The following is a 125,402-nucleotide window of genomic DNA, read 5'->3' on the forward strand; positions in this document are numbered from 1 at the left end:
AAAATTGAAAATTCAAATTTTGGCTCACGAGCATGAGCAAAAGTCAAATCGTCTCTTCAACGACAAATCGTCAGTTTGTAACATGTGAGAACCTTAATTTGAATTGACAGTTTTCAGTCAAGCTATTCGATACTTCCCTTTAAAAAAAAATACTGTAGTGGGTTCGATCAAGCGAACGTCTATGCACCGTGCAAATAAGTATGTTGCACTGTACTCGTAACGTATTTCGTGTGCCAATGGTAGCGTCATAACGTCTGAACATGCTCTACATATTGCCATATTGATGGCTCACGTCAATCATTTTTCCTTTTTTTGGAGCAAAGTCTCACGTTAATCTGAAATCTGTTATATTTATTCATGTAAGATTTCTTTAAGATGCAGGTAGTCTGTCATCTTTGTACACGGTTCCGCGGTCTTTATTAATACCCGGTGCAGGCATCGTGTTGCTTTCTGTTTGTTTCTGTTTGGATTTCGAGTTGATCCTTCATCTTCTTGCTTCCTGTCATAATCGGATCCCCGAGTCCCGAGCTGCCACTTTCAGTGCTTGAAATTGACGAACAAGAGCAATGGCCGTCCAGCTTCCATCAGCAGAGCCTGAAGCTATTTGAACTTTTACATTGTATTTTGCATTCGTACTAATAAACTAACACCAGTAAAGCTCACAAAGATAAAAGTGGCGAGAAACCGTGGACCGTCATATTCAAAGAACAAAGAAGGGGTTGCGAAATTACACTACTGAAAAGGAGAAATTACACGGTGTGCCGAAGCCGGACAGCAACAAAGGGCCGTTTTCCTCGAACCAAAGGCAAAGAAAGCGAATTTACATGTCGCGGACTCGCGGTGTGTGTGGTGGGATCGGTGGATCTATACTGCCGCGCCCGGGTTGTCGCTAGCAGGCAGCAGCAGCGCGTGCGGCGTCGCCTCTCCCCACAACCACCAAATCACATGGCCCTGCATGCTCGCGTCTCCGATCATCCCGCCGCCCCAGCGCCCACCTCGCCAATTCCACCCGCTAAAATTAAAAAAGAAGTTCACCGTTCACGTTCACGACTCCACGCTCTCGAGCCAGATTTTTCTGTATCTCGAACTGGCACTGTGGCACAGACGTGCAGTCTAGCTCGCACAGTATGTCAAGTGCGTCTTACGCCTGTCGGTGGATGGCATCTCTCTCGCAAAACCGCGACGCGGCCGGAACGCCGGATGCGTAGACGAGTCGGCGAGGGATGCCATCTCGATCGATCACGGTGGAGCGCGCCCGGCGTGGCGTTGCAGGCCGGCCGCGCCGCTGCAGCGTCACCGTCGGTGCAGCACCGCGCTGACGGACAGCGTCAGCTCACCTCCGTCCGTATACCTATTAAAATCCGTCGCCTTCTCCACCTCACCTTTCTCTTCCAGCCAGAGGCTCCCACTTCGGCTCCTCCCCCTCTCGTTCCCCCCATCCGGATCTCGCCGCGCCACCCTTTCCTCTCCGCGTCGTCAGGGTCAGGCATGGGCGTCGCCACCAACGGCTCGTCCTCCTCCTTCTCGGCGGAGCCCGCGCAGGCGCTCAAGTTCCTCATCTACGGCCGCACCGGCTGGATCGGGGGCCTGCTCGGCCAGCTCTGCGCCGCGCGGGGCATCCCCTTCGCCTACGGCTCCGGGCGCCTCGAGAACCGCGCCCAGCTCGAGGCCGACATCGACGAGGTCGCGCCCACCCACGTGTTCAATGCCGCCGGCGTCACCGGCCGCCCCAACGTCGACTGGTGCGAGACCCACCGCGCCGAGACAATCCGTGCCAACGTCTGCGGCACTCTCACGCTCGCGGACGTCTGCCGCGGCAGGGGGCTCGTGCTCATCAACTACGCCACGGGCTGCATCTTCGAGTACGACGCCGGCCACCTGCTCGGCTCAGGGGTCGGGTTCAAGGAGGAGGACAGGCCCAACTTCGTCGGATCATTCTACTCCAAAACAAAGGCCATGGTATGGCACCTATCTTATCCACAACAATTCAAACATTGTGTGTCCACAACACTACAAGAGAGCAAACCGCATGCAACCGGCGCCATTTTGCTTAGTTTATAATGACGATGTGAAATTGCACGCTGGAAATTATGGCTTTGTGTGAGCATGGAGTGAACAAATGTGGGTCATTGATGCACTTGGGTTGATGCCTTGAAAGACATTTGGTTAACTTAATGCCAGTACTGGTATTGATTAGTCGTTGTTTGATTAGATCTAGCGTGGGTTGTACAATATCCCTGGTCAGAGTAATGATGCAGATCTTTATGGTTGACCATGTTGGCAGCTTGGGTTGACTTAATTAGTAATGATGGCGGACTATCGAGTGAAGTTTACAGGGACATGTTTCCTTCTGGAATCAAAACGCAGTATTCATTTCGCTTTATAGAGCATTCTGATCCGACTTTGGTCTGTGCACAGTGCACACTAGTTCTAAGTTTAAACCTTTCGTAGTAAGAAAAAATAATGCTCTGAACTTGTATAACATATTCTAGGTCTATAGGCCAATTTTATCAAATAAAGATGTGGCAAGTTTTTTTTTGAATCAAATAGGCTAAATTGCTAATCTGAAAACAGCAGATCCATGTACATCTTGAAGTTCTAGATATCAACTTGAGTTATAGGCTTAGCCTTTACTTTGGGAGGAAAGTTGTGCTATTTGAATCTGGGAAAAAAACGTCTCTATTGGTCAAGCGCACAACCATACCCTTTACTAGATTTTCTGTATTTTGCTCTTTGTTTAGGTGATGACTGCATTTCATCTTGTTTTAGGATTGTTTCCTTGTCAGCATTGCCAGATCATTGTTTCTTCCAATGCGTATATTAGTTTAAAGAAATAAATTCCTGACATACATTTTGAGTATTGTACCAAAATCATTGTGGTCTGACATCTGGTAGGTTTTCTGCTGGAGATGGCGTGCTATTCTACCTGGTTAGTAGACAAATACTAAACTTTAAATCATGAGATTTTCTCTCATCCTTGGAGAGGTATATACACCAGTTGAACTGATTATAAGACACATTTATGATTGGCAATGGCGAGACTTTTCTGGTACTTGGCTGTGGGTCGAAAACGGAGCAATATGAAATGAATAAACTGAATGTGTTTCAAAAGCTTCGATGTGTGCCAATATGAACTTACTTTCACAAGCTTGTTTGGTGATTTCTTTTGAATCCCCTAAATGCCATGATCTCGAATATTTGCAAATAGTTGCTATGTTAGTGATCACCTTGTGTATTTTGGTTTCCTTGTATCATTGGTGAGCATCTTTTCTATATGCACCTGCAGTTTAGAAGGGTCGTTTTATTGGAACTTTGGGAAGAATAACAATACTATTTGTTAGGTAGTTCTTGTTTAGTAGTAAGAAACAGTATTTCCTCCTAGAAGGATTGTGATTATTCATGCTATTTTAGTGAAAAGTGAACCATACTCAAAACTGGAACAGGTAAAGCTGCAAATTAAAACAAATATCTTACCTAATCTCAGAGAGGAGAGAGAGAGAGAGAGAGAGAGAGAGAGAGAGAGAGGGAGGGAGGGAGATCCTCTCATAAGCAGAATCTTTTGTCTTAATTTAGTCAAAGCAGTTATTTGCGCTACCAGGCTATCTTGTGTTGTTTTTTCATGACAATTGCTATGTTTGAAATCAGATTTGTGCAATATTTAGTTCATGGTTAATCCAACGTTGTTTTTGATAGGTTGAGGAACTGCTAAAAAACTATGAAAATGTATGTACACTTCGTGTAAGGATGCCTATATCATCTGATCTGTCCAACCCTCGCAATTTCATCACTAAAATCACCCGGTATGATAAGGTTGTGGATATCCCAAATTCAATGACAATATTGGATGAGCTTCTTCCTATCTCAATCGAAATGGCAAAGAGAAACCTCACTGGGATCTGGAATTTCACTAATCCTGGTGTGGTGAGCCACAATGAGATACTCGAAATGTATAGGGATTACATTGATCCGAACTTTTCTTGGAAGAACTTTACTTTGGAGGAGCAAGCGAAGGTCATAGTTGCACCGAGGAGCAACAATGAGCTTGATTGTACCAAACTGAAGACGGAATTCCCGGAACTTTTGTCAATCAAGGATTCACTGATAAAGTATGTTTTCAAACCAAACCAGAAGACATCCAAGGCTTGACAAATGGAACAGTCCGCACACAACTTTATGTTGTTGTCATTATTTATTCCATACAAACTTACATTTCTCTCCTTGGTGCCAATAAGCATGCCTGATGTTATTCTGTACCTGTGTGTGTGCATTATTATTGAAGAGGATAGGTTTATCATAGGAAGTCATACCCCTTGCCATTTGATTGATTACATAGAACAAGGCAAGGTGCTATTAAGTTCAACTTTTGTATGTCTTCTGGATCGTATGAATACCATGGGAAATGAACTAAAGTGTGGTGATCCCTCTGTATCTTATAATTCGAGTACGATCCGTTTCGCTTTGTATCCATTATGCCTTTGGATTTTCATTATGCACTCAGGTCTTTTATCTAAAAAAAATCATTCATGTAACATGCAAGTACATTAAATACCCAGCTAATATATAGTCCGATGGTATGGACTATTGACATCTAATCTTTACAAAGTAGCAGGGGATTATCTTTTGGGTTTTTAAAATTAAAATCCAAAAGACATTTGCAAACGAAAAATAATTTGCAAATAAAATTTTTATACATGTGTTTCGAGATCTAAAGGTTAAAGTTGAAAAATAAACTACAACAAAAAAATCAAAATCAACTTTAAATACAACAAAAAAAACAAAATCAACTTTAAATTTAAAGTTAAAATTTTAAATTTTGGCTTATAAATACAGGTAAAATTCAAAAGATGGGGTTGAATCGCTAGCTTAGATTTTGTACCAAAGATCCTCAAAAGAGAAAAACCGTCATGACTAGCATAAGTCCAGCCTAGAATTCACCGAGGTCTACGGCCCAAACAAACCCTGCCATTCTTCTTCTCTGTCTTTTAGGATGTGTTTGGTTTAGAGATGGGTTAGACCTATCTTGTTATTTTGGGTTGGAGCGATTCTATTTTTCTATTTGGTTGAAGGGTTGGAGCGAGTTTGTTTTCTGTTTGGTAGAGGGATGAAAAAGGGATGGAATGAACATATCCCGTGTTTGGATGGAGGAGTTATGGTAGGACAAGTAGTGATCTTTCAAGAGCAATCACCCTCACGTAAGCCCTCTTCACATGCACCCCGCGCTCATGGCTGGGTCGGCACGGTCCAGCAAAATTTCGCGGATCGTCTCGTCCCAAATCTGACTAGAATATTCCCTCTTAAATCCGACCCACTTCTTCAGGCTCTCAAACCAAACAAGGACAAAATCAGATTGACTCTGTTCCAACCATGGAATCCCTCCAACCATACACATCCTTATACGTCCATTTACATCCTAATACGTCCATTTAGCTCCCCACTTTTTCACTTAACCTCCTATTTCGGCCGCTACCACTGGAAGCAGACTCAACCAGTCGTTCTCGCCTTCTCGTTCTCGCGGTGTCAGTCTCCACTTCTTCGGCCACTACCCACCGGCGGCAAACGACAATTTGCGCGGACCTCGTGAATATTCGTGACTGAATGTGGCTATACGAACGGTTCATGTGCTGCAAAGCGATCGATATTAGTGGGGTTATCTGCTGCCCGGTCGGAGGACGCCGCCGCCTGCCGCTGCCGAGTAGACGCGGCAGAAAATCTAGATCGAGATCGAGGCCGCCAGGCGCCAGCATTGCCCTTTTTTTCTTTTTCTTTGGCACCAGCATTAAGTCACCAAGCTTTTGTTGCTTGATTGCCATAGACAGAAGGACTCCGGCCGACCGGCGATCATAGCCCTTCTTTCCGGCCCGGAGATTGTATAGCTGTATAGCCGTATAGGATACCTTCCGACGCCACGTTTTCGGTCCCCGTCCTTCCCGAGCAGCGCATGCGGCGTCGACGCCTAGCTGCATGCAGATTGCCGAGGCCACTTCTGGCGAGCAGCAACACGGGCTGGACAGCTGTGCAGTGGGCCGCGCCCGCGCATCCCCTGCAGCAACGCAACTCCGAGACGCGCCCCCACCGCGATCATCCTCGCTGTCCGTGACAGGCACCGTGATCAGCACGAGGCCGCGAACACAGGGAGTGCACGTACTACATGCGTGCGTGCGTACGTACGCACGCACGCAGCAGCACAATCACGCCCGCCTTTGACGTACGTAGACACGGACAGAAACTGTGGACGCGGCTGCGGTCGGCGCGCCATGCGGTGCCCTCGCTCCAGTATCGGTGGCACGCGCCGACGCCCCCGCGGGGACCCGGCCAGCTCTGGATCGGAGATCAGCGCACCGAGAGAGAGAGAGAGACAGCCAGCCAGCCATGTTCTGCGATTGCATGCGCGCTCGCCAGTAGCGGGGCCTAGTACAAAAAAAAAAAACAGGAAGGAAGCGAAGCAGATCGATCGCCCTCCGGCTCTCCGCTATCCCGTAGCTATCCCCACCGCCGTGACCAAGCGTTCACGCAATCACGCAACGCAACCCCAGCCTTGCACTGTTGTTTCACCGTACGCCTTTCCCCGGCTCGCCGCACGCGCAGGGGGTTGCCAGCCGTCTTCGTTTTCACCAAGAGGTTGGCCTGTGGCGGTACATCCACGAAGAGTTTTTTTTTTTTCATTTTTCTCTTCTTCCCTCTGTTCTGTTAACGATCGGTCATCGGTGTAGTGGGCCGGTCTTTTTTGTTCTATCTCGATGTGTTCATCACGGTATGGCGATGGCAATAGAAAACGCGGAACGAAACAAAAGGCTGACATCTTTGTCAGAAGTCAGAAGAGGAGTCCAATGTTCACGTGACAAGGCGAGTAGATCCAAGCGGGACCGTAACTGAAACTACTCGCGTATAGCATCGTTGTAAAATACAGCACTGTATTTGCTCCTGGCGATTTTCTAGAGAAATACTACTACAGTCGTAACTTTCTCCGTGTATTGTAGTCGTTTCGCATTTGGCATTGTACGGTCTTACCATAAAAAAAATCGCGCCACTGTATATGCTCCTGCTTTTGAATCTTCGTCTGTAATTTGTTTCTCAACATTTTTTCTACTGTAGCCAGATCCATCCAACTGGATTTAAATAATACATTTAACATGATAGTATGAATAATAATTGTTTATAGAGAACTTATCCATTGACAACCAATCATTCACGCTGAGTTCGTCGATCTTAAGATATGCCAGTCAATCTTTCAAAATACTCATAATATGCTAATTATTTATTTAATTATTAACATTGTAATTTAGCATGAATTATCCTTAGTGACTTCGTCAAACTACGCATCATCGTATTAATATGTACAAGTACATCCGTCCCAAAATTAAATATTTTTAGATGGTTTAGTAGGAATTAAGATTAACATTAACAAGAAAAAACTACGACATGTTTTAATAAATGAGGAATGTATGAGGATGGAAGGGTACGTGGAGGTAATGTGAATAATTTTAAATGATAAATGATTGATGCAATAAGCAATAGTATAAATAGTACATATTTATATTTTAATATAAGATTTAAATACTATAAATACTTATATTTTATTTAAAACAGAGAGTATACATATTAATTTTAGTTCATATTTAGATAATCAAGTGATATCGATCCGTAGGGTCTAGTTTATTTCGTTTTTAATAGTAACTTCTATATAAAAGTTTTAGTATTAAATGTACCACTTTAGTAGTTTGAAATATGTACTACCGAAAATCGACAAAGTAGGCAATTTCAACCTCTAGCATTGGGCCAACCGAGCATTGCCTTGTTTGTGAGCCTCAAAGCTTTTTTTTTTTTTTGACAATCCTACATGCAAGAAGCTAGGCATATTTGATAAGAGTAAATGTGTTGGTAAATATGAGACTGGTAGAGAAATGAATTGAGGGCGGGGATAAAATAAAAGCATGAAGAATATTAGTATTACCTTGTCTTAAAATAAGATTATTTTTTTGTCCATTCTAACTTGTCTCAAAATAAATTCATTTATGAATCATTGCATTAGAGTTTGTGAAAGCATGTAATAAATACATTAAGAATAGGCCAAGCAGAGGATAATTATAATAAGATTTGATAAAGCAGATGATATTCTAATCTTTTGGTTTGTGTATTAGTATGCATGTGATGCGTGTAAAATGAATTTATTTTGATATAAAGGAAGTGGAGGATTATGATAGATACCCTTTAGTGGAGAGGTGTCATTTCCCAATTCTATTTGCCAAATTTATTGGGCTTTATTTATATAGTCACTGGAAGTGAACATTGTTAGCTGATTGCCCGCTTGGATGAGCTACTATATCTTTGCTCACACGCAAGTTTTTTGAAACCGAGCCAGCCCGAGCTGGTGTGATATTAAGCACTAAGATAAGGCATGGAACCAAAAAGTAGAACTTAAAAGAGCAGGTACAATAGCGAGCTATAAGTTAGCTATAAACATATTTTAAATAGATAAGTGAGGTGAGAGAAGAGCAGTGAGCTACAGATTTATAGTCAGCTGCAGCATAGACTTCAAGACAAATACGTGTATTAATCAATTTCTGCCAAACACCAAAAATTCATCCAACAAGACGAGGCAAGCTTGTGAAACATATGAAAATAACCTTTTTTCTAACTTGGGAGAAATGTTGAAGAATAAATGTTAACTTTGTATGGCAGACAAATGGATGCTTTGAAACACATTATTGGAAAAAAAAGGGCAGAATATAAAAAGAATTTTGACTGCAAGTGTAACACTGAGGATCCTAAAACACATGAGAAATAAAGAAATGATCCTATGCATACACCGCCAAAGAAATGTAGAAATCGAGTGAGAGAGCTATACTTAAAGGAACTTTTTCCAATGATTTGTAGGATTGTCCATTACATAGGAATTTTAAAGAAAAGTACTCCTTCATATTTTTTATATATTTTTATATGACGCCTTGACTTTTAGGTTTACGTTTGACTATTTCTACATATAATTATTAATTATTTTATTATAATATAATTTATTAGTATAAAAACTTTATGTATACGTTATAATTTTGAATAAAACGAACAATCAAACATAAATTTAAAAATCAATGGTGTCATCAAAAATACAAAGGTTGTATATGGTCCAAAACTTTGCTACGGTCTTTAGAGGAATTTTACCTATACAATTAAAATCCCCTAACTTTTTTAGATTTTTTCTACAAATAAAAAATTTCCATGAGTCCGTATAGCCCATACTTATTTTCATAGACACATTGTAATATAGAGATGTGTTCCGGGTCTAGATAAAAATCGTATAGATCAACTAGGCCACCTAGAAAACGAGAGTTCTTTTTTTTTTTTCTTTCCCATCCTTGTACACGCACAAAACAGACGTTGTCTGTGACTATATATTTCCTCCGTTTTATATTATAAGACTTTTATCCTTGTCTAAATTCATATATATGCTAATAAATATAGATACATATATAAAATATACTTTAATATATGAATAAATCTAGAAAAACCTAAAAAGTAGAACGGATGGAGTACTTTTCTTTTTCATAGCGAGGCTATATGGGTTTCTTTCTAAGACGTATGAGCATAAGTCTCAAATATAAAAAATGTTTACTTTTTCGAGGACAAAAACTCTAGCTTTATTAGATGTTGGTCGCAACAAAGCCATACTGGATGTGGATGTAGAATCAAATGGTCTTTTTAGAGTCATGACCATTTTTCCCGTATGGAAATGGTTAAGAGCATTACATATTTCCACGTTAGTTGTGAAATTATAAGAGATCTAACATATATGTGAAGAAACACATCACCTTATTCCTTAGATTTTGACGTAGTAACGTACATTGCGATCTAACAATTATTATTATAGTCTAATAATTATTATTATAGTCTATCTAATTCAACATATATGGTCCAATGGACAATAGTACAGGAAGACCCGACAGATCGTGAGTACATGCAGGCTGCATGCTTAAAAAATCATTAGCATACGAGGAAGGGATGGTAAATGACCGAGTGACGATGACATGTGAAGCTATACGGTAAAGAGACTATGAATGGCGGGAGGATAACAATGTGTAAAAGAAAAGATTATTGAATTTTGATTGTCAAAGAGCAATATATATCTAATACAAGTAGAAAAACATACGCCGCTTTTTATTTGTACAAGACACTTTACGATCAAAGAGCTCCGTGATACTAAATTACGAAAGTTGCAATGTATCATGATCCGATAATCCGTTTTCACAAACAAAAAGAAAAGAAACACGTTCCTGCGTCGATCCAACAGGAAAAGTATAAAACGAGCAGAAGTGATAAAAAGGCTGCCAAGCCCGTCCGTCCACAGCCCAGAAAATGTCAAAAGTATTTTCGTTCGTGTCATCTCACGGCGCCAGGGCCGATGCCACGCCACCTTCGCGCGCGCCCGGACTGCAAACAATTGTACAGCCCTCACATCCCGTCAGCTTCCGTTACCTCTGTGCACAAGACCACAAGTTAACCGGGCGACCAGACGACGGGGAAGCCGTCGCACGCATAAATATGCCCACTCCTCCACACTTCCTCTGACAACTCACTGCCCCTTTCCTCCTTTCATCAAGAACCTGCCTCGCTTCTTCACCTTCGTCCCTCCATTGCCACCATCCGAAACCGAGGAGGTGCAACCCGGAGGTCTCCCGTATGGGCGAGGAGAAAGAAGCCGACTCGCCTCAGCCACCATCCAAGCTGCCACGCCTCTCCGCCGCTGACCCGAATGCAGGTAGGTGCATCAGTGCATGTGTTCCGGTCAGGTTTTGTGTGTGCGAGACTGCGAGTTTCGTGATTAGTATGGCGTGCTGTGGTGACGTAGGAATGGTGACCATGGCGGCACCCCCGCCGCCGGTGGGTCTTGGGCTGGGGCTGGGACTCGGCGGCGACAGCCGTGGCGAGCGTGACGTGGAACCGTCGCCGGCATCGGCCCCGGCGCATAAGGCGACGGTGTTGACGTTCATGCAGCAGCAGGAGCTGGAGCACCAGGTGCTCATCTACCGCTACTTCGCCGCGGGCGCGCCCGTGCCGGTGCACCTCGTGCTCCCTATCTGGAAGAGCGTCGCCTCTTCCTCCTTCGGGCCGCACCGCTTCCCTTCCCGTACGTGGCAGCAACAAAAAAGAAACAACTATTTTTTTTCTTGATCATGCACAACTCTTTCGACCGTTCGATGATGTGGATGACATTTTTGAGTGGCAGTGATGGGTTTGGGGAACCTGTGCTTCGACTACAGGAGCAGCATGGAGCCGGACCCTGGGCGGTGCAGGCGCACGGACGGCAAGAAGTGGCGGTGCTCGCGCGACGTGGTGCCGGGGCACAAGTACTGCGAGCGGCACGTCCACCGCGGCCGCGGCCGTTCAAGAAAGCCTGTGGAAGCCCCCGCGGCCGCCACCCCGGCGAACAGCGGCGGCGGTGGAATCGTCTTCTCCCCCACCAGCGTCCTCCTCGCCCACGGCGCCGCACGGGCCACATGACCTGACTAGAGAGCGCCCGCCCCGTATGTTTGTCTCATCGGCGCATGGGAAAACCCAAATCCGCAGGGATTATGTCATGTCCTGTATAACTCTTTTTCTTTTCTCGTCGCAACTTTTGAAGCCAAACAAATTTCGCCGAGTTCGATGGCATGCTACTTCGTGAGTTTTGAGTAGCTGTCGCGGTGGGAGTACGCCCGTGGGTGCGTGCGTGCGTGCGGCGTGTGAGCTTTGCTTGGCCGGCGACACACGTAGCAGGCGGCCGGTGCGCGATAATTTACTTTTGTTGGGTTGTGTGGGGGTAGCGCGGCTGCCTCGGTGGCGGAGGCCGCGGGTGTGGTGGCATGGGCAACGGGGGCCCCGGCGAGTTGCGTCCCCTGGGGCCGCGCGCGCGGCGGAGGGGAGGAGGGGAGAGAAAGAGAGCGCTCTGGAGCAGCTGCAGCCTGCATGCACTGACCTTGTCAGTTGAGTGGCTCGGGCAGAGTGAGGCATTGGATGCTGCTCTCTGTCTGGGCGTGGTGCAGTGGCCCCCCGTGGCCGTGGCCCAGCGACAAGTCCCGACTCGCACCGCATGACTCCCTGTTGTGTCGCAGGCGCGGCTGCTGCAGTGCTTCTCACTCACGCATGGAAACGGTGATCGTTGTATCCGTATACTGGTATACTGAGCATGACGCCGATCACGACAACGCCTGCTTTGATATTGCAAACTATAGGTACAACAACAACGATGATGGATCAGGTGTTCTATCTGCGTTGACATCGTCAAGTGGCTCCAGAGGAGAGGGGAGGTAATATATCACATGGACCGAGACCACTCCTTCCATTCACGGTGCAAATGGCATATAGGTGTGTCTTTAGTTTCATATATATAACTTACATGTGTCTTTAGTTCCACGTATCAGTCTATTATTTTTTTATGGTAGTCATAATATTTTGCAGCTTATAGAGAAGTCTAATATTTTATATTGTACATATTATAAATCAAAGAAAAATGCCCTTGGTCCCCACCCTCAAACATCATGCCGCTACGGCGCCGCCCTCACCGCATCCTCCACCCTTGCGATGTCCATGTCCCCACCCTTGCCCCTGCCTTCCTCCCTATTGTACCATCGCCCTCGCCCCTCACTACCACACACTATCGCGCAGAGCTCACATTCTAGACCTAGCTCGATGGGTGGCTAGACAGAGACAACCCCAACATCGACTCCGCCTTGGATTGCCACCAACTAGCCGAGCTAATTGGACCTGGCTGGCGACTTCAACAACGATTATTGGCCCGCTTTCCATTGGAGCCGGTAGGATGGCGTAGTAGATTTGGTTACCGATCCAACATAGCTGAGTGGCAAAGCGGTGTTGAGAGCTCGTCGCCAGGAGACGCTACCGAGTGGATCCACTTTTCACTCTCCTTAGAATACACTCCCTCCTAAGCCACTTGAGCCTTCATCAAGACGCTCTGACACCAACAAGGGTACGGATAAAAACGGTAGAAAAACTATCTCTTCCATTTATATATCTATATTTTTGTTCGAAAAAAATGGAATGGTATAGGCTAAAACAAAAACGATATCGGTATTATCAGAATTCTAGAAACGAAATAACCAGTACGAAAATATATCGATATAGGTCGGTAGGCGAAAATGCATATCAAAAACAATAATATACTTAGCAGTATATATTTAGTATAAAGATAGGTACATAACAATATCACTTTATACTCACACATATCAATTAATGCCATACCGAGTATAGAGAACGGGAGAGTAAGGGTTGGTTAGGGTTAGTTAGATGGGTTGTGTGATTGTGTCTGTGAGACTTGGCCAGGCTAGGGTTTTTGTTCTTGGCTTTCAGAAATTTTGCGATAATTTTCGGAATTTTTAGTCCAATACGAAATTCTGACAAATGGGTGGAAAAATGCATCACCGTATTTGGACAACTTTACTGTTTCTATTTCAAAGGATTTATCTTACCGGCTCGACAGAAAGCGGAAACGACAGTCGGTACGGTCGGGATTTTCCGTAACATTTTCAACCCTATACAAGGGTATGCCTTTTTCTTTTTCTCTCCTCTATGGTGGAGATTCTCCTACATAGATAGCCGGAGCTCCTCACCACGGTGGTGTATTGTGTATCACATAAACGTTCTACTCTAGTTTTCAATGGAATAGAGTACAATAAGGTATATTAGGACATTTAGGGTGCATTCAATAAGGTTGTGATCCTAAACCCCCTAGCATATAGTAAAATAGAATGATGAATTAGCCTATAATAACTAATTAAGTATTCTATTTGTCCCAAAAGAAATTTATCTTCTGTTGTCTTGTCTCAAATAATTTTTTAAGTAAGCATTACATTAGAGTTTATGAATGCGGGAAACAAATTCATTGGACTAGATACATAGAATAAGAGCATTTAGGATTTAAATTAACATGCCCTAATCTCTCTAGACCACACGATGAGATATTGAGATAAAGATCACTTAGCATTGTAGATGTCCGCCAAAACAATTGCTCATGGTCAGAACCTTATTGCTGCTATTAGTAGTTAACTCAGTATCTATGGGACATGCTGCTTGTCACTACTCAACTCTACCTCGTAACTCTAACTTACAATTCAGAGCTATGTCAAACGATATAGATTTTTTTAGTAGAGTTAGCGGAGTTACTCCTAGATGCTGAGTTTTTGCTGCTCCACAACTCCACTTTACTCAAAAAACCCACTGCCCTCAAGTTTTTAAATATAATTACACGAAATTATCATCCATCTACCCCGATATATCCTCTTTTTCCTCCGTATATAATCCTTCCTATAGGACGAACAGAACGCACAAGATATCGGTGGCAGCGACGTGGCAAGCGGCAAAACAGGGTCATGGCGGCGCATGCACGGCAACTGCAGTGCATGCACGTATCGTTTCGTGATGAGCTAGCTGATCATATTGCAGAATAATAAATCTACCGAAGTGCGTGTTATTTTGTGGACATTTTTATTATATTTCGGTGACAATGATACAATATATTATTACTAAATATTTTGATTATGTGTTAAATGTGTCACATATTTTGTCGATTATTTTATGACCATATAATTATATTGTTCTAATTCTAATAAAAAATCAGTATTAAATTACATAAAAAAATAATGAATTGCATGGCTTTCATCATAAATACAACATAAGTCGGGTATTGTTATCAACCTACTCGCTAATCTCTATTTCAGGAGTTCTACGGCTAACCATACTAGCTAAATAGTGTTGAGCCTCTCTAGCTCGTATAGGAGTAGCTCTCATCGGATTGGGAGTTTGGAGTCATTAGCCGAAGTTCAGAGCCCTACAAAACCTTCTCTTTGCAGATTACTTTAGCTTACTCAACTACTATTTCAAGTGAAGTTGAAACTATCTAATTTGGTTCCAGCTCTAGCTCTAATAAAGATAGAACTAAAGTTAGAGGGTGCCAAACAAACCCTTCCAGAGGAGTGCCTGCATGATGATCTTGTTATCCCACAGTCGCATATTGACCGCAGAAAGCTACGAGTCAAAGCTCCTTTGACATGCGAATCACCGGAGGCCACTGGGTTATATGCTGCCCCCTTCATGTTAGGCCATTAGGGTGAACTATTGTCCAATCAAAACTGCTATGCATACAACTCTCGTATGATCTCACAATACCAGCGAACGGCGCGGACGACGGCAGCGAATGGCGCGGAGTGCAAGCGCTTACGATGGCGGCGCATGCAGACGGAGTCGTACATAGGCGTCGTATGTATAGCGCCGTCCTTGTCCAATAGGATCATGTTACGATGGACAGCCGGGCAACATACCTGTTGTCCCGAATTCCTTAGGATGTGTTTGGATGGTGGGATTTGGGTGGATAGAATATGGCCGCCATTTTTTTTGGGCTATTTGGTTGGAGGACAGGGATTAGATTTGTCCACCACCTAGAGAATATTCTCTCTAGATGCTGGATATACAGCTCCGGGCGAAATGGGCGGACATGGCCGGCCGGGGGTAAATCTGGCGTGTGCTCACCTCTCATTTATTCCCTTCTCACTTTCTGTCACCTCCCCACCTTCTCTTTTTTTTTCACCTTCTTCCTTCTTCACCTCGTCAGAACCCGGCGGCGGCCGGCGGCGCTCACTGGTAGAGGGCGGCGACCTCCGGTGGCGCAGTGTAGAGGGCGCAGGGGACGACGAGCTCGAAGCTCGGATCCGGTGGATCTGCTGAGGGCAGCGAATGAGCGTCGTCGACTGGAGAGGGTGCAGGGACGGCAAACCAGGGGGTATCGGCCAGAGGGGTGCAGGACGACAGTCGGTGGAGCGTCGGCTGGAGAGGGCATGGTGGGCGGTGGTCGGGCTAAGTGCTGCAATCGGTCGTAGTACTCCGTCCTTGTGTGAGCTGAGCTGAACGACGAACGAGTTATATGTTTCACAGTCATACACATGTTGTACTCAACTACTAATCCCGTTTGTTACACACACTTTTTTCTTTCGTAGGTAATTTTAACTATTTGAGAACATATCTATATTTTCTAAGCATAAAATTTGATACATTTTTGTTGGTTATTTATGCTATACATAGAATTTGATACATTTTTTTATACATCCCGTCTATTAACTTTTAACTTTGCAGTTGTGTCTCAAAAATTGTTGTCTGAAATCTGAATATTTTCTAGGTGAGTTTAGAGGGTATTCTCACCAAAAGGTGACCATACCAACCATCCATCTATTCAAACAAAAAACTAGATCACCATATCCACCTATATCCCTCCAACCAAACAAAATACTATCTAATCGTATCCAACCAACCAAACAAAAAACTGGATGGCCATATCACTTAGGACATGGATGACATATCTCTTTCTACCTTGACCACCAACCAAACGCGTCCTTAGCCTTCTGCTTGGAGCATCAGCGGAAAGACCAAATGGCATCTCCATTACTTTTTTTTTTTTTTTTGCAAAATGGTGAAGTCGGAGCTACAGGCAGGATTATACGTGTAGCCACAAGGCCCACAAAGCCACAATGACATGAGTTTTTTGGACTTGAAATTTGTTGGGTCAGGTTGTGTTCCCTGGTTGGGCTAGTTCTTCGTGTCGAAGTCAAATTCACTTTATAGTTGATACATAAAACCTACTCTGGGAAACATGCGAAGTCCAACATATAGACCAGGTAAGGAACTAACTTATAGATCAATATATTCGTGCTAACACTATGACTCCGTTTAATAATACAAATAACTACTAAGCTACTCTATGTAAATATGAGTTACATCCCATACAGGTTCATGTCTCCTTATATCAAATGAAAATTTGTTGATGTTTGTATATATTAAATAACCAAAATAATTGTGCAACTCTCAACATAATTAAACATACAATTTTTTGTGAGTTTAACAAATGCCATTGTGTCTCCTTATATTACATAAAAAGAAATTTAAGTGAAATATTAATTGATCATTCAATACATCGCAAATATTTATCACATGAACTCTTTTCAATTTGAAAATTATATTACATCGTTTTTAACAAAGAGAAATTACCTAGGATGTTCCGCTTGGGATGTTGTTGACACTGTGACCAGTATCTTTCTGATTTAGCATACCAGTGGTTTCAAGCATTGGACTTCATCTCGTCCACAAGACTGCGACTCTTCTAAGGTTTAGGCATTGGAGCACATGTGTTTTATGTTTTTTCCCCTGCGGGGTAAAAACATATTTGCAAATGTTTGTGTATCTATTGATCTCTTCGAACTGGGTTCCATCAGATGCTGCAAGAATACCATCAAAGAAAGTTGATTACAAATGATACAACCTGACAGTGGCAGCCCCTCTTTAAGATAACAGGTTTGTATCTCAAAACATTCGTGAAGGTTCTCACCATAAGTCATTTGGTTCACCGGTTTGGTACTTATAATTCCAAACTACAAATGCACTCGTGGAGGTAAAGAAAGAACCTGTATTAGCCCCCTTCATGGCTGAAACAAAAGATAAAACCAAGAGCACTAACTGTTATAACAAACCCAATTGAGCAAATTTCATGTACAGGCTGAGAGTACATACCGACAAGCGATAATCAAGTGATATTTGCACATCAGACTCATCATAGGACCACATGTGAGTATTTTTAAAACTGATACAGTGCTCTCAGGGCAAGAACTTGCTTCTGTAACTAAGCCTCAAGATGAACATAATCTCAAATGTTTCGAAAACATCATATGTCAATTACAGTCTTATTTCTCGTTGCAAACGTCTATATTTTTCTTGCATTCTCAAGAGTTTCTGTGAAAGCTCCTGATTCCCTGTCAGCATCAAGCCATTCAACACACGGTTGAACATGAACCTTCTAGGCAGATAACCTCTATCCACCATTTCTTCCACCATCCTCGCGGCCAGTACCATGTCCTCAGCCCTCTTGCGTATAAACATAGCACTTATTATGATATTGTATGTGTCTTGGTTGGGGAGGCACTCCTCTCCTTTACTCATCTTCTCGAACAAATCTAAACACTTCTCCATTTCTCCTTCCTGACATGAATACCTTATAAGAACATTGTATGTCTGAACGACAGGTTCGCAGCCTCCATTCTTCATCCTCTCCAACAGGTTCAAACCTCGGTCAATCTTCCCAGCATGGCAGAGGCCTCGGATCAACACGGTGTATGTAACCACGTTAGGGACATAGCCCTTTACAAGCATGTCATCAAACACCATCACTGCATCCTCCACATTAGCCTTCTTACAGATAACCTGAATAAGTGCATTGTAGGTAGCAACTGATGGCGTGCACCCTTCCTTAGACATTTCATCAAACACTTTGCGAGCTTTCTCCAGCTGCCCGGCAACACCCAACCCATGAACCATGGTAGTGTACGAGACGACGTCAGGCTTGCAGCTCTCGTCTCTACTCCCCCTCTTCTTCATCTGGAGGAAGAAGTCCCATGCGTGCTGTAATTGTCCAGCACGGAAGAAGCCTTTAAGAACGATGTTATAGGTGGTCTTCGTTGGGGCAATGCCGGACTCGACCATCTGCCGCAGCACGTCCAGCGCACGGGAAGTGTCCTTAACGCGGCACCATCCATCGGCGAGCGTGTTGTACGTCACCACGTCGGCGGTGAACCGCTGCTCGAGAGCGCGGACGAGGGAGGCGGCCTTGCCCGCGTGACGCGATTTGGACAGAGCGTCGAGGAGGGAGTTGAACAACGCAAGGTCCTGCGCGACGCGGTGGGAGCGGTGGAGCGAGAGGAAGAGGCGGACGGCGAGGTCGGGCCGGCGCTGCGACACGGCGAGGCGCTCGAAGAGGATGGGGAAGGTGCGCGGGGTGAAGGCGAGGCGGTGGCGCGGGAAGAGGTCGAGGATGGAGTTGGTGAGCTGGCGCGGGCGGCGGAGGCGAGCGGAGAGGTCGAGCGCGAGGTCGAGCGTGGAGGGGGCCACGGCGTGCGCTTGCCCCGGGAGGTGGAGCAGCGAGTGGAAGAACAGGAGCGCGCGCGGCGCGTGATGCCAGAGCAGCTTGAGGACGGAGTCGGCCACGGAGGTCGGGAGCGCCGGCGCGACGGCGAGGAGGGACGCCGAGAGGGAGCGCGTCGAGGCGGGGGTAAGGGCTGACGACGGGTGGTTCAGCACGACGGCGGCGATCTGGCGAGGGCACGGGGGTTGAACCGGGGCACGAGCTGGTGCGGCCGAGGTCGGTGGGCGGGGCAGCGGCGGCATCGGAGAACTCGTGCCGCTCTACGGAGTTGCGAGGAAGAGGGCAAGAGGGGAAGTGGGGAACAAATGTGCAGAGCATTGCCGCCCGCGGGCCTCGCCTGGTGTGGGCCGAATAGTGGGACTACAAGCGCTCGCGCTGCACGGCCCCGATAAGGAAAAGGCCCACTTTAAGCCCCTCAACTATAGGTCAAGTTTTATTTTCCCTCCTCAACCGCAAATCGCAAAATCGGATATAAAAACATCCTTCAACTCCTGAAAAATTTTTTTCGAAAACACAGCAAAAGCCGGTGCAATATATTAAGAAGGAGAAGCACGATATACATTAGGCCAAGGGCCTAGAGAAGCGAGAGAGAGAGAGGAGTAAATCAGAGGACAAGAACCTCTGATTGTGCGCTTTCAGCAGCGCCACCACATTGTTTAATTTGTGATTCTCGCAAGGTGACTAGCTCCACATAAGGCCCAGGTGCTGATTTCGTCCCTGATCCTACTGGCAATCTGATGGACCTGTAGCTCTCACCCCGGAACACCCTTCTGTTCCTTTCCATCCTTAGCTCCCAGGCCACCAAAATTTGTACAGACTGATAGCCTTTTGCTTGATCTTTTGTAGGCTGCAAGGCGCATCTGTCCCACCAGTCTGTGAGATTAACAACAGTTTGAAGGTCATTGGTAATCTGATTATAACCTATTTTTGGTGCTACTGCGATCCAGACCTCCCTTGTTACCTTGCATTCGAAGAAGAGATGCTCGGCCGTTTCTAAGTTATTGTAGCAAAACTGGGAAAAATAATTAAACTCCTGAAATCAGTGCAAATAGATTGCACTGACGCTACGGAGAGGATTTTAGTTGACGTGGTTTTTAGGTGCTTATTGTCGTAGTCTATTTGGCATTGACGTGACGTGTACCGGGTATTTGGTAAAAGTAATAAAAAAATATAAAGTTTACAGTGAGATTTAAGTACTATCACCTCTCTCCCCTCTTTCTTCCTCCGGCAAGGCCAAGCATGCGGAAGACAAAGGGTAAGCTCGCTCAGATGGTGTGCTGGTGCCACGGTGGCCTGTGGCGACATGTGCAGTGCAGCGGTTCATTTTGGGTGTTCACTCCCTCCATGCGAAGAGAACCGCTGAACTCATACAGTCACGAGTTTAGATCTTGTTCGGTACTACACCTACAGCATTGCTATATATGGACCTATAGGTTGTGAGGCTTATATCAGTAAGCATTAATACCGACACGGATCCTATTTACACAGTCAAGGCACTGTAGAAGGAGTGTCGCGCCACATTGGATCGCCACCCCGCGTGCCTACAATGCAGGCAGTCCTTCGTTCAGCTAGCTGACTTTTTTGAAATTTATACGGAAAAAATAAGTATACTCTACACACCTATTAGTACGTATTCCATACTAGTATATCCATGCTTGCTAGTTGTTAGCTAGGAAAAATAGAAATGTAGCAGCAGCTAACTAATGGAGACGAGACATGCATGCACATCGCATTTTGTGGATGACGGAAGGAAGCATCCGACAACACAGTTAGGCAGGGAGGAGGAAATGGGTGATTGTTTAGTTTTTCGTAGGAAAAATTGAATGATATATTTATATAAAAAAAGAGTAATATATGAATTAAATTTTTATATATGTTTTTTAATGATCTAAATAGCATCGATGGAAAATAAACTTTGGTGAAAATCTTAAAATCAATTTTAAATTTAAGACTAAAAAATTAAAAAAAAATTGTAACTTCATAATTATAACAACCGTAAAGATGGGACGAAAAGCATGCGTGCAAGTAGCTCATCTGATTGCTAAAGTTTCACATATGTATAGCAGAGATCGTGGATGAACTACAATGCAATGCAATCGAATGGATCGGAGTTCGCTAATTAATTAATTAATGGTGCCGAGCACGAACGAGGGAGCTAGCTCAGTCGATCGATGGATATGTGATAGAAGGTAGTCGAACAGGCCTTCGTATGAATTTGCACTGGTGGCAGAACACCAGTTCAGCCAACACCGTATTGCTTCTCGTCATCGTCGGCAACGCCTCCTCCTCCGTCACCACCAGCAGCGCACCACAACCTGCAGATGTAGCTCATGTAGGTATCCAGGATTATAGATAGATAGATAGATAGATAGATAGATAGATAGAAATATTGCTAGTGCGCTAATTTGATCGATCTGCAGCTGCGCGCTAGACATTAGCGGCAAAGAGCTAGTCAGCGAGACACGCACGCACTAGAAATTTTTTGTGAATTAATATTATTTTAATAGAAAATCATAAAAGTCGGGTCCATCCGGAAAAATTCACAAATTTAGGGTTCTACCGAACGATGGGCGTGGGCGTTTGACTGGGGCCTATCGAACGGAGAGAGTTCGACAGAGCCCATCACCCGTTCGATTGCTGAGCCAGCTGGACCTGTCGAAGTGATGCAGTTCGAAAGGGGGGCAGTCAGACGTGCCCCCATGTCTAACTTTGGAAGTTAGACGGCCCCCTGTCGAACAGGGGCAGTTCGACATGCCTTTTCCAACTGCAACGTTGGCGATCTAGTTCGATCTCCTCCCCAGTCGACTATTGGTTATTCGTCAGGACCCAAATTTACGATTTTTCACGAATGCCTTCTAATTTTGCGATTTTCCATTATAATAATGTTAATTCTCAAAAAAAAATTCCACACACTACGGCCCAACTACAAAGTTCTTATTTGAGAAAACATACTTTTAGTCTGGGTTCCAGGGAGAGGTCCAGTAACTTCTCACCCACCGTGGAAAACGAATTAATAAATTAACGTGTGATTAATTAAATTAATGTTATATTCAAAAAATTAATTAAATTAACTTAAAAATAAAAATATATGAATATAACTTTCCAAAACATTTTTAAAAAAATCTTGTTTTGCTGTTTGTTTGGAAAGTGTACGCGCGGAAAATAAGAGAGTACAAATTAGGAAAAAGAGAGAAAAGAGCACATACTTAGACACATTGAATAAATAATTTGCTACAATAACTCAGTGGAGTTAAAAAAAAAAAGGCATATGCGCCATTGTGACTTATGAGTTGTGAGCTAAGCAATGAGAAAATGCTGGATGACCCTTTTCTCTCTTATTGATCCAGTACTGTCTTTTTGCATCCATGCTCCCAGAACGATTTTTGAATCAAACATGATCCAGCATGCACTAACCAACCAGGTCTGGATATGGTACTCATCATGTCTACAGGTTTCAGAATAAAGTCTTTGACCAAAGTGAACTGTTCATTATCCTATCAAGAGGCCCCCTCAGGCCACAAGGCATGAAAAAGAACAGCAAGGGTGACCCATGGATAGGACAGAAAAAAATTGTCTGGATCTGATGCCAGGACATTACCATGTTTCGTGTTATCTATTTTATATTATAAGATGTTTGAATCGTAGATAGATTTATATAGTCCCTATGTTTTGGCTTATGCTTATACTTATAAGTATTTAAATTTTAACCTTAAATTTAGAGTTGATTTTAGTTTTTCGTCGTAGTTTATGTTTCAACTTTGACTTATAAATCCTCGGAACACATATATATAGGTTTTATTAATAAATTATTTTTTATTTACAAATATATTATTTTTTTCTCAAACACCAAAAGATAACCCCTAATAGATATCAGTGAATCTGAACTTATAGATAAAAGTCAACTCAAGTTATAATATGTAACGAAGGAAGCAGCATGCTTTGGCCTTGTTCGCAAATGCCACTGAAACTGGCTAATCCGTGCGCGTAAACAGGAAAAATCATTAGCGTATCATTAACTAAATATTAGTTATTGTAAACTTAAAAATAGATTAATACGATTTTTAGACAACTTTTATATAATTTATTTTATAAAAAATATATTTAATAGTTTAGAAAGTGCGCGTAAAAAAATTAATCAGCACATGTGTTTTTGAACACGCCCTTTATACCAGGTAGCACATCCTCGCGGGTGGTCATGTCCTCACGTACACCAATTGATAACCAATAATTTCATGGGCGTAGCATAAGAGTTTTTTTTATCATTCTTAAAAAAGTACCTAAGGTATCATCTTTTTTTTATGTAAAATGTATAGTATCTTAAGGTATATTGTACCTCAAGGTACTAAAAATTTGTACTAAAATTTAAGATACTTTTTTAGAATGATTAAAAAGCCCGTAGCATAGATGGGTGAGCCAGTACAAGCATGTGGGTGACGAGAGGTACATATGGTGTAAAAGATTAGACGAATGGAAAACCTATAGCAGAATTGTAGTAGTACTTGCTAACCCTCCTCTCGTACACAGTTCATCTTTTAGTTCGGGCAGAGAAAGAGCTACAGGTTGAATGCCCGTACCTGATTACTAGTAGTAAGGAACTGGGAATAAACAGAGGAGAGCAATTTGCTTGCATGATCAAGAAAGAAACAGGCCAGGGACTGGAAGCTGGCTGCTGATTTTAAGAGATTACTGGCTTCACGGCACTGTAAGTTCTCATGATCACAATCCACCATATCCATTTTTATCAGTTTCGAGGAATTTTCTGGAGCTCATTTGAATTGTTGTTGGTTTCAGAGAGTTTCAGTAAGCACGTGTCAAGTAAAGGCAGATTTGCAGATTTCACCCATCTCTCTCTTAGACTTATAAACTAAAATTTAAATTTTTAATCTTAAATTTAGAGTTGATTTTAAAATTTTTTATCAAAATTTATTTTTTTAATCTTAATTTTTAGATCGTTAAGGATACGTATATAAAATTTTAATTTGTAAATTAATTTTCGTTTATAAATACATTATTTGGCTTGTTTCAATGAAACAGCTAACAAACACACCGCATCAAAATTGGTGAAGGGTTTGAGTATGAGCTCAAGACAGCTTTACGCGAGCGTACGTACAGGTACAATGGCAAAATGCACACGCTTAAGTCAAAGTAAGGTGTTGTCCCTTTGGCGTCTACGAACCAACGGATTTAAGAGCCGGTTAACTGGTACACTTTTAGTTGTTTATCACGGCACCAAGAATCGGCCGGAAGTTCAATCACGGCACCAACAATCAACGTGTATTGACTCGCAAGAACAAGAAAACAAAAAGGATCATCCTGTCCTTCAGGGATGTGCAGTGTTCATCACGAAATTCAGACCAGCATATCATCCGATCGGTTGACAAACTATACAGGTTTTACAACCAACCGCAAGCCGTGCAATTATTGTGCCCCGATGGTACGAACATTACGGAACGTATCGACACCTGCCATGGCTGTAACAATTGCACACTTTCATGCTCCAATCAGAATAGGAAAAAAAAAATACTTCTACTCACTTTCTTCCGCATTCACCACTATAAGTTATTTCAGCTTCTAAACGCGGTCGCTGTTGAACGCTATAGCGTGGGTTCGATTCCTGAACCTGTTGCATTCCGTTTAGATTAAATGAAGGGTTAAAAATACTTGACTCCTCCTTCCTTCTTCCTTAATTCCATTGTCATAATTCTATTGGATGGCTAGTTCCTCATCCCAACTTCAAAACAATGGTTCTGGTATTATAATTTCTCTCTCTCTTTCATAATGAATCAAGTAGGAGTAGCTACGATTTGTCCACTAGGCCAGACCCAGACAAGAGGGCCCCAAAAATAATCAATCAAGCTCGCAGGCAGACGGGGGATTAAACGTGGGCTTGTTCAATAGAGCGAGACAGACAGCGAGGTTTAAAGAGGCAGTTAAGCGAACCAGCGAAAGCTTAAGTCATCCATCTCATCCATCTCCTTCGCAACGCAAACCCACTTCTCTCCCACCACCGAAGACCGCCGCCTATTCGTTCCTTTTCCAGTCGCCTCCCCTTCTCCGGTCTTTTGCTTCTCGCGAGGAGTTTTGGATAGCGTGCCTGCCTCCATGGCGCCGTCCCAGATCCGCTTCGGCCACCAGATCCCCTTCCCCAGCCCCGACACCGACGACGAGGAAGAGGAGGACGACGAGGACGATGAAGTGGAGGAGGAGGAGGACGAGGACGAGGACGAGGAGGAGGAGTACGAAGAGGAGGCGGAGGGCGAGGTGCCGGTTTCGTCGCCGCTGATGCTGCCGGCGGCGAGGGGGGGAGGAGGAGGAGGAGGAGGAGGAGGGGTGTCCGTGGTGGAGACGGTGGCGGCGGCGCTGCGGAGGTCGCTGCTGCTGTGCAGCAGCGTGCGCGCCGCGGAGGACGAAGGGTCCACCGCGGCGGCGGCGGCTTCTGCTGCTGCTATGGGGATGCAGATTGGCCGTCCCACCGACGTGCGCCACGTCTCGCACGTCACCTTCGACCGCTTCGTGGGGTTCCTCGGCCTCCCCGCCGACCTCGAGCCCGACGTGCCCCGCCCCGCGCCTAGCGCCAGGTCAGTACCACTGCCGCGCCATTGTCTTGCTTCGCCTTCTACATGCTCCGTGGATTTGCAATGTGACTCTGTTAGTTGGGATTCCGCTCCGGAGATTAGTGCTACTACCAGGACTCGTGCCCTGCAGTTCGTTTCGGAATTACTTGTAGCATGATGTCCATTTAAATTTGGTGCTGCCACGTAATGACTAAGCAAAAATGCTTAAATGCGTCACCGAATAGTTGCCAGGCGTCAGGCGAGCCTCTAGATTTGGTCAGCCACGGCCATGAACCAATAGGACTGTTACTTCTTCAAACTCGTTGCCGGAAGCCCAGAACTGATGCTATTTCCAAGGATGGCATTGCCAAGTTCAACTACTGGGGAATCTTCTGAAGCACATTCCTTTTATGGAGATGGACCTGTTTGTCCCTATCAGGCATTGGGATGTCGTGAGTCGTGATATTCTTTAAAGAAAAAAAAAAGGTTTTCTAGTCATTTCCAAATAGGCTAGGACATTTTGAATGTTTCATCTTTTGCAGTTAACTGTTACCCCTCACTGATTCTCGTCCTGATATTGTTGTATGTATGATGCGTAGCCTTTCAATTGTAATGGGGAATTCTGGATTATTTGTGTTTCTTAAGTTCAATTGTCATTAATTCTTTTTCTTGAAGAACTTTGCTGCCTGCCTTTTTTAGTGAATTCCTTACAAATCTAGCAGACCCTAAATTAGTTTATGTTTAATCTATTTCCTTGCTCAGTGTGAGCGTATTTGGGGTTTCACCAACGTCCATGCAATGCTCATACGATAGCAGAGGAAACAGTGTGCCAACAATACTATTAACCATGCAGAGGAAGTTATATCAACTTGGGGGGCTTCAGGTAAGACCAAGATATTTGGAACGCTGGTACTTTACACTACTCAACAAAAATGGGAAGAAGTACTGAAATTTTGCTGCTTGTTTTCCCAGGCTGAAGGAATCTTCAGAATAAATGCAGACAATAGTCAGGAACTACATGTCAGGGAGCAACTAAACATGGGTGTTGTTCCAGATGGTGTTGACATGCACTGTCTGACGGGCCTAATAAAGGTGCGGTGGGACTTAATTTTTTTGCTTTTACCTAGCCTTTTTTTTTGCTTTAGGCTTGTAATGCATGAAACAATCTGAGTTTATGGAAATTGAACATGTGCAAAGGCCTTCAAGGGCCCCATCAGATGGCCAAATGCTGAAAATACTCCAAACGCTGTATTAGCAGAAAATAATAATTTGTAGTTAAAGCTTTTGTATTTGTGTTCTTAGCAACTTAAACATCAATGCTGAAAGAAACTACAACGAAAAAAACTAAAAAACAATTCCAAAATTGGGTTTAAAAATTCAAATTTTGGCTGCGGCATATGCGTTTTAGGCCAAAAGTTGGGGCCTCAAATATGACAATGCAGACATGGATTATGAATGAATACAAAGCCTTCAGATATAAGATTTCAGACTATAGTTAATATATATAGTACATGGCATAAATTGATTAAATTATATTCTGATGAAGTCCACAAATAAATGAGTTTTTGGATTGTTACTTTTTATCTGTTTGTTCTCTTGTACTGCTCTACGTAATTCCGTGATCAACGTGGTTGCTGATTGTAGGCATGGTTTCGTGAACTTCCAAGTGGAGTATTGGATTCATTGACTCCAGAACAAGTGATGCACTGCAATACGGAAGAGGAATGTGCTCTCCTTGCGAGTACACTACCTCCAGTGGAAGCAGCACTACTTGATTGGGCCATCAATCTTATGGCAGATGTTGTGGAACATGAAAACTACAACAAAATGAACGCTCGCAACATTGCTATGGTTTTTGCACCAAACATGACTCAGGTATTCTTAAAATCTATTTGTTTTTCTCTTGCTATCTACAGAATTTGCTAATTCACAGACTAATCAGGTAAGATACCATCTCTCTTTTAGATGGCCGATCCCTTGACTGCTTTGATACATGCAGTTCAAGTGATGAATTTTCTCAAAACACTTATCTTGAAGACTGTGAAGGGCCGGGAAGAAACAGCTACGCCAGCAAGTGCATTCCCATCAAGCTCTGGTTCTCCAAGTGACAAAGACGAATCTCAGCCATTAGAGCATTTGGACCGGCCCACAGTTTGTTCAAGTCAGCAAAATAATGATTGTCCTATGATTAGTGGAGCTACTCTTGATCACTTCCTCTTTAAAGCAGAAGCATTGCATCATAACGATGCGCAAGGTAGTGCTGGACGACCTAAGAAACGCGACAATAAGGACCATGGACTACCTAAGAAACGCGACAATAAGGACCATGACAACGGCAGCAGAGAATTTTCTCCTGTAGATAGTGATTCAAGCAGCGAAACCAACAGTTCTACAAGCAAATTCAGTAACGACAACGTGGAAGGTTTATTTGACAGATTTAAATTCCGGAAAGGAGTAGGGAGGCTGTGCAGACACCCTGTTTTCCAGTTGAGTAGGTCCATGAAGAAGTCAGGTGAAGCGGGACAAGCCTGTGTATGATACGTTAGAGTGTGTAGCGGATAGTTGCTATTGTTTTTGCAGGTGTGTTTACTCAGCATTTCATCAACCATTGCCCTAGATTGCGGGAGTAGAAGCTGTCAGCCAATTTGATATTAGTACTGAACTACTGATGTCGAGTTCCTACCTGTATATTTCAAATATTCATTTCTGACCATTTTGTACGTTGCCATCGTTACATTCGGTTTTTACTTGTTATTACTGACAGAAGCAAGAGTAAAACCTTCAGTCTTTCAGGTTCTCTCCCTCACTCCGTTGGACTGCGCGGAGGATGCGTTTAATGTTACGGGCCGTCGGGCCGAGAGAGAGAGAAGAGATACGGCTCCAAACTTTAATTGGGCCATGGATCTGGATCGCCACATCGGTGGCGATGTGAACAAACCTACGAAAAGGAAAAGGTCCATTGACCACCCTCGACAATGACCTGAGGATGCATGTACATTTTCCTGTCGAAAATGAAATGCAGTTTGAGGACGAGATACTCGTACGAACCAGTACCCTTTTTTGCTTCAGTCTAGGGCATGATTGCCTTGAGACGGATAGCTCTTGATTCTTGAAATTCTTTTTCTTTCCCTTCCAATTCTAGGGATGAACTGCTTCAATCAACCAACAGCCAACTGGGCCACCAAGAATCTTACCAGCAGTTTTAGAACGATCTAGCTGATATGACTTGGAAGCTTCCTGCTACATAAATGCACAACATAGGTGCGTATCTTCTTCAATCTTCGCTACTGAAAAATACATGTGAAGATCCTTTGTCCCAACCACTCGAGCACCCCACCCCACGTTGAAGCTGTTGGTTCTAGTCCTTTGCTGTTTTTGGATTGAATCAACTATCCTTTTTTATAGTTTTCAGTCACCATAAATTTTAACCATAGGTATGGTTACATCAAATTTCATGCAACATCTTTCTCTATCCCATCATCTCTTCTCTCTTCCTCGCACATATATGCATGTTTTGACGGCTTGGACTATGTCATCGCCACCTCCCCTTCCATATGCACCACTCCTCGGCTTGCTGGTGTCAAAAGCCATCAACAGTGTCGATGAACCCCGCGTGATTAGTGTCCTTCCTCCCTTGCCCATACACCTCTCTTTCTCTCTAAGCCGGCGGCGTCGTGACTTCCCACGCAACAACCTCCTAACCCTACACCCTTCCTCATCTCCTTTGCCAACCCTACACATCGTCGGCTTTTAATCCTTGTCACGCTAATGATATTGTCACCACTACACAAGGTCATTCCTCTAAACCCAGGTTAACCCTCTTCACTCTCCCCTAGCCACCTTCCACCTCGACCTCCACCCTAAAATTTAAAGTATAGATTTCTTTAATGGAGCTTTGACATTATTGTTCTTGTCCTGAATAGTATTTGTCATCGAAGAGTTCCTTTCCTAGGCTAAAGGCAGGGATGTTAATAGGCCAGGCTCATGACTCCTTTTCACAACCCTAAATTCTTAAAAAAAACTCAAAAATCTATAAAATTTCACTTTACTTCATTCTAAACTTAACCTTGAATTTTGTAGACAAAAGAGTTGAACCCATTACCACCCATAGCTGAAGGTGATTAAAATTTCAACCATTTTTTTCTCAAAAATAAACACTGCAGTGTACGTGCCCGTGGGGTGGTTGTCCCGGTGGAGTTAGGCTCTCATGATCAGCACTGTCATTCAGAGGCACATCCGAGTTGTCTCGGCCCCGTACAATTATCCACACGCCCCATGGGCGCCACCATGCGATCCTAACGTTGTCATTCCTATGCAGCTCCGTACCATTATGCATATACTACTTTCTCAATATTTTGATGCCGAACTCAAAAAAGGTGCTCCATCTACTCTACGAATTCGTGCAAAACAGAACAGAACAGAATTTACAGGTCAAACCATGGCTGTTTGTAGGCTTGAAAGTACGCCTCATTTCGCGTCGCGCCGTCCATAACTTCTCGGACAACCTGCTATACAAACTTCCAAAAATAACGGCAGAATTCCAGCAGGATGCACGGCGATTAACAGCCTAGCAGAAAATGTGCGTCAGGAAATCACCCTGCCGTGCACGGCAAACGCCAAACGGAGTTCATCAGCAGTAGCCCGGGCTGACAGACTACACGCCAAACGGTATTCCCCCCGAGATTGCAGTTGCAAGGAGCCTGGGACCAATGGACCATCGTCGGCCATCGCAAGAAGTTAATGGTACACACTGTACCATCTAAAAACGCAGTTAATTGCACACACTGTACTACCCACTACAGCATTTGGCAGAGGCGCAGAGGGGACAACACATTATACTAGCACAACTATGCAGCTTTGCAACGAAAGAAAAGTCTTATGCATGCGACAGCCTGTTTTGACTGCCTTTTTGTTTTCTCTTGGGAGGAATCATTTGACGGCTCGGGTTGTTGTTCTGTGCAACGAGACAATCTGGCTTTGATCCTTTTCGCCCCAGGATATTAACCGTGTGCAGAGGAAAAACAATAAGAATACGTGAATTTTAGTGGACGTGTGCAAGTTGGATGACGACGCACTTGCGGTGCACGCTTGCCATGACAATGCTACCTCCGTTGCTTTATAAAGTCCCAAGCGAGGCAACGAGAGAATCCAGAAGTCTCCTCTGAGCTTACAACCCAAGCTGAGTGAGTGACGAGAGCACACAGGGCAGCATGATGGGTCCTGGCGTTTCGGCCAAGAAGCGGCACGGCGGCGCGGGGTTCACGCTCGGCTGCGGCTGCAAGGACGCGAAGAGCGTGTCCGTCTCGACGTCGGCCACGGGGACACCGTCGACGATGGCGACTCGGCGCAGGAGCGCCGGGACGAACCCGTCGGGGTCGACGACGACGACGGACACTCTTACCATGACGTCTGCGTCGTCGTCGTTCCTCTGGGAGCACTCCGTGGTGGAGTTCGACCACGACGACGGCGACTGCGGGCCGGAGAGCTTCTCCGGCCTGCTGCGCGAGCTCAACCAGCTGGAGCAGAGCGTCGCGTCGTGGGGGCGGAAGAGCCACCACCATGACGTCAAGAAACACTCGCCACCGCCGCCACCGGAGGACAGGAAGAAGGTGAAGAACTGCGAGGCCACGGACAAACTAGGAGACTGCGGCGGCGACGGCGTCGGGTCGGGGCTCGACGGCAGCGTGGCGGTGGTGAAGCAGTCCGACGACCCGCTCGGCGACTTCCGGCAGTCGATGCTGCAGATGATCGTGGAGAACGGGATCGTCGCCGGGGAGGACCTGCGCGAGATGCTCCGCCGCTTCCTCGCCCTCAACGCGCCGCACCACCACGACGTCATCCTCCGCGCCTTCGCCGAGATCTGGGACGGCGTGTTCGCGGCTGCCTCAGGCCTTGAGCCGGTGGCGGCAAGGACGCCTCCGCGCCACCGCCGCCCGACACCACCGGCGTGGCGCGTGTAATCGTCGTGAACGTACAAACGTGTTCGATCGTGCACGTACGCTCGCACGTTGTAATCACCCGCGAAGTGCGCGCGTTGCTCCATACACACAGATGCTAGTGTACCGCTTGTGATTTACTAGCTACCGGTTGGATATTAGCGCGGCGATACGGGCGCCGTCTCAGTGCTTTCCTTTCCTGCGTCCGGTCCTTCGTCATTCGCCCGCGCACCGACGTGGTGAACACTGAACAGATCGTGTGTTGCACACCGACTGGTACAATACAAATCATCAGGAAAGCGGAAGAGAGAAGGGACGGGGAGTCACGGAGACACGGACGATACGAGCGCGAGTTGGAGGGGCCCGACGCGCACATGGGTGGAACGGCGGTAGGTGGTTGGCGCGCGCAGGCGGCAACGAAGCGAGCGTGCCCTCGACGTCGTCGTGCAGAGGGTTGTCATTCCGCGTCCTGCGCTGCGTCCATATGATGTCCCTTTCCGGCAACACATGCAGTTTCCTGGTTCGCCGTCCCTCCTCTGACCCGGGCGGTGGCTGCTTAATTGGCGGTGGCACACTCCTAAACCAAAAATTAACCAGAATCTGTAGACGTTGCATGCAGCTATATGCACTGGTTACGTGTGCCGCGCTTCGGAAATGCTTATCGCTGTCGAAATAGGCAGTGTGGTGAAACGATCGTCACCAACTGAAATGAATCACGTGAGCGGAGAGCTGCAGCTCCGTCTTTTTTATTTTACTTTTGTTTATGAGTCAAAATTTAAAATTTTAATCTCATCTTTTTTATTTCGCTGAAACATATATAAACACGATATTTATAGATTATTTTTTATTTATAAATGCGATGTTCAGACTATCACTCCATGATCTTCCCCTGATGATCGACTACATGCATGATGCATCATATCATCACGTGCCATACCATGATGTATGATGCACTGCATAGAGACACTGAAAAATAACAAATGATAGAACACGACGTCTCAAAACAGAAGGAAGAACAAAATCCTGACACAATATAATGCACCTGAAACTGAACACCCAGCAAGGAATCCGGGAACGATACCAGGCACGGGCAGGCATCCCATGCCACGCCATGCCGGCCGGTGCACCTAAAATCCCTTCCCGAGACAAGGCCACGGGCTCCCGCCCTTAGTTTGTTGCTCCGTATGGAGGCGAGGCAATCGGCACGGTCGCGAAGGGAACAAAATTAGTCCAAGCTGGCCTCCTGCGTACGCCCGGGTGTCAGCGCTGCTCCTAAGTCACAGCCTGACAGTGAGCTAGCGGAGCATGGAAACGTAGAAGACAAGCTGAAGACTAGAAGGAGGAGTCGCAGACTTAACTCCAAGGATGTTGGGACACAATAGGCCGTGTAATAGGATAGGCTGTCAATTAGCTGCCGAGAGGGAGAGGAGTATTAATACTGTAGTTTGTACGACATTGAACTTGGCTTGTGAATCATTTGAATCAGACGGCGGCGGCTGCAGCGGATTCGGTTGAATCGCCGACGAGTTACCATTTTCGTTGTTCGCAAGTTCTAGAGTTAGGATCCTCACAACATGGTATCAGAGCTGTGTTACTTCAGGATAAACACCCTATGGCTTATGTCAGTAAGTCGTTGGGGCCTCGAACTCGTGGTCTTTGCACATATGAAAAAGAATGTTTAGCTATTTTGTTGGCATTACAGCAATGGCGGTCTTATTTGCAATACAAGGAATTTATCATTCTTACTGATCACAAGAGTTTGATGAATTTCACGGATCAACGTCTTCATACTCTTTGGCAACAGTGTGCTTATACTAAGGCTGCTGATGCTTTATCATGTTGTGATCATAGTCCTTCGGTGGAATTTAATGATGTTTCTGTTTGCACTCCAGAGTGGCTGCAAGAGGTTGTGCAAGGGTATTCGACCGATTCACAAGCTACTCAGTTATTGACAACTCTATCTCTAAATGATCAAGCGTATCCTCGTTTCACTTTGAATGATGGTATCTTGCGGTACAAGGGTCGAATTTAGCTCGGTACTAATACGTCCTTGCAGACTCGTGTCATTTCAGCCCTACATGATAGTCCTGTGGGAGGTCATTCTGGTTTTCCAGTGACCTATCGTAAGGTTAAGTCTTTGTTTGTCTGGCCTCGTATTAAGCAGCAGGTGAAATCTTATGTGAAAAACTGCTCTACCTGTCAGCAGGCAAAGCCGGACAGGGTCAAATACCCAGGTCTCTTGCAACCTTTACATGTTTCTTTTGGTGCTTGGCAAACTGTCTCTATGGATTTTATTGAAGGGCTACCGACTTCTCGTCATTTTAACTGTATTTTGGTGGTGGTGGACAAATTTTCGAAGTATGCGCATTTTTTGCCATTGTGTCATCCCTTTTCAGTTTCTGATGTGGCTCAGTTGTACATGGAAGGGGTGTTCAAGCTCCATGACCTTCCTTTGGCTATCGTTTCTGATTGGGATAAAATATTTACTAGTAAACTTTGGCAGCAACTTTTTGCTAAGGCTGTTACTTCTCTGAATCTGAGTTCTGCCTATCGCCCTCAGTCGGATGGACAGACTGAGCGTGTCAATCAATGTGTGAAAACATATTTGCACTGTTTCATCCATGCTTGTCAGTCCAAATAGAGTCAGTGGGTGCGTTTGGCAGAATATTGGTATAATACCAGTTATCATACTGCCTTGAGCAAGGCTCCTTTTGAGGAGTTATATGGGCATTCTTCAACCAATCTGGGTATATCTATTGATTCCTGTGAATTGCCAGATCTGCGACAGTGGTTGGACGAACGTGCTTTGATGGTTAAATTGTTGCAGCATCATCTTCATCATGCCCAGCAAATCATGAAGCTTCAAGCTGACAAGCGCCATAGTTTCCACGAATTTCAAGTTGGTGATTTTGTTTACTTGAAGCTTCAGCCGTACGTGCAGTCTTCGGTGGCCCATCGTGCTAATCACAAGCTTTCTTTCAAGTATTTTGGTCCTTTTGAAATTGTGCAGCGCGTGGGTTCCGTGACTTATCGTTTGGCTCTTCCTGCATCCAGTTCTATTCATCCGGTGTTTCATGTTTCCCAGCTCAAGGCGGCTCATGGGTTTTAACATCAGGCTTTTGTCCAACTTCCTTCGGCTATGGAGCAGAAACAAGTGCCTGTTGTGGTACTGGATTCACGAGTGGCTAGGGTGGGTAATGCAGTGGTGTCTCAAGTCTTGATTCAGTGGTCTCCTGGTTCTGGGAAAGAAGCTACTTGGGAGAATTTGGATGAACTTCGTTCTCGCTTTTCACATGCGCTGGCTTGGGGTCAAGCCATTCTTCAAGGGAGGGGGATTGTCAGCGCTGCTTCTAAGTCACAACCTGACAGTGAAATAGTGGAGCATGGAAACGTGAAAGACAAGCTGAAGACTGGAAGGAGGAGTCGCAGACTTAACTCCAAGTATGTTCGGCCACAATGGACCGTGTAATAGGACATGCTATCAATTAGCTGCCGAGAGGGGGATGAGTATTAATATTGTAGTTTGTACGACATTGAACTTGGCTTGTGAATCATTTGAACCAGACGGCGGCGGAGGCGACGGATTCGGTTGAATCGCTGATGAGTTACTATTTTCATTGTTCGCAAGTTCTAGAGTTAGGATCCTCGCAACGGGGCCATGGGAATGAGACAGCTCGCGCAGGCGGCCGCCCGGGGACGCACGCACGCTATCATTATAAGCTGGTCTCCAAAGAAATGCCCTCCTCTTCAGAGCGAGCGAGCAAGACGCTGGCTGGTGACTGAGTGAGGCCAGCGATTGGGAATCTGGTTCTCTCTCGCGGATCATTATAATCAGGCGACGACGGCTAGCTTCGCTGAGGTATAGTAACAGAGAATATCTCTGCGTGTGTGTGTGGCATGGATCGAGTACGCCATGGACCATGTTCTTGGCCTGTGCACCCTGCCACCGGCAGTGTTTCGAATTAACGTACACAAGTTGAGCTGGCAACTTGGACGCTGGGGATCGAGCGTGGCCGAGATGCAGATGCAGCAGCTCGGTCGACGATCACCATGCATCAACGTGCAGTGTCCTGTTTCTTCTGTCGACACACGTTTAGCAAACTGTATTTCAATACCTTTATCATGACATAGCTAGCGGCTAGCGTCTAGCGTCGTCCTTCGACAATGGACTTATGGGCACCAGTTTTGTCAGGATTAACAGGAGTGACGTCAACTGTACGCTACAGTGTCTCTTGATGAATACAGCTAGCTTTGTCACGACTTGCTGACAACTAAATTAACCCGGCAGCATCCTGATCGATGTTAGTGGATCTGCAGATCTATGTCGTCCGTAGTACTCCTTTGATCAGGACGGTAGAAAAGACGACCAGGGGCATCACTGTACCAATAGGTACCGACAGCAGCAAAGACCAAAGAGGGCAACTGAACGCACGAGTAGTTTATGCGGCTGTCTCCTTGAACCACCAACTTTCAGAGGTGAACTCTGAAGAATAGCCGGTGGCTGAACCTACCTACCCACTCAAATATCACTGTGACAGAAGGCAGGATGAATCTGACCGACCTGGTAACGCTTGCACGGTGGACGGAGGTTGCCTGTTTTTCAGTTTGCAGTCGTTAAACAGCTGACAGCAGTACATCTACTGGCTGTAGAAGATGGCTAACCAACCGTACTCTGGTGCTTCTTGTTCTTGCACTTGCATGGCACGCACAAGTCTGTATATAGTATCAACTTTAGTGCTCGTTCCATATCGTTGCATTGTAGACTTGTAGTAGGGGCCAGATTGACACAGATACGGGACAGAGAATTACTAGATCCGTCATGAAAAGATTTCATTTTTAGTTTCTCTTGTTTTTTCCCCAAAGATTTCTTTAATAATTATTATATTAGAGTTTGGTAAAATAGGAGATAAAAGTATTGAGATTTAAAAGAAAGTAAGGAATACATTGGAGTTTAAAAAATGGAAAAACGTTTTAGTCTTTATAACTTATTACATGTATACGTGAATTAAGGTCATATTTGATTTAGCTTGGAATTATTATAATCTGGCTTATTAGGAGTAATCTAAAGCAAACATATAGATTATTGTTACAAATTATTATAATATAGAGTCCATATTATATAAGTTCTTTCATGTGATTTTTTTCAGATTATTGCATGGTTAAAGACTCATTATTCTTGGATACTTTAAAATAATTACTCATATTTATCATTTCTTTCTACTTTAATTTATAATCCTCCAGCTTACAGTAATCTAACTCAATAATTCCAATTATAATAATTGCTAGCTGAAATAAGGCCTTAGGCTAAAAATAAAGTCAGGCGTCTGGGCGGACATATGTCATTCGGCTGTAGAGTGTCCATGGGCTGAAATGATCAGTTCTAGGCCTCTGGCCCAAATAGGCCCCCGTTAATGCCTGAACGGTTTGGCGTGGGCTAGATGCACTCCCAGTCCCCTAGTCCATTGAGCCCGCGAGGGTAAGCCCGTAACAGATGCTCCAGTCCAGGTCCGATCCAACAGCTCAGGTTTCAGCTTACAAATATCTAGGTTCTGTTATCTGTTTTTTTAAAAATAAAAGATGAAATATTATAATTTTCTGCGATAGCCTTTTAGTAGTCAAAACGATGAAATTAGGTACTACATAAAAATCTATTTGAGAAATATGAGATGGTGAAATTTCATATAGAAACATTTTATAAAAAATGCATTATTCAATAGTTCAAAAAGTGTGCGCGCAAAATTAGCTAAAAAACCTGAGAATAATCGGGGAAAAAACACAACCCTAGTATTACTCCCTTTCATATTATAAAATGTTATGTTTTCATTATAATTATATAAATACTAATGAATATGTATATATATATATACATATATATATTCATAAATAAATGTATGTATACATAAAATATTTTATAATACGATAGGGATGGAATATAATGCACTGATGACCTGATCGTATGGCCTGTTTGTTTCGGATAATGCCTGCAATTAGCGGACGTTTGAAGTCGTTTTCTTTCGAAATTGTATGTTGTTTGGTTTTTAAGCCACAATTTAAACATGCTTTGCTTGGTCTTATCAGTTCATTTATACTGTAAAAGTCCGACCAGTTAAGCTACGGTGGATAAGCAGAAACAAAAAAAAAATATGTAAAACTTTTATATCTAGTGGTTCCGAAATCAATGCGGATAATTACGGTATGCTTAAAACCCAAAACCAACACTAATATTAAGTTTCAGAATCTAAAATTTGACGACGAGTGATAAGGCAATAAGGAGATGGCGGCTGTGTGTTTTTTTTAATGAATAAAGATGAACATAAATATTACTACTTACGGATTTTTTTCTCAAGTGTTTATCTTTTGCTTTTACAAGAAAAGACCAAACGGCATATTTATAAACGAAAAATAATTTATAAGTAAAAATTTTATATACGTATTCATAATGACCTAAAAGCTAAATTATGATGAAAAAATCCTTAAAATCAACTTCAAATTTAGAGCTAAGAATTTAATTTTTGGTTTATAAGGATAAGCAAAAGATAAAAGACGTGAGTGCTACGATCTATAATTATAGGAATTAAAAGTTTGCTTTAGAAAGATGGTACGAGAAAAACTATATTTTTTCGCATAAAACATAGTGTTGTGAAAAACTTGAGAAACAACCCGAAAAAAAATCCAAAATTCAAAAATAAATCAAACGGGGCCTGTAACTGTAAGCTTGTCAACAGGTCAGCCGCCACTGAGAGTGCTAGGAACGGGATCGGCGCCCGGTGTATACTTTCCTCTCCAGCTCCGACTCTCGCGAGCAACGGGATCGAGCAAAGTATCCCATTCCCACCCCCTTTTCCGCATCATCACGCTGCCCTCCGTTTATTCCCTCCCTCCCTCTCTCCCCTTCTACTAGTTCCCGTGCCTTGTCCCCACCCACTCCTCTCCCGCCGCCTCCTACCGATCCTCGCGGCGAGCGAGCTCCGCCACCTCCGGCCTCCAATGGCGCTCCCTTACCTGGAGGCCGTGCTGTGTAAGATATCCGTCCCACCCCCGTCTCTCGTTCGGTGCGGCCGGCCCGCTCGCCTGATCGCTGATCTGTGGGGGATGCCTCTCGGGTTTCGGTTCCGCGTGTAAACCCCCGCTAGGGTTTTGTGGGGGCGGGCTTGGGGTTTTCGCCGGCTCAATTTGCCGGTGGTGTGGTGTCGACTGAGCGTGGCGGGTAGGGTGGATTGATATCTAGTGGAGTCGAGTGGGCGTAATGCGGTTTTAACTGGTTAATCGCGTGGCGGAAGGGCCTTGAGGCTGATGCTATGAAGTTGCTGAATGTCTGTATCCACGTTATGTTTGATGTTATTGGTGATTAGTTGTTCCTAGAATATGCGGTTTGTGTTTGTGTTGATGATTTGCTGAGTGCTCATCATTCAACGATGTCATATAAGATCCAGGGAAGTGAAAGTGTAAGGCGCAAGTACTTTTGCTTTTAATAAATATGGCGAAGACCCTATATGATTTTGATTGGTATAGTTAGAGTGAACAGATCTACTAAGCCATCTCGGCTTAATTCATCAAGAGGGTTCTTATCAACTGATTGCATGAATATCTATTTTTTATGTTACAAAACTCTTTATCATGTAATAGGATGCAATATTTGTAGAGTTTGTGGTGGTTTGTTGGTATAATATGGTAATATCTATACTGACAAGAAGTTACAGAACCCTTCTCCCCGAGACAAAACGCGGTGGCTCATTGTGCCCATGGTTAATTAAGTATTAGCCATAAATAAACTTGAAAAATGGGTTCATATCATTTTTTAAAGCAATTTTCCTGTAGAATTGTTTGCAAAAAACATGCCTTTTAGTAGTTCTGCGAGTGTGCGCATGGAAAACGATAGAACATAAGTTGGGAACTGCTGCTACCGAACACAACCTTGTAATGAATTTTGCGACAGTTTTATGCGTACTTGAAAAAATGTCCATACATACATATTTAAAACAAATCACCTTGGCACACTGCAAAGAGGAAATCTGTTTTGAATCTTAGAGCTTAGTTTTAGAGTTAATTAGAGGTTTTGGGTTACCAAGATTGGTTTGAAGAGGGAATGGACAGTGGCCCTAAATGTCAAAATTTTGGGAGTTGGTGGTTGGGTGTTGGCTGGCAGATTCACCACTCACCACCACCACTACGTCTTTTTATAGGAATATAGATGTTAGGTAAAGTCAACATGCCGCATGATTGAAGTCAGACCATTATATATATTTGCATTCACAACTGTCGATATGGTATATGATAATTTTTTTTCTTAAAATCTGTATTCATTTTGCAGGCTTTATGATTCTCATGTACATATTTGAGACATATCTTGACATCCGTCAGCATAGAGCCCTTAAATTGCCAACACTGCCAAAACCCCTGGTAGGAGTAATTAGTGGTGAAAAGTTTGAGCGGTCCAGAGCTTATAGCCTTGACAAAAGGTATGTGTAATACCGTTTCACCTTTTGCAACCCTATGTTATTGATTTATTCATTCTGAAGTAGTTCAGACTGTCTATTTTTTTGGATTGCTTGTGCTGACATTCATGCTCATGCTACAGCAAATTCCATTTTATCCATGAAGCTGTAACTATATTAATGGATACCACAATTCTGTACTATAGAGTTCTTCCTTGGTTTTGGAAGGTAAAACAAAATCCATCAGCTTCCTTCTGTAAATTCGTTATGCAAGTGTTTTCTTGTGATTAGCCCTTCTTTTGTAGAAATCTGGAGAGCTAGCAACCAATGTTGGTCTAAATGCTGAAAATGAGATAATACACACTCTTGCATTCCTAGCAGGTGTCATGATTTGGTCACAGGTAAAAACTAATTACTTGCACTCACCAAGCATCACACATGTTTATTATACATGTATTTTTACCTTCCTTGTATCCATAGTTTAAATTAGCTTCCAGTAGTCTTCCAGCACACTGAGTTAATTATAAAGTGGCTTTTATTTCCCTTGATTGACAATCAATAGCTTCAGCTGTCTAACACAAATGCTGGTTGCTGGATTATCTACTTTTTTAGTTACTGCAAGAAAATTGCTAGTACTCAGGAATGGAGAGCATATCATTGTGACATCTATGAAGTTATTGACATACATTCCCCTATTCTGCTTTTGGTCCCGACAGACATATTTATCCACTCTAGTTCTTCTCTGATTGGATCATTTCTTTAAATTTGTATGCACCAGGACCACAATCCATTTGAGATGAGAGTAATCAGCCTAAGGCACCATTCTTTTTGATCTTATGGGATTAGCTAGTCCCTTGTTTTTTGTGAACATGGTTTCCAAGCTGCTAAATGGCGTGTTGTTTGCAATTTTTTCTATGCAGAAATTTCTTTTAAAAAAATCAAAGAAATTCATTTTTAGGTCTGTAATAGTTAGTACTTAAATCATACGCTAATGATCCATCGTGTTTTGCGTGCTGCTGATCAGCTCAGCTGAGCATCCTTATCTAACTGTTGAGACCTTACAGTGACTCACAGGTTGTACATGTTAATCTGCACCTGTGGTCATAGTTGCATACTGATATTGATTGTTTAGGTCTAATAGGAGTTTACCGTAGTGTTCTCTTATGGTGAGTCAATTTCTTTTGCAAGCCTTAAACTGGTTTGCCAAATCCACTACTTGATGTGAAACACTGATACATGCTTCATGCAATGCAGATCACAGACCTACCATTCTCTCTTTATTCAACATTTGTTATTGAAGCTAAACATGGTTTTAACAAGGTATATTTGTGTTCTCAATTTTCGCACTTCTGTTATTATATGTTTTAATATTTGAATGGTGTTTACTTGCAAGATCAATGACGCACAACAGTATTTTTGGCTTTTGAATTTGCTATGTCCATTACCTAACATATTTATCCTTTGCCTCTTGCTTTGGACCATTTCAGCAAACTATTTGGCTCTTCATTAGGGACATGATCAAAGGGATTCTGCTATCCATCTTACTTGGACCTCCTATTGTGGCTGCTATTATCATCATAGTACAGGTATCTCCTGTCTTTTTACCATGCAATTCTTCATTTGTCGGTAGTATCTGGAGAACAGGTTCACCTGTTGTTGTGGGATCTGGGTTGCTGCCAGATCCCACAAACTCATAGAAGTGGGAAAACTGATTAGTTTATTTCTCTGTGCTTCAGATTGGAGGGCCCTACCTGGCAATATATCTATGGGGGTTTATGTTTGCATTATCTCTTGTGATGATGACCATATACCCCATCATGATAGCTCCTCTGTTCAACAAATTCACTCCTGTAAGTATCCTTTTCTTCTTAGAGTATCTCTAGTATGTTGTTTAGTTCACTTGTCTGTTTTTGTGTGAGAACAGTACTTATTCATCCATTTTGCATCTTCTAATTACTGTTCCATTTTCCATCCATTTTGCAACAAAATTTAATGAACGGTACATACACATGGCATTCCAAAGCTCTTTTGTAGTAAATCTAGATATGGTTGCACTTATTTGAACAGCTTCCAGAAGGAGTTCTCAGGGAGAAAATAGAGAAATTAGCAGCTTCACTCAATTTTCCATTGAAAAAGCTTTTTGTGGTGGATGGGTCAACCAGATCAAGCCATAGTAATGTATGTTGATTACTCTACCTTCAAAGTTCATTGATAACTGGTACTTTATAATTTTATGTGTGCTTTGAACTGACAATTTTCTTTCAGGCATACATGTATGGTTTTTTCAAGAACAAGCGCATTGTTCTCTACGACACATTGATTCAGCAGGTTATATGCTAAGTTGTTTTGTTTCATTATAATTTTAGTTTCAGATTACATGCATGAACTCACCTGGATCCTTTTGTTGGTTTCAGTGTAGTAATGAAGATGAAATAGTTTCTGTTATTGCACATGAACTTGGGCACTGGAAACTCAGCCACACTGTGTATTCCTTTGTAGCTGTCCAGGTATTCTCTCTGTGATTTGTTGGCATGATAACCTTTGTATAATATTTGTTTATCTAGTTATCCTAGTATTTGTGTATTTATGGGCTAAAAGATGTTCTGTAATCGAAAATCCCCCATTGATTCTCCTAAAAGGACATGTAGCATTCTTATGGACCCCTCCTCCCAAAGTCATCATTTCATCAGGTAAAAGTATGAATGGAAACTATGGTTGGAGTTACTGATAAAAAGGTGCATAAAAATGCAAGCATTTGATCACTAGGACTGGTAGCTAATTTCAATATTGTTTCCGGTAAATATTTTATTATTAAGAAAAGTGACTTCCCTGTTTGTTCAAAGGAAAGGCTGTACGACCATAGCATGAAAACCTTGACTGCTGGTGAACTGGTCACTCTGCTGGTACTTGGTTTCTCTAACTGAACCAAACTAGGCTCTAATCCTGGGTTTTTCCAGCTGAACTGCCAGCTCGGCCTGGTCTGGTTCTGTATACAATGTGTTTGACATGCCAGCCCTTATGATGTATATGATATATGATGAGTGGCTACTAGGTTATGCTAAGCTGACATTTCCTTAGATGGATGACTATTTAGCAAAATGAACCTTGGACTGCATTATCAGAATAGTATTCAATATTCATAGCAAACAAACAGTGTTTAGCATGCAGTGAATCTGTGATACAATCATGTTGCATCTTTTGTGTGTAAGTTTTTTTTATGTTGTCTACTTTTTATGCAGCTCCTTATGTTCCTGCAATTCGGAGGATATACACTAGTAAGGAACTCCAAAGATCTCTTTGAAAGTTTTGGTTTTGAGGATCAGCCTGTAATAATCGGGCTGATCATATTTCAGGTATGTTTATTCATATTTCTGAAGAATATTTTCTTCCTTAGATATACAAAGTTTTTCCATAGCACAACTATCTGTGTGCAATTTTTCATTTAAGTTTGCAGCGGCATCCATTTTCCGTGGATTTCCAGTATTCCTGTATTACCAAGTTACAACTTGATTGACATGTTTGTTTCTTGATGGCAGCACACTATAATACCTGTCCAGCACCTACTGAGTTTTTGCCTCAACCTTGTCAGTCGGGCATTTGAATTTCAGGTTCATTTTTCTATTTTCCTTTAAGATTTCTGCTATTGCTTGCTTTATAACTTTCTGTTGCACTTACCTTGATATAATTACTAGGCTGATGCTTTTGCCAAGAACCTTGGGTATGCTCCTCAGCTCCGTGCAGCCCTTGTTAAACTACAGGTAACCATCTAAAGGTCCTTCCGATTATTCTGTCGCTTTAATTGATCATGTATAACTAGACATCTGAACTGCAAGGTCTGGTCCTTGTTCTGTTGGGCAACATACTTTCACGCTCATAGTTCAATTCTTGAACTGAATATCTGCATTAGCATTCTCTCCGTATTAGTTTTGGTTCTCTTTGTGCGTATTGCACGTGTTCACCTGCACAAACTGCCTGAAGGTTTGCATACCCTAATTAAGAACTTGCTTTAAAATTTCAGGAAGAGAACTTATCTGCAATGAACACAGATCCGTGGTATTCAGCATATCACTACTCCCATCCACCCCTTGTTGAAAGGCTTTCTGCTCTTGAAGACCCAGACAGCAAAAAGGAAAACTAACAGAAAGTTGATCTACCTGAAACCTCGAAGTCTACCCTTCTATGGTTTGCCTTGTGGTGCCATCGATTCGTTCTCAATGTTTGGATGTTAATGAAATGTGTGATACATGAGTTCTGTAAGCGTTCAACCATTTGTCATACTCATACAGGGGTACGTAGGCAACAATGTAGCTCTCGATGAAAACAGTTGCCTTCTATGAATTGGCTTACAGATAGACCTATACAGGTGTATTATCAGCCTTCTACTTTTCGAGAAATAGAAGTGAATCAGCTATTGAAATGTTCAGATCCACACGTAAAACAGATGGAATGATCCCTGATGCATCTGGTTCACCCGAAGTTACTTGCATAGTTGCATTTCCTTGGTTTCTCTGAATTGTTATTATTTTTTGAACATTTTTATTTTAAATTTTAAAACTATACTCTCGGAGCTTATTTCTAAATCTAACTTTTTAGCCCATCACTTTGCCTGATATGGTCAAATATTATTATCTCGTCGTGAATAAGTGTGGAAGTCGTCTTCTGCTATGTCACCTAGATTGATGTGGCAGAACACCCATAATAGTTAGGTTCATTTTCGAACGGGAAAATTGCAAAACACTCCTAAAGTATCACTCTTAGATTTAGGTTTCCCCTAAAAGTTAATTTGTTGAAAATACACCACTTCTAATTTATTTTGGTTTGAATTGCTATCTGTTGTGGCCACTCACACATTCTTATGAATAGGTATGTTCCGGCATGGTCTAAGACTGACCCATAGAAGCTAGTGAATAATGAGTTGGCCAGTTGGGTAAGTGGGTTGAACGTATTAACTGTTTTGTGTTTATCAATAATAAGAACTAGCAAATAAGCAGTGGATGACCATGATTGTTTTTGACAATCTTGGCACAAGTGAGCTAGGCAACTCTACTCCGGTGTTATCATATTGACGAAGATAATCTCTTGGAGTCGTCCTGAACATGTTAGTAAATCAAACATGCTTATGGATACCATTGCCAAGCATCGACATTGAATATGAGCTTAATGAGTATGCAACAACGTTGATGGAGCTAGATAGTCTAAACATCACCGTGGGAGCCAAAACCATTGCTAAGTGGTAGAACAGTAACAGTGAAAACGACCACATATTCACATTTCAAAAATCTAAATTCAAATCCGTGTTTTTCTCGCTGTAACCACACGGTTTGAGTGGTTACTGTGCAGTTGGGGGGGGGGGGGCTACATCATATTGTTTCAGAGAAAAATATAAAAAATAAAAACTAAAATAACTAAGAAATTATGGAAAATTGGAAGGAAATGCTATGATACATTTGGTAAATATAGGACAAATTAGTTGCTAAATGAAAATTTCGGCATGGCCTTGCTAAATGTTTGACATTCAAGCAATTATAAATTGCAATTTCTCGAGATTGACAGATCAATATACAACACAATTGATACTTGAAACTCATGCATGTACTATACTACAATATCAATTAGCATAAATGTTAGTGTCCATGATAGATAAGCCTGACTGAATAATACCTTCCTCAATACTTTTATTCATTTTCTCTAATTTTGATGGTTTTGGCATAGAATTTGATCCTACCAAGGTTATTTTCGCAAAATTTCTTCACCAAATTCCTTAACAACTATGTTAACATGAATTTTTCTGATTTTTTTCACATTTTCCAAGAAAATAGAATTCAACCAAATTTCGTTCAAACTAAACTGCCGGTAATCTCTACTGCGCCTCAACAGTTTGATTGAAAACTGCGGCAACTGTGATACAGTGGTGGTTACCGGCTGTTTTGGGAGTGATAAATGCTTACCGAGCTCAACCGATGTAGTAGGTTTTATAATCACATTGACCATAATATGCGTTAACTAGGTCATGTATAGAACTTATAGAAAATAACCACAAGAATACGTGATAGGGGCATTATCAAACCAAACTGAATTAGGAGGGAGTATTTGTAATAAAATAACTTGCATGGGGATCTCAAACTAAGAGGGATATTTGGGTGTGGGCCTCAGTAATTTTTGTTGTTAAAAATAAGTTTTTGGATGACTTATTTTAAAATTACTATGTATTTATTAAAAATTCTAAATAATACTTCATCTGTTTTAATTTTTTGTTACACGTTTAACCATTCGTCTTATTTAGAAAATTTATATAGTTATGATTTATTTTGTTGTGATTGGATTTATAACTAAATGTGTTTTTAAGTGACTTATATTTTTACATATATTTAAATAATTTATATTTTTATATATTTAGATAAAAATTTTAAAACAGATGAATGTTTAAACATGTAAAAAATCAACAGTACCATCTACGTATTAAAATACTTCCTTCTTCCCTTAAAAAAGGCAAACCTTTGGTTTTCGTGTTTAGCATTTAATCATCCATCTTATTTGAAAATTTTCAAGAAATTAGAAAAATAGTCACACATAAAGTATTATTCATGATTTATTATCTAATAAAAACAAAAATATTATACGTAATTTTTTTAAATAAGACATAGAGTTGAATATTATAGATAAAAAATAAAAAATAAATTTATTTTAGATCGACGGAGCATCATCTTGAAAGAAATAAAAACGGATCATAGCCGGTGCACCGTGCACTCGTATATGTCCGCGAAAAGATTAGCAAGGCGATACGCTACTCCATCCATTGGGGGGACGGGTCACTCCTAGGCTCAGCCGCTCAGATGCTCTCGCTCTCCCCTTCGTCCCCACCGCCTCTTACTCCTCGGCGCGCCACCACCGCTCCCGTACCCGTCAGCCTCCTCCGCGGGGCCGCGGACCGGCGGGATGCGCAGCTCACCTCCGCGCTCCACGCCGCCCTCCTCAAGTCCGGGGCGCTCGACCCTCCCCAGCCTCTCACCGCGTCGAACTCTCTCCTTCACGCCTACCTCCAATGCGGCCTCCTCCCCGACGCGCTCCGCCTGCTCGACGAAATGCCCCGCCGCGACGCCGCCACCTGCGCCTCCCTCGTGTCCGCTCACTGTCGCCTCGGCGCGCCCCTGGACGCCGTCCGCGCCTATGTGGACATGCTGACCCATGATGCCGACGAGGACGGTGGCCTCCGCCCCAACGAGTTCACGGCGGCCGCTCTCCTGCAGGCTTGTGGGCTGGCGAGGGACGCGAGGCTGGGAAGGATGGTGCATGGCCACCTCGTGGCGAGTGGGTTTTGCAGTGACTCGTTTGTGGTTGGCTCGTTGGTCAATATGTACGCCAAGGTTGGGGATGTGGTGAGCGCAGAAGAGCTGCTTCTTGGATTGGATTTCAGGGATGTAGTTTCTTGGACTGCGCTGGTTTCAGGTTGCGTGCTTAATGGGATGCTAGCAGAGGCTCTCGACGTGTTCGTGATGATGCTGGAGGATAATGTCCTACCCAACAACGTTACAATGCTGAGTATTATTCAGGCGTGCTCTTTGATGGGGGAGTCAGGATTGTTCAGTTCATTGCACGCGCTTGTTGTTCTGTTGGGGCTCAAGAACGATGTGTCAGTTGTGGATTCTCTCATCGTGATGTACGCTAAGAATGAATTTGTTGAGGAGGCCACAGGTCTTTTTAAGGATTTGTACCTGAGAAGAGGAAATGTATGCTCTAATGCTGATGTTCTTTCTGCGCTTCTTTATGGCTGTACTGTTTCAGGATCCTTGAAGTATGGGAAGGGAATCCATGCACGCTTGATTAAAACAAATGCTTTCCCAAGCGTTAGCATTGAGAACTGCCTGATGGGCATGTATGCTAGATTTGAGCAAGTTGATGCAGCATATGTGGTGTTCAAAGGCATGAAAGATAAGGATATTGTTTCGTGGAACACCTTGATCTCATGTCTGGCAAAGAATGATAATGTGAATGAAGCCGTGGAGCTTTTCAGCATCCTTCATGGTGGTGGTGGGCTTATGCCTGATGTTGTCACGGTCTTGAGCATAGTACAGGCATGTTCTAATGCTGGATTACTGCAGCAAGGGCAGATGTTCCATGGATACATTATAAAATCTGGATCTCTTTATGATGTTTCAATCTGTAATGCTCTGATTAGCATGTATGCTAAGTTGGGAAGAATTGATTTCTCTCAGCAGATATTTGAGCGGATGGATGTTAAGGACATTGTTTCATGGAACTCAATGATCAATGCCTATGGGATGCATGGCGATGGCCTATCATCTCTAAGAATTTTTAATGAGCTGCAGAATGATGGAACACATTCACCCAATGCTATCACATTTACCAGTTTGATATCGGCTTGCAGTCACTCTGGTTTGGTTTCAGAAGGCTACAGATGCTTTGAAAGCATGAAAAATGAGCATGGAATTGAACCTAGCATGGATCATTATGCTTCTGTAGTTGATCTGCTTGGAAGATCTGGGAGATTTGCTGTGGCAGAGCAATTTATCAGGGACATGCCTCTTTATCCCGACTCATCCATTTGGGGACCTCTTCTGGCTGCTTGCTGTCTGTATGGGAACGTTGATCTTGCAGAAAAGACTGCTAAAGAATTGTCAGTCTTGGAACCGGAGAGTGACATATGGAGAGTCTCCTTGTCAAATATCTATGCCTCGGTTGGGAGATGGAAAGACTCTGCAAAGGTCAGGACTGAAATGAAGAGAATTGGCTTGAAAAAGGAGACCGGGTGGAGTTTTGTCGATGTAGGAGGGGTTGAAGGTTTTAAGTTTGTGGTAGCTGATACAAGGCATCGTGACTCTGAGCAAATATATGCAGCATTGTACAGTATGAACAAACACATGGCAGATGTAGCTGGTGATGTTCATCAATCGAGTATAGTGAGTGTAATTAGTTGATGTCTTCATAGACTCGTATACTTGATTTGTGTAAGCTATTGTGAAACTGATTCTTTTTTTTTTTTGTAATTTACGTACTGACTTAAAGAGTAAGAGTTTACATCAGATATACTAGTTTGAGCACCACCAAGAAAAAGGAAGTTAATTTGAGCGCTGCATGTAAAAAGTACCCTTCCATTTTAAAATATAGGTCTATTTTGTTGAATTAGAAAAGATCAAAGATTATTTTATTAGGATATAATTTTATGATATAAAATTGTTATTATTATATTTATATTTGAAAGTGTTTTCTTATAATTACACCATTGTATCACATAAGTAATATATTAATAAAGTAATATTTGATCGAAATATTGTTTTAAAGAAATAAAATATGTATTATATTTTAAGACGGAGGGAGCAAGGAGAATGCAAAACGGAATATGAGGTGAGGACTCTGCAAAGTTTTGCATTATTGCATGATCCTTTGATTTGATGTAGTACTATTTTGTTCCAGTTAAATCTATGTTTGTGTGCTTAGTGTAATTATTTGCATAACGGTTGCAGTTCTGGATATGTGCTGTAATTGGGGATATAAGTACGCCACTAAAAATGTTACTGAAAATCTGAAAATCTTGCTGCCGTAAAATTGCTGTGCTTACTGGAAGCAGCTAGGACCGGGTGTACCATGTCCATATACATGTTGTAAGAAGGCTCAGATTTGGCTAACTTCATATTTATATATGGATGTGCCTGTTACTTTCTGCTACCTTGATCAGCCTTGCAAGCAACAAGGGCCTTCTGTTAGCCATTGAGTGGTGCTTTCCGTGTGCATTTGTATGAACTTCTGCAAAAGCTTATCTATGTTACACATTGTTTTTTAACTTTATCCGGCTTTTTATGAGCTACCCGGATTGAGGTCAACACAGAATTATTTAAATTTCTGCTGCAGTGCTGCTGGGCCTGAACAGTTTGCCCTTCAGTAAGCCAGGTAACTTTATACTGACCACAGAACGCAAGCTCATTTCAGACCTTTAGTTTGTCCGTTGAGAGCTGGGTTCTTAAATCTGGAAGTATAACAACATCCCAATGTGTTTCCTGTCCCGTAAGACCAAAGTTTATGTAGCAGTCGAAGAGACAAGCTGGATCCATAAAATTTCACTACATTCAGTTTTATTGTTTTCCACCCTAAAATTTCATAGTGATAAACCACTTACATAAGGACAACGTGTTCACTATGGTACAATTCAAATCCTGTATTTTGTAGAACACTTATATTTTCCTATTTCCGCATCAGAAGAACCACAGTGTGCGCAGCTATGCTCCTATTTTCACCTATACTGTCAACTTTCTCATGCGTCTTGGCCTTCAGATTGACGACGGATGGATCCGCCCCGAGCAAGTCACACAAGTTGGACCGTATTGTCTCCTTGAATGGGCTAATTTTAGGTTTCTGCAAGATCAATGTAGCGTCAAGGTTCCCCAGCTCATAGCCTGCTTCATGCATCAATTTCACCTGAAATTGCACTACAATCAGACGACTGATGAAGCCACCTAAAGCTACATCAACTAGCTTCTGCTTCATGATGTCATCAGATCATATCTTGTGGACAGTTTTGACATTGAAGTTAACACAAGAGAAAAAAAAAATCATGCAGGCACACACGAAACATTATGCCAGTTGGATAATAACTACACAATTGCCTGATGGTTAAGAGCCTAAGAAAAGATCAAATGCTGTGTAATGCCAAATCAAAGAGGACACAAGCTAAGTTCAATTCCCGAAGGCCCATGAGGTCATGCAGAGAAATGATCGCATGATGAGCTCAAATTCTAAAGCATGGGGATACTTTCTATCCAAAAGTCCAAGGGAAAACACGCAGTCAGCATTCCAAGCACATGTTAAGTACCTTGTTCAAAATGTAAAACGTGGAGTGCCTTTTTCCCTGTAAGAGCACAAAAGTCCAAGACCATATTTGAAAGTCAAACTCATGTGTACGTAGACAACTTAATGAATCAGGAATTGCCATAGTCAAGACGAAGCAGCCAACGATGCTTATGGTGTTCCAGTATTGCAGATGCAGCAAAAATGAAATGGTAAAAGCGCAAGAAAATGAACCATGTAACACTCTGCACTGCGAGACTGCGAGTAAACAAGCACTTTGAATTCTAGACTTACTTCCCTATCACTAATTCAACCAGACACGAGAATCCAGTAAGACCATAAACTGCAAATTATTCAGCGTAAGCATCACAAATTAAGCCTAAACCGCCCTAATGGCCCAAGGTATTCTAACACGCTCATAGAAACAAAATCGAATTGCCTTCAAAATGAACTGAAAAGTGGTCGAGAGCTCGAGAAAACTCACAGCTTCCCTCATGAACACCGACGAATCGGCGCCCTTCCAGCGGGGGTCGGAGTCCGGGAAGATCTGCCCGATGTCCGGCAGCCCGAGCGCACCAAGAATCGCGTCCACCACGCAGTGCAGCAGCACGTCCCCTGCGCACACGAAGGGAGGGCAGCGACGGAACGAGTCAAGGAGCGGAGAGCAGCAAAAGAGAGAAGGAAGCAACAGTGGCCGCACCACACGTACCGTCGGAGTGGGCGTCGCAGCCGCGGTCGTGCGGGATGTCGATGCCCCCGATGATGAGCGGGAGGCCCGGCTCGAGGCGGTGGAGGTCGAAGCCGTGGCCGACGCGGAACGGGAGCGCCGGCGGCTTCGGCGCCGCGGCGACCGCGGGCTGGTGCTCGGCCTGGACCGCGGCCGCGACCGCCGTCGACCGGGGGCGCAGGGACGGGCGGGCAGGGGAAGCCGCGGAGAGCGTGGACCGGCCGCGGGCTCTCGGCGCGGTGGCGACGGGGGAGGCGAGGAAGAGAGAGGAGCCGGTGGCGGCCATGGCGTTGTCGCGAGAGATAGCACAGCGACCGAGCGAAGCTTGGGCCTTTTTTTTTTCGGCTGCGGAATGCTGGAAAAGCTGTCTTTTTTTGTGTGCGCCGGAAGGCCGGAGCTATTTGCGGCAAGGGGACGGCGAGACGAGCATCTGGCGTCGGAGATGCCATACCGTGACAGGCGGCTCTTATATATATACTCCCTCAGTGAAAAAAAAAACTTTTTCTTAATTTTCACTTGTTAATCTTCTCTATTATAGGTATTCAGTTTATAATTGATGGAATAAAAACTGACTGAAACAGAATATTTTGGTTACTGTTTAAACTAACAGAATTTAATTCGAATAATTGAACCATAAGTCTACAAGTGATTGTACGACATTTTTGCCAATGAAAAATAAATTGGAAATATAACTTTTATATATGTATTCTTAGCAATCTAAAAGTTAAAACTAAAAAATAAACTTCAGTTAAAAACCCCCCTAAAATCAGCTTTAAATTTAAAATTTAAAATTCGAAATTTAAGGCGCTAGATTAACCAAGCTGACGCTATAACACTATAGCATGACATCACTCACCTCAAATATAACACTATAGAATGCATTTCTCTACTTTAGTCTCTCACAGTCTCACCTGCAATTATCATTTCAGTTGATAAATGACAGCACCTCCTCCACTACGTCTACATTTTATTTGACCTTCTCAAATCTGTTGGTCGTTTCAGTCATGAATATCGAACCGAAACTATCGAAACCAAATAGCTTGATCTTCTTCATTATTGTGCAATGCATTTCGTTTTTTAGACGGCCGAAACTTTTAATGTACCGAACCAAAATTCTTGGTATGACCGAATGCCTGGTATTTACCGTTTATTAGTGTTTACCTACCAATCACCATTAGGTCAGAGATTTTCAAACCTTGAAGGAAGAAATATAGTCAACACGTTGGAATAAACAAGCCCATCTGTTCTTATAATGCTCACTCAGTTCACTAAGACAACCACGTTACTAGGCTAACTATGGAAGCCACTTGCCAGGTTAAATAGATTGATTACAAAAGAAAAAAGAAAGAACTCTGAACCGAAGCAAAATGCAGCATGACATTGGAGTAGTCTGTAGTCGTATTTGCACCCAGAATTTCCAAGGATCCGAAGTTTTCACTCGTTACAATAGCACATTTGGTCTTTTTCACCATAGATAACTTATATGGAAAGTGCACAAGTCATATTGGCATCCAGACTTTCCAAGAATCATACATGATACATCGAGCATGAGCATGATTTACATAGTGGAAGATAAGCCGCTTTACAGCACAAGAATCACCTCAACTGAAAGCACTTTACACATCTTATCAGATGGAGCATTCTGCATCTTGCAATGCCATGGTCACTTGGGGTGGTGCCCTGCCGTGCCAGATGACAGAAACGAAAATGCTATCACCAGCTGAGCTTAATGGAGGAAAAGGGGAGCAACCAGCATCACTCAAAATTTCCTTTCCATTTCCCATTACTAACAACAGCCTTTTAACTGAAGCAAGATTTGCGAGCCAAGGCGACAAAGGTATTGGGGGGAGGAAAGCTACACGCTTCAGGGCTAACATATATACACATTAGGCTATACCGCATTACTGCTATAGACAGATCTCACCCGTGCAAGCCTGCTGTACATGGTTGCACCCTTACACGTTCTACAGTCGAAGGCTTGAAGCCAGCTAGGAATACAATGGTGCAAGTGCCTTCCTTAGTGATTCACCAAGCCCACAGTGACTGACGAGCCGAAATTATAGGTGGAGAGACTTCTCAGCACCTTTTAGCCGATTTGGCCATGGAAGAGACTTCTCACTTTCTCACCACTATTCGCTCTTAATCCTGTAATAATTGGATGCTCCTCAATTCTCAGGGAATTACAGATATAAAAGCAGAAGCAAAAGGATGCAAGCCTTACATGAATGGAGCGCTCAACGGTCTATCAGCAAGAACTGAGCTTCTGGTGCTTCCTAGCTCAATCCCATCAGATGTGGAACTATATGAAGATAGCAACTTCCTCTATAATAAATTTCATAGATGCAAGTTAGTTGATGTTTTTCAGAAGAACATAAATTATGCTCTAATTAAGTAATGGAACCATGCTGAATACATGATTTGTGTGGCAATGTAAATGACATCCTACTTCCAATTTCTATGGTGCATATCATGCCCAACATAATAAATAAAGCTATTTTTTTCAGTGTTGAGTAACTCTTTTGAGACAAAATCAATCTGGTATCAACCGTTCTTTTTTTAAAAAAAATTGGGCGTTCTCATACTTCATAATATTATGGCTTATATACATTATCTCAATTATGTGCTACAACCACAAGAGAAGGGTTTAAACTTAAGACCTGCTCTACTGAAGAAAATTGGATATTGGTACATACCAAAATTTCTGACAGTTTCAAAAGTTTGCTAAAATATGGTGACTTTACACACATTTTCTGATAGCTGCCCGTACATTCCAGCCATTCTGCACAGGCAGTACCAGAAACCATGGCAAATGAGCAAACCCTGCTAGAAGCACAGAATGTGAACACAGACACCTAAGTCCAGTAAGGGATGAACGTTCTTCTGGAATCATGCGTAGTTTATTTATACAGAAAAAACAAATTCTGAAATTTATAGAACATATTGTCAAAATTCAGAAATGGATGCTCATCATACATGCATTTATGGGATTTTCCAAGCTGCTTACATCCAAACCACAGTACATAATAACTGTTAGCATACAACAAACACATGTATAATGTATTAATGTGGTGCTAACATTACCTTTTACATGTTTCAAAATAATGATTAAAAAGTATCACATAGAAAAAGGCAAACATGGAAAAACGCAGCAAACAAAAAATGCCTGAATTCTATCACATGGAACGATTTCTGTAAACATGAACATGGACAACCATATGCAGGCATCTTCCAAATCAAAAATGCATTTTCTCTCTTCTGAAGGAAATAACAATAGTACACAGCTGAACTCAATTTTAGAGGTATGCTGATTGCTGAGAACTACTTACTTGATCTTCAAAATCAGGACTAGTCAGATTGATGGAGAGATTTCTCATCAACAACAGTGCCTAAAGGACAAAATAGGACACATAAGTCAGTTGGAGAAATGTCAAGACTTTGACAATTATCTGTAAAGAAAATTATAAAAAGCATGCCTTCTGTTGGTTTCAACAAAAATAACAAAGACAGTCCAAAATGCTAACTAAACATAAAAATAACGTTCTTTATGCTTGTGTTTCCGCTGTCTTGATTTGTCGAAAGCAATTATACTTTAAATGAGTACAACAAATCAACAATGTTTATCCATGATGTGCATACCGTCTCAACATCAATTGGATTCATCTCCTTTAGTTTCTGTAAATGGCCACTTGTGCTTGGATCAAAAACGCTGCCCAGGAAGCTATACACTTGTGCAAAATCTGGCATAACTGCATCAAAATTTAAAATAAGTAAGTTAAAAAAGCTTAGAATGCTAATCTGGAATTTAGAATCCTGTAAATAAAGCATTGGTTGAAGACAGAAACTTCAATATTGATACTGACCAAATCTATATACTACCTTTGAGTCCCAAAACACCTCAAGAAGACTTGGCAATTTCTTGGTGGTTATTTTTTTTTTGGACCATTGATTATTGTTATTCTAAAGAAGTGTTATAAAGATTGAAACAAAAGAGGTGCACAAAGAGAAAGATCAAACAGAAGCCATAGAAATAATAACGATGGCAATGATGAATCAATATGCAGAATAATATAACTATCAAAAGTCTTAAGAGGTACTAACGGCGGAGTGACAGAACTTGATTAATCTGATCGTTGGTTTCACCAGGTTGCCATGCCCTTGGAGGGCCTTCAGTACTGCTAGAACAAAAATTATTGGGGCCCATTGCTCCAGCACCTAAATCTTCTGAGTGAAAGAAGATAAGGATTAGCTGATGGATATTGCATTTGAATATTTACAGGGAAGAGGTACCTCGGACAACAAACCTTTCACCATGGATGAGGCTACAATTGGTGGGATTGAATTGTGTGTCCATGATGAAACAGTTGCATTCATGCCTGAGTTCCTAAGCATGGAAGATGATTCTGTCTTCAGGGTATAGCCTGGTTCTGCAAGACGACGATAAATATTGAAGAAATGTTTAGGATAAGGGGTACTGATGATATAGGCGATGTTTATGAATCTACCATTTTTGGAGGCCTTCTGAGGGTATGGATGAGCAGCTTTACGCTTTGGTCGCGGAGGCGGGACATGCTCACTTGTTCCATTTTTCTGAACCTTCAGAAAATACTTCTGTGCGTGGCTCCTAATCTGCAAAATCAAGCCAGCGAGCCAAACAAAAATGATTTCATAGGAGAGTTGACTGTGTGTAATGTTTGGAAGTCTTTGATTGTGGGAATAAAAGGGGCTTAAACCCATGGCCACAGGCAAACAAAACTCTGTTTGTTGTTTAATAACAACATAACTCAACTAGTAAGGTGTTCCGTTCTGCTAGGTTTGTTATGAAATTTGATGAAGCAATTCACTTGATTCATTACTCCATAGGATAAAGTGGCTTGTTTGCCAGTATTCTTAGACTGGTGATATCCCCTTTTCCATCTATCTTTTGTGTACCTGAATAACAGTCTTTGATCCAACAAAAGCTTCTATCTTTTTCCAATCACGATCAAAGCTGAAAAGAAACAAGGTTTTACACATAAATATCACATGCAAAAAGACAGTCCTGCAATTGGATATCAAATCTTTGGTACTGATACTTGTCTTCGACAACAGCAGATGCTGTATTCTTGGGTTACAAACAACATTATTGGAAATCATATGCAAATAGCACTCATACACCCTGAAAGAACATGTAGTGCAGAAGTAATGGTGGTCTGGACATAAGGTGATATAAGAATATGGGGGGCCAACATGTCGGAACCTTTCATGCTAATTATGATTACTAAACTGTGCAATAATTTAGGTGTATTCAACCAGATCAAAGAAAAACGAAGTACTATAAGTTTATAACACCACAATCATGAAGCAGAGAATCGTGGATACTGTTCCGTACTAATCTGTAAGTTGTGACTTTAGGCTAAATATGAGAACGAATGATTTGAGGCCTTAAGATATCGCCCTACGCCCCTACCAGGACAAATAACATCACTAGATGAACACAAAGAACTGTAGTTTGTATTATTTCAATTGATATCATTTACAAATTGCATGGTTAGATTTGCTCTTTGCCTAAAAGTTGTACTTGTAGTACTGACTATTGTCCTTATGCACAACAACGGCTTATTGAAATTCTGCAACCACAGTTTCCTCTCAATAGACGCAATAAATCTATAAAAATTGCATCAATAGTAATCTCTCAATATGCTACCCCAAGGCCAAATTTAAAAACTAAATGAACCAACAATCGAGCAAACAAGTTTTTTTTTTACATAAAACAAATTAAGCCAGCTATTGTGCTACTATTTCATATCAACAACACACAAGACCCAAAATTCATCGTAACCTATCGGACGCATCAAAAAGGCTAGAAAGAGATTATATCTTTACTTCAAAGAACGCACAATTCCAAACTTCAGAGCAAAGCGCGCATCAAGTTGGGTGCCAAAAGATGAGGAGAAAAAGGAGAAAAGGCAGTAGTTTTGCGATTGCTTACAGCTGGAGGGCCTCAAGGAACTTGTCGTGCTCCTGCTCCGTCCAGCTCTCGCGCGACTTGGTGATGGTGTACGGCTTCCGCACCTTCTTGCTGGCGTCCTCCCCGGAGGCCGCCCCGGCCGCGTCGGGCGGCGGCTGGTTGGCGGAGACCATAGAGGGGAAACGGACGGGCGGTGCGGCGGTCGGCGTCGGCGTCGGCGGGCGGCCTCAGAGTCTCTGGCTCGCGAGTTGCGAGCGTGATGTGGTGTGGCGCGGTGGGGTGGGTGGGGGTGTGTGGGTGGTGGCGCAGCGCCGGTCTCTTGGCCGTGCGTTTGGTTGGGAGGGAGAGGAGAGGAGAGGGGGGGGGGGGGGGGAGCAGGGAGATGGAAGAGGGAGACGGACGACGTGGTGCGCTTGTGGCCTACGCTACGTCCCTGACCAGCGTATTCGTATCTAGAGGTCGGATACGAATACGCGCGGGATACAGCCGGATATGTATCCGTACGTATCCCCTATTTTTTCTTTATCAAATAATTAAAATAAACATCGATACGGCTCCGATATAACAAAATCGACACTATTTCTCAGTACATTTCTATCTGCTTTAGTAGATTAAATTGATTTTAGAAGTAATAGCATGAATGCTAGTGACAGTGCTAGCAGTCGTACTGATAATACTAGTGAGAGTGGTTCAGCAATAGGAGGGGATGTAAGGAGCATTTTGAATGCTGCTATTGTGAGTTGAATTTAATTTATCTAGTCTTGCTATCTACTTATTGAGTTAAATTTAAAGTCATGGACTTATTTATGCATTGTTGACTTACTGAGATTTTTTAGTATTGATTTGTGACTTGTGCATTGGTGATTTAGTGAATGGTGGCTTGAAGATGTTGTGCAGTTGTGCTGCTAATTTTTTTTCACATTCCATATTTAAAATTATTGTATTTTTAATTATATATATATACATATTTACGTATTCCCATATCTATGTTTATGTTTATGGGAAAACATCGTATTCCAATATTATCGTATCGTGTATCCGTAGTCGTATCCGTACCGACGTATCGAGGCAGCGTGGCTTGTGGCTGCGCGGGCGGCAGAGCGCCAGCCAGCCACTAGACCACTACTACTACTGCTGCTACCACCGCTGTGCCTCTGCCTTGCCTTGTGCCGCCCACTTGCCGTCCCTCCCGTCCCTCTCACGCGCGTCGCGCTCGCGATCTCGGCCCTCCCTCCATCGCCAGCTTTTTCTGTTTCTCAACATGTGGCTCCCCGCGCGTTCGCTGCTGTTCATGACTCCTGAGGCACGATCCGGTAAAAGAAACAAAGATCTACGGCGTTTGCGTCGTCATGTATCCTCTGTAACTAAGGTGGTGTATGTGACAAGGCACTTATTTTTGTCTCTTGTCTAATCGAATGTTTAGACGTTTATTATAAATATTAAACGTAAACTGTTAATAAAACTTATCTATAATCTTGAACTAATTCACGAGACGAATCTATTGAGCCTAATTAATCTATAATTAGCCTATGTGATGCTACAGTAAATATGATATAATTATGGATTAATTAGGCTTAAAAAATTTGTCTCGCGGATTACCACTCACTTATGAAATTAGTTTTTTATTAGTCTATATTTAATACTTTAAATTAGTATCCAAACATCCGATGTGACATGGGGCAAAAATGTTTAGCCCCATCTAAACAACCTCTAGCTATGCGTGTCGTCCTGTAGCTTCCGAGGAAAACGGATCGAATAAGACTGAAAACTAGTTATATCATATTTGTTTTTATATTTTTTTTGAAATTGGAATCAGAAAATCGAATATGAAAACGAAATCGAATATTATCGAATACAAATACGGAATGAATACGAATAGAAACAAATAATAATCAGAATATAGAAATCTCTTAAACTAAGCTTCACAGATCATTAAAAAATATAACTTGTTAATTTTTAATATATGTATATAACTCATAAATATTTTTAAATATAAGTAATTACTAATACAATAAAACAAACATTTGTGGCGGTTGTAGGGCCAAGAACGTTTAGAATGCTTGAAGCCAGTTAGTTATGGTTAACACTGGTTGAGCCGTTAGGATGGACTTCTTTAGATTGAGTTGATTGGATTGAATGGTCGATGCACTGGTCCGGATATCCGAAAAAAATCCTGATAATATCCAACCATTTTCCGAATCGGATGGATATCACCCTTACCGTATTCGTTTCCGTATCCAAAGAAAAAAAAACCGAATTCGATTCCGAATCTGAAAATTTCCGGAACTATCCGACCGAAGCTATCCGAATCCGAAAAATGACCCGGTCGGACGGAAATTCCGAATCACTTTCAACCCTATTCACAAGAAAAAAAAATACTTCCTCCGATTTTTTTATGCCGTTGACTTTTTGAGCTATGCTTGATCATTCGTCTTATTTAAAAAATTTATATAATTATTGACTATTTTATTATGATTTAATTTATTACTAAAGTATTTTAAGTATGATTTATAATTTTGTATATTTGAACAAAACTTTTAAATAAGACGAAGGGTCAAACGTAAATTAAAAAAGTCAACGGTGTAAAAGCCACCGGAGGGAGTACTCTACAGCATGCTAAAAAAAATTATATTTCCAATTCATCAAATAGAATTAAGTTTTATGGCGTAACCACCCGACGAGCCCGAGAGGCTCGGCTGCCCTGGTATAGTTCGGAAAAAAAAAAAGATTATTGACTATTGTCACCGGTTATAACTTGATTATAGGAATAAAATGAGCATTCTAAGCGACGCAGGAAAAAGTTATGTGAGAAAAAAATTTAGAAGCATGGAATGAATAATCTACGACACTAATTTGGTAAATAAGTTGAAATAACAGATACAGCAATAAGTTTTGCCTTATTTATATAGGTTTGGTCTTATTTTATCCATTTTATATTATAAAATAAATTAATCTTTATTGCTAATGAATTTTGATACATATATTTATGGTTGAGTCTAGATAAACCTAAAATATTTTATAATATAGAACAGATGAGTATTTATAGGCATGGAATACATCATTTTTTGCCTTCAAATTACACGAGTTGCACATGTAAATTTGGTTCGAAACGTTCTGTTGGCCCCAGTGCTATGCCTGCTTACCTTGGCTATGAGCTTTCGTATTGAAAAACCCACCTAAGGTTGCTGACGGTGGATCCCCATTATCTTAAATAGAAATACAGTAGAAGCATGTATGCGTTGCTACAAATACACGAATCATACATGATAAGAACGGAGGATTTTTAAAATACTTGCAAGAATCAATCTACTTCATATGAAATTTATTGTCAATGTTACCTATTGTTATTGTGTAGACGAAATACTTAAATGGATGTTTTGGTCATCGTTCTTACTGCACTCTAAAAAATATTGCACACTTAATTCTATCTTTTCGTTTATGCCTATATTTGTAAGCTAAAATTTAGATTTTAAAACTTAAATTTAAAGTTAATTGTATGCTTTCTCATCGTAATTATTGTCCACCTTTTGTTTTTAAATCATCTTATAGTTTGCCTACAAAATATTCTTTAATCGCTAACCATTTAAGCTAACAATGCAATGCAATGGTCGCAATAAGCATTTATTGTATTATGTAGATTTCTCAACCATGCTAGTATATATCATCGACGATGACGGTAATAATCATTTGTTGTGTTAGGTGTAGAAGATAATAATAGAAATCCACTAGTCAGTGTCAACGCTTTTGCTTTCTTGTACACCAGAGAAGAAGAAAATTATCGTTAGTTGTGCAAAAACTGTTTTTGGGCAAATTGTCATGTCACGTTCTTTTCATTAAAATGATGTATACACTGCCGCAATTTGATTCATCTTAGTTAATAGGAAACTCTCATTTTGTTTTTTTTCGTCAGACGCTACACTTTTGATGCACCACAAAACTATAGCAGAGTAGCTCACTCGCAATAGCGACAAATGCATGGCATCTCATGGATAAGAGAAAAGACTCGTAACACTAACATAAAATGCTCTACAAACTTTGTGACAAGTTATATGCATCAATCAAGATCACAATAATTTAATTCTAAAAGATGTTCACGAGAAATATAACATTCTTACCTAAAATTTTGGCCGAACACCCATTTTAAACTACGGGCCCTTCTGTAGTACGGAGGTAAAAAGAGGTCCTATTACTTTATCGGTTTATCCTCGTTGAACCTCCTACTCTCTTCTTCGACTCCGTATATTATCGATGTTGGATCAATCATCAAAATACAAAACCCATCTTATATTGCTTGTGTCTCTCGGTCCACCGCTACAATCCACCATGTTAGGCTGCTTTCTTTTAGCTTATGTTATTCTTCAATTTTTATACAATTCTTAAACTATTAAACAATATATATTTTAACAAAATTTATATATAAGTTCATCGTTCCACATCTATTCGGCAGATCTTTAATTTTATAATAGCTAATTTCATTATTTATATTATTGAATAGCTATAAAAAAAGTCTTACTCTCTCATCAACTAAAATAACACAACCACACAACCTTAGTCCCCACTAGTAGAATACAAGTTGTAGTATTTGAACATAAGCATCACCTCGTTCTACACCTCTCATACAACGCTATTATACATACATTCTTATATATTACCAGTAAACTATGTTTTATAGTCAATAGACTGATAGAACTTATAATCAGCATAAGGGAAGCCCATGGTTATGAATTTTATGATGTACTCCGTACTTTTGTAAGAGCATCTTCAGGAGGCATTTAAAATAATCACTATAACTAAATTTTAAAAATTAGGCTAGAAAACAAATCTCTAAGACTCTAACAAGTTCCAAGTATATTTTTAATATTTTAAGGCATGCATAAAATCAACTCTCTCGTATCTAATTTAGGACAGATGCACATGTTTACCATATAAGTTATTTAGTTTTGAGCTTTTTTAAAGTATGGTATAATTGTTATGCCAAATATTTTTTGAATGAATCTAATATAAGGTTTTAGAAAATAAAAGTATTACCATTCTTTTGGGATGCTTCGAGGTTGTGTTCTAAACATATTGCGTAGTAAACAGAGGAACTGTTGAGATCTGTTATGACACACAAAAGGGATAAGCTATCGGTGCATGATTAATTGAGTATTAATTATTAAAATTAATTTATCTGTTTTTTAAATAAGTTTTTTATTTAAAACTTTTAAATAAAACACACTTAGAAGTTTGAGAAATACGGTAAAAAATGAGCTAAAATCTTAGCTGAATAGCTAGCTATCAAGAAGAGTCGAATAGCTGCTTATCGTGAAAGGAGTAGGAGACAGTTTCTCTAATGTAATCAATGTAACGTGTCACTTGCATATCAGAAGGAAACCAATCCCTCTAGTGATGGGATCATCTATATTTGGATACAAAATACAAAGGTGCTACAGTAATTTATATTTGTATACCTTCTAACTTTTAGATCAAAATGGGACTGAGATTTAGGTAATTGCTACAGTGTTTATGCACTGTTGTTAAAACTACTGTTGCTACAGTGTTTATGTACTGTTGATGTCGTTGATTCACTGTACCTCCTACCTGAACAGTGATCCTTGCAGTAGTAACGCAGTCCGGACCCATCCCTCTAATATTTTCACGCGGTGACAGGTTCATTGACACATGTTCTCCAACCGAATCTGTTCCAGCGCCACGAGGGCAAGTGATGCCGTTTTCGTATTGTCCCCACCCTACAGTCTCACACGAGAGAGGGCAGCAGGCATCGTTGGCCCGGCGCTTGGTCGCATCGGCGCATCACGGTCAAAGTTGAGTCCATCGCCATCACAATGCCAGCGCCTCTCCCAGGTGTCGGAACCGGAGAGACTTCGAGAGCTCGGAGTCTCAGGCGAGTGCGCGCAACGGCAGCGAGCGCGAAGCAGGCAGGCAGGCAGGCCGGCCGGTCGCCGGCTGCCCTGTTCTTCTCAGTCCCGTCCCGTGGCTCCTCCGCTTCCCTAATCGTAAGCGAACACCCCATGCCTCCATCCCGATTTCCCTGGCCCTGGCCTCGTGCAATTTCCGTGTGATTCATGTACTTTCGCTGTATCTGCTTTGCCTGGGCTTCTATCTAGTGTGGAGGCGAAGCATTCGAGCCGAGCTTTGGGGGTGGGGATGGGGGAGGGGGGGGGGGTCGACGCCTTGATTTGCTCCTGTTAGTTTCAGATATATTGGGTGTTCTGGTGCTCATTAATGGGCGGTTGGGTCGGCTGCTCGTTTGGTGGGCTTCGATGGAACTGTGGCTGTCGTTGTCGATCGAGCGACCTGTCGTGCGTGTGGTTAGAGAGCCGTGTGCTGAGACGTTGTGCCATTCTGTCGAACACCTTATGATCAACCATGGGTAGATGCAGCTTAATGCAGTTTCAGTGTGTAGACTAAAACGGTCATTTGTCTGGAAACCCATAGCCCTACTTCGCTGGCTGAAGTGATTGTTCTACGGACTGCAGTCAATTGTCAGCTCTGGTTTTGCAGTTCATTTTTCGTCCAAACTTCACAATTTTGTCCGTGACTGGTTTGAGTACTATAGCATAAACTGTTCACTTTCATTATCTAAAAAAATCATTTACTGTCGCAGTCGTGCATGTTGACGAGGTCGTCCTTGTTAGCTAACTTATTTGGTGCATGTTGTGTCAGTTACTTTTTAGTTAATCTGCTATTCAAAACACGGTGATGGCTACATCCACATGTGATGTTGTCTAAATATCCAATTTAGGACTAACATAAAAGAAATGGCCAAAACATGTTGAAAATTGTGATGAGCATGCCAGTTATGATCTATCATAATTTTTCATGACATCTCCTTAAATAAGCTGCGTTCACTTGCTTTAGCAGTGTTTATCAGAAATTATCAGTCATTCGTTTAGCGCTTCTACTGATACTATATCTTTCCCCTATGGAAGTGCTTGGATTCTCAACTGTTTTTTTTTGTTATGATTGAACTGCAATAACCATATCACTGTCAATCCTCATGTAAGAACAGTGTAAGAGGGGAGAAAAACAAAAGAAGCGGAAAATATGGATGCAGACAACTGGGTTACTAGGAGTATGTGTGATTTACCTTTAAATCGTTAAAATCTATCCATCGATTTATGCAGTTCCATAGAAAAGGGAAGAACTTTGCACTTTTCTTAATTTCTTATTTCTTGCAGGTCAATCATCTGGATATCTCAGTCAGTGCAAGAGCCTTTTTGCTAATTGCTTTGCCAAGTTAAACTTGAAATTTTAAAGGATACAATGTCCAGGAGTGCAGTAATTTTGCAACGATTTCGTCGAGAAGCTGCCAGTCAAAGCCTCACAGGGACATCTCTTCAGTCATGCTCATATTTTGGTTTTCCTCTGAGATGGTTAAGCTGCGCAGAGCACACCACAAAATGGGGAACTTTTACATCTTATCAGATTGATGACGTTGATCCATATTCACCAGTTAGAAGTCTAGCAAAAATCTGTACACCTCCCCTTTCATTTCACATAAACCACTGTTCTCACTCCAGTCAATCATTGGGTTTCTCAAGTGTTTCAAGTCCTCGTCGCATGTATTCGTCTGATGCTAGAGCCAATCCAGAAGATCAAGAAAATGCTATTGCCAAAGTTTCTTCTACAGAAACTTCTGAAGTTGGCACCACAGATCATGGTGGCAACACTTGGATTGATACTTTAGACAGTGCTCATCACTCTACTATAGACGCCACCACAGCCGCACTTAAGAAAATGAAGGAGCTGACTGATGCAATTGTACCTCACATCCAGGAGTTGTATGTTACTTATCCAGATCTACAAAAGATGGTCATTCCACTTGGTGGGACACTGATGGGTGCAGCAGTTGCATGGTTTATAATGCCTATTGGTCTAAGGAAGCTCCACAAGTACACATCGGAGAATCCTCTCATAATTCTTCGAGGGGATTCAACCAACAAATACATGCCTTACCGAACAAGCTTGTGGAGTGCATTGGAAAATCCTGCAAAATATGTTCTCATTTTTATGGCATTTTCTCAGATGTGAGGTCCAATTTCACCTTTACAGGGAGAAATTTATTAGTTTGATGCATAGTATTGTTATATTACAGGTGCTAGAAATGACAATAGATTCACCAATCTTAGAAAGATTCGCACTATATTCTGAAATGTACAAAAATAGCAGCTGCACCACCTTCTTAGTCCAAGGGAAATTCCGAAATTACTCTAGTGTATCTTATTTATTTATTGACAAAGGGGACATGCTATGATGCATTTTACACCTGTTTTGCCCTCTAGAGAATTCTATACAGCATTTATGTGGAAGAAATTTGTTGACAACATATGGTGTTTTTCATTATTCTTACAGATATGATAGCGTGATTATTTGCTTCTTTTGTACAATATGATGCAGATTGTACATACTTTCTTATTTAGACACAAACATATAATTAAATTGTTTTCCAGTGTTTTACTTGGTTCTAAATATATGCAAGGTTTCTAATTCTTTTCTCCTTCCTCAGGGCGGCAGTTGTTACGCCAGGTATTTCAGATTATCTCCCACAGGCATGGAGAGGAGCATTTGTATCTCTTGTGTGGTTCATTTACAGGTGTAAAGCTAACTTCATTGCTAATTTTATGACCAACCAATCTGCTCTAGAGATGGACCGAGACAGATTATCAGCATTTGATAAGGTGTCATCATTAGCACTGATTGCACTTGGAGGAATGGCTCTTGCTGAAGCCTGTGGTGTACCTGTGCAGTCAATATTGACTGTTGGAGGTGTCGGAGGTATGCTCGAGTTTTCAGGAATAGTACATAAGAGGCTGTTTGTGTCAACCTATACTTGTTTCTTTTCATTACAGTTTCTTCTTGAATTCGTATATAAGTAGTAAACAGTGTGCATATTCCTACCAATAACTAAAAATTCTGAACAAGGTGTGAAATAACAAGTTTTTCTCTATGCTTCTCTAGGTGTTGCTTCTGCTTTCGCTGCTAGAGATGTCTTAGGTAACATACTAAGTGGGCTCTCTCTACAGTTTTCAAAGCCATTCTTGGTTGGAGACAACATAAAGGTGCATGCTCATTTGTTGGAACCATGAGTTAATTTTACATATGTATATGTGCTACCAAGTTTAAATTCTTGATCGTTCAAACACTATGGATAAGGCATTCTCTTGTTTTAATGGCTTGTCTGGTGGAAAGTTCAGATACATGTTACTTATTATCTAGCTAAGTGCCCAAGTCAGTATATTAGGAAGATACTCCCTTCGTCCCAAAATAAGACAATTTTTCAATTTTTAGATGCAATGTTTAACTCTTCGTCTTATTTTAAAAAAATTACGATTAATATTTTTATTGTTATTAGATGATAAAACTCATGTACTTTGCGTGTGACTTTTTTTTTGAATTTTTTAATATTTTTTTTCAAATAAGACGGATGGTCAAACGCTGCATAGAGAAACTAAAAAATGGATATATTTTTTTTTGGGATGGAGGGAGTATCATTTTACATCAACAAAGTAGAGGTAGATGAAAAATGTTGGAGTGAACCATATATTTACATGAATAATAACTCAATTACTTGATAACTTTGAAATAAACCATCCTACCTTAAGCGCATCTTGGTTAATGCATAAACCTAATAGTGAATCAACTGTGGTTAGACCTGCGAATGCTTTTTTTTAGATAAAGGAAGCTTCATTGATATTAGTCCTATGCATAACTAGGATCAACACAACCAATGATTATTAAAAAAACAAAAAAAGGTGCCATAACAACAAATATCATGCCAAAACAAACAACCACCACCACAATTGATCTTCATCCTCAAATTCCACAGAAGCAAAATTTGGACTATGGAAAAGGCTCCCAAAACAGCGCCTTCAAAAAGGGAACAATGCTCATTGCCATGATCCAATCAGGAAAGACCAGACCAAAGGTTTTCACCTCGGGAGAAAAACTTCGACTCCAAACAATGCCTTCAACAAGGGCCATTGCTAGGCACAAGCAATTAAGGCTAGAAATAGGGATTTAACCCTGGAGTCGAGGATCCGGTACCGAAAGGGCACCACCTAATTAAGTCCCTTGCACTGTTAGCCCCTCCTGAGCCAAAGCTCTCCATCCCACCCAATCTTCGCCCAATTGCAAATGGCCATAAACCGTCATTATAACCATCTTTAGGTATGCTACCCTGCGATGATTATGATGTGAACAAGCCAATGGACATACGCCCATAATCTGTATCTAAAGAACGGAAAGAGATTTGAATTTTTTGTCACCACACAAATTGAGGCCCATTGTCATTGACTCAGATGGTTCCACGTATCATAATCACGAGTGTCAATATAAACAATTTGACAACGAAGTGTCAAATCATAAAAAACGGATGAACTATATGCATAAACAAAACCGAGAATTGAAGACAAGATAACTCAAGTCTATTGGTTAGAGTGAAAAGCCCGGACTTTAAAATGAAGATGCCTTTGTGAGTAGTTGCTAGTTGACATGGGATGGACCTTAGAAAACACTGCCACACCACTAACATTGCTGCCATAGCCACTTTGCCGCCGACAACCGCTGGTCCATCTCGTGGCAGCCATCACAAGCTGAGTCAAAAGCATAGCAACCGTAACCTCTCGCCTATGGATCTGAACCAAACACATCGGCGCATCCGCTGGACCCGATCTCCAGAGACCGCAGCGTCACCGCATGCTGTCGGCCAAGAAGCAAGGAGACCCGGAGGAGACACCCACACTGTGAACAGTCAATGGTGATCTGGTGCAGGATGCAGCAAGGACGCTGGTCAGCCGCATTGTATGAGATGGTGCACGGCCAGATGGAGGCCGTCCTTGAGCTGGTGACGTCATGGTCCATCACCGATCGCTGCTCCATCACGCAGCTGGCTGCTGCCACTGTCTTCGACCCAGGCGTTGCCAGATGCAAGATCCAGCCACAAAATTCCCACCGCCACCTACATCGAGGGCCATTCAACACTTCTCAGGTGGAAGTGAAAATGGAGCTGTCTTGTTTGGCTTTTCCCAATCCAAGAAACTCATGTTAATTCGATTTATCTAATAAACATTAAGTTGCCAATCAAAGCCTCAATTCTAACAAGAGCTTGACCTGGAAATGCTGTATCCTGGATAACATCAGATCCTCTTATTTGATATTTTCAGAAGAGTGAGAAATCAAACTATCATTGGTAAGAGTAAATGTAGGCTTGGAAAAACAAAACATCTGTTAAAAGTTTACTCTTAAAAGAGAAAAGTCTTGACCATTCAATATTCCATTATCCTGATCAGTAAGCATGCCTTGAAGTTCCTCTCTATGTTTGATACTCCTACATTGAAATTCAGACCAATAATAATATTTGAGTGATTTGATGTTTTTCGTTTGTAGGCTGGGTCAATAGAAGGGAAAGTGGTTGAAATTGGACTGACATCTACATCATTGATCAACCCAGAAAACCTCCCTGTCATAGTTCCTAACTCGCTGTTCTCCAGCCAAGTAATGTTCCACCTCTGTGGTGATTCTGTTTTAGATGCACCCTGGGCATCATTTTCATTTCATAGACCATTGCTTTGACTCTGCTTCGTGCTGGCCCTCCTTCACATGATTTTGTCTGATGATACAGATTATAGTCAATAAATCAAGAGCTGTGTGGCGTGCTAGTGTGGCAAAAATACCTGTAAGAATTGAAGACCTTGGAAAGATTCCTACTCTATCAGAGGAGATAAAAGTGAAGTTAAGATCGAACCCAAACATTGATGCTCCTTACTGCTATCTCTCACAGTTAGAAAGTACACATGGAGAGCTTACCATTGGTTGCACCATCAAAAGCATGGTATGTTAGCTATACTCTTATCATAGCTCTGACAATTTTGAGCTTTTAATAGGTGATTTTACTTCTCTTGAACTCTTGCACTTCGATGTAAAATAATATAGGGCTTCACAAGCACTTGCTATGGCAAACTGGTATGTGCTAATGGTATATTCTGCACTGATAAATGGGTGTGTATGCATCTTTCATACACAACTTCACATTGACATTAGCTCTAAAAATAACCATGGTTTCGACTTGAGTAATAGCCCATTAAACAAACCAAATACTGTTCACTGTGGTAGGAACATGATGCCATATTATCCAGCATGATGTCTTTCACTCACACCGCAAGAAGTCACCTAGAATGATGTCTTGCACTCCCGCAAGAAGTCACCTAGATACTCTCACAGCACAGTTGATAACCCCTTCAAATAAGTAGGTCGCTTTGTGTACATAGATATTCAATCACATCTTGGCAATGCATATGTTAGTTTTGTCAAATATTGGGATTATGTCATGTTATATATAACTTCTTTACATATAAATGAACTTCGAGCATTCAAAATACAGAAACAACTATGTTATTATACACACCTCAAGCCTTTTATCAGAGATGGGGAGAGAGGATGATGAGATAAGGGAGCATATATAAAACAACTGACCTCATACTGTAAACTGAAAGTCACATTTTTCTGAACTCCCACCAATAATAAATATTATAAAATGTGAGTAAAATATTCAAGAAAGAGGCAGAAATAATGCATAGAAAAAAGTCTTTCCACGTCACATGGAGGGTTTTATGGCAAAAGCAGTTTCTACGCTCTGAATGTTCTTAGGAAGCAGATTGACAAATAACACTTACCCTGCTCTTTTTAAGTGGGGCTTGTAACTCAACTTGAATTTCATTATCATGCGTTTATCATAGCACAATTTTTATTTCATACCCTAAAGAGCTGCTGTCGGAGAGTTGACTAGTCATTTGTCTTCTATTTTCTTGATTACAAAATTTTAGTGATCTTTTGTAGAGAAGGGACGAATGGACATCTGTAGAACAAGATATTCTTTTGAAAGCTGCCAGCACCATCAAGCAATATGAATCCTGAATATGCGAGCACATTATAGTTTTCTGTTCTATTCTTTTCACTTTTACGGCAACAAGAGGCAACAAGTGGTTAATTTTTCTGGTTTGGCATGGGAGTGTAAATAGAGCAATCATGGCTCATGTTTGAATCCCATGTGCCTTTACTCTTGAAGAAAGTTGTCATCCTACTGTTACATGGATACAAGAAAAGGAGAAGAAATATGAATCACCTATGCACTTCTGTCTTCTGTCCATCTAATGGATTATACTTGACTGAATTCCCAATCCTTGCATACACCCACGTCTATGGTCATCGTCTTGTTTCCTTCCTGTCCTTTGGGAGTGGACAGCACCCTGCAGCAGTTTCGCATTGGAGACTGCACATTGATGCAATATATTAAACTGCTTGATCTTATAAATGATCAATGCGAATAGAAGGAGTTGCGAGTTGCAACAAATGAGAAAGAGATGAATGAGGATTACCCGGTCCCATAAGCCGGGGTCAGGCTTCTTGAGCACGACCACGGTGTCGAGCAGCGCGTCCGGGTCGGTGATCTTCCACCGGCACGGCGGCCGGACGTCGTTGCGGTGGCGCCACCGCTGGTACGTCGTCACGGTGGTCTCCCCGTCGCGCGCCACCGTGCGCCGCGCCGAGGAGAGGTAGTAGAGCGACGGCTTCTCGCAGGGGCGGCGCGCCAGGGGCCTCGTGTTGAACGCGTGCGCCTTGTAGTCCGCGCGCCGGTACCAGTTCAAAAACGTCCGCGCCGGCATCTCCATCTCCCGCGCCGAGATCATGCCCCTCGACACCATCACCACGAACCCCCACGACATGGACACCGTCCACCGGTTGCCCGCGTCGTAGCATATCGACTGCTGCATTGCCCCCGCGGAGTCCAGCGCCACCGGCCCGTCGAACAGCCTCCGCACCGCCGCCGCCCGCGACCGCGCGGTGGGGAAGAGCGGCCTCACCACGTCGAGGTGGTGCAGCGACACGAGCGGCGCCACCGGGTGGGCGGCGAGGAGGCCGAGGAGGTCCCCGTACACGTCGTACTGGTGGAACCCCGGGTGCCTCGTGAGCGGCACGCCCAGCTCCGCCATGCACGCCTGGATCCGGTCGTCGCTCCCGTACAGCGACGGGTACCGGTGGATGCAGGCGTCCTGCATCCGCTCCAGCCTCGCCGCCAGCGGCTGGCTGATGGCGAACCCGCCGCCGCCGAACGCCATGCCGTACGAGAAGTAGATGTTCTGCAGGTGGCTCTCGGAAGGGTACCCAACGTAGTATGGCTGCCGGTGATCGAGCTTCCGGAGGACCGCCATGAGGTTGTCTGGCAAGAAGACGGTGTCGTCGTCGCCCATGACGTACCAGCGCACGCCCGGGAGACCGAGGCGGAATGTCTCGGAGACGATGCGGGAGATGCGGATGGCGGAGCGGTGGCCGCGGCGGTTCTTGTAAGGGAAGCCGGAGGTGTCCGACGAGATCTTGATGGGTGGCAGCCCAGCCGGCACGCTGGACTCCTGCACCGGTTCATCCATCCACACGAACCCGCGCATTCCGGCGTTAGGGCGCCACCAGATCCCGATGTACTCCTTCCGTTTCTCCCACAGCCGCGCGGACGCCGCAATGCCGAACACCACTTGTTGTAGGGTTGTCGCCGTCGACACCGGGGCAGCCGGCGGCGTGGACAACGATGATGGCGTATGGTTGCGGGTGGAGAGGTGGGACAGCGACACGGAGGTGGTGGCGACTGCGCGATCAGGCGGGCAGGAGGGCGTGGAGGAGAGAATGGCGTGGAGGGTGTAGAAGATGTAGATGACCGTAAAGGGAAGAATCAAGAGGATGATGTAGCGGAGGATGGAGGCCACGAGGGTCTCTTTGCCACCGCCGCCGCCGCCGGAGGCGGCGGCGGCCTTCATTGCCCGGGCCGTCTCGGACCGTCGCTACTGTCTCTCCTCCTCGTTGCCGTCGTCGTCGTCGGCGGCGGTGGCGGCGAAGCGAGCTCTCGTGGCGGAAGATCGGATTGGATTCGCAGGAGGAGATAGATTTTGACGAGACGCGATGGCGTGGCGTGCGAGCTCGTCGGGTTGCGCGCTCTGCGCACGGGAGCGGTTCGTTCAGCTCCTCCTCCTCGGGGTCTCGTTTGTTTCTATCTCGCCTTTTCAGTTTCGATTCGCAAGCCTTCGCGCGTGGATCTCACCGATTACGGTTTCCTGGGCTTTTTAAATTATCTCACGGGCTTCCAAAAGTAACGACGCGGAAGATGGGCCTCCGGTCCAAACTAGTCGACGGGACTTGGGGAGCCCACTAGAGAAGAGAAAATCGAGGGCTCGAACCAACCGCAGGTCTCTTTCTCTTTCCCGGTCGCGGACGGAGAAACGCCCAATCTTGACAGGAACAGCGCGAGCGAGTGCTTGGGGGTGTCACTGTTACAGCTAAAAAAGCATGTGATTCCTTCCCTTGTCGTCAGGGCGAGGCACATGGATCATGAGATGCACAGTGTCTGTCTGCGGGTGGCATCCGTGTCGAGTTACCAACTGACCACATTCTGCGTGCACGGTCAAGCTGCGAAACCTTTTGCAGACGGTCTTCTTTAGATACTTACCATACTACACCAGCACGCATCTACGGACTATGATAATAGGAGTGGGATTTTTATTGTTCATGGAATTTCTTAAAAAAGAAAAAAAAAAGGGTTGGATCTATGTCATTCAATCTGCTACAGTTTTCAGAAGATCGCTCAATGTCCTGCGACCTGTTTAACTGTGCCACCTGAGCTATCGAAAGAGATTTATTTTGTAAGATTCTTCGGTACCTCCACCTCCAAATGTGCCACTTGTGTGAACCAATTTATGGAGCTGCAACAAGTGCACGTCAAAGCCTCGGAGGCCTGAACGTCTCCCTCCCTGTAGAGATCGTCCTTTAGATTTCTTCCTCCCTCGGAAACAAAACTCGGGGGAAGGATATTGGTCCTTTTCTCGGCGAGCTCGCGACAACGAAAGGGAGAGCGAGAGAGTTGGGTAGGCCACCCGATTCACGGCACGTCGAAAGCGTGTTGGGCCGGAGAGCACCCCCGGCGCCGATCCTGCGGGCCCCCAAATGGCCTACCGCTCTCGTCGTTACGCCCACCCGGAGACGGCTTCGGATTGCGAGAGACAGAGACAGCCTCAGGCCGTTCTTAAAATTTTTTTCTAAAAACATCACATCGAATCTTTAGATATCTAAATAAAGCATTAAATATACATGAATATTAAAACTAATTATACAGTTATGGAAAAATCGTGAAACAAATCTTTTGAGCCTAATTAGGACATGATTAGCCATAAATGCTACAGTAACCAACATGTGCTAATGATGGATTAATTAGACTCAAAATATTCGTCTCGTGGTTTTCAGACGGAATCTGAAATTTGTTTTTCCATTCGTATCCGGAAACCTCTTCCGACATCCGATCAAACGTACAATGTAACCCCTTTAGCAAAAATTTTTACAACTAAACAACCCCTCATTTTGCCACACACACGCGCGAGCTGCCTTGAGTAGTAGGTCTGAGCATTTGGCTCGTCGTTCTAACTGACTAAACTCTGACGAAATGGCACGATACATGTTTGCTGCTGCTGCCACAGATCGGGCTCAACTCCACTCTTGTCGCGTTAAAAGTGAAGCTTCGATGTAGTCCAAACCAAGACACGAAGAGGAAAGAGGCGAAGGGACGGCGGAATTTAACTATTTGCCACTTTTAGGTTTGTCACTTATCCAAGTGCTCTTCTCAGCTTTGCATTTAATATTTTGTCACTAGAGAGAGGTTATTTCTTAACTATTTGTCACTTTTGCCTTCTTGGCGAGCCGCCGTGACGTGTCCGGGTGGAAAGTGACATGAACCTCACCCATCAGCCCCTCCCCTCTCCTTCTTCTCCACCTCCGGCCGCCGTAGCTCCTCCACCTCGGCGTCCTGCGCCACCGCTGCCCCGACGACAAGCGCGAGTAGCAGTAGCAGCGCCACCGCGGCGGCAGTGCGTGAGGGCGAGCCACTCCGCGAACGTGATGGTGAGGCGGGGTCGTCGGCAGCGCCCCGAGGGCGAGCGTGAGGGAGAGCCAGCGAGCATCGGACGTCGGCCACGCCATGGTCGTGAGGCGGTGGGCTAGATTCGGGCGTGAGGCAGCGGCCGCGGTCATGAGGGCGTGCGGTGACGGGCGTCGGCGCAGGCCGTGCCACTGGGGTGAGGCAAGCGACCGCTGAAGCAGACCGCACCATGGTTGTGAGGCGGCGTGCCCCTTGGAGCAGACCATGCCGTGGGCGTGAGGCGGCACGTTAGATCCGGTCGCGGCCGTGAGGTACTCCGCACGGTCGGCACCGCTCGTGGCCCCGAGGACATCGTCGGCTTGCTCGGAGGATAGGGTCAGCAACCAACTCGAGGAGGTGTCGCCGCGGCAACTCTGCTGTTGCTGCTTGCGCTCGTCGCTGGGGTGGAGGAGATATGACGGCCGAAGGTGGAGAAGAAGGAGAGGGGAGGGGCTGACGGGTGGAGTCCATATTGTTTTTCCACGTGGACACGCCACGGTGGCTTGCCACGTAGGCAAAAGTGCAAATAGTTAAAAAATAATCTCTCTCCAGTGGTAAAATATTAAGTGTGAATCTAATAGGAGTATTTGGATAAGTGACAAACCTAAAAGTGGTAAATAGTTAAATTCCGGAAGGGACGAGGGGGCTTCTGGACTCTGCTTGGTTTCCTGTTGTTTATTATACTCGTATATTAGCTGTGGCGCACGCACGGTGGCTGGCTGGCTCTCTAACCTGCGATCTAACCGCGGCCACCGCGTGAGCTTGCGAATGTTCGGCGCAGCTACACGGGGCGGAATAGATTAGTGCCCGGCCGCGGCGGCTGCCTCAGCGTGCAGTGCAGGCTGCGGCTGGTAATCTTTCGCTGTCGAGAGCTACGCGTTGACCGGATTTGGCCGCATATTTAATGGATGTGCTCTGCCCGTCAGTGCTGCTGCAGCGCGATGATGACGCGAAACCGGTCAAACAGGCCGTCGGTTAGATTAGATCACGCGAGATCCTCATGGTCAGGTCGGATGAATTCCGGCGATTAATCAGAATCGGCGAGAAACGGGTAAGATTTGGATGGCACAAAGAGGAGATTGAAGTAAACGGCCTGCCAAATTAGCAAGCACCCAAACTGCTCTGTTTCCAACAAATTTAATAATCTGCAAAAAAAAGGATTCGCAACTTCGCAGGCTTGGAAGATGGAATCGGCCTACATAGCAGCAAACTATTCCTACTTGTGTTTTTTTGTGGTGGGTTTTCCTTGGTTGGCGCCTATGTACAAATCAGGACGCTTTTTCTCAGCCGTGCGCCCGTGTGGTGTAGTCGAGCAGCTGCTGTGAGTTGGCGGCGGTCATGCCGGTTGCGACGAAATTGACCGGACCGGTGGGTTGGCGGCGGGTCACTGGAAACCGCCCAAGCCGTTGAGCAGCAGCTCGTGTGGTCGCAGCAGCGTCGGGGTGGGCGCCAGCGGCAGCGGGGATGGGTAGTACGAGAGGTCGTAGTCGGACGGCTCGGGCAGGCCGGCGGCGGCGGCGGCCGCGGGCAAGAGCTCGTCGGGGATGAGCGGCGCGCGGCAGAGCGGGCAGGTACGCTGCTCGTGCGCCATCCAGCGGTCGAGGCACCCGCGGTGGAAGACGTGGCGGCAGTTGGACAACCGCCGCACCTCGTCGCGGCCGCCGATGCCGCTGAGGCAGACGGCGCAGTCGCCGCCCCCGCACACGGCCGCCGGGGCGGACGCCACCAGCTCGTCGAACCGCACCACGGGGAGCGCCTCCTCGATGGCCATAGGCGGCAGCGCCCTGAACTCGGGCCGGCGGTGCTGCAGCGCGGGCGACGACGCCGAGGCCCAGGCCTCGGCCACCCCGCCGCGCCCCTGCAGCAGCTCCTGCTCGGTGTCCGCCAGGGGCGGGTTGTCGATGAGGTCGCCGAGGCCGACGGCGTGGAACGCCCAGAGCAGGAAGCGGTGGAGGTGGCCGAGGACGAGGAGCACCTGGAGCAGCAGCCTCGGGAGGAGCAGCTCCGAGTACCCCACGGGGAAGCCCATGTCGGCGTCGATCTTGGAAACAGCTGAATTCTATCACCACACCAGTGCAGGAACAGGAGCAGAGGGAGCTGAGCTGAGCCAGCCGAGACGCGGGGGGTGGGGGGGGCAGTGCCGTGCGTGGTGGGGAGGAATGGAGTGAGACGATGCGGCCTTATATAAAAAGCGGCGAGGCGAGGGGAAGCAGAGCAGAGGAGGAGGAGGATAACGCGGAAAGATCGTCGGAGGCTGGGGCGCGGCTGGCCGTGCAGCCTGGTTGGTTGGTTGGTTGGTTACCTGTTGGTTTGTGCGTGCGCGTGTGCGTGCGCGTGGGTGTGCGTGCTGCGGGTCGTGGGCTTGGGTGGTGGTGGACTGGACTGGACGGAGGCCTTGTTTAGGGTTGTTTAGATGGGATGTTTGGACAAGTATTAAATATAGATTAATAAAAAAGTTAATTTTATAAATAAGAACTAATTCATGAGATGAATTTTTTTGAGCCAAATTAATCTATAATTAGCAAATGTTTACTATAGCATCATATAGGCTAATCATCGATTAATTAGGCTCATTAGATTCGTCTCGTAAATTAGTCTAAGATTATAGATGGGTTTTATTAATAGACTACGTTTACTATTTATAATAAGCGTCCAAACATCCGATGTGACTTTAGCCCCTAGAAACAAACATCCAGGTTTTTTCCAAAAATATCACATCGAATTTTTGGACACCTAAATAAAACATTAAATATAAGTGAACCAAAAAACTAATTGCACAGGTACGAAATAAATCTTGAGACGAATCTTTTGAGCATAATTAGTCCATGATTAGCCATAAGTGCTACAGTAACCAACATATACTAATGACAGATTAATTAGGTTCAAAAGATTCGTCTCGCGGTTTCTAGGCTAGCCGTGAAATTCGTTTTTCATTCATATCAAAAACTCTTTTCAACATACAGTTAAACATTTGACATGACATTTTTTCTAAATTTTTTCTCGATCTAAACACCGCCTCAACACCCCGTGAGGCGCAACGGCAAGGCGGCCGGGCTGATCCAGCGACCGATGGATGATTCGGGCGTCGAGTGTGCCACCGCGCGATCTACTTTCGCGCTAGTAGCAACTTGCCCTGCCCTACTTGCTTTAGGTAGGCCCGCGCCAATCCCCCATCCCCTGCAGCGATGCAACACCGCTACTCCAGTGGAATACTGCTGCGGTGAGATACGTATCGACGAGCCGGTAAAAAGATTCGTTGGCCGGGAGGCAGCGGGCTTGTTGGATAGGATATGGACTGCCCAGTTATTATAAGGGCATGTACAATGTTTTGTCTTGTAAAAAGATCTTATCCTATCTAACAGACGATAAGACAGTACGGGTACGTGCTATAATGCCAAACCGACACCACTAGCACTGTTGTATGTCGCGTCTCGTCTATTCACTAGTACTATTGATTACCCTTGATTTATATATCAAAATATAAATTAAATGTTTTGCAGACAAACAAATAGATAAGTTATTGTATAAACCGTCTATTTAGTTGTCTGTATGTGTCAAATAGACAACGACCTGTACTTGCTCTAAGCAGGCCAAATGCTGTTATGGAGGGAAGATGGGAGAAAAGAGGAGAGAAACGGACTATAAGTTTATAGTCAGTTTAGGCACAAGAAAAAAACTATGTAAGAGAGACATATGTGTCATGCATTAATGATAAATAGCTAACTATTATATGATATTATATGAGTGAGCTAAAAAAGACTATAAAAAGTATTATAGCCAGCTTGTTGATATCTCTTATAACCAACCGTAAACAACGGTAGGATTTTATATTTGGATCTAGCATCGCGTCCCTGCTTTACAGGACTGTACATGGATCAATGTGGACTTAAGCCGTGTTTAATCCAGATGGGATCAATGGGTGGCAAGTGAATTAGATGGGTCATTTGTACACAATTAATTAGATATTACTCCCTCCGTTTCGTAATATAAGATATTTAATTTTCTTTACAATGTTTAATCATTTGTCTTATTTAAAAAAAATGAAAATATCATTTATTTTGTTTGTGATTACTTTATTATTAAAATAACTTTAAGCACGACTTATTATTTTTTATATTTGTATTAAATTTTTAAATAAGACGAATAGTTAAACGTTACGAAAAAAATCAAACATCTTGATCTTACGTAAACGGAGGTAGTATCTATTGTAAATTCGAAAATTCGAAAAGTAAACGTTTGATTGTCTAACAAGTCTTTTATACAAAACTGTTTGTAAAAGTCAAATCGTTTAACAACTCAGCAGGTATGCTTATAACCAACGGTAGGATATTGGATATACCACTGGCATCAAGATAGTAAGCCTATGTTCTTCCTCCCTATTTTTTTTTATTTTGCATGCACGCTTTCTAAATTAAAAAATGGTGTGAATTTTTGTTAAAAGTTTGCATACATAAGTTCACCATCTCGTCTTTTTAAAGTAGATATTTTTAACTTAATTATCATTTATAACATTAAATAGCTATTAAAAATTAGAAAATCTCCCATCTTCCATGTATAACCTAATAAAAATTGAATCAAACGCTACCTTAGGTTTACTAATAGTTGACTATATATACAGGGATGTTAACGATCGGATAATACTCCGACCCGATCCGTTCTAAAACCGCTCAAATTGAGGATGTGTTAGGGTTTAAAACTATTCGGTGGATACGGAGTCTGATTCGGAGAGTGAGTTACGGATTTGGATACGGATGTGGTATATGGTATAGTTAATGTCCGGTGGATACGGATTATCTGATATTTTTACCGGATTATCTGATAGTCATTTTAGCGGATAATCCGAGTTTTTTTAGCTCACAACGCACTAAATAAAAAGCCCATCAATAGCCCAAGTATTTTTCATCTAATATTGAATGGCAATATATTGATCACATGTACATATCACATCTGGTCATAATAATCCGTGTCCGAGTTAACTCCGCACCGACTCCGCACCATTTCCGATGTCGGCAACAATTTGCATCCGCATCCGCTTAGAAATTATGGTTTAGGATATGATATGACCATTGTCCGTCCAAATCCGCTCCGTTAACATCCCTAACTACATAGTCCCTCCATGTGCAAATGTACGTTGGCTAGTTCATTTTTAAGCTAGCCAACGTCGAATAAAAAAGTTTGGAGGAAGTATATATATTAGATATTTGTAGCCCAAAAAGAAATTTAGATTTAGGATAGTTTTAGAATTCATCTCTGTCCAAAATTTCATTTAGAAGAGTTAGTTGATCAGTTGTTTGCCTCTGAGGTTTTCTTTATTGGACCGCGGGCGTTGAATTTTTATTATTATAAATATTTTATCAGTTCTAAAACTAAATTTCAATTAATTTTTTTATACTTGAACCTTTTGACCCTATCATCTCATTTAGTATGGCTAAATAACACTGTCACATTACGAGGAGTTTGTTTTTTTATTGCATCAAGCGATTTTTATGAGAAAGTATTGTTCTTAAGGAGCACCAAGAGGTTTTAATGTAAAAATTTACTTCATTCATGTCTGTAAGGCATATCTTTTGGTGCTACTCATCTACTATAAAATTACTCTGGTTATTGTCAAGTGAGATATTTTTTCTTTTCTTTGGATTTTGTTAATTTTTTATGCACAACGATTGTCTAATACTTCTACAAGCTTTTTGTCTCTTTGCATGGCTAATTTGCTCACAGTCAACCACGTGACACCCAACAAAATAACCATGTGAAAAGCGCTTTGCAACCTGTAATCAATCTTATCAAGATTAACTTTTCTTTCATGTGGCATTGAACTATTGAAGTGGGGACAAAACTCAGAAACTACACAAACCCTTGAATCACTAACCGATCGATCCTACAAGCATAGGTTACCGGACAAGTAAACGGAGTTGAGTGTAAGCATCCAACTGCTGTACAAATATAGTAACCGAGCCCAAGCTATACGTGCCCCGGAAGGGTGGATCTGGACTATCTCCGGAATACTGTACTAGAGCTGGAATTATATTTTTGGATCTCGAAGATAGTCTCCAGTCTACGGCTGTGGGGTGGGTTGTCGTGTCGGGGATAAAAACGAAAGGGATGGTTGCGGGGAAGGTTCTTAGGATTTGGAGCGGGGAGACGCCTAGCTAGCTACCAGGCTGGTCCCGATTTGTCTCGTCGCAGCAAGTCGCAAGTTAGGCCCCGTTTAGATGGTAAAAAATTCTAGGGGAGGGGAAGTGTCACGTTGGATGGTTGACCGGATATCGAAAAAGGTTTTTGAACATAAATGAAAAAACGAATCTCACGGCTAAGTTAGAAATTATGAGACGAATCTTTTGAGTCTAATTAATACGTCATTAGCACATATTGGTTACTATAGCTCTTATAGCTAATCATGGAATAATTGGGCTCAAAAGATTCGTATCAAGGTTTTTTTCGTAACTGTGTAATTAGTTTTTTTGTTTCGTCTAAATTTAATGTTTTATTTAGATGTTTAACGATTCAACGTGATGTTTTTGGAAAAAATTTTTTGCACTGGTTGGCTTTGCTATCCTCAACTCCCACTGGTCTTTGCATTGGTTGGCTTCAACCACATGCTTTCTTACCGATAATTTAAGTACTACTCTCAGTTCCATCTTACCAGATATTTTATGTACGTTTAGATCTTTATATAAATATAAATATTATATATATTACTATTTAGATAATACTTAAATGTCTTATATTACCTTCTTTTTTTCTAATCAGGGTTGTTGTTTCCTCTCTTCCGCTTGTTCAGAACGGCATTTCTTTGGGAAGCATCCGGTCGTTTGGTCAGGAATTTGGTCTTGACTTGAGTTCTGTACGTTCGTTTAAACTAGGCACCTCAGGCGAAACTGGCTTTGTTCTTTTTCTTCTTTTCCTTCGTTAGTCCGTCTAGTTTAGTCGGTCAGGTACGCTGAGAAGACTCTAATGCATGCGTTAGCAGATGATAGTGTATAGCTTTAGCTCACTGCGGCCTTCTGATCGCTAAAGCTAACTTTATGTCACATATTAAAAGCCCATGCTCTCCTCGATGAAACGACAAGGAGATTAAGCACCATGCATGCCACTTGCTTAGGATTATGTTAGGTGCCGGTAGGTGACAAAGGTGACATATATTGACATCGGCCCAGTGATCAGCTTGCAGCTAGCCTCCCTCTTGGACCGGCTACGTACTAATGCCTGGTCTTTTCCTCTCCTGCATTTGCGTACAGTACACTAATTTGAGTGGCTACACTACATTGTATTTATATCTTCAAAAAAAAAAAAAAGAAAAGGTGGCTCGTGCCGTTCTAAATGGTCAGGCGAGATTTTCTTTTTTTCCTTTTCGTGACTATATATGCCAATTTTCAGGTTGGACATCCATCGTATATACTCCCTATCTCTTTAACTGTCATATCTAGCATGGTTGGTCGCTTTGGTCTGAAGATATGCTCGAACTATTGTGTGGCTAATACAACTCTACTAATGGAGCTAGCAGATAACTACCGTTGGTACTCTCGGTGGTTTGCGAGTCAATTATAGGTTACTGCAGTTTGCTCACATGACTTTTGATCGACGCCTAACCAGCTCGATCAGTTCTTCACTACAGATCAACTTGTACGGTAACAATTTATATTAAGACCAACAATGGTTGCCGAAACTACGTGCCAAGCTTGCATGATTAAACACCTTGAGTTGTTTGCACACATGAACTGGTTTAGAGGAATTAGGCCACAAAGGTAGGGACGGAATTTGGTTCAGTGCAGGCACGGACGGAAAGGGACGTCTATGGCCAGCCCCAGCTAACCAGCTAGGCCCGGGTCAATCAGTCCTTGCATGACTTTCAGAATCTCTCCGGCTGTAGCTTATCTAGTTTTGTTCACATCATCACCTCATTCGAACATGTACAACACATTATGGCCTTGTTTAGTTTCTAAATTTTTTTTCCAAAAACATCACATCAAATTTTTGGACACCTAAATAAAGCATTAATTATAGATGAATCAAAAAACTAATTACAAAGAAATCTTGAGACGAATCTTTTGAGCCTAATTAGTCCATGATTAGCCATAAGTGCTACAGTAACCAACATGTGCTAATGCCGGATTAATTAGGCTCAAAAGATTCGTCTCGCGGTTTCTAGGCTAGCCGTGAAATTCGTTTTTTCATTCGTGTCCGAAAATCCCTTCCGACGTCCAGTCAAACTTTTGACGTCACACTTCTCCCAAAAATTTTCTCAATCTAAACACCACCTATACGTACCATATATCCTCCAGTAGACAATAATCAGGTTAGCTATTTGTCAAAATTTTTAATCTACCAATCAAATTTTCTGTCCATTAGATTTGCTTCAAGATTTGTGCTTTGCCCACATGCTACTTTGTTTGATTTTCATTGTTTTCAATCCAACCTCTAACAAAATTCGATTGATAGATTTAGTTTTTTCAAACGATTGACCAATAGTTGTCCTCCACAACAATAATTACACTTTATTTGTTTGCCATTATTAAGCCATTGGTTTCTTTTGTCTCTCTAGGAGTTTGGGCAGAGATTGCCTCTTACATGAAAGACACACATTTTCTTTTTTTTTCACCTCATTATTTGACACTTCATTTTTTCTTATGCATATATTTATAAGCCAAAATTTAAATTCTTAACCTTAGATTAGAGGTTGATTTTGGATTTTTTATCACCAAATTTTCTATCATTGGCTTTTAGATTATTAGAAATACATATATAAAATTTTATTAATAAATTATTTTTTATTTGCAGATATGATATTTGATTTTTTTCATGAAAAAAAGAATCGATCACCCCCTAAGCTTGTACGATATATGAGGACGAATACCTAGAGACTTTGCTTGCTCCAATGGCAAAGAAACGCCACTGAGCCGGCGGCTACTAACATCAACGCACTCGTAGGCTCGTTGGCCACTTGGCTAGGACGTACGCGATTGAAAGTTGCCGCTGGCTGCTAATTGAGAAACGACAATTAATTATGGCAAGATAGGCACGGCAGAAATGTAGGGTGATTGTTTGGTTTTTAATAGAAAATAATAGGCATATTTACAAATGAGAAATAATTTATTAATAACTTATATATATATATATATATATGTATGTATGTATATATGTATGTATGTATACTTAAGATCTAAAAGATATGGCTGGAAAATAAATTACGATGAAAAAACTTTAAAATCTACTTTAAGTTTAAAATTAACAGTTTAAATTTTGGCTTATAAGCATGAAGTGAAAAGATGAGACGATGATCAATGCATCGAGCATGTTGATTACTCCTACATTTTAGTTACTATATCTCTCAAACCCAGCCAAAACACAATGGACTTGACTAGCAATCGGTTCTCTTGTTTGTTATATATTCAGCTCGTCGTCAGTGGCACACCCTACCAAAATAAAGGCAATACGATGATTAGATGGCAATATATTAGTTCTCTTAGGATAATTTGACAATATATATATGTTGCATGCATATCATGTGCATATTTCAAAGATGATGTGGCATTCAATCAGATATGTTCATATACATATGCACACCTGCTAGTATCCTAGCTAGTCTTTACTACCACCTTTATAATTTTTAATAGATGACACTAATTTTTATCATTTATCTTATTTAAAAAACTTATGTAATTATTTTATTATGATTGGATTTATTGCTAAATGTATTTTAATTATAACTTAAAATTTTTATTTTTACATAATTTCTTTAAATAAGATAAATGATTAAATATGTGACAAAAAATTGAAGTCGTTATCTACTAAAATACGGGTGTAGTATAATTCTTTACCGGTAAGCACCATTAGTATAATACTGAGTAGTGTGCATATGATTATATACGCCATATTTAAAACCATGGTGCCACCAAGGGTGTTAATAAGTCCAACCATTTTACCTATAAAATTTAAGAGTCAGGTTCAAAACAGATTGAAAATAATATTGTATAGAGTTTTGAGCTAAAAGTTTTTTAAGAATTAAATAGGTGTGAAAGAACCCATGGGCCGGCATATTTCCACCACTAGGTGACACGAGCCCACGATTACGCATATTTGTGATTCCTTGAAAAAATTAATAAAGAATAATTCTTTTTCGTCGTGCGTGGTACCACAACCCTTAGAACAAGTTTAATAGTAGAGCCAATTTACTAGCTATGAGCACACATTAGAGTCAGCACATATTATAGATTGTAGATTGGCTATAAGGGTGGTTCTATTTTTATCAACTTATCTCTTTCTCTGCCCATGTATTTAATGCATTTTCCTTGGAGTATGTGTAGAGTTAACTGTTGCATGTCCCTCCCTCCACATCAGTTTATAGGCAGTTTATAGTCTATCATTATAATTTCTCTAAGAGCAAGTTTAATAGTAAAGCCAACTTACTAGTTATAAGTTTATATTATAGTCAACACATATAATAGATTGGCTATAAGGTTGGCTATAATTTTTATCTCCTATCTTTTTCTCTTACCTTTGTATTTAATGCATTTTTTTTAAGTTGGTGTATAGCTGGCTCTTGCATGAGAGCCAACCCCACCCTTTTTTCATTACCTCTTTCCTCCACGTCAGCTTATAGCCTACTATTATACTTGCTCTTATAGCTACCGCATACAGGCATATAAAGTTTGGCAGTTCAAGGCGTGATTGGGCATAATTAGTGAAGATAATCTAAATGGCGCTCTAACAAACGTCATTCTTTAATTTATATCCTCTGAGCTCCTTTACTTGTCCTAGCTATAAGCTGCCTGAAGATAATATAGCTATCGATCCAAAATGACATGTGCGATCTTTTTCGTGATATGGTGCCCCTTTACGCACTCGATATAGCTACGAAAATGACAAGAAGTGTTGAGTGGACACGAGGGTAGCAACATGTTTTAATTAATTAAGCTGCATGCATTTTCTTCGTCGATCACTGGTGACTTGCTAGCTTTCTTGGCCCTCGATCATACCATTTCACTGTCAGTTTTGGCGGCAATATGTGTTGCTGTCACGTAACAGATAGCCAACTGCAACTAGGGTGTCAATGGACTCAATTTTTTTTACTACTCCGTTCAATTTGATAAATTATTATCGTTTTATACAACGTTGTTGTCTTCTAAATTTATCTTTAACTATAATTTTTTATAAAATATATAAAAATAAATAAATAATTATTTTGTTGAAAGTACTTTTTATACTTTATCTATACATATTCTTTTAGTGTTTAAACTAAATGTTTTAGAAGTCATTAATAATCAAAGTTGTAAAGGTTCTACTAAACCTTATCCAAACGGTGGTAATTATGGAACTTGAGAGAGTACAAAATTTAAATGTTAGGCAATCAAAATTTAAGTAGAGTTTTTAGCTAAAAATATATAAGAGCTAAATAAGGCGGCGATGAAAGGACTCACGGAGCTTAACCCATTCCCAATACACGTACGCTTAGTGTTTGATCAACAGCAGTAGCGAACCTACGTATATGTTTCTGAGGTTCTCGGACCCCAGATAAATTATTCAATTCTTACTAAATTATATCAGGTTAATTATTATAAAAATTAATACGTATTGAACCCTATAATTTTTATTCTAGGTTCGTCACTGATCAGCATTAACGTCATCCTTGGCAGGCATAGCGTGCCTGTGGTCAACGCCTCAACGGTGAGGACCGTGTGGAGGGCACCAGCCTTTCCGCTCCTGCATGCGTGTGCCCAGTCTAGAAGCATTCATTTGGGAGATAAGCCACGTGAGGTCGTTGAGGCAGAGCTTAATTGGGCATTTATTTATGCGCAAGTGAGAGAGATCAGCCCATCTAGGTGGTGTTGTTTAGATTGAGAAAATTTTTAGGAGAAGTGTCACATCAAATATTTGACCGAATGATGGAAGGGTTTTTTGAAACGAATGAAAAAACGAATTTCACGGCTAGCATGGAAACCGCGAGACGAATCTTTTGAGCCTAATTAATCTATCATTAACGCATATTGGTTACTGTAGCACTTATGACTAATCATGGACTAATTAGGCTCAAAAGATTCGTCTCAAGATTTTTTCCATAACTATGCAATTAGTTTTTTGGTTCATTTATATTTAATGTTTTATTTAGGTGTCTAAAAATTTGATGAGATGTTTTTGGAAATTTTTTTTGGAACGCCTTAATTCGGCCTTGGCTCTTGCATGTACGTGGACGGCCGGTCAGCTCGGCAGGAAAGTTTGGCGCTTTTTTATATGCGCGGCGGCTCGTTGCAACGGAGAGAGGCTTGGCCTGGTCATTGGCTGGCTGGGTCGCTCCGTCTTTGGGCCGCCAGGTTGGGGCACATGGGGGACGAGGGGGGGCCAAACAGGTGGCCTGAAATCGCGATTCGATACGGGGGGCCAGGCCAACCCCCTGCGCCCCGCCCGCGGCTAGGCCAGATCTAATTCGATCATCACGACCCAGAGAGAAGGAAGGAGGCAATTGGAGCAATGATCAGCAGCTGTTGTGGGTTGGCGTGTGGTGCAACCTTCGGATGCGCTTTTGCGGCTGCGCTGCATCTGCCCCCCAAGTCGATCTCCCCGAGTTGAGAATTCTACCCACTCCAATCATGGTCATGGAGACGAGCAGTGCCCTTCACCATAGTAGTTGATTTAAAGTACCAGGACTACCCGATCATCACAATTCTCAGTGCAGCTTCTACGTTCGCTAGCACACAACTATTTTTAAGGGTCGCACCGTCACTGAAAATCGATCTTTATAGGTTTTTGGAGTCGCGTAGGTTTTGGAAGGGAGGGATCCTTAGGCCTAAAAACCATATCCAAAAATATGCGACATGTGCATCCTGTACGATATGCGTATTTTTGTTTTATTTTTTTAATCAAGTATCCACGTATATATATATTTAAGTCCGTGAACCAAAAATGAAATAGCTTAGTAATTGTTCAATTCCCACCCCATCTGAGTGCCTAACATATCGGCTAACATTCAAGATTAACCAACCAAACGAGCCAGCGCGTGCGACGGCGGCGACAGGCTGGCGCGACGGGTTCGTGCAGCGGCGGTGACGGTGACCTGCTGCTGCGTACGTCAGCTGCGACCGGGGCGCGTGCGACGGCGGCGACGACGGTGACGACGGCGACCGGCTGCTGCTTTCGTACGCTGTGACCGGAGGGCGCGTACGGCGGCGGCGAGCGGCGGGCGTGTGCGGCCTCGGTGAGCGGCGGACTTTTACAGCAGCGGCGACCAGCAGGTACTTCATGTAGGTTCCTCTCGCATGCGTTCTTATTCTTCCTCTCGTTTTTTTCTTCCTCCTGCTGAAACGTTTGTAGCTTCTCTCCATTTGGGACTTTTTATAGCATGGGTCATATTTCTTCTTTACAGACATATTGCATGGAAACTGTCTGGAATCTTTGGGCTGATTAGTGGCATGTTAAACTCAATAATACTCTCCTGCTGCGACCGAAAAATAATTTAATGAAATTCAATTATAATTTAGGCTGTGTTTAGTTCACACCAAAATTGATTGAAATTGGAACGATGTGACGGAAAACTTGGAAGTTTGTGTGTGTAGAAAAGTTTTGATGTGATGGAAAAGTTGGGAGTTTGAAGAAAAACTCTGAAACTAAACATGGCTTACCCTTCCACCTTTCGTACCTGGCCCACCCTTTTAATACCTTTTTCCAGGTACCTTCTCTCAGTCCGTTAGAGCATTGCTGATCAATTTAAGGTTTTCTTATCCAAGTTTATTTTTTAGCTTTTGTTTCTAGATCAATATGAACACATACATAAAAGTTTTATTCATAAATTAATTTTTATTCGTAAATATATCATTTGGTTGCTGATAAAACTTCTCATAGGAAATTACAGCATTGGTAGTAACATCTGTCTTCTATGAATCTAAAAAAAAATTACAGAATTTTGGGGTATTCAAGACATGGCAAGGCTACTCCTGTTGCGACAACAACAATGGCGATGCTACCGCTGCAACCTCGGACGATCAGCCATGGTTCAGGGTGCAGAAGGAGTACAAGATTCTGAAAAAGGAAGGGTGATACAATGTCAGAGCTGTGGTCGAGGTTGCTCTGAGCGGAGAGGTGTACAGGATCATCGACGGTGCGTCACACAAATCGGAGTACAGAATCGTCGGCGCAGGAGGTGAGGTTCTTGCGGAGATCAGGAGGAAGCAGACGGACGCAGGGGTTGCGCTAGGAGACGATGTTCGGACACTGACAGTAGGCCCCACCGCGGATTGGCTGCTCGTCGTAGGGCTCGTGGTCGCCTGCGGCCTCCTTGACGCTGCATCTGATTATATATGCGGCTACGTCCATTTCAAAATATATTTGTTTCTGATTATATATATATATATATATATTATATCTAAATATAGCTAAAAAATATTGGGCCTGTTCGGCAAGCTGGGACCGCAGGCAGCCACTGCTATCTTAGAGCTTGTCGGACTATTCCGAACATACCCACTACATTTTAGGTCAGAAGAAGGAGTGTTTATTCACTAACCCCAAAAGATTATACATTGTCAAATTTGCGTTCAATAAATTTGAAATCTAACATTTTTAGCAACTGATTTTGGTCGCTGATAAAAACTCTCATAGGAAATTGCAGCATTGTTAGTGGCATCTGTGTTCTGTGATCTGAAAAAAAGCAGCATTTTGGGGTGTTCAAGACATGACTAAGGCTACTTTCTTTTTTTTAACGTGGGGTGTCCGAAAACATTTTCTTTAGCGTGGACTATGCATGGATGTCCTAGGCGTTCATCAGTTCATGCCACCCAATGACAGTAGATTTTATGAGTCCATAGCCCTCTCTGGATGTTGAAGGAAGGGGATTGAGGCCATGGCGACACCACCCTTTAAGAAGTGTGTTCTTCGTGACCTGATCTTTTATCAAAAAGTAGAACATGTGAACTTCTAAAAAGAAATGATTATCATAGAGAAAGCGATGAACTGAAACAAGATTGAATGGCCTTTGTAGCATGTAGAATATTTTTGAGGAATAACTTGTGATTACTAGAGGTATGAACGATTGAATGGCCAGTATGATCAATATCCATACCTGATTCACTTGCTGAGTGGACTTGATCCTTGTCTTTATACTTGTCACGAACTGTCAACTTCTCTATTTCATGGTGATGTGGTATGTTGCACCGGTATCCATGTACCAGTTGATGTCAACCCCATACAAGTTGGAGACGGCAGCAACACTTCTCTCGGTTGGAACGAACTCTTCGTCAAACCTTTGCCAACAATCAAAGACAGTGTGGACTGTTTTTTCTGCAAAGTTGACAAAAAGGATGTTTGTTGTTGGCGTTGCATGTATGACCTCCAAAGCCTCCAGTGTTGTTGCGACCATGGCCTCTGCCGCGACCATGACCGCCAGAGTCGTCTTTTTTTTCTCCGCCTGTGCCCAGCGACCAGGAGCCACTCTCAAGTATCAATCTCTCATCTCTCCCGCTCTCTGTGACGGTGAGTCAGCGACATGGTGTGATCGGTGGCTACCTAGTCGAGGCCTTCCTCCTCCCCAAGCTGCAGATGCCTCCATTCATTTTGCCTGGTCTCAAAAGATAAAGTCCTGGGTAAACTGCTCATACCACAACATTCAAGCACTTAGATTGAATGGTTTTTTCCCAATTTGTTTCTAATGCCTCATTTTTGTACTCTCTTGGCTAAGGATTCTCTTTAATTGGTTTTTCCCCAAATTATCATAGGGTTTCCAATTTGACTATTCTATTGAAAGCAATTGATAAACAGCTAGCAGAATTTTGAGGAAATGTCAAGTAAGATTACAAAAGAAGGCGTATTGAAGACTAACATGTAATCTATTTACTTTTTTACTTTTTTACACTTTATATTATTTATGTAGATTGAATGCTCACTGATTATTTGTTTCCTTTTCATATAGATTTTACAAATGTCCTATTTTGCTAGAATTACTACAAGCGCAAGACATGAATATTTATTTTTGGTAAGTACTGTAACTGATTCAAATCACTATTATATCTTAAAATTGCTTGCTATATCAAGTACTTGAGTTTTTTTTGTCATGATATAACTGTTATGGCTGGGACACCGGGTCATTTTCGTTCTAGATTCGCCCCTACCTCAAAGACAAGAACAATATGTGCTTTCCTGACACTTCTGCAACAGTTGATAAGTTGAGAACTTGAGTTAGGTGGTGTTTAGATTGAGAAAATTTTTGGGAGAAGTGTCACGTCAAATATTTGATCGGATGTCGGAAGGGGTTTTCGGACACGAATGAAAAAACGAATTTTAGGGCTAGCCTAGAAACCGCGAGACGAATCTTTTGAGCCTAATTAATCCGTCATTAGCACATGTTGGTTACTGTAGCACTTATGGCTAATCATGGACTAATTAGGCTCAAAAGATTCGTCTCAAGATTTCTTACATAACTGTGCAATTAGTTTTTTGGTTCATCTATGTTTAATGCTTTATTTAGGTGTCCAAAAATTCGATGTGTTGTTTTTGGAAAAAAATTTTGGGAACTAAACAAGGCTCTAGTACTTCCTTTGAAAAGAAGAAACGATGTACTACCTCTGTTCCAAATAAGTGGTTACTTTGATTTCGAATTTTTACTTGCAACATTTAACCATTTATCTTATTTGAAAAATTAGTGTAAATATAAAAATATAAGTCATACTTGAAGTACTTTTTATAATAAAGTACAGTAAGTCATAAACAAAATAAATAATAATTTCTTAATTTTTTAAATAAGACGAAGATTAAAATGTTACAAATAAAAACTTAAAGCGACAAGTATTTTAGGACGGACGGAGCTAGTATCCAAGAACTTTTTGGTCTAAAGCGATCCACGCTTCATAGGCTGGATTTGGTTGCATGATGGTCTTGCCATCTTTCTCAGAGGAGCTGATTTCAGCATCCGGGGCCTTGCTTGCGCTGGCCAGGTATCCTTCCAGCCGAGCACCATGGACGGGAGGGACAACTTGTGCCTTCTAGAGAGGATAGTTCCCCTTTTCAATTTCTCCGTGGTGACATGGCCAGCCACAGGGTTTACGGATTCAGATTCAGTGATATTGTCCCGTGACATTCTGTCACTGACATATGAGCCCTATATGTGTTTGGACCCACACGGGGCCTGTATATCAGTGACAGAATGTCACCGAGAATATCACGGTGCAATGTCACTGAATCCGCGTCCTACAGTGATATTGGAAGAGCTCGCCATGTTTGGTAGTTGAGATTTTGGTGGAGTTGCGGCTCTGATATCATAAAGGAGAACCTTAATTGGTGAAGCGTCTCACCTCAGGGAATTTTTAAGGTACCCTTAGAGTAATACTGGACGTCCACTCTTATCAATCTAATGGACATGATCTCCTTCTACTGTCAGTAGTAGTATGTGTAGTAGAAACCATGTAGAGGGCAAAACCGTAAAGAGAAAGGGTAGATTAGATGGAATGGACGCAAAATGTGCGGTGAGAGGACACGGCGGAGGCGAAGGCGGGATTTGATGGGATCGGCATGTACGTCGCCGTATGGTGGCCGTCGCTCTTCTGGCCTTCCGCTGCTGCCATATACAGATTTTCACGCTTGCACTCGCTGGTTCGGCGCATTGTGGCTGTGTCGCGCAACGCAAGCCCGGCCAGACGACATCGTAATCGTGGTCAGAAGCTGCCGGCCAGGAGTCGTTTAATCCGCACTAACTCGATTGTAATTAGATTCACATGCATTAAAATTGTTAATGAATACTTGATCATGATTAATGAATAATGGGGTTATATTACGGAGTACTCCACCAGTTATGCCGTTTAGTCTCCACGATAACAAAAAATTATCTCGTGGAAAATTATCGGACGGCACCTGGACCAGCAGCAGTAATTCACCGGCATAGCACACAGAAGAAATGCGGCCAGCGTCCTCGGCTCCAACGGGTCGCACAAATGGGAGGTTGACGCTTCCGACCCACGGAATTTTCGGCGGCTACACCGGCCTTATAACTTCCTCTGATAGATAAGCAATACGTTTACAATATACAGGATAAAGTAAAAAATTATCATATAAATCAACGGCCAGTTTTGATTTATACTACCCTACTGCCACTGCTAGTTAAAGTTACTGTAAAATGACCCATGTAGAGGCAACATGTAGATGGTACTGTTTGGCTTGGCAGTGCTTCAAATCTTAGATCCACAGTAGATTTATGCTTATATGTTACGTTATAAAATTTTAGATTTACTCTAAAATAAGAAAAACTTGATTTATCTAAATGTTATGCACATAATCGTAGATCAGATTCATGAATTTGTAGAGTTAGGAATAGCTCGATAAAATATGCCAAAGAAGGCCATTATTGGTCAGGAATAGCCCGATAAAATATTGGACCTAGACTATGTCAAATAGAGCCATTAGGCCAATCCCAACCCATGATGCCTATGGATAGTGTTTAGACAAGAGAAACAATAATAAATACATATGTAGACAATATATCCCCAGTGTATAGTGTCCGTACCAGTTTCCATAAGGAAAAAATTAATCTCTTTGCATGCCACGTGAATAGAGAATGATCAATTGTGGCACTTATCCATACATATACCCAAAGATCAACATCAATCTATATAGCAGTAGTACCGTACAGGCATAGAAGATCAGGAGCTTGAGAAAAATCCGGACTAAAGAAACGATGGGTTTGCCCCAACGTTGATTTCTCTTGTTTCCTTAGTCTTGGTACCTGCGCCGATCCGGTTTTGTGCATGAGACACAGTTTCTCTCTTTTTTTTCTTCTCTCACTTCTTTAATTACCTTATCACATCAAAATTTTGCTTATGTGGCAGCCTAATAAATTCCATAGACACCATCTGAGGTGGAGGGTTGGGCAATGCCCTAAATTGGCCAGCAATAGCTAGTGGCGTGGCTTTACGATATGCGATTACATCTTTGGAAACAAGAAAGAAAACATAAGAGGAAAGCTAATTAATTGATTATTACGCAAGATTGCAACTTGCTAAACTTATCCTCGATTCTACTTTTATTCTTATCTCTAACAGTGGGATCGAGCGCCGATAACTTTGTTGTTGCACGCGAATTGATCCCGGTGTCGATCACTCCGATGATCACCTCACTGCCGGAGTCGGTGACCCACCCCCCTAACCCCTGTTCTGTCTGGCATCAGCCCGAGGAAGCCTGAGCTATGCGTGGTGTCGAGGTACATCGGCTCGTCTAGAATCGACATGGAGAAGCCGGGCTTGATGGACACCGCCTCCAGCTCGGCCTTCGTCAACCATGCGGCAAAGCCATCCAGGATGTGCTGGTACGAGTGCACGAGCCGCTGCTTGCCAGAGGATGTCATGTTGCCAGGGAGGAATGACATGTGCCAGCTTCACAGCCCGCTGTCATCCATCATGCGGGCGGCTACTCGTGGCTTCAGGAGGACAAAGTACATGCGCTCCGGCTCCGGCTCCAGCTCCGGCTCGGCTCCTGATGATGCGTCTGCGTGGCCGGTCGCCGAGGCACGTGGGTGGTGGTGGTGGAGTGGACTTAGTGGAGGGGATGATGGGGATCGGTGGTTGCCGACGTTGGAGGATTGGGCGAACGTGGTGAGAATGGAGATGATCAAGATGGTGGCACACAAGGCGACAAGTACAACTCCTACAGACGTCATTGCTACGGATGGGTGGATAACGGTGAGGAGGACGATGTTATATATATCTGATCGGAGGAAGCAGGAGACCTTTGCTTTGCACATTTAATGTTAACTAGCATGGTGCTCCAAGCAGATTGCATGACTAGCATTATTATAAAGAGAAAATCTAACAAATGCCATTGACAAAAACTTAATTCTAAGAATACCATCGACGAGTGTGAATTCTAAGAAATGCCATCGTACAAACGAATTTGTCTAAGAAATACCATCATCGTTAGGGTTCTATCAATTTTTTTCCGGCTTCGCGAGAAATGGGGTGTTGAGGTTGGTTCCTCGGCCGGAGAAGTAGGCGACGGTGGGCGACCCACCGACGGTAAGCTGCGTGCCCTGGAAGGTCACCAGCATCGCGACATCCGGATAAATTGCGTTGTCCTTCAACCTGGTGCCGAGGACGGTGGGCAACACTAGGATGGAGGCCCCTCCGTAGTACTTGTAGATGATGGTGTAGCCGGACACACTTTAACCGACCGCCACGACCTGTGCTGCACCACTGGCATACAAGGTCTTGACAATAAAGCCATCCAAGGAGTATTCATCGCATATTGCGATGTGTCCCTTACTCCCTTCATGCTTCCAACCCTCGCCTTGCTGCATCCATTACCCTCTCCGGGGTAGTAGAGGGAAAGACAGGGCGTTGATTTCACCCCCTGCACCAACGCTTGTCCCTGGAGTATATCACCATTCTCTAGCACCAGGTCGGCGGAGATCCTCCGGTCCACCAATCTAGTGGCGGATCCAGAAAAAATATTAGGAAAGCCTAGACGAAAGAGAGCTGCTTCTGGCCCATCCTTCTCTTCAGTAATATCAGAAATTTCTTGCGGGGCCTAAGGGGGTTTCAATGGCGCAGATCGAGTAGGGGGGCTAAAGGCCCCTAGCCCCGATGGTAGATCCGCCCTGTACCGACCCGACCTACAGTGATGATCCACGACACGTCGTTTGTAACAGAAAACCGATCTGGGCCAGAGTTGCTAGCAGATGCCACGACAGGGATACCCTTGGCCACCGCGCGGAATGTGCCCATGGCCACAGGGTCCCGGTCGAATCTCATTTCCCCACTAGAGAGGGAGATGGAGATGATGTCCACCCCGTCGACGACCACCGATTCCATCCCAGCCACTATGGACGTCATGGGGCAGTGGTAGTCGTCAGAATCATCGGTGAGAGTATAGCAGACCTTGTACGATGCCAAGTGCGCATTGGGGGCGATCCCGGAGGCCGTCCCGACCGCCTGTCCATGGAACGAGGCGTCGTTGACGAAGTTCCCCGCCGTGATCAACGCCACGTGCTTGTTGTGGCCAATGTAATCGACAGGGTCCTGGAAGATGAGGGATCAGGCGCCGATAACTTTGTTGTTGCAGGCTTGCAGCGGACGCTGCCGTCGCACTTGCCTTTCCACCTGTCTGGCTAGGGTGGCTGGAATTGATCCCGAAATCGATCACTCCAATGATCACCCCGCTGCCGTATTCGGTGTACCCCCAGAAGTTGTCCGGCGATAGCCCGAGGAAGCTCGGGCTATGCGTGGTGTCGAGGTACATCGGCCCATCCAGAGTCGACTTGGAGAAGCCGAGCTTGATGGACACCGCCTCCAGCTCGGCCTCCGTCAACCATGAGGCAAAGCCATCCAGGACGTGTTGGTGCGAGTGCATGAGCCGCCGCTTTTTCCGAAGGTTGTCATGTCGCCGAGGAGGAACAACATGTGCTAGCTCCATAGCTCGTCGTCGTCCATCATGCGGGCGTCTGCTCGCGGCTTCAGGAGGACAAAGTACATGCGCTCCAGCTCGGCTCCTAATGCGTCTGTGTGGCAGCTAGCGGGAGCTCGTGGTTGTGGTGGATTGGACTCGACGGAGGGGATGATCGAGATCGGTTGCCGATGTAGGAGGATTGGGCGAATGAGGTGGGAGTGGAGATGATCAGGATGGTGGCACAAAAGGCGACAAGCATAACTCGTACGGATGCAATTGCTACGGATGAGTGGAGAATGGTGAGTAGGAGGAGGACGATGATTGGAGAGGACGATGTTGTATGCATGATCGAAGGAAGCATGCCGTCATGTACAACACAACTGTTTTATTTCAATAATTTACTATATACTCCGTATCAGATTTATGATAACCAGCGGGGTGTCTTGCGCATCTACACGGCTATTATATAACGCGATTCAATATATATATATATATATATATATATATATATATATATATATCGCTAGCACTACATAATACACAGCGCGTGACACACCCCCACCAACCCAGGCCCCACACCATCCACCAATAAAGTAACTATCCCGTTTATACAAGATGCTGTTAAATTTTAACTATTTGAATTGCTTGCGGGGTGCCCTGAATAAAGCAAGTTAAGTTTTAACTCTTTTTGTCAAATTTTAACTTACTGAAGCACAGATAAATGCTACTGAACACGAGTTAATTTTTAAATAAACAACCAACACATTGTTTAATAAGTGGGCAGTCACTTTTAAGTTAATTCTTGACTAACACCCAACACTATGCTACCTGCGAAGCCAGTTATGTTTTAACTCATACTGAATTGCACAACGTGACAAACTTTATAATATGTGATGTGATAAGTGGATGCAGTTAAATTACTGATGTTAAGCGTGGAAGAAAGTATTTTTGTCATGACCATCGGTCATTTTCCCAGGTAGCAATCTCACGCATATATTTTGAATGATAGTTAAAATTTAGTTGCACATGGAACGGCTACAAATGAATCAATAAACAAATATATTCTTTCCACGTTATCATTAGTTAATTTTTAACTCCGTAAACCTTCATGGGACTAAATTTTGTGGGGGTCATTAGTTATTTCTCCTCGACCAGTAAACGCACACGTTCCTTTCACGCTGTCGTCAATTAAAATTTAACTCCACGATGTATTGTAGTAAACACCCTCACGCATATATAAGTTATTTTTAATTCAAACACTCGTATCTGTCAGTTATATTTTAACTCCGCTAGCATTGTTGAGGATGATGGTGGTGGGAGAGGATAGACTATCATGGAGAATGGTTGATTGATCTTTGAGTGACGCGCTACGTTGTTTCGTAGCACACGTTATCTCGAGCGTCACCGTATGTATATGTATATATATATACACACACATACACCCCTTAACCAAAGCCTCCTGCTCAGGCCGCCCGCTGCCGTGCTCCTGTCGCTGTGTCCTGGGATCCTAAATTTGTCCATTTCTACTGGAGAGCAGCTATTGTTGGTAAGTACTACTACTTCGTAACTTTCTCAAGTACAGTGGTTGACAATCAACCCTCGCATATCACGGTCACTCGTTGCCTCAGGCATACACAGTGTAAGAATCTCTGTGAAGTGGTCCGAAAGACGTCACGTAGAGACTACTTTCAGGTGGGCCCCATAACTTTTTTAAAGTTTTCTTTTCTTCTTTTTCCACTGTCAGTCCATCCCTCTCTCTCCTCTATCTCTTCTCTCTAGGTAGTCCATCGGGCAGGGTTGAGCCGGGCGGAAGAGCTCGCCGGCGCTTTGGGCCGCGGCGGCGTGTCGGGCGGCGGAGCTTCGGGGCACGGCGGCGCGGCAGAGCGTCGGGCGATGGAGCTCGGTGGCGATTCGGGGCGTGGCGGCGCGTCGGGAGGCGGCGAAGCTCGGGCGGTCGGGGCGCGGCGGATCCCGGCGATGGCCGCGTCCCGGTGCGGCGGATCCTGGCGGTGGCCGGGGCGCTACGGCAGAGGTCCACAGTGGCTGCGTCGGGGCGGCGGAGGTCGGTGGCGGCAGCCATGTCCAGGGCGCCTCGGGCGGCGGCGCGTCGGGTCGGTGGCGTCACATCAGGTCGGCGGCGTCACGTCGGGGCGGCAGCTGTGTCTAGGGCGCCGTGACGGATGTCGGCAGTGGCCACGTCGGGGCGGCGGTGGTCGGTGACGGCCGTGTCCGGGGCGCCGCGGCGGAGCTCGGCGGCGGAGCTCTCCGGCGCCGGCGGACGGAACGGCGCGGCGCTGATCAGGGCGGCGCAGCGGTAGTCGGGGCGGCTCGGCGCGACGGTCGGGACCAGCTTGAAGGAGGGGACCAGCTCAAAGTTCCACCCTCTCTGACGAGGCTCTCGAATCTTGCAGAGGGGACGAGGAGTTTGCAGAGCTACGCGGATGGCCGAGCTGGAGAGGTGAATCGGACGTGGCGGCGTAGAGCTCCTCGCCACGTCCTCGACTGTGCGTGCTCTCAGCCGGCGACGGCACCAGGAAATCGGTAGGGTACGTAACGGGCGATCCGCAGGATGTCAAAGAGAGGAAACCTGTCCGAGTTGGAAAACGAAAGCACGAATCAACCGCAGGCACCGGGGGCGCCGAGCCCTACATCGTGCGCGTGCCCAGTCGCGTCGGATCGGTACATATCGACATCGAAAACGTTGTCTCCTGCTGCTGTATGCACACGCTGCACGGTATGGGGGCGGTCAGTGTCATGGCGCCGTATCGCGACGATGGTTTCAGACCTCGAGCACGTCGGGTACTCGGGTGGGCGATCGCTACTGCTCGCGGGACCGTTGTCAAAGCCAGCGGTTAGCTGGTGCTGGTACGCCGAGTTTTGGGCTCTGTTTGCCAGGTAGACGCACTCGAGCTGCCGCGCGTCAGCGTCAGTGCGTCACCCGTCTCTGGGCCGGACAGCGACGGTGGCCGGGGATTCGCCGGGCCAGTGCGCGTCCTTGCGATCAATCGATCCACCGGTGCTTGCTTGTCTCCGCCACTCAACTGCCTCGCCCAGGGCTGAGGTCTATCGCACTTCGCAGTTCGCGCTCGCCGCCAGTCACAAGTCACCCACCCAGGACAAGCTTGGAGGCCGAGGCTGATCGATCGGCGATCAGATGATCAGCGAGATGGTCCCCTGCTCCGTCGTCTCCATAGTACGCCGAGCTTTTTTCTTTTCGGTGCGTGTGTGTGACAAGACCCATACCAGCCCATCATGGAGAAATTTTAGTTGAATTTCATGGCTCGTCCCGTGAGATGGGCAAAGATTTAGGCCTTCTCCAACCAAGGCCGAGGGTTGGGCTGCATGAAAATGTTTGCTACGGTGTCCATAGAGCTTTGGGCTCGTGATTCTTCACGTAGGACGGAATTGCACTCTGATTGTATTTTTAAGCCCATACAAATATACAATTATCGTGTGATATAGTTAGCTTGGTTGCCCATTGCCAAAGACGGTCAAAACATCGTTTTTTTTCTTAACTAGAACACACGGCAGCAAAATTGTCACGATCAAATGAGGCCGTTGATTGTGGTGCTGCTCCACAAAATTATTTCTACCTTGGAAATTTTTGACGCTTGCACAACGGGGCCGGCGGGCCGCCCCTTCTTCCACGATCCTAGGACAAATGATCCACATTTCCACAAAGCCGAACTTTGTAAGTCATCAGTCATGAATGAGTACGTTGAAAGACTGTATGGGCAAAGCCGAAGCGGTAACACCGCGTTCCTTTGCTGCCACCCAGCAAACAGAGCGTGACCGAAATGATGGAAATCAGAGGGGTGGATGACGGAGGAGGAGACCACACTACCGCAGGTCTCCGAAGCCGGAGCTCCGTTCCCTTTCGCTGCTCCATAAACATAAGAGACTTTCTTACTTCTTACCGAGTCATGCCAATCAGTTTCTTACAGCGACTTGGCCAAAGCAGCTTGGGATCGAAGTGCCCGTGACAGCGACTGGAGTCTGACAAAATTTACACCGTCTTGCGTAGCAAAGAGGAAAATATCGGCAAACCGCCCCCACGGCGCACGGCGCACAGGAGTCAACTGCGAAGACCGGAGCAACGCACGCATCACGAATCTAGCCGCCCGCGACTACTGACGAAACAGTGAGCTGAGTATAGCTGTCACCGTCGCCGGCGCGGCGCCCCGCATATATGACGCTCGCGCTCGGGAAGGCGCACCACCGCTCGCGAGCTGCGACCAACCCGACCCAGGCTCGATCCTCGCGTGCCTATCCCCAACGAAGAGGATGACGCCGCGGCGGCGGCTGGCGCTGCCGGCGCTGCTACTTTGCCTGTGCGCGCTGCCCGCCCTGGCGCGGTCACAGAGCGCGGCCACGCCCGCGCCGGCGTCCAACGAGGGGTTCAACTGCTCGGCGAACGCCACGTATCCGTGCCAGGCGTACGCGCTCTATCGCGCGGGCTTCGGCGGGGTGCCGCTCGACTTTGCGGCCATCGGCGACCTCTTCGCGGCCAGCCGCTTCATGGTCGCGCACGCCAACAACCTGTCCTCCTCGGCCGTCCCGGCCGCGGGGCAGCCGCTGCTGGTGCCGCTCCAGTGCGGCTGCCCCTCCAGATCGCCCAACGCCTACGCGCCTATGCAGTACCAGATCAACTCCGGCGACACCTACTGGATCGTCTCCACCACCAAGCTGCAGAACCTGACGCAGTACCAGGCCGTCGAGAGAGTGAATCCCACGCTGGTGCCCACCAACCTCGACATCGGCCAGATCGTCACGTTCCCCATCTTCTGCCAGTGCCCGACCGCCGCGGACAACGCCACCGCGCTCGTCACCTACGTGATGCAGCCGGGCGACACCTACACATCCATCGCCGCGGCCTTCGCCGTCGACGCCCAGTCGCTCGTCTCACTCAACGGGCCCGAACAAGGTACGCGGAACCTGGACTCCCCGGAGATACTGGTGCCGCTCCGCAGGCAGGTGCCGGCGTGGCTGCCGCCAATCGTGCGTGTGAACAACGCCTCCGCGACGCCCGCGTCCCCGCCGCCGTCCCCTACGCCTGCCCCCACCGTCGTGACCAAAAATCGAGACGGGGTGGTGACCGGACTGGCCATTGGGTTAGGCGTCATCGGTGGGCTGTGGCTGTTGCAGATGCTTCTGTTGGCCTGCCTGTGGAGGCGGCTTAAGGCGAGGGGGCGGCGAGCCGAGGCGGTGGCGACCGGCGAGGGCGTCGAGGGCGGCAGGTTTCCCAAGGCCGCGTCCGGCGGCGGCGGGCGCACGTTCTTGGTCAGTGACATATCCGAGTGGCTGGACAAGTACAGGGTGTTCTCTGTGGAGGAGCTGGAGAGTGGCACCGGAGGTTTCGACGACGAGCACCTCATCCAGGGCAGCGTGTACAAGGCCTACATCGACGGCGAGGTGTTCGCCGTGAAGAAGATGAAGTGGGACGCCTGCGAAGAGCTCAAGATCCTGCAAAAGGTACGCCCTTTTTCTTCCATGACTGAACTGCTCGTTTTCAGATTTCTCCCAATTCAGAATGTGCATGTTTTTTGTTCTAAAAATTTTGCCTTCGGATCGCTAATCTACCGCTAACAGAACAAATCAATAATCGCTTAGGGGTCGTGGTGCTCAGCTCATATTCGATGATTAGTAGATTAACCATTCCAAATTTCCAACGCAGTGCGTTGTTGATTGGACTAGCAGCCGAGGCACTAGTGCAAATATTTTAGAGTCATGTTGGCGTCTGGATTTCCTTTTGTTGGTACATGGATGATCCACGATTGGTTTCGGACTGACGCACTGACACTGATGTAAAACCCTTTTAATTGTGCGAATTTGGACTGTTCCCAGCAGCACCGATGCCAGTGGAGAGTTAAGAAATTAGTGTTGGATCTCTCACTCTGCTAGTAGAGTTTAAGAAGTTTAGATTTGGATCTGTCACTCCGCTAATGCCATCAGATGTTCAGATGCCTTGAGACGGTCCTGCTCCTGCACGGCCTGTTGACCGCAGAATCATCCTTAGAATCATCCAAAGCCGCCTGTGACCTATCTGTAAACGTACCGGCCGTGTGATTGGCTTCAATGTTTAATCTCACTACCCGTTGATTGTTAATTTGTTATTTGAAGACGTTTGAACCGTGGGAGATTTGGACGTCACGTTTTGGTGACGGTGAAGTCAGGGTTGTCCTCTGAGCCACTGGGGATTTTGGAAAACGCTGTGCCTTCTATTCCGTATCGTCTGTTGATCCGTATCCTATCCTTAGTCTCTGCCACGAATACATGCGTAACTACATCTTGCCACGTACCTGCGTGCATCGCCCAACTGTTCTTCGCACGGTGATGTACGAGATTGGAACATACGACGCTTCAACCATGGCTGCTGTATCGACAGCATGAACATTGACTGGATCCTTGGCTTTGTTTTGAGATGGGACCAGGTCCTTGGCTTTCATCACATATGCACAACCAACTCAAGACTACTACTTGTGGAAGCTTTGAAGTAAAAACTACAGGATATAATGATAGGAGTGACAAAGTATGCCAATGACCAACTGGCATTTGCATCTTCTTTTTATTATGCTCTATTTTTGACAAAAGGAACCAAATTTGTGGCCGTTTGAATATTTGATCTCAGATCCTATCAGTACAAGTTAATCATGGAGAAATTTTCATCCTCAATAAAGTAAATGATGGGGCTTCAGAAAAATCCTCGGAGCAATTTTACAGTTCTTGAGAAGGTGTTAAAAGGTACTAAAATTTTAGTACCTCTTGGTATCTAGGTACTAGAAGATATCAAATTTTACACTAAAATTTTGGTACCTCTCGTTACCTACTCAAGTATTATAAAAATTGCTCATTAAAATTTGCATATCTCGAGATACACAAAGTATATGAATGTATCAAATTTATACTTAGAAAATATGATGCCTTACTATACTTTCTAAGGATGATAGTATTGCTTGTTAATCATTCATTTGTGATAGGTTGTAGCCGTGTAGGCATGGCAAGGTACGGACTAGTTTTTGATGTTTACAACATTATCGCAGGTGAACCACAGCAACCTGGTGAAGCTGGAGGGCTTCTGCATCAACTCGGAGACGGGCGACTGCTACCTGGTGTACGAGTACGTGGAGAACGGATCGCTGGACCTGTGGCTGATGGACCGCGACCGCGCCGGGCGGCTGGACTGGCGCGCGCGCCTCCACATCGCCCTCGACCTCGCCCACGGCCTGCAGTACATCCACGAGCACACCTGGCCGCGCGTGGTGCACAAGGACATCAAGAGCAGCAACGTCCTGCTCGACGACCGCATGCGCGCCAAGATCGCCAACTTCGGCCTCGCCAAGACCGGCCACAACGCCGTCACCACCCACATCGTCGGCACGCAGGGGTACATCGCGCCGGAGTACCTCGCCGACGGCCTCGTCACCACCAAGATGGACGTGTTCGCCTACGGCGTCGTCCTGCTCGAGCTCGTGTCCGGGCGCGAGGCCGTCAGCGACGACACCGGCGAGCCGCTGTGGGCCGACGCGGACGAGAGGCTGTTCCGCGGCCGGGAGGAGAGGCTGGAGTCCCGGGTCGCCGCGTGGATGGACCCGGCGCTCGCCGGGCAGACGTGCCCGCCGGGCAGCGTCGCGAGCGTGGTGAGCGTGGCGAAGGCGTGCCTGCACCGGGACCCCGCGAAGCGGCCGAGCATGGTGGACGTGGCGTACACGCTGTCGAAGGCGGACGAGCACTTCGCTGACTACTCCGGCGAGAGCGTGTCCGTCGACACCAGCGGCGGGGTCGCGGCACGCTGAGATGTCTCTTGTTTGACGTGTTGTGTACAGTAGTTGTATAGCGAGTGGCGAGAGAGAGAGAGAGAGAGAGAGCAGGAACCTAATAACGCCGGCGTTACGTGCTTACCTTACACGCGATGTCCTTGGGATTGTCGATAGTTTTCCGTAGCGTAAAACTTCGTTTGTGATCATGCATACTCACAATTGTGCAGAGGCTGCATGGAAGCTTGTTTGTGTAGGCGTGCAGTACTAAATAAAAGCAGCAAGCGCCAATCGGCGGCCTCAGGGCATGCTTAACAGTAGAAGCCACGTCAGTAACAAGAATCTATTTTAAAATGATACGTATAAAGGTAGAGTCAAGTGTGATCTCTTCATTAATGCAATAAAATATTTTTTATTAAGCTAGTTTCCTTTTTATACATTCTCATGCAAGAAAATTCCCTTTAATAAATAGTAAGAATCGACTCTAAGCTGTTGTCATGCATGATAACAGCTTTTCTCTTTTTCCTCCACGTTACCAAATTTGCTTACGTGGTGATTGAGAGAGTCAGCTAATAGGCACATTTGTACGTGCCCGGCAGATTAGCTTCAATTTTCCATTGCCCAATGGCATCTTGGCCTTTGCCAGGATTTGAGATCGTCTACTTTCAAAAGCACGATAACTTGTTACTCAAAAGCATGATAACTTGTTACTAACATGTAGGATAAAGTCATGTGCTCCTTTGCCACTGCACAATGGCGGCGAGAACCAAAGGCCTATAAGTGAAAAGGAAGACTACCGCACTAGCCTACAAAAAATAGTCCTAGACGGGCCGGCCTTTTTCTGTTGCGGTTAGGGCCGGCCAAGAAAATTCGCAACATGCATGTACCAAAAAATTAACACCGGCCTTTCTGACTGATGGCCAAATCGTTGGAATATCTAGAGACGCTTCTGTAGATGCTGAACGGTGCAAATCCCTAACTGTTCACCTCTAATCGACCCTCCAGCTATAATTCAATTGCTCCATCTAGGAACAACAATTCGAAGCAGGAGATTGCCGTCAATGTGTCACATTCAGAAGGAACAAAATCTCTGAAGCATCCGGCTTATAATCGTCTGTCCAATTCTGTCTCGAGCCACAGCTGTGTAGTTTAGCAGAATATATTGCAGGAATCGGTGGCATTCCTTATGGCTTATGCTTGTACTAAGGTATCAGTGTTTGTACTAGTGCAAATTTTCCCTTGGCGTTGGCGCTCTTCGGTGGGTTTTCAATTTTATTATGCACTCTGAATCTCTGATGTTCTGTTTCTCGCATAGAGAGAGTGAGATAGAGACAGAGATAGAGGGAGGTGGCGCAAAATCGGTGACAACTGACAAGGCTGTTCTGTTCTACCACTGTTCTAAAAATATGTCGGCACTCGGCAGGTTTGGCGAAACTGATCATCTTTGTCGCTTGCCCTGCCTGCCTGTTTGCTTAGAGTTGTTGGTAATTCTTGAGCCCCATGTGTATTGCTGCCATTTGTAGTCATCGATGGGCCTCTCTGAACATTGATGAATGCTGTAGAGGAATGCAGATTGAAGATAGGTGATGTCTAGATCTTGTTTAGTTTCCAAAATTTTTTTTCCAAAAACATCATATAGAATTTTTGAACACTAAATAAAGCATTAAACATAGACGAACTAAAAAACTAATTGCACAGTTATATAAGAAATCTTGAGACGAATCTTTTGAGCCTAATTAGTCCATGATTAACCATAAGTGCTACAGTAACCAATATGTGCTAATGACGGATCAATTAGGCTCAAAAGATTTGTCTCGCGGTTTCTAGGCTAGCTGTGAAATTCGTTTTTTATTCGTATCCAAAAACCCCTTCCGATATCCGGTCAAACATTTGACGTGACACTTCTCCTAAAATTTTTCTCAATCTAAACACCACCTTAGATTGAGAAAATTTTTGGGAGAAATATCACGTCAAATGTTTGACCGGATGTCGGAAGGGTTTTCGGATACGAATAAAAAAACAAATTTTATGGCTAGCCTAGAAACCGGAGACGAATCTTTTTGAGCCTAATTAATCCGTCATTAGCACATGTTGGTTATTGTAGCACTTATGGTTAATCATAGACTAATTAGGCTCAAAAGATTCGTCACAAGATTTCATACATAACTGTGCAATTAGTTTTTTGATTCATCTATGTTTAATGCTTCATTTAGGTGTCCACACGGACGGACCCCTCCCTCTGATGCAACATTTGCTACTCCTATCTGTCCTAGGCGCCTGTGTGTCACCCTGTCACCACCCCAGGGCCCGTGACAATTGTCATAGATGCATGCTTTGCTATCAATCCTGCTTCTGTCAATAATGTGTGGACTCGTGGCGCCATCGGCAGACCGCAGACACTTGCTCAAATCTCGTTTTCACGTACAATGACTGGCAGGCAGGCTCTGTATTTCCTAGTATCATCATGTTCCAAAAGCCAGAAACCAGAGCTGAAAGGGATGAAATAATATCTTGGTACATGTTTCCTGAGAAATTCTGAGCCATCTAGAATGCTAGACTCCTTCAACAGTACTGTCTGAAAATATTTTCTTCTATGAAAAAGCTGTTCAAACAGAACAATCCATATGTGTGATTAAAATAAGCACATCAGCGCGGCAGAAGCCTAACTGTGGAAATGAGACGAAGGGAAAAACAAAAGAGTAGATAGCGTATGTGACGAATATATAAAAAATGAAAATTGTTTTGACAATGAGTAGGAATACTTGCTCCTTTCCTGGCTTTCCTCACCAGCAAGTTGCAAGAAAAGCGAGGACTCCTGTTGCTTGCAAGTTCACACTAGCATGCATAAAATGCATGTGCTAGCACAGTGGGATGTCAAGCTGCCCTCAAAAAATATGAAAGAAAATAAAGAAAATGTGATATGTCACGATGGCGACGCAACCATAATCAATTAATTAACATTACGCACAGTCGCTTCGCTCATCATTTGCTCATGTATCAACAAGAACGGTACTATTCCATTGTCTGAAAAAACAAATCAAGCACAACACTAGGCAACGGCTTGTGTGTCTGTGGCTGTGGATTTATTCTGCCCCTACCGCATGGAGCTTGTGTTAAGTGTGTTGGTTACCTTGGCAAAACAGGGGACCAAAAGCGAAATGATCTGTTCCTTCCAGGGGATAATAGATTCTTTCTGGGTACTTTGTTACTAGTTCCGTGAAGATGCTGCTACTGCTCCATCACAATGGCCTCTCTTTGCCTGGGCCAAACTAAAATATCTCTGCTCGTGCTTTCCAGGAATCAAGTGGGCCAGCAACCGATCAAGCTTGCTTTATCGATGATTTGTGCGTAGTACTTTATGGGCAAGTCTCATGAAACTCTTCAGTTAACTTAGAACAAGTTTCTAAAAATTTTTCCTAAAAACATCACATCGAATTTTTGACATTTAAATAGAGCATTAAATATAGATGAAACAAAAAAAAAATTGTATAGTTATGAGAGAAATCTTAAGATGGATCTTTTGAGCCTAATTAGTCCATAATTAGACATAAGTGCTACAGTAACCAACATATGCTAATGACGGCTTAATTAGGCTCAAAAAATTCGTCTCGCGGTTTCCAGCCGAGCTGTGAAGTTCGTTTTTTCATTCGTGTCCGAAAACTTATTTCGACATCCGATCAAATGTTCGATGTAGCGGTGGATCCAGAAAAAATATTAGGAGGAACTGGACAAAAGAGAATTGCTTCTGGTCTATCCTCTTTTTAGTAATACCAAAAATTTTGTTGCGGTGACTAAGTAAGGGCTTCAATGACGCAGAGGGGAGCCCCTAGCCCTAGTGATGGATCCGCCACTGGTTCAATGTGATCTATTCTCTAAAAAACTTTTGTCATGTAAACATAGCCTTAGACAAGGTCACCATCCGCGACGCTGCATCAAAAAGCGAAGTCTGAAATATCGCCAACAGGACACAAGGGACGCCCAACAAGCAACAGAAGCCTCCAGCGCAGTCGCACGGGAAATGAACAGCGCTGAATCCTGAAAGCACGCCGTGCTGAGAAAAGTCAAAACGACGAAGCAAGCTCATCCCATTCATCGTACTGTACTAGCGTACCGTACTACAACATCTCGAGCTCCTGTTACTGTTTAGGATGTTTTTGATTCGCCGGCAAGCAAGGGGTTATCTTTTGGATTTTATAAAAAAAATTCAAATGATATATTTACAAATAAAAATAACTCGTGAAGCTTTTGTATTCGTAGCGATCTAAAAGACAAAATAAGTTTTGATGAAAAAATCTTAAATCATCTCTAAATTTAAAAATAAAAAATTAAATTTTAGCAAAGCAAGGAAAAAAAATGGAGTGTAAGATGACATCAACAAAAATCAGACTGAATCTCTGGAAATATCTTGAGCTCATGTTTGACTAAAGAAATGTAACGCACGCACCGGCCGGCGTGGTTACCGGAGTGACACGCACACGCTCGCAGCTCCGAGAGCAAGTACAATAATACACCGTTAACTAATTAAATAAACTTACGTAGAAAAAAGGAGAAAAAAATGTTAAAATAGGTTGGGTCACATATAAGAGGAGATCTGCCTATGATCCAAGTTACGTGCAAAAAAAATAGAACCTAACGTTATAACTAAATCTAATTTACATATTAGGCCCGAACGTTTCGCAGTTGTAATCGCTTATAAGACAAAATTTAAAATTTAGAACTTAATTTTAGACTTAATTTGTGATTTTTTTCAGCATGGTTGGTTTTACGTGTTTTGTTTTTGAGTCGCTATGAGCACGTATATACAAGTTTTACGTACAAATTATTTTTTGTTTGTAAAAACGTATTTTCGCTTATCGGTCTAAAAAGCAAAACAATGGGAACCATTAACACTGGTACAAGCTTATAACTGAAAATTAGCTCTACCGTTAAACTTTACTCCTACTATAAGAGAAATGTACCGCACGGAATAGAACATCCTTTCGTCCGGCCGTATAGCATGCAACAGAGGATTTTGTCTCGGCGGATGGACAGGCGCTGTTGACTTGCGCACGCCGGCCCGCCGGCGTCCATCCATGGCTCAGGTGAGGTCGCGGCTGCAGCTACAGTAGCTGCCCGTACACACCCACCTCTCGTACGTCTGCGTCCCTTGCGCGCTTTTTCACCTCGTACAGCTGATGCTGGTCAGTACAGCCTACAGTACACCGCTCCTTCGGCAACGAAACAAAGAGATATTAAAATGTGGCACAGTGGCAGGCCACTAGGATTTTAGGAGTAAGGCTGCTTTTTTTTTTAAAAAAAAAGATTTTTCTCTGATTTTTTTAGCTTTGCATGCACAACTCCTGAATTTCTAAATGTTTATATTTTTATAAAAAAAACTTTTTATAGAGATGTTCATCATCTCATATTTATTAATTTCATCGTTTATATCATTAAATAACTATTATAAAATCAGATAAATTTCAGAACACATACATGGTTATTTATTGGATCATCGATGAGTGTGAATGGATCCGTTGAATACAGGATTGTAAAAGGTCATTTCACACTCAATTTAGTAGTTGACCATTCACATCGATTAGGGGTGGAGGGGTCAATAATAATATAAACCCGTTAGTTATAGTGGGTGATCGTACTGTTGTGTGGTTACGTGAAAATCTTTAAAATTACTAATATAGTCGTTTTAAGGTATATAGGTATTTTTATGTTGGTTAGTAAACACTAGTACTAAAATATCAAAAGATATCAAATTATTTTTACCCTTTGCCAAAGGTCCAGTGCTAGAGTTAGAAATATCATCCCAGGACCGAGGACACGACAGGACCCATCTATGGGTGGGAATGGGCTAAGACCCTTGTGTTCTTTCACAACCCTATTTAGTTTTTTAAATTTTTTTGTTTAAAACTCTATATAATTTTATTTTTAACCCGTTTTAAACCTGGCCTTTAAATTTTCTAGACAAAATGGTTGAGCCCATTACCACCCTTGGACCCACCCTTACGGCCGGTGAAAGAAAACCACCCAAGTCCCCATCCCAGCGCAACACACGAGCACACGACGATGACCCAAGTCCCCAACCCTGACAAAGCGAACCCAGTTCAGCAAGAGGGTATGTTCTATATGTTGATTTGCTCGCGGATTGCTATTACATATGATTGTATCTGGTGGTGAGCATGCGGTGGGGTTTAAGAAATTACCTAGATATTTTGGGGATTTGGTTGCTTGGAAACATTTTGTATCAGCGGGGCTCTGTTCGGAGCCGAAGGTCCACTGAGATTAGGTTCGAGGCACAATTTTAACCCGGCTTCATTTCAAGATCAGGACCAGAGCAAAAGTCATAGTCCAACCCGCCCCATTGCCTACACATTATCCGGTGCCTATAGGTTGAACCGCAGGAATGATGATGATGATGATGCCCGTCTCGCATTGCCAGGCCATGTTTCATCGTTAGAAGTCATTTCTGCCACGTTGGTTGGTTTGCTCTTCAGTACACCTACCCGGCAGTACGTATCATTCATCCAGCAAACCTGACACCGTATTCAGAGTCGTGTATTAAAACTCTCGGCTTATATCGCGGCGCAGGTGGCACGTCGACGCATCCAACAACTGATAATAACCACCCCCAAGTAGTCGTACGTACTCATGACGAGCCACCACAGGAACTCGCCGGTGGTACCACCCTGCTACTGCTACTAGTCTGGTCCTCAGCTCGTTTTCGTTGCGTGGAAACGCATGATGCACACACAACACACAAAAGCACCCTAGCTTAGCAAGCACTTTCATAATTCTTGTTGTTTCTAATATGGTTACTTTTTTAAAAAATTAATAAAAATAAGTATGTATTTGTTTATTATACATTTTAATAAAAATCATATCTAGTAAAATTAAATTTAGAAGACCGTGTCATTTTTCAAAATAACAAAGGGGTACTCGTATAACTCTTCATCCCCTTGTGCACGCGTGAACCAGATGGTTCAGGTGATCGATCGAGCAGCTTGCAGCCTGCCCAAGTCGGCACATCGTCCTTGCAGAATGCATCACGCTTGCTCCGGCACGATTTCAAAGTCCCCACCCCCACATGAGGGGCTCAGCCGCCTCAGCGTGTCCATGCGTGCTGCTACTACCTCTAGCTTTAGCCGAGCGAGGAAAGGGTACTTACGTACGTAGCGTGGCAGCGGCTGCATGCGAGGGTTGTTGCACAAGACGACGATTCGTTGGCGGATTGCCGGCAGCGCAGGCAGGCAGGCACATCATCGCGGCTGGGTTTCCGCCGCTGCCTCTGCTTCGCATGCGCAGCCAGCCGTTCGCTTCGCTACACGCGCAGCCATGGGCGGCGGCAGGCGGCCGTGACTTTTTCTTCGTCGTCATTGCCTCACACGAACGGCAACCTTCTCCATTGCGTATTTGCGTGCCATCGTTCCGACAAACCACAGGGACACAGATCGATGCTAACTCCACCGTGGTATTTATGATGAGCTTTTTTATTACCCTTAAAAAAATATATAAAGGTATCGCATATTTTAGTGTAAAAAAAATGATTTCTTGAGATACTTACTTCGTATTTTGAGATATCAAAAATATATACCATTCTTAGTATCTTGAAGTATTTTTACGGACAGTAAAAAAACTTATTTACGATGGCTCCATACAGCGGGCCGTACTGTACTACTGCATTCTAATTTTTTTGTCACACAATCGCTGCCTCCACACAGGTCGCATGGCCACCGCCACTTGCTACTACTAGTCGCGGTTTTTGTCACGGCTAACGTCACGGATCGGTCCCTTCTCTGGCGCCGACGTGGCAGGATAGCATTGATCCCGGAAGAGAATAGACTAGGCGGCCCCCATGCAAACGCATATTATTTTCCACCGGTTAATCAAGGAATAATTAACTTTTTGCTACTCTTAGATACATATGACACTAACATATTTGTCGCTAGACCTATATGTCACAGACACACGAGAGCGGGTGACAAATATGTTAGGTGTCATTTCTAAAAATGATAAAAGTTAAATGCCCGTTAAGCAACTGGGTCGCGAGTGGAGTAGAGAAACATTCTACTGCTAGTAGTACACCAACAAGAACACGACACATGAAATGCACAAAACGACTGTAATTAACTACTTTCTCCACAAACTCCATATCAGTTCTCTAGCAGTAGTGCAGTACTTTACTTTAAAGCTATCAAGAAATTACCTGGAAGTAACAGGCTAATGACAGCTAAGGTAATTTTGAGGTGGGTATGAACAGGTTCACTACTCCTTACCAAAGGAGAGAGAGGCTAAAAATGGAAGCGCATCAATCAATTTGATTACGGCAATTATGCTGCGTGCGGGCGGGCTCACCGGATGGATAATGGATTAACGCCAGGCGGATGCGACGGTGACAACGCGGCCCATCCAGCCAACCCCGAGCCGGCCATTGTCGAGCTTGACGTCGAACGCCGGCAGGGCGGGGCCGAGCCGAGCCTTGACGCGGCCGGCGATGCCGTCGCCGATCGGCAGGGCGCGGAACCCCGCCATGCCGAACCGGGCGCGCCACTTGCCGAACACCTCGCACCGCTCCACCCGGTCCGGGCCCTCCCGGCCCACCGCGTTGGCCACCTTGTTGGCCAGGGCCGCCTCGGCCCGCGCCCTGTCCACGCTGTCCCGGCCCAGGGTCGCGTCCAGCGACTCCATCACGGCGCCGTAGTGCGCGCACGCGTCGGAGAGGCGCGCCGGCAGCGGCGCCGTGTTCGTGTTCAGCTCCTGCTCCACCAGGGTCACGACCCGCGGTCCCAGCGCGCGCACGCGCCGGAGGAGCTCGTCGCGCGGGTTTACCGGCGACACGCTCTCGTCGGGCACGCGCGACAGGGTGAAGGCGAGGTTCACGGCCAGCGCCTCTCCTGGCTCGCACCCTAGCTTGGATGCCTCGATCTCAGCTGCTCGGCAGCTGACTGCTCTGAAGCGGAAGTCTATCCCCGCTTGCTGCGCGAGCTTCCCGAGGCGCTCGCTTGTGGCCGCGAGCGCCTGTGTCATCGCCGGCTTGAATGGCGAGGCGGGGTCCGCCACGACGGTGACTTTGAGGGAAGTGGAGGGCACACGCCGATCGGCGAGGGCCTTGATTAGGGGGACGTGCTGCGCGGCGCTGACGTCGAAGTCGACGAGGTGGATGGCACGGTGGCCCGCCACCGCGTCGAGGATGGCGAGGTTGGCCCCGTGGAGTGCGAGGCCGAAGCATGGCGAGACGTCTTGGAGCAGTTGGCACGCCGCGCGGTGCTCACCGCTGTAGAGGTCTGCGCGATGTTGAGACTGGCCCGACGGGGCTGTGCCAACGCGGGAGGATAGGGCGGCCACCATCATCGTCACCAGCCTCTGCTCCGCGTCGCCGCGCGGGTTAGCGGCAAGCTTCAGCACGGACAGGTGAGAGGCTGCCGTTGAGTAGTTGCCATCGGCGATGGCGGCGGCTGCCTCGGAAAGAAGGTGCCGCGAAGAGGCCGTTGAGATCGGCGGCGAGCTGGACGCCGACGATGAAGCTGTGGACGACGAGGAGTTCGTCGGTGACCGCGCCAAGAGCGCGGTGTTGTTTACCGCGGTCGGCAGCGGAGGCGATGGTGACGACGCGGCGGTGATGGAGTTAAGCGTCTGTATCGTGTTGCCCCAGTCGGAGCTTGTGATACTAGAGCCGCAACCGCTTCCTGCCGCGTCGGCCGCCTCCTCCTCATCGTCGCCCAGCAGCTGCTTCTCCAGCTCCTGCAACAAGACCAACTCGGTCGCCGTTGCCGGCCTAGCAGCGGGCCCTCTTGCCACCGCTGGGCTATGCGCGGCCGGCACGGCCACCATCTGCCGCTGAAGCTGCTGCATCTGCATCACCGGCACCACCGTGCGCGACGCGGTGGTGAGCGACGACAGCGCCGTCGACGAGGGCTGCGGCGAGATGCCGCCAAAACCAGACGACAGGCCAGAAATGCCATAGGCCGGCGAGGCGACCCCGCCGAGCACGGCGCCGTAATCCATCGGCTGCAGCGCGCCGGTGCGCTGCCTCACCGAGCGAAGGTACATCGCCTGCTGCGCCGCGACCTGCCGCTGCTGCTGCCACCTCTCCATCTCCCCAAGGCTCCTCTTCAGCACGCCACCTGCGCCACCCACGCCATCAGATCGCGGCACCGGCGCCTGCACCGCCGGCCCAACGCCGCCGTACCCTCGGCGATGGTCGCACCACGGCGCACCCGCCTGGTCCATGGCGAGGCGGAGGAAAGCCCCCTCGACCAAAAAAACCACGAGACACGAGCTCGATGGAAACTAGCGAGACGAAGAAAAGAAAAAGAAGAGCTTTGGATGGAACGAATCTACCGTGGAGGAATCCTACCAGCAGCAGCAGCAGCAGCAGCAGCTATAATAATAAACCGCTTGCGCCAATACATCAATGGCTTCCCCCCTAATAAAACGCCTACCTTTTTACGGCCCACCCTGACGTTAATATACTCCCCCGAATAAAAAACAAGGACTGACTGACTGACTCGTGCCACTGACGGCGTGGGCCAACGATCGGTGGGTGGGACCCGCCACGTCGCTGACGAGTTGCCGTGGAGGTGGGGTGGGGGCCCACCGTCTCCTCGGGGCGACGCCCTTTGTGGTTTGGTAGTGCGCAAATTAATGAGAGGGAGAGCCGGAGGGGGGAAGGGGAGATCGTGTATGGACGTGGAATGGATGCGTGTGTAGGTAAAATTGGCGAGGTGTCGAGGTGAAGTGGTGGTGGGGTGATTTGTGTGAAGGGGGATGGGAAACCGGGAGAGGCAGAGTGCGCGCGCCATCGCGTGCGTTTCCAAGGGCGACGACCGCGTGCGCCGACGCCCGCCGGTGCCGCCGCCGGCTGCGGGCGAACCGCGACGAAACCGCCCCGGCCTCGCTGGGTATTTTTGTGGAAACAGCTCCTGATTCCGTGGTGCTCCTGTGGGTTGAACGGTTGAAGCTGACTTGTACGCGATCAAGATTCTCTATCTTCACATTACGGGTGACTTTACTGATACGTAGCCTCGATGAACCTTCTACCTATATATCAATGATAAAAAAAACTATGAGATAATTGTTTTTTAAAAAAAGCAAACGACATATTTATAAATAAAATAATTGATAAATAAATTTTTATAGACGTGTTCTTGATGACATAAAAGCCAAAGTAAAAAAAATAGATTACGATGAAAAAATTGTTAAAATCTACTGAGATTAAAAATTTAAATTGTAGCTTATAAGTATAAAAATAAATGAAAAAATCGGACCATATATCTTTTGATCTCGACCCGACCTGTGCGAGCACCGTAAAGTCTGAACTCGTTGGTGCGTAAACATCTCTTGATGGAGTGGTGAAGTACTGTACTTCACCTGCCGCCACAGAATCGTACGTGCTTACGTTTTTTTGTACCGACGTTTCTTGCGGAGCTAACCAAGCAGGAGTAACCAACGCTACTTTTCGGTAAAACACGTCGCTGGGGTGCTGGTTACGAACTGCCTTGACGGTCTTTTCATGTGTTCTCACTTCGCAGGGAATATTTTTCTTTTAAGAATCTGTCCACGTTGCTTTGCTCCGCAAGATTACATACTCGTTAGTAAAAATCACCTTGCAATTTGGCAAATTTCAGGGTGCCAAAGCGGCTGCTAGTTGCCTTTTCTTTGATGATATTAAAGGCTACTTTGGGGATACTGCTTTGCTCGGGCGGCGGCGGTCCATTCCTCGGGCCACACGAGAAATCCATGTGACCCCCACGACAGTGATGGCCCTCGTAGATTAGATGATGAGCAGGTACGTGACGGAGGACGACTAATAAACTAAAATGCATAAGGACATTCTAACCCATAACACTAGACTTAGTTTTCATAAACTCTACATCATTATCAAGAAACTAATACTAGACACTACTTTTCCAATGCAAACATCACTATTTCATACTTTAATTTAATGTTACTTATCTCACATGATATCTTGAATGTTACGTAGAAACCATGTCTCATATAAGACATGGTTTCGTTCTCTTTCCTTATTTATTCACTTCTCACATCATTTTTCATCCTAGATGACAACTTATTTAATGTTATAGACACCATCCTAGTCATTGGGTTGGAAATGCCCTAATCGAGTCAGTGCACGACAACATTCTGTTTAAAGTTCATTCTTTTTAGCCAGGAAGGTACTCCACTGCTAGAGGTTACTTAGAGCAGCTATAATAGCAGACTATAATAGTTATAAACATATTTAAAAGATATAGTAGGGGGAGAGATGTGAGCTACTAATTTATAACTAGCTACATACAAACTTTAAGATAATGTGTATAACATGTGGGACTATGTGCTAATGTTTTGAAGATAACTATTGTATAAATTGGTTATTAGATTGACTATAGATGAATTGGAGCTAGTAGTTGGCTATACTATTAAACTTGCTCTTATAGCAGGTACAACAGCAGGCTATAGCCAGTTATAAACATATTTTAAAGAGATAAAGATGAGAGAGAAAATAGGTGGGCTACTAATTTATAGCCAGCTGCACACAGACTTAAGAACACAGTGCGTGTATAACATGTGGGACCATGTATTAATGTTTTATAGATAACTATTGTATGAATTGGCTATTAGATTAATGAATTGAAGTTAGTAGTTGACTATACTATTGAACTTGCTCTCATGTGAAGGTATTTCGAGTTAGGTAAGAAACCGGTTGGTTCACCCAACTACCCGTCACCGGCTTTCTGATTACGCACTAGATGCATATATATAATTGAGGCTTAACCATTTTGTTGTGTGTTGCTGCACAGTTTAGGTAGTACTCTGGTGTAAAAGTACAAGGGGGTCATTTGGAACACAAGATTCAATAAAACGTATGATTTAGGTTATTATGTTCCAAGACACATGAAAATTGCTTAATCATGTTATTTGGTTATAGAGGATTTTGGAGAGAGAAAGTGTGACATAAAAAAATTCTAATATGTTTGAGCTCACGGTAAATTTTTTTTTCCAAAATACCTATGTATTAGGTCATTCCATGGATATTCTAAATGGCTTATTCCTTTGCTCTGAAAGAGCATATATGAAATTTTTTTTCAAAGAATTCATACCCTACAAAATTCCTTCAAGGGTCCTTTTGAAACACCGTATTATGAAAACGCCGGAATATGAAAAACATAGGAATAGAATGCCATGCCCGCTAAATTCCTATAAGAAATGAAAACATATGAGAGTTCAAAACCCATTGTATGATTCATATACAGGAGAAACACATGAATTTAGAGTCATGGAAAGATGAAACATGAGGTAGAACATCATGTTTATTTTTCTCCAAAATCTCTATAGGATTGTCCAATCTATAGGAATTTCACAGAAAATTGTAGGATGTAATCTTTTGTTTCAAAGGCTTAAGAATTTTTTCTATAGGATTGAAATCCTCTAAACTTTCATGTTTTTCCTACATATCAAAGGGCCTAAAATTTCTTTGTTCTAAAGAGCCCTAGATCTCCAAAACATACTTTACTTATGAGCCGTTCTAATATGTACTGCTATACGTGATGATAGTTAAATTAGGGCGAGACAGAACAATTAATAGGTTGGGTTTGGCTAATTAATTTGTGAATTTTCAATTAAGAAATGATTGCATAGTATAAACATAATCATATACTTTATAATTTACGTATGTATGTCGTAGTACATGAACTTATGACACAAATAAGTGCAACATGCAAAGATACAAATACTGAAGACTTTGGAACAAATAAAGGATGAAGATTAGATCATGTGGACAAATTTCTTATGGATTCCTTGGAACAAAAGGGATGATTGTTTAGTTTTTTATTGGCAAAATCAAACGGCATATTTATAAATAAAAAATAACCTATGAATAAAAAATTTATACGTATTTCTAGTGATATAAAAGATAAAGCTAAAAAGTAAACTTTGATAAAAAACCTAAAATCAACTCTAAATATAATATTAAAATTATAAATTTTAGTTTATAAGTATAAACAAAAGTGAAATGATAGGGTTGAAAGGCCGGCGCCTGAAAGTTCCCCTAAAAGTCAGGGCCATTCAAACAATTATTAACATTCGACATTTCTAATACTCCACCTCAATAGATATTACTTTCTGAAGGTGTCTTCTTTATGGCGGCAACCAAATCTCTCAAAATGGACATAAGATCGTCAAATCCAAACTCTGGTGAGGAATTTATTGTCTTCTTTTTAATAATTTTGTGCTTGTGATTTCAATCTCCTTGTGTGCTTGGTATAGCTAGTTGGTCCACCTGTTTTTTGCTTGTGTATACACTGTCTTTTTCATTCTCGTTTCAAAACAATGCAAAATGAAGCAACGGATTAGCGTATGATTAATTTGGTTGTATTAGCTGAAAATAACTTTAAAATGGATTAATATATTTTTAAATTAACTTTTCTATTGAGATATTTAGTTCCTTTACAATACGGTAGACGATTCCAAGATATTTTTATAAAGGACTTATTGTTAAAAATTTGGTAAACATAATGTGAAAAACGAGATAGCAAAGCTGGAAAAGTTGAGTGCTGAACAAACCCTTCGTATACATGTCTTGACTAGAACATCTAATAAAAAAACCAGAACTTCCGAGCATCATACGGTCAACATAGATCTACTACGAATAAAGTTTAAGTAGTGCCCATTCACACTACTGTAGGCGACATTAATAGTTTAATACATAAAAAAATGAGTATGTCATATGACAAATTAATAAACAAGTTTAGCTTCCCAATGAAATCTAAATAAAAATACACCTTATAAAATAACAAAGAAGTTGACCCGGCTCGAAGGAGGGAGTGATAGCAAAATGGAAAGTATAGGCACAAAATAGGCAACCGATGTATTCTACGGGTAGTGTTATACTACCATATTTTTTATTTTATTAATTACTTAATTAATGGTATTTTGTAATTTTGTAATAAAGATCACAATAAAAAGACGATATTACCCATTCAAATTTGTACTACACCTAATATTGTTGATAGTATAATTTAATCATAGTCGTTCAATAAAAATAGATTAACGATATGGATTAAATTCTACTACTAGTAAAATGTACCGAGTCGGCCCACACATAATATATACTAACCATGTATATAGTTTGTAGACACGCAGAGATAGGCTTTTCACCATTGTCTTATACTCTCTAGGTACCAAAATAATTTTTGTATTCGTTTGTTCCATACCTAGTAATACGAAAGGAAAATTACTAGAATACTATTAAGTTTATCGAATCACAGTGTAATTTTTATCCACTCTATCTTATATCTTTTGAATGCATTTGTTCCTTTTTTATATGTAAGATCATAAGCATGATTAATATTTTCTGATGAACAATTGGCTTGCCATTTGGTTTATAAATTGAATTTGGTTTGGAAACAATTAAGGTGTTGGTGCGAGTGTGTGTAACTAATGTGAGTCAGGTTGCGATATCTGTGCTCGGAAACGGGTGGTTTGTCTCTAGTTGTGCAGGTGACTTGAAGTCAATATCAGTCAATGGCGGTGGGATCGTGACTAGGCTCAGGGAGGAGCTGAGGTCCGGACGATCGAGAATGCCAGGTGACGATATTGAATACGAGTTGGCACATGGTGGAGCAACACCGTGTGGGATGGAATCGTAACGGGCTTCACATGTTGTATGTGTAAGCGCCGGAAAAATCGGAAAGTAAATCGGATCAAAACTGGATGAGAAAAGAAAAGGAATTTGCTACAGGGTCGGACACTGTAGCAGCGTCGTTACTGTAGCGCGCGGCGCTGTAGCAACCGGATCGGATTACTGTAGCGAACCCGGATTACTGTAGCGCGGCGGGTACTGTAGCAGTCGAACTACTGTAGCACGCCTGATTTTGGCATGTTGGATTTAATTAGGAAAACAAAGAGATGAGCCATATTAGTATAAGGAGTACTACTCCTATTTGGTGATAGACTTTTCGATATAAATAGAGACCGAGGGGTATGCCCCCGGTGTGCTTTTGTGAGACTTAGTTGTTGATTCTAGATCGACGATTTTGATAGGAGTGCTGTTGGTGCACTTTGTAAATACCAGTTGATGCAATAAAGTCAAGATCGTTCAATCTACGTTTTCGACTTTCATCTACTGGTGATTTTTTGGATTCCGACGATCCGATCGACGTCATAGGAGTGGCGCGATTCGATAATCTGCTCGACGGCACATGAGCGGCACGATCAAGGTAGCAGCGACACAGGAGCGACGTGATTAAGGTAGCAAGTCTTCGTCAATTTCTTCGACAGAGGTAATCCTTTATTCCGCGAAAGATTTTTGGGTTTTGTTTTTCCCTACCATTCACCCCCCCTCTGGTAGGTTTGTTTGATCTTGTTCGATCCTACAAGTGGTATCAGAGCCTCGTTTTCTATTTGATCTTCACCGATCTTTAGATTTGTTTGCCATGGCTGAAAAGTTTTCAAACAAACCTCACATATTTAATGGATCTGATTTTGACTATTGGAAGAAAAAGATGGAATCTTATATTACATCTCAGGGTTATGATATTTGGCTTAAAGTTAATCAACCTTATGAGATTCCTGAACGCATTGATACTCCGGCTCTAAAATTAGAATTTGAAAATAATTGCAAAGCGCGCAATATTATTCTGAATGGGATTTCTCGCTCCGATTTTGATCGTGTTTCGCATCTTGCAACTGCTAATAAGATTTGGAAAGCTTTAAATGATTTTCATACTGGAACTTCAAATATCAAAGAGTTGCAAAAGGATGTTTTCAAAAAGGAGTACATAAAATTTGAGATGAAACTTGGAGAATCCTTGGATGACTATTTGGCTCGTTTCAATAAAATCTTGAGTGATCTTAGATCTGTTGATGCTTCTTATGATGTTAACTATTCTCAATCTGAGATTGCTCGTCACTTTATGAATGGCCTTGATATGAAAGTTTGGGATGTTAAAGTTACTTCAATTCAAGAGTCTGTTGATATGAATGCTTTAACTTTGGATATTCTTTATACTAAATTGAAAACATATGAGATGAATATTCTTTCAAAAAGGACTGATTTGAAATCTACTGCTTTAATATCCTCATCTGGATCTTCTTCTGAGTCTATTTCTTTGGCAGCCTTTGCTGCTTTTACCGCCTTGTCCGATGATCAACTGGAAGAGATCAGTGAGGAGGACTTGGTTTTGGCCGCTAACAGAATTTCTCGAGCTGTGAGTAATATCAGGATCAGGAGAAGAGGAGGATCAATTCGATGCTTTGGATGTGGTCAACCGAATCACATCCGTTCTCAGTGCCCTAAGCTTGGAAGAGGTAAACAGGAAGAAGCTAAACCTCAAGATGCATCTAAAGATGCCAAGCAGAATAAGAAACAAATCAAGAATATGAAGATGAAGAAGTATTATCAAAAGGCGTTGGATGAAGCTTTTGCAGCTGTTCAAGAAAACAGTGACGTTGAGTTTGAAGATGATGAAGAAGAAGACAAGAGTATGAACATTGCTGGTGTTTGTCTCATGGCTAAAAGTTTTGAAGATTCTGACGATGACAACGAGGCATTTTTGGCGAGGAAGGAGAACGTGTGGATTGTGGACTCCGGTTGTTCGCGACATATGACCGGTGATAAAAGTTGGTTCTCCTCTCTCATGAGGGCATCAAGGAAGGATTCAATCATCTTCGGTGATGCTTCTACTAGTACGATCACTGCAACTGGATCTGTCAAGGTAAGTGACAAATTTACATTGAATGATGTCGCTTTGGTTGAAAATCTAAAGTACAATTTGCTCTCCGTTTCTCAAATTGTGGATGAGAATTTTGATGTTTTGTTTAAGAAAAGTGGAAGTAAAATTTTTGATTTTTCTGGAGATGTTGTGCTTAATATTTCTCGATATGGAAGAGTTTTTAAAGCTGATTTTGAAAGTAGTATTTCTTCTGAAGTTATATGTCTTGTTGCAAAGTTTTCTAAAGATGTGATGTTCTGGCATCGCAGACTTGGACATATTGGCTTTGATCATCTAACTAGGATTAGTGGTTCAGATCTTATTCGTGGTTTGCCTAAACTTAAAAAAGATGTTGATTTGGTTTGCTCGCCATGTCGTCATGCTAAAATGGTTGTATGCTCGCATACTCCTACATTTTCTGTGATGACGGATGCACCAGGACAGCTCTTACACATGGACACTGTCGGTCCGGCTAGAGTGCAATCTGTTGGAGGAAAGTGGTATGTGTTGGTTATAGTTGACGATTTCTCTCGTTATTCTTGGGTTTTCTTTATGGTTACCAAAGATGAGGCTTTTGAACACTTTAAAAGTTTGTATCTTCGGTTGGCCATTCAACTTCCTGGATCTTTAAGAACCATCCGAAGCGATAATGGTGGAGAGTTTAAAAACGCTTCTTTTGAGAGGTTTTGCAATGAAAAAGGTCTTGAACATCAATTTTCGTCTCCCCGGGTTCCTCAACAAAATGGTGTGGTTGAAAGAAAAAATCGTTCTTTGGTTGAGATGGCTAGGACTATGCTTGATGAGTACAGTACACCTAGGAAATTTTGGGCTGAAGCGGTTAATACTGCATGCTATATTTCCAATCGTGTTTTCTTGAGATCAAAACTTAGAAAGACTTCTTATGAGCTTCGTTTTGGACATACACCTAAGATTTCTCATTTACGTGTTTTTGGGTGTAAGTGCTTTGTGTTAAAGTCTGGGTTTTTAGATAAATTTGAATCACGCTCTCGTGATGGACTTATGTTAGGATATGCTGCCCATTCTCGAGGTTACCGTGTACTTGTTTTAGAAACTAACAAAATTGTTGAGACTTGTGAAGTCACTTTTGATGAGGCTAGTCCAGGTACTAGACCCGAAATTTCAGGTACAATATCACAGGTTCAGGGGGAGGATATATTTGTGGAGGAAAGTGATGACGAGGACGACGACGAATTGTCAGCTGGTCAGACCGGTGGCACAATGTCAGTCAGACCGCAGGCAGAAGAGCGGTCAAACAGGCCCGGAGGATCTTCCACATGTGCTTCAGGTGCGGATGGTGGTGGACCTCCAGAAACCTCTAGTTCGTTAGAACAGGGTACAGAACATGAAAATTCATCTGAAGCCACTGCTCCACTTCATATTCAACGACGACATCCTCCGGAACAAATAATAGGTAACTTGGATGAACGTACTACAAGGTCGAAGGCAATCACTCGTGATTTTCATGTGAACTCTGCTTTTGTTGCTAATTTTGAGCCCAAAGATGTTACTCATGCCTTAACTGATGAATCGTGGATTAATGCCATGCATGAAGAACTTGAGAATTTTGAAAGAAATAAAGTTTGGTACTTAGTTGAACCTCCTGTTGGTCATAATATTATTGGAACTAAATGGGTTTTCAAAAATAAACAAAATCAGGATGGTTTAATTGTTAGAAACAAGGCTAGACTTGTGGCTCAGGGTTTTACTCAAATGGAAGGGTTGGATTATGATGAAACTTTTGCTCCTGTTGCTAGAATTGAAGCAATTAGACTTTTGTTGGCTTTTGCTGCTTCAAAAGGTTTTAAATTATTTCAAATGGATGTTAAAAGTGCTTTTCTAAATGGCTATATACAGGAGAAAGTTTATGTGAAACAACCACCTGGTTTTGAAAATCCTGATTTTCCCAACCATGTTTTTCGTTTGTCTAAAGCCTTGTATGGCTTGAAACAAGCACCTAGAGCATGGTATGATAGGCTTAAAAACTTTTTACTTGCTAAAGGTTTTATAATGGGAAAAATTGATAAAACTCTCTTTGTTCTTAAGCATGGTGATGATCAACTGTTCGTTCAGATTTATGTGGATGATATCATCTTTGGTTGTTCATCTCACCCTTTGGTTGTGGAGTTTGCTGAAACAATGCATAGGGAATTTGAAATGAGTATGATGGGCGAGTTGACTTATTTTTTGGGATTGCAAATTAAACAAACACCTCAAGGTACGTTTGTGCATCAGACAAAATACACCAAGGATCTTTTACGGCGTTTCAAGATGGACAATTGCAAGCCGATGACTACACCTATAGGATCTGCTACTGTGTTGGATCCTGATGAAGATGGTGAAGCGGTTAATCAAAAGGAATACAGGAGTATGATAGGATCATTGCTTTATCTCACTGCTTCAAGACCGGATATACAATTTGCTGTGTGTTTGTGCGCTCGATTTCAAGCTTCTCCGAGAGCTTCACATCACCAAGCGGTTAAACGCATCATGAGGTACTTACAACACACTCTTGAATTTGGAATTTGGTATTCTACTTCATCTTCTATATGCTTGAGTGGTTATTCGGATGCGGATTTTGGAGGCTGTAGAATTGATAGGAAGAGTACCAGTGGTACATGTCATTTTCTTGGTACTTCATTGATTGCATGGTCTTCTCGAAAACAATCTAATGTTGCTCAATCAACTGCTGAATCTGAATATGTTGCTGCTGCTAGTTGTTGCTCCCAAATTTTGTGGCTTATCTCAACCTTGAGAGATTATGGTCTTACTTTTGAGAAAGTTCCTCTCTTTTGTGATAATACAAGTGCTATTAATATTGCTAAGAATCCTGTTCAACACTCACGCACTAAGCATATTGATATTCGTTTTCACTTTTTGAGGGATCATGTTGAAAAAGGAGATGTGGAATTAAAATTTGTTGATACTACATTGCAATTGGCTGATATTTTCACGAAACCATTGGATTCTTCTCGATTTGCTTTTCTTCGGGGAGAATTGGGAGTTATTCATCCTTTTGGCATCAATTAAGGGGGAGTTTTTGGCTCCGTGTTGCATTTTCCTCTTTTGATTTTGTTTTTGCATACATGTTTTAATTAATGCATGGTGTGTTTTAAAACCAAAAAAAAAAATCAAAAAAAAGGAAGAGCTTTGTTTCGTGCCTTTAGTATATTGTAGTACTTTCTTGCAATACTTGTTAGAGAATATGATTAGTAATCTAGCTTGTCTGCATTTTTGGTTTATACATGAGCTTTTGATATTGCTTTTAAGGGAGATGATGCATGACACTTAAATTCTATACTTGAATTAAGTAAATATGCAATTTTGATGCTAGCATATGGGTTGTTTTTTAAATGCTTATATATATGCTTTATTGATTTGTTATTCCTCAATAGCTTTTTAAATTGCTCAAGAGAATAAAAAAATCTATGAGAGAAAAAAATGAATACCGAATCCTTGGACAGTCTTGACGACAAGGACGTATTCGATGTGAGCAAAAATAATGGGTGCCGAATCCTTGGACAGTCTTGACGACAAGGACGTACCCGGAATAATTGAGAGAAAAAAAATTGAGCAAAAAGGCTCAAGTAAAAAGGTTAAAAATTCTCTTGGTAATTTTGTGCTAGAGCTAATTTGAGAAAGAGTGATAAATACAATGGGTATATATGTACAGTATTTATTTTTCAATCTATGTGCTTGTACCGATGTTGCATTATAACTCTTTGAAATCATGAATTCTTAATGTTGACTTGATCTTAATTGCCATATCTCAAGTTCATGGTTTTACTTTAGTGCATGCTTGTTAGTTAGCTAGTCACTTTTTCTACCTTGTTATTGCAATACAAGTTCTTGAGTTACTATTGGTATATTGCAAAGCTCTCCGAGAAAAAATGAAAATAAAAAACCTTCATTGATAAATTCATTGTCAAAAGGGGGAGAACAAGGTAACAAAAAAAATTTGTGCATAATTGTCATACTCAAAGGATTTTCTTTCTTTTCAAAAGTGAGAGATTTTTGCATTGCATGCTTTTTGGAGTTTCTACACAAAAACAACAAAACAAATTTTGAAGTGTTTGCCAATGTGTTCATCAAGGGGGAGATTGTAAGATCATAAGCATGATTAATATTTTCTGATGAACAATTGGCTTGCCATTTGGTTTATAAATTGAATTTGGTTTGGAAACAATTAAGGTGTTGGTGCGAGTGTGTGTAACTAATGTGAGTCAGGTTGCGATATCTGTGCTCGGAAACGGTTGGTTTGTCTCTAGTTGTGCAGGTGACTTGAAGTCA

The 125,402-nt window shown here is 43.4% G+C and overlaps 15 protein-coding genes across 21 annotated transcripts; 8 read left to right on the forward strand and 7 right to left on the reverse strand.

Moving 5' to 3' along the window:
- The first annotated feature begins 1,473 nt into the window (after positions 1 to 1,473).
- LOC102712502 (bifunctional dTDP-4-dehydrorhamnose 3,5-epimerase/dTDP-4-dehydrorhamnose reductase) lies at positions 1,474 to 4,465 on the forward strand. Its single transcript, XM_006647621.3, has 2 exons — positions 1,474 to 1,959; positions 3,694 to 4,465. Exons 1-2 carry the CDS (start codon positions 1,489 to 1,491, stop codon positions 4,144 to 4,146), a joined length of 924 nt encoding a protein of 307 aa, XP_006647684.2. The 5' UTR covers positions 1,474 to 1,488; the 3' UTR covers positions 4,147 to 4,465.
- Positions 4,466 to 10,591: 6,126 nt separating this feature from the next.
- On the forward strand, positions 10,592 to 11,625 carry LOC102712778 (growth-regulating factor 10). Its single transcript, XM_040521326.1, has 3 exons — positions 10,592 to 10,750; positions 10,841 to 11,119; positions 11,219 to 11,625. Exons 1-3 carry the CDS (start codon positions 10,672 to 10,674, stop codon positions 11,491 to 11,493), a joined length of 633 nt encoding a protein of 210 aa, XP_040377260.1. The 5' UTR covers positions 10,592 to 10,671; the 3' UTR covers positions 11,494 to 11,625.
- Positions 11,626 to 17,496: 5,871 nt separating this feature from the next.
- On the reverse strand, positions 17,497 to 19,191 carry LOC102713048 (pentatricopeptide repeat-containing protein At1g74900, mitochondrial). Its single transcript, XM_040521117.1, has one exon. The coding sequence runs from the start codon at positions 19,186 to 19,188 to the stop codon at positions 17,704 to 17,706; it is 1,485 nt and encodes a 494-aa protein (XP_040377051.1). The 5' UTR covers positions 19,189 to 19,191; the 3' UTR covers positions 17,497 to 17,703.
- A 5,724-nt stretch (positions 19,192 to 24,915) lies between these two features.
- Positions 24,916 to 28,310, forward strand: LOC102713327 (rho GTPase-activating protein 5-like). The gene is made up of 5 exons (XM_040521452.1): positions 24,916 to 25,524; positions 26,263 to 26,383; positions 26,473 to 26,592; positions 27,145 to 27,375; positions 27,466 to 28,310. The coding sequence occupies exons 1-5, from the start codon at positions 25,049 to 25,051 to the stop codon at positions 28,036 to 28,038; spliced, it is 1,521 nt and encodes a 506-aa protein (XP_040377386.1). The 5' UTR covers positions 24,916 to 25,048; the 3' UTR covers positions 28,039 to 28,310.
- A 2,378-nt stretch (positions 28,311 to 30,688) lies between these two features.
- On the forward strand, positions 30,689 to 31,603 carry LOC102717321 (transcription repressor OFP8-like). The gene has a single exon (XM_040521379.1). The coding sequence runs from the start codon at positions 30,711 to 30,713 to the stop codon at positions 31,458 to 31,460; it is 750 nt and encodes a 249-aa protein (XP_040377313.1). The 5' UTR covers positions 30,689 to 30,710; the 3' UTR covers positions 31,461 to 31,603.
- Positions 31,604 to 38,249: 6,646 nt separating this feature from the next.
- LOC102713600 (CAAX prenyl protease 1 homolog) lies at positions 38,250 to 44,200 on the forward strand. Its single transcript, XM_006647624.3, has 14 exons — positions 38,250 to 38,454; positions 39,748 to 39,895; positions 40,015 to 40,099; positions 40,177 to 40,272; positions 41,126 to 41,191; positions 41,359 to 41,457; positions 41,608 to 41,721; positions 41,939 to 42,049; positions 42,137 to 42,199; positions 42,286 to 42,378; positions 43,111 to 43,224; positions 43,408 to 43,479; positions 43,564 to 43,629; positions 43,890 to 44,200. Exons 1-14 carry the CDS (start codon positions 38,424 to 38,426, stop codon positions 44,007 to 44,009), a joined length of 1,278 nt encoding a protein of 425 aa, XP_006647687.1. The 5' UTR covers positions 38,250 to 38,423; the 3' UTR covers positions 44,010 to 44,200.
- A 2,504-nt stretch (positions 44,201 to 46,704) lies between these two features.
- LOC102717595 (putative pentatricopeptide repeat-containing protein At3g01580) lies at positions 46,705 to 48,807 on the forward strand. Its single transcript, XM_006648873.3, has one exon. The coding sequence runs from the start codon at positions 46,705 to 46,707 to the stop codon at positions 48,805 to 48,807; it is 2,103 nt and encodes a 700-aa protein (XP_006648936.2).
- A 1,122-nt stretch (positions 48,808 to 49,929) lies between these two features.
- On the reverse strand, positions 49,930 to 51,821 carry LOC102717874 (2-C-methyl-D-erythritol 2,4-cyclodiphosphate synthase, chloroplastic). The gene is made up of 3 exons (XM_015833426.2): positions 51,381 to 51,821; positions 51,156 to 51,286; positions 49,930 to 50,302 (listed from the first exon to the last, which is right to left on the reverse strand). Exons 1-3 carry the CDS (start codon positions 51,682 to 51,684, stop codon positions 50,069 to 50,071), a joined length of 669 nt encoding a protein of 222 aa, XP_015688912.2. The 5' UTR covers positions 51,685 to 51,821; the 3' UTR covers positions 49,930 to 50,068.
- Positions 51,822 to 52,839: 1,018 nt separating this feature from the next.
- On the reverse strand, positions 52,840 to 57,703 carry LOC102713876 (protein REVEILLE 6). Of its 5 annotated transcripts, none has more exons than XR_001549734.2 (10): positions 57,367 to 57,661; positions 56,328 to 56,385; positions 55,901 to 56,024; positions 55,700 to 55,822; positions 55,497 to 55,619; positions 55,035 to 55,144; positions 54,725 to 54,784; positions 54,092 to 54,177; positions 53,620 to 53,720; positions 52,840 to 53,543 (listed from the first exon to the last, which is right to left on the reverse strand). XR_001549734.2 is itself a non-coding variant. In XM_006647625.3 (9 exons), exons 1-9 carry the CDS (start codon positions 57,516 to 57,518, stop codon positions 53,528 to 53,530), a joined length of 867 nt encoding a protein of 288 aa, XP_006647688.3. In that variant the 5' UTR covers positions 57,519 to 57,703; the 3' UTR covers positions 52,840 to 53,527. The 5 variants fall into 5 exon arrangements, 2 of the variants coding, with proteins under 2 accessions (XP_006647688.3, XP_015689659.2); XR_001549733.2 differs by having other exon boundaries at positions 54,092 to 54,218; XR_001549732.2 differs by having other exon boundaries at positions 54,092 to 54,221.
- A 5,600-nt stretch (positions 57,704 to 63,303) lies between these two features.
- LOC102714152 (mechanosensitive ion channel protein 1, mitochondrial-like) lies at positions 63,304 to 70,469 on the forward strand. 3 transcript variants are annotated; one of them, XM_006647626.1, is made up of 7 exons: positions 63,304 to 63,341; positions 64,527 to 65,375; positions 65,855 to 66,123; positions 66,307 to 66,407; positions 68,734 to 68,841; positions 68,969 to 69,178; positions 70,183 to 70,469. In XM_006647626.1, exons 2-7 carry the CDS (start codon positions 64,612 to 64,614, stop codon positions 70,258 to 70,260), a joined length of 1,530 nt encoding a protein of 509 aa, XP_006647689.1. In that variant the 5' UTR covers positions 63,304 to 63,341; positions 64,527 to 64,611; the 3' UTR covers positions 70,261 to 70,469. The 3 variants fall into 3 exon arrangements, with proteins under 3 accessions (XP_006647689.1, XP_015689660.1, XP_015689661.1); XM_015834174.1 differs by lacking the exon at positions 63,304 to 63,341 and adding an exon at positions 64,276 to 64,420 and having other exon boundaries at positions 70,183 to 70,267; XM_015834175.1 differs by lacking the exon at positions 63,304 to 63,341 and adding an exon at positions 64,276 to 64,420 and having other exon boundaries at positions 70,170 to 70,245.
- Positions 70,197 to 72,351, reverse strand: LOC102714432. Its single transcript, XM_040521439.1, has 2 exons — positions 70,722 to 72,351; positions 70,197 to 70,615 (listed from the first exon to the last, which is right to left on the reverse strand). The coding sequence occupies exons 1-2, from the start codon at positions 72,150 to 72,152 to the stop codon at positions 70,502 to 70,504; spliced, it is 1,545 nt and encodes a 514-aa protein (XP_040377373.1). The 5' UTR covers positions 72,153 to 72,351; the 3' UTR covers positions 70,197 to 70,501.
- Positions 72,352 to 75,359: 3,008 nt separating this feature from the next.
- LOC121053567 (brassinosteroid-responsive RING protein 1-like) lies at positions 75,360 to 76,456 on the reverse strand. The gene has a single exon (XM_040521077.1). The coding sequence runs from the start codon at positions 76,323 to 76,325 to the stop codon at positions 75,681 to 75,683; it is 645 nt and encodes a 214-aa protein (XP_040377011.1). The 5' UTR covers positions 76,326 to 76,456; the 3' UTR covers positions 75,360 to 75,680.
- An 18,377-nt stretch (positions 76,457 to 94,833) lies between these two features.
- Positions 94,834 to 95,671, reverse strand: LOC107303545 (subtilisin-like protease). The gene is made up of 2 exons (XM_015833209.1): positions 95,351 to 95,671; positions 94,834 to 95,277 (listed from the first exon to the last, which is right to left on the reverse strand). The coding sequence occupies exons 1-2, from the start codon at positions 95,669 to 95,671 to the stop codon at positions 94,834 to 94,836; spliced, it is 765 nt and encodes a 254-aa protein (XP_015688695.1).
- A 4,131-nt stretch (positions 95,672 to 99,802) lies between these two features.
- Positions 99,803 to 103,574, forward strand: LOC102718152 (serine/threonine receptor-like kinase NFP). Its single transcript, XM_015833402.2, has 2 exons — positions 99,803 to 101,116; positions 102,685 to 103,574. Exons 1-2 carry the CDS (start codon positions 99,929 to 99,931, stop codon positions 103,435 to 103,437), a joined length of 1,941 nt encoding a protein of 646 aa, XP_015688888.2. The 5' UTR covers positions 99,803 to 99,928; the 3' UTR covers positions 103,438 to 103,574.
- Positions 103,575 to 111,237: 7,663 nt separating this feature from the next.
- LOC102718433 (scarecrow-like protein 8) lies at positions 111,238 to 113,797 on the reverse strand. The gene has a single exon (XM_006648875.3). The coding sequence runs from the start codon at positions 113,614 to 113,616 to the stop codon at positions 111,757 to 111,759; it is 1,860 nt and encodes a 619-aa protein (XP_006648938.2). The 5' UTR covers positions 113,617 to 113,797; the 3' UTR covers positions 111,238 to 111,756.
- Positions 113,798 to 125,402: the final 11,605 nt, after the last annotated feature.

The sequence above is a fragment of the Oryza brachyantha genome, chromosome 2 (assembly GCF_000231095.2).
Source record: "Oryza brachyantha chromosome 2, ObraRS2, whole genome shotgun sequence".
NCBI classification, from domain to species: Eukaryota; Viridiplantae; Streptophyta; class Magnoliopsida; order Poales; family Poaceae; genus Oryza; species Oryza brachyantha.

What these genes read in the sequence shown, in the direction of transcription:
- LOC102712502 (XM_006647621.3), top strand. Translation starts at nt 1,489, where the DNA reads ATGGGCGTCGCCACCAACGGCTCGTCCTCCTCCTTCTCGGCGGAGCCC. An exon ending in ACTCCAAAACAAAGGCCATG is followed by an intron (nt 1,960 to 3,693) that starts GTATGGCACCTA and finishes TGTTTTTGATAG; the next exon opens with GTTGAGGAACTGCTAAAAAA.
- LOC102712778 (XM_040521326.1), top strand. Translation starts at nt 10,672, where the DNA reads ATGGGCGAGGAGAAAGAAGCCGACTCGCCTCAGCCACCATCCAAGCTG. An exon ending in CGCCGCTGACCCGAATGCAG is followed by an intron (nt 10,751 to 10,840) that starts GTAGGTGCATCA and finishes GTGGTGACGTAG; the next exon opens with GAATGGTGACCATGGCGGCA. An exon ending in GCCGCACCGCTTCCCTTCCC is followed by an intron (nt 11,120 to 11,218) that starts GTACGTGGCAGC and finishes TTTGAGTGGCAG; the next exon opens with TGATGGGTTTGGGGAACCTG.
- LOC102713048 (XM_040521117.1), bottom strand. Translation starts at nt 19,188, where the DNA reads ATGCCGCCGCTGCCCCGCCCACCGACCTCGGCCGCACCAGCTCGTGCC.
- LOC102713327 (XM_040521452.1), top strand. Translation starts at nt 25,049, where the DNA reads ATGGCGCCGTCCCAGATCCGCTTCGGCCACCAGATCCCCTTCCCCAGC. An exon ending in CGCCCCGCGCCTAGCGCCAG is followed by an intron (nt 25,525 to 26,262) that starts GTCAGTACCACT and finishes TTCCTTGCTCAG; the next exon opens with TGTGAGCGTATTTGGGGTTT. An exon ending in TTGCACCAAACATGACTCAG is followed by an intron (nt 27,376 to 27,465) that starts GTATTCTTAAAA and finishes TCTCTCTTTTAG; the next exon opens with ATGGCCGATCCCTTGACTGC.
- LOC102717321 (XM_040521379.1), top strand. Translation starts at nt 30,711, where the DNA reads ATGATGGGTCCTGGCGTTTCGGCCAAGAAGCGGCACGGCGGCGCGGGG.
- LOC102713600 (XM_006647624.3), top strand. Translation starts at nt 38,424, where the DNA reads ATGGCGCTCCCTTACCTGGAGGCCGTGCTGT. An exon ending in TTACCTGGAGGCCGTGCTGT is followed by an intron (nt 38,455 to 39,747) that starts GTAAGATATCCG and finishes TTCATTTTGCAG; the next exon opens with GCTTTATGATTCTCATGTAC. An exon ending in ATTCCTTTGTAGCTGTCCAG is followed by an intron (nt 42,379 to 43,110) that starts GTATTCTCTCTG and finishes CTTTTTATGCAG; the next exon opens with CTCCTTATGTTCCTGCAATT.
- LOC102717595 (XM_006648873.3), top strand. Translation starts at nt 46,705, where the DNA reads ATGCTCTCGCTCTCCCCTTCGTCCCCACCGCCTCTTACTCCTCGGCGC.
- LOC102717874 (XM_015833426.2), bottom strand. Translation starts at nt 51,684, where the DNA reads ATGGCCGCCACCGGCTCCTCTCTCTTCCTCGCCTCCCCCGTCGCCACC. An exon ending in CTGCGACGCCCACTCCGACG is followed by an intron (nt 51,287 to 51,380) that starts GTACGTGTGGTG and finishes TCGTGTGCGCAG; the next exon opens with GGGACGTGCTGCTGCACTGC. An exon ending in CGGTGTTCATGAGGGAAGCT is followed by an intron (nt 50,303 to 51,155) that starts GTGAGTTTTCTC and finishes GTGCAATTTCAG; the next exon opens with GTGAAATTGATGCATGAAGC.
- LOC102713876 (XM_006647625.3), bottom strand. Translation starts at nt 57,518, where the DNA reads ATGGTCTCCGCCAACCAGCCGCCGCCCGACGCGGCCGGGGCGGCCTCC. An exon ending in ATCCAATTGATGTTGAGACG is followed by an intron (nt 54,785 to 55,034) that starts GTATGCACATCA and finishes TTTGTCCTTTAG; the next exon opens with GCACTGTTGTTGATGAGAAA. An exon ending in GTCCTGATTTTGAAGATCAA is followed by an intron (nt 53,721 to 54,724) that starts GTAAGTAGTTCT and finishes AATTTATTATAG; the next exon opens with AGGAAGTTGCTATCTTCATA.
- LOC102714152 (XM_006647626.1), top strand. Translation starts at nt 64,612, where the DNA reads ATGTCCAGGAGTGCAGTAATTTTGCAACGATTTCGTCGAGAAGCTGCC. An exon ending in GACTGTTGGAGGTGTCGGAG is followed by an intron (nt 66,124 to 66,306) that starts GTATGCTCGAGT and finishes ATGCTTCTCTAG; the next exon opens with GTGTTGCTTCTGCTTTCGCT. An exon ending in ACTCGCTGTTCTCCAGCCAA is followed by an intron (nt 68,842 to 68,968) that starts GTAATGTTCCAC and finishes CTGATGATACAG; the next exon opens with ATTATAGTCAATAAATCAAG.
- LOC102714432 (XM_040521439.1), bottom strand. Translation starts at nt 72,152, where the DNA reads ATGAAGGCCGCCGCCGCCTCCGGCGGCGGCGGCGGTGGCAAAGAGACC. An exon ending in ACCCCGGCTTATGGGACCGG is followed by an intron (nt 70,616 to 70,721) that starts GTAATCCTCATT and finishes ATCAATGTGCAG; the next exon opens with TCTCCAATGCGAAACTGCTG.
- LOC121053567 (XM_040521077.1), bottom strand. Translation starts at nt 76,325, where the DNA reads ATGGGCTTCCCCGTGGGGTACTCGGAGCTGCTCCTCCCGAGGCTGCTG.
- LOC107303545 (XM_015833209.1), bottom strand. Translation starts at nt 95,671, where the DNA reads ATGGAGCTAGCACATGTTGTTCCTCCTCGGCGACATGACAACCTTCGG. An exon ending in CTAGCCAGACAGGTGGAAAG is followed by an intron (nt 95,278 to 95,350) that starts GCAAGTGCGACG and finishes CTCATCTTCCAG; the next exon opens with GACCCTGTCGATTACATTGG.
- LOC102718152 (XM_015833402.2), top strand. Translation starts at nt 99,929, where the DNA reads ATGACGCCGCGGCGGCGGCTGGCGCTGCCGGCGCTGCTACTTTGCCTG. An exon ending in AGCTCAAGATCCTGCAAAAG is followed by an intron (nt 101,117 to 102,684) that starts GTACGCCCTTTT and finishes ACATTATCGCAG; the next exon opens with GTGAACCACAGCAACCTGGT.
- LOC102718433 (XM_006648875.3), bottom strand. Translation starts at nt 113,616, where the DNA reads ATGGACCAGGCGGGTGCGCCGTGGTGCGACCATCGCCGAGGGTACGGC.